Source organism: Biomphalaria glabrata, chromosome 13, assembly GCF_947242115.1.
Source record: "Biomphalaria glabrata chromosome 13, xgBioGlab47.1, whole genome shotgun sequence".
Lineage (NCBI taxonomy): Eukaryota > Metazoa > Mollusca > Gastropoda > Planorbidae > Biomphalaria > Biomphalaria glabrata.
Window position 1 is genome coordinate 14688995 of NC_074723.1, and position 121896 is coordinate 14810890.

General features: G+C 36.0%; 6 protein-coding genes and 1 long non-coding RNA gene across 15 annotated transcripts; 4 read left to right on the forward strand and 3 right to left on the reverse strand.

Moving 5' to 3' along the window:
• The first annotated feature begins 42076 nt into the window (after positions 1-42076).
• LOC106066706 (uncharacterized) lies at positions 42077-46353 on the forward strand. Its single transcript, XM_056008404.1, has 5 exons — positions 42077-42287; positions 43434-43536; positions 44945-45072; positions 45786-45874; positions 46067-46353. Exons 1-5 carry the CDS (start codon positions 42141-42143, stop codon positions 46095-46097), a joined length of 498 nt encoding a protein of 165 aa, XP_055864379.1. The 5' UTR covers positions 42077-42140; the 3' UTR covers positions 46098-46353.
• Positions 46354-50320: 3967 nt separating this feature from the next.
• On the forward strand, positions 50321-64006 carry LOC106078030 (uncharacterized). Its single transcript, XM_013238761.2, has 5 exons — positions 50321-50542; positions 51098-51200; positions 52254-52381; positions 53676-53779; positions 63643-64006. Exons 1-5 carry the CDS (start codon positions 50393-50395, stop codon positions 63671-63673), a joined length of 516 nt encoding a protein of 171 aa, XP_013094215.2. The 5' UTR covers positions 50321-50392; the 3' UTR covers positions 63674-64006.
• LOC129922467 (uncharacterized) lies at positions 59304-63625 on the reverse strand. Its single transcript, XM_056008701.1, has 2 exons — positions 62573-63625; positions 59304-62289 (listed from the first exon to the last, which is right to left on the reverse strand). Exons 1-2 carry the CDS (start codon positions 63141-63143, stop codon positions 61565-61567), a joined length of 1296 nt encoding a protein of 431 aa, XP_055864676.1. The 5' UTR covers positions 63144-63625; the 3' UTR covers positions 59304-61564.
• A 674-nt stretch (positions 64007-64680) lies between the features above and the next one.
• Positions 64681-68625, reverse strand: LOC106078029 (uncharacterized). The gene is made up of 5 exons (XR_008774458.1): positions 68298-68625; positions 67706-67798; positions 66873-66974; positions 65869-65958; positions 64681-65065 (listed from the first exon to the last, which is right to left on the reverse strand). It is a non-coding gene; the product is annotated as an uncharacterized LOC106078029 (long non-coding RNA).
• A 393-nt stretch (positions 68626-69018) lies between these two features.
• On the reverse strand, positions 69019-91131 carry LOC106063261 (low-density lipoprotein receptor-related protein 4-like). 3 transcript variants are annotated; one of them, XM_056009243.1, is made up of 9 exons: positions 90250-91131; positions 87149-87225; positions 85459-85569; positions 81864-81974; positions 80744-80893; positions 80044-80154; positions 72947-73057; positions 72003-72200; positions 69019-70022 (listed from the first exon to the last, which is right to left on the reverse strand). In XM_056009243.1, exons 2-9 carry the CDS (start codon positions 87186-87188, stop codon positions 69898-69900), a joined length of 957 nt encoding a protein of 318 aa, XP_055865218.1. In that variant the 5' UTR covers positions 87189-87225; positions 90250-91131; the 3' UTR covers positions 69019-69897. The 3 variants fall into 3 exon arrangements, with proteins under 3 accessions (XP_055865218.1, XP_055865217.1, XP_055865219.1); XM_056009242.1 differs by lacking the exon at positions 90250-91131 and having other exon boundaries at positions 87149-87513; XM_056009244.1 differs by lacking the exon at positions 90250-91131 and having other exon boundaries at positions 69023-70022; positions 80783-80893; positions 87149-87512.
• Positions 91132-100754: 9623 nt separating this feature from the next.
• On the forward strand, positions 100755-108635 carry LOC106070168 (uncharacterized). Of its 7 annotated transcripts, none has more exons than XM_056008824.1 (7): positions 100755-100807; positions 102530-102674; positions 103481-103583; positions 105669-105793; positions 107575-107666; positions 108313-108349; positions 108529-108635. In XM_056008824.1, the coding sequence occupies exons 1-6, from the start codon at positions 100770-100772 to the stop codon at positions 108341-108343; spliced, it is 534 nt and encodes a 177-aa protein (XP_055864799.1). In that variant the 5' UTR covers positions 100755-100769; the 3' UTR covers positions 108344-108349; positions 108529-108635. The 7 variants fall into 7 exon arrangements, with proteins under 7 accessions (XP_055864799.1, XP_055864805.1, XP_055864804.1 ...); XM_056008830.1 differs by lacking the exon at positions 100755-100807 and adding an exon at positions 101218-101368; XM_056008829.1 differs by lacking the exon at positions 100755-100807 and adding an exon at positions 101251-101368 and having other exon boundaries at positions 102523-102674.
• Positions 108636-111194: 2559 nt separating this feature from the next.
• LOC129922447 (uncharacterized) lies at positions 111195-117317 on the forward strand. The gene is made up of 5 exons (XM_056008503.1): positions 111195-111508; positions 113400-113502; positions 114733-114866; positions 115612-115715; positions 117113-117317. Exons 1-5 carry the CDS (start codon positions 111287-111289, stop codon positions 117141-117143), a joined length of 594 nt encoding a protein of 197 aa, XP_055864478.1. The 5' UTR covers positions 111195-111286; the 3' UTR covers positions 117144-117317.
• The last annotated feature ends 4579 nt before the right edge of the window (positions 117318-121896 follow it).

The window sequence follows — 121896 nt, forward strand, 5'->3', positions numbered from 1 at the left end:
TATAATGAAACCGGAAGTCTCCTGCTGGGAAACATTTGTTACAATGAAAGAAATAAGAAAGATAACTCTACTTGTCAGAGACTGTTTTACTTCAAACGTCTATCTAATCTAGATTCTGTCTTAACAAAGTCCATTGGGTCAAGCACGTTCACCATTTTTTTTTTAAATTATAGCTTAAAATATTTTTGCTCTGACTGCCCGACCCTCACACATTTCCACATGATATACCGTTTTAATTGACCGAAAGTTACCTGCGTGGCCTACAAAAATGTTCGGTTTCAGGTGTTGTTTATAGTTTGATAACCTTCTTTCTTTTCATTACTGTGTAATCGAAAACCCAAATGTCTATATATGACGAACAAACAATGCATCTGATTACCGCAGAGCACTGTAGGCTGATAAAGCTTTTTTTCCCCATTAACCAATAAATGAAGGTTGACCAGATACATTTAGTTTTCAATTAGCCTGGAATTGAAGGAAGACTTAAAGTTTGTTTTGCAAAGCCTCAAATTTCTACTTTAGCCTTTACATCAAACACTATCTAGCTTACAAAGATTAATGGTGGCTGACACAGAACCAGACATAAAGAACCAAACAAGGTCACAGAACCAGACAATGTAACAGAACCAGACGATGTCACAAAAAGACAATGTTACAGAAACAGTCATGGCAACAAAAACAGTAATGACACTAAAGCAGTCAATGTCACAGAAGCAGACAATGACATAGAATCAAGCAGATATTGATTTGTCTTACCAATATTTCTTTCAGAGAGTTGATCTGATAATCAAACTAAAAAGAACTGCGACGAGAACATGTCTAAAACAAAAATAAAACGATAATGATGATGATAATTTTAATAACAGTTGACATCCTCACAAGTTCTCAAATATCTCTGCTATTTAAATGTTAAGTTTTTTTCCAAATATGCCCTTTCTTCTCTGAGACTCCAAGTGAAAATACTTCAAATAGAAACCTCACCGTCTTCTGGCCTGCGGTGATTTGTCTCAGAAACTAAATCATACACAACAACGCCTTTATTTATAGCAACATTGTGTTTTACTGCGTTATTTTCACGTGGTGCTAAAATTAGAAAACACAGAACTGAAAATAGAAAATCAAATAAAGATAATTTTAGAAACTTTTTTCTTTCTATAAATAGGAGACGTTTGAAACCTAAGTCACGTGATGTCGAGAGACACGTGCGACTCAACTCTCTCCTGTGACATATCACTGGCACTCCCACAGTCTGATGGCTACTGTCTTCTAGCACATGTATCAACTTACTTAATAAAGCCTAATGGCTTGCTGCTGATTCACCTTCCTGCTGTGTGTTTGTTTAGGAGAAAGAACATTTACATGTCAAGAAATGCTTGTGGGCTGTAATTAAAACTACTAAACAACTTAAATGATTAATAGTATGTATTATGAGATTGACAAGATGGAGATGTTTATTGGGACAACCTACATGATTAAGATTACTGGACTTACAAGATAATTATGTTTGTCGTGTTCAATAAATTATAAATAGGAAAAAGCTTGACTTAATATAATTTACTGGCATTACATACACATTTCAATGGGATTGCGTGTTGAGATCATTCGTTAGGTAATGGTAATCAAACAACAGAATTGTATTTCCTTGATCGTAAAATGTGAACTCTGTATTTAAAAATGTGCACCCACAATGGACTCACATAAGACTCACATAGGGCATACATACGACTCACTTAGGACATACTAATGGAAACTGATTACTCACACACATATCGCAGAAAAACGCCAACAATAAAAAAAAATCCATGATTAAAAAAAAACAAAAAAAAAACAACTGGAACTTGCAATACTTTTGAGAAGTCACTAGAAGTCGGAATTGACTAATCTTGTGAACAAAACGCAGCTCAAGTAGACACAGAGATGCCTTCCCATACACACACCCTCCACACACACACAGCTTTAAAACTCCCCTCCGGTTATCCATTTAATCTGCTTTCCTCTCTTAGCGTGTCCGGTTGTCCAATTACTAGGAGGCGTAGGTCATTTGAAACCAGTAGTTATGGGTCTGGTATTACCTCTGGTCACGACACGTTTACCCCCCCCCCCCCCACCTGGGCCATAAGCACGAACATCGAGCCAGACTCACTGATGTCATTTTTGTACTTTTTTTCCTTTTTCACATATTTTCTTTTGTAATGCTTCCAGGGCCTAACAACTTTTTTTCTTGCATTTTTAGTTGTTGAAACTAAATCTTGAAGGCCTTTCAAAAATATCTTTCTACAATTTTGTTTTACTAGAGATCAGATACATTTGAGTGTTGATGAAGACTTCAGTGTCCAGTTCTGTTCTAAAAAGTGATGTTGCAAAACAGACTGTTTTAAAACTCACGCAGTTGGGTGTGTGCGAGTGTGGGTTTGTGGAGGATAAGACGAATAAAGTGGATGTGGGAAATGTGTGTTGGAGTGTGGAGGTGTGTAATTTGGCGTCAATGGATTTTGTGGTTTTGAATGTTTGGGTGTGGAGTGTGGGTTTGTAGACTGTGTGAATGTTTGGGTTTGGAGTGTTGGTTTGTAGACTGTGTGAATGTTTGGGTGTAGAGTGTGGGTTTGTAGACTGTGTGAATGTTTGGGTGTAGAGTGTGGGTTTGTGGACTGTGTGAATGTTTGGGTGTAAAGTGTGGGTTTGTAGACTGTGTGAATGTTTGGGTGTAGAGTGTGGGTTTGTAGACTGTGTGAATGTTTGGGTGTAGAGTGTGGGTTTGTAGACTGTGTGAATGTTTGGGTTTAGAGTGTGGATTATTGGACTGTGTGAATGTTTGGGTGTAAAGTGTGGGTTTGTAGACTGTGTGAATGTTTGGGTGTAGAGTGTGGGTTTGTAGACTGTGTGAATGTTTGGGTGTAGAGTGTGGGTTTGTAGACTGTGTGAATGTTTGGGTTTAGAGTGTGGATTTGTGGACTGTGTGAAGGGTTGAAGTGGATGTAAATGTTGAAATATATAAAAAAAAAGTTCCTAAAATGTCTCCTGATTGTTTTGATAATCAGATTCAGAAGATCATGAAATACAAAATCAGAATATTGTTTTATCCTGGAATTTAAGGTGTAATATTTATTTTAATTCGATTCGTTGTTTGAATTTAACTTTTAGCAATTTGATATGTTCTAATTGGTTATATAATTACGTGGAGAGTACATTATGTGTATATTTTTGCACAATGTGTGCACTTGTGTATGTACAGGGTGTGCACATGTCTATGTGCATGGTGTGCACTTCGCTGTATACAAGGTGTGCACTTGTGTATGTATTATGGTGTGCCTTTTAAACCCTCTCATGGAAAACATAAATTCGTTATTCAGATCACTGAACTACCTAACTTTGCAGCAAAAATTTGATTGAGCTTGTTTTCAAATTATACTCGGCTAAGAAGCTCAATAACTCCATCTATAATATTAGCGTATATTATTCCCATTAGAATTTCTCACTGTTCGTGCTTCTAATGTGGATGGATCAAAGATTAATACTAGTCTAAAAGAGAACAGATTTGTAGAAGTGGAAACTGATTGCTGTGAGCCGAAGGAATCAAACCTAATGACACTTAAATCTTCTTGACAATGTTTGTCTTTTTGATTTCTTTCAATACCTTTTTTTGTTTCAATGCCACGTGTTTCAGAAATTCTAATAACTAGGCCAACGACCTTTTAAATGTCAATTTGACATTTTAAATATATTCCAGTCTGAGCGTTTTGCAGAATAGTTCAAGCCTTAAATGTCAGACTATGTCACTCGAGGGTGATACAGCCTTACCGTTTTCCCAATCACACATATCTCTACATTTAGTGGTCATAATTTGAAAAACAAACCGTGTTAATGCGTCTTTTATTTGTATACTAGCCGGATATGACCTCCGGACCTTAATTTATGTATCACTCATCTAGCGCATAAGAAATAGAAAAAAATCTTATATGTAAAGCTAATGCTTGAATCTAATATGTTATGTATATATATGTTATTTTTAGAACTAGGATGTAGGGGCTAAGTCGTCCATGACTAACACTTTGAATTCGCTTTGACCTACATGTTATATATTTCTAGTCTTTAATTTACAGATGTAATTTAAAAAAAAAACGCCCTACGCCTTTCCCGTGTTAATGTAGTCATGCATGTTAATCAGTGACTTAAACTCTGCGCCAAGTTGTCAGTTTTCCTGGCCTATTCAGACAACTCAATACATTCTCTACTAGCACTAGGAAAGAAGAAGCCTTTGTTACTTTGTACTAATTTGTCCTAATGTGCATATAGAATAAGAAATGTACAGTTATCTATTTGTCTTTCTGAGTATTTTATTAGTTTATGTTTTTGTATTTAAAGATTATGGTTCAGTGTTTTGTGTATAATTGCCACTTTACTTTTTAGTCTACTATCCTAAAGGGTTTCTAAATTTAGTGATTTTACTAAAGGTGTTACTCTATTCACTAGTCAAATCTGAATATTCGTTTTTCGTGAATCGCACTGCTCTATTTTGCATCTGTTCTAGTTTCTTAATGTTTTTTTGGTGGTTGAAAGGTTTCAGAGGATGTATATTCTATTATTGTCCTAACCAAGATTTAATAACATATAATTTAAATATTTTAGTTTGATTAGTGAAAAGTTCTTTTAGTGAACCCTAATTCTTCATTTATTATAATACCTAAATATATTTATTTTTAGTTGTCCCCGAAAGGGGAAAAGACTCTATTAATTTTGTGTACGTCTCGTTTAGATCTCAGAAACTAGAAGAGAAAATGAAAATCTGACATCGTGATATTTTAGATCATTCAAAGTTCTGATGTAACGGCTACTTTTTCTTTTCCGAAAATGAACCATTTAATTTTTAAAATTATATATGTGTTACGTGCGCATGTTAGTGTCAATGTGAAACGGTGCGAATGCGTGTTGAAAGGAGAGGAGAACCAAAATGGAGAAATAGAAATGAAATAGTGTTCTAGTGTTCATTGAAATTAAATGAGTTCTAAACGATGACGTTGTTGTTTTAGTGTTAATGTACTGTTCAAACAGTCTCATCTTAGAAAGGAACGTAACAATATTCAAGCAGATTTTTCAAAAAATTACACGACTTTTCAATGAAATACTTCAGGGGAGGTAATATTTTTTCAAAAAAAGTCATGGACTTCTTCATTAATAACTCAAGCTTCGTTCATAGATTCGTACAAAAAAAATTGCATCTAAGGTCACAATGGTAAAATTGTCAATGGATCATTATAAAATATATTTTCCATTTATTAACTAACTCATTGAATAGAATACTGATTCAAATCTACTTTAAAAAAAAGAATTTTGATACGAACTTCGTTTTATTTGTAAGTTTTAAAAATAACAAAATGCTTTTACAGCGCGCAGTTTTGACTTATCCTCATTATAGGGGATAACACTTGACAATTTAAATAAGTCTAAATAGAGCCCAGATCTAGATATATTTGAACAAAATTTTAATTATTAAGACAATAACTTATCTTCTGACAGCTTAAGGGTGCAGATGTATTTATTATGTAAACAATAGTATCACATTAAGAAATGAATCGGATACGAACAGCATAGTACACCATTACCCGGTAATCCTAACATTGGCCTAGGTCAAGTAATTGCAAGATTAAACGTGTAAATCCATACTTATTCTAGTCTAGATATATCAGAATCTATGTCAAGATTCTAGATCTAGACTTAGATCTAGACTTACATCTAGATCTAGACCTAGACTTAGATCTTGAATCTAGGTTTAGATCTAGAAATAGGTCTAGATCTAGCTAGACCTATGTCTAGTTTGTATGGCAAATGACCATGGGCGTAGCCAGGGGGGGGGGGGGTTTGGGGTTCAACCCCCCCCCCCCCCGAAATGAAATCCCCCCCCCAAGGGGGGGGATCGGAATTTAGTGACTGATTTTTTGCTTTGATTTTGTTTATTTTAGGTGAGATTTTAATACAAAACCATCACTTTCCCCAGCACAACCAAGGGTGTTTTAAGTTTAAAACCCCCTACCAGGGGTTTCTGAGTTTAAAACCCCCTACCAGGGGGGTTTGAGTTTAAAATCCCCTACCTGGGGTTTTTGCAGTTAAATCTCAAAAAAAAAATGCAAACGAAAATCCCCAAATTCCAAGAGCACAAAAAAAGCAAAGTACGCACTCAATATTCTATGACCGTAGCTAAATGGGTTATGACTTAGTTTTGAGTTTAAACCCCACTTCAGCGGGTCTGAAGGTAAAAAAATACCTCTTTAATAATAAAAACAAAGCACAATATACACTCAAAATGTTATGAGTGTAGTCAAAGGGGTTTTGAGTTTAAACTCCCCTCCAGTGGAGTTTGAAGCTAAAAAGTACCTCTTCAATATAAATTAAAGCAAATTACTCACTCTAAAATCTATGTGCGTAGCCAAAGGGGTTTTGAGTTTAACCTCCCCCTCCCCGCCAGGGGGTTTGAAGCTAAAAAATACATCTTCAGTGTCAGAAAAAAGCAAATTACGCACTCAAAACGCTATGAGCGTTGCCGTAAGGGGTTTTGAGTTTAAACCCCCCTTCAGGGGGGTTTGATGCTAAAATACCTCTTCAAAATAAAAAAAAGCAAATTACACACTAAAATTATTTGAGCGTAGCCAATTCAATGGGGGGTTTTGAGTTTAAACACCTCTACTACAGATGGCTTTTTTTAAGTTTAAAATACCCCTCCAGATGATTTTGAGTTTAAGATCCCCCTACAGAGCATTTGGAGATGGAAAACCCCCAACAGATGATTTTGACGATTAAACTTCCCTTTTCGATATAAAATCTAAAGCAAACTACATTCACTTAATTCCAAGAGCGTATTCAAGAGAGACTACACATTTTAACCTGTGGCCGGGCTCCATCAATAAAGTGCAGTGAATAGTCATCTGCCGAAATTGAAAAATACTAAATGTGGCTCAATAAAGATGGCAGATTTAGGAGTCAGTTATAGGGATCGGGTCCAAATCAAGAAAACCCTATGCTGAACTGTGAGTCGACCCCTTAGTAAGATTGTGACAGAGCGTCGCATGAGGTTTGCGGGACATGTTCTCCGACAAAAAGAATTACGCATAAGAAGAGTTGCAATGATATCCTAATACAACATGACGCCACTCATTCATGGAGGTCCTCATGGCAGGTGGGAAGAGGCTTCAGACATTACCAGTGACAGATTTTTATGGAAACAGCTTGACGGCAAATGCTCCGAACGGCGCGGGGGGGTTTAAGTCAGTAAGAATAGCCCATTAGGTTTTTGAAATAAAACTTTTTAATAGCTGGTAAATGCAGTGTAGATACCTCAGAATATGCATTTTGTTGGCTTTCAATATCAGAAATAGTGCTTGGCGGCGGGGCTTCGCCCCGCGCTGGGGAAGCTCCTAGCGCTTCCCCAGACCCCTTTGGAAGTAATGGCGGGGAATCTACAATTTTTCCACTAACTCATGGAAGAACCTATTCTAGGGCACAATAAACGTCTTCCGAAAGAATGAAGGGTCAAAATGCAATAAAGATTATGTACACACACACACACACATAAATACATATACATTTTTTTCGCGCGGGGGGGGGAAGAAAAATCTCCCCCCCCAAACCCCCCCCCCCCCGAAAAAAAATCCTGGCTACGCCCATGCAAATGACAATGGAGAAATAAATTCTTATTTGCGAGGGGAAAGTCTTGTTAAGACATTTGTACACAATTGTGGCTTAAAGTAGGTTAAGAATTTTTTTTTCGTGTTGCCAATGTATCTAATTTTGTAAGAAGAAAAAATCTATTTTAGTTTCTCTTTATTACATGTAAAATTTTATTATTTTGAATGTATGGGTAAGGTTAATAATTATTATTTTAAAAAATATAAGTGTACGCTAAATGAATATATGTAGATGCTGTGGCTGAGGGGTGAAGCACTTGGAACCGAAAGTCCCGTGTTCGAATCCTGGTGAAGACTCTAGGTGAACCACTTCGGTGGCCGATTTTGAGTTTGTATTTCCACACAAAATATCTTTGTAACCTTGTTTAGTCTGTGTAACTGATTTAACATGAAATTCGTGAATAAGATAAGTAATATTCATTTACAAAACCCCTGACCCGTGAAAAAAGTCCAAATAATCAATTAATTATTTTTCTTATATTTTCCTCGAAGCATGTGAACGTACTTTGTCTGTTCTTTACTATACACTAAATCTTTGTCATAGAAACATGACGCTACTTTCCAATAAATGAACCAGGAAAAAATAACAAAACATAATTAGAAATATATTGTTAAAGGATCATCGTAAAAAAGCATTAACAAATCACACACTCACACACACACACACAGACAGACAGACAAACAGACAGAGAACATGTACTGTGACTATTGAACATGAAATTGTCTGCAGAGGTTTGACTTTTTTTTTTCTCACTCGTAGGATACCTCGTTAGTTTTTTTCTAGATAAATTTCACCCCCCCCCTCTCTCTCTCTATCCCTGTCTTTTTTTTATCTCTGTCTCTCTGTCTCTCTGTCTGTCTGTCTCTCTCTCTCTCTCTCTCACTCACTCACCTCTTTCGTTCCCGCTCTCTTAAATTTTCCAAGACGAACTCCGTGTTTTGATTCCTCCTTTTGTCAACCAAAAGGGACATAATCACCGACGAAACATCTTGTATAATTAGAACAAAGGGGGACGACAACAGAAGCGAACTGCTTCAAGACAATGAGAGATAATTCAATCTAGCCCTGAGCAGCTCTTTGCCAGACTAGTTCACTCATCATTGTCAACACGTTCCTGTGTCCTCACCAACACTGGGAAGTCTCGCTAGCAGTAGAAAATACAAAGAGCTGTAGTAATCTAGACGCACACTAAGCACGTGAGTCGGGCACTAGGAAGAAAGGGGGGCATCTAAATAGGACTCAATATTTGTCTTGACTATTTTCTTTTGCTACTTTAAAAAAAAATGCTTTCGTTAATTCTTTGTACTTATAACGAGTTGTTCTTACATGCTAAGCAACAAAAGCAAATTAGATGTTTAAGAAAAAAAAACATAACTAAAAAACATAATTAATTTATCCACTATATTTATCCACATTATCTAAATTATTTACAGAGATAATTTATCAAATTTATTTAGCCATGTTAATTTTTATATTATCTATTGGAGGCTTCTGACTTCTGTGTTAATGCAAAGACAAACTATAGGTAAGAAAAATAATTATAGTCTTGGTTTGTCCTGTGAGAACATCGAATAGTTCTGTTTCATTAACGAGAGAACTTATTGTATTTTAATTGCATAAAAGGGAGATACATTCTAAACTAAATAGATCTAAACATGATCACGTTCATTGTAATTCTACAAATGTATACGAATTTTAAAAAATAATAAAATTAAAATGAGCTACTTCTGCTTCAAGCACTTTGAAGTCAACAAAAAAAAAAGTAAAAATATAACTTATTTTTATACTGACCCCATTCTAATTATTATCATTTTGTGTCTTGCCCTACCGTCTTGAAGGAGGTCTACTGAAACACGGACTACGCTATTGTTTCTAAAGGCACGTCTGAAATATTTACAATAAATAAACAAAACAAACAAAATGAAAGGACCTAAAATGTAACTAAAACTTTTATTACTTAATATTTTTTACCGTGAAATTATAAAAGAGAAATTCAAATCAATATAGTTTTTTAAGATAATTAGTTTAAATATTAGAAAGTTTTGGTCAAAGGTTGATAGTTCGATATGTCAATAAATAAGTTGTTAAGTAACGAAAAATGATAGGTCAATAAGTTCAACGGTAAATATGTTAATAAGCTAATATAAACAAGTTAGTATGTTATTTTTTCAATTTTAAAAACTGTTAGCAAGTTTTTTAATACGGTCCTACGCGGATACGGTTTAAAAATATACGCTAATTAATTGATAAGAAAATACGCGACATTTAGCAAGTACAAAATTCTTGGGAAGATATCGCCATAATTTGAAAATAAAAATCTATCTTAGATAATGGTGAGTTTATCTCTTTGGCGACGTGAGGCACAAAAATAGATTTATTTCAGATCACGTGGTAGGATCAACAAATCAAAGAAGACTGCAAACATCCTGATATTTGAAAAGACACTTGACAAATTGTACACAGGTGAATCCGACGACGGAATCATCCGATTTGACAATGACCTTTGAATAGCACGTCAACAATGCCATGCTTCCTAGGACACTAGAATATTAAAAACGTGTTCTTGTAAAAAAAATAAAAAAATTCTATTAGCAAAGCTTTGTGAAAACTATATATCTCAATAATGTAGAAGTTATTTCCTTTTTTTATTTAATTGACTACATCGGCAGTTTTTTTTAAATCGATGCATATTTTGTTTAGTACAACGTATATCATGGGCGTAGCCAGGGGGGGGGGGTTCTTGGGGTTCAAACCCCCCCCGAAATGAAATCCCCCCCCCCCTTGGGGGGGGGGAGTCGGAATTTAGTGACAGATTTTTTGCTTTGATTTTGTTTATTTTAGGTGAGATTTTAATACTAAACCATCACTTGCCCTAGCACAACCAAAGGGGTTTTGAGTTTAAAACCCCCTACCAGGGGGGTTCGAGTTTAAAAACCCCTACCAGGGGGGTTCAAGTTTAAAAACCCTTACCAGGGGGGTTCGAGTTTAAAACGCCTACCAGAGCGGTTCGAGTTTAAAAACCCCTACTAGGGGTTTTGAGTTTAAAACCCCCTACCAGGGGTTTTGAGTTTTAAACCCCCTACCTGGGGTTTTTGCAGTTAACTCCCCCTCTTCTATAAAACAAAACAAAAAAAAATGCAAACGAAAATCCCCTAATTCCAAGAGCACAGTTAAGGAAGATTTTGATTTTAAAACCCCGTCTAAAATTTACGATAAACCCCCTCTTTAATATAAAAAAAAAGCTAATTACGCACTCAAAATGTTATGAGCGTAGCTAAATGGGTTTTGACTCAGTTTTGAGTTTAAACCCCACTTCAGTGGGGTTTGAAGGTAAAAAATACCTCTTTTTAATAATAAAAAAAGCAAATTATACACTAAAAATGTTATGAGTGTAGTCTATGGGGTTTTGAGTTTAAACTCCCCTCTAGTGGAGTTTGAAGTTAAAAAGTACCTCTTCAATTTAAATAAAAGAAAATTACTCACTCTAAAATCTATGAGCGTAGTCAAAGGGGTTTTGAATTTAAACCCCCCGCCATCTTCAGTGTAAGAAAAAAAGCAAATTACGCACTCAAAATGCTATGAGCGTTGCCGAAAGGGGTTTTGAGTTTAAACCCCCATTCAGAGGGGTTTGGTGCTAAAAATACAACTTCAATATAAAAAAAAAAGCAAATTACACACTAAAATTATTTGAGCGTAGCCAAGCCAATCGGGGGTTTTGAGTTTCTTCTACAGATGGCTTTTTTTTTAAAGTTTAAAACCCCTCCAGATGGATTTGAGTCTAAGATCCCTCTACAGAGCATTTGAGGTGGAAAACCCTCAACAGAAGATTTTGACGATAAAACTTCTCTTTTCGATATAAAATCTAAAGCAAACTACAGTTACTTAATTCCAAGAGCGTATTCAAGAGAGGTTACTTATTTTTACCAGTGGCAGGGCTCCATTAATAAACTGCAGTGAATAGTCATCTACCGAAATCGAAAAACACTAAATATAGCTCAACAAAGATGGCTAATACAGATTTCAGGAGTCAGTTATAGAGATCGGATCTAAATCAAGGAAATCCTATGCCGAATTGTGAGTCGACCCCTTAGTAAGATTGTGAGAGAACGACGAATGAGGTTTGCGGGACATATTCTCCGACAAAATGAATTACGCATAAGAAGAGTTGCAATGACATCCTAGTACAACTTGACGCCACTCATTCATGGAGGTCCTCATGGTAGGTGGGAAGAGGCTTCAGACATTACCAGTGACAGATTTTTATGGAAATTGCTTGACGTCAAATGCTCCGAACGGCGTGGGAGGGTCTAAGTCAGTAAGAATAGCACATTAGGTTTTCGAAATAAAACTTTTTAATAGCATTAAAATGGACTGTCGATACCTCAGAATATGCATTTTGTTGGCTTTCAATACCAGAAATAGTGCTTGGCGGCGGGGCTTCGCCCCGCGCTAGGGAGCTCCTGGCGCTCCCCCAGAACCCCTTGCTAGTAATGGCGGGGAGTCCACAATTTTATGGAAACAGCTTGATGGCAAATGCGCCGAACGACGAGGGAGGGTCTAAGTCAGTAAGAATAACACATTAGGTTTTTGAAATAGAACTTTTTAATAGCAGGAAAATGCACTGTAGATACCTCAGAATATGCATTTTGTTGGTTTTCAATATCAGAAATAGTGATTGGCGGCGGGGCTTCGCCCCGCTCTGGTGGAGCTCCTAGCGCTCCCCCAGACCCCTTTGCTAGTAATGTCGGGGAATCTACAATTTTTTCACTAACTCATGGAAGAACCTATTCTAGGGCACAATAAACGTCTTCCGAAAGAATGAAGGGTCAGAATGTAATAAAGATTATGTACACATACACACACAAATACATATAATTTTTTTCCCGGGGGGGGGGGAGAAAAAAATTCATCCCCCAAAACCCCCCCCCGAAAAAAAATCCTGGCTACGCCCATGACGTATATTGACAACATTTACCAACGTATATTGACAACATCTATCAACGTATATTGACTACATTTACCAACGTATATTGACAACATCTAGCAACGTATATTGACAACATCTATCAACGTATATTGACAACATTTACCAACGTATATTGACAGCATCTATCAACGTATATTGACAACATCTACCAACGTATATTGACAACATCTACCAACGTAAATTGACAACATCTACCTACGTATATTGACAACATCTACCTACGTATATTGACAACATCTACCTACGTATATTGACAACATTTATCAACGTATATTGACAACAACTATCAACGTATATTGACAACATCTATCAACGTATATTGACAACATCTACCAACGTATATTGACAACATCTATCAGCGTATATTGACAACATCTACCAACGTATATTGACAACATCTACCAACGTACATAGACAACATCTAACAGCGTATATTGACATCTACCAACGTATATTGACAACATCTACCAACGTATATTGACAACATCTACCAACGTATATTGACAACATCTAACAACGTATATTGACAACATTTAACAACGTATATTGACAACAGTTATAACTTATATTGAAAACATCTATCAACGTATATTGATAACATCTACCAACGTATATTGACAACACCTATCAACGTATATTGACTACATTTACCAACGTATATTGATAACATCTACCAACGTATATTGACAACATCTACCAACGTATATTGACAACATTTATCAACGTATATTGACAACACCTACCAACGTATACTGACAACATCTACCAACGTATATTGACAACATCTACCAACGTATATTGACAATATCTACCAACGTATATTGACAACATTTATCAACGTATATTGACAACACCTACCAACGTATACTGACAACATCTACCAACGTATATTGACAACATCTACCAACGTATATTGACAACATTTATCAACGTATATTGACAACACCTACCAACGTATACTGACAACATCTACCAACGTATATTGACAACATCTACCAACGTATATTGACAACATCTACCAACGTATATTGACAACATTTATCAACGTATATTGACAACATCTACCAACGTATATAAATTGAGAACAACTATCAACGTATATTGACAACATTTATCAACGTATATTGACAACATCTACCAACGTATATTGACAACATCTACCAACGTCAATTAACATCTCCAAAAGAAGCGGTCTCGATTTCGATTTTAAACGTACTGCTAGCTTCGTTTTCTTTCCCGCCATCTGGTGTCCAGAATAACCTGAGTCGGCCACTTGAATCCCTGTTGATTAAAGCTGAAAGATAAATGGACTGGTTGAAGGGAAGAGGGTCAGAGCAAATAGGTCCCACAGAGCCAGGGGCGACTTCTTCCGAGGAAATCTGATGAGGTCTTTCATTGTCTTGTGACTACTTCTGTTACTCAATTAGTTACAACATACACACACAGACAAGTACACACACACAGACACACAATGTGACCACACATACACATCTCATGTGACCACGCACACAGGGGTTAAAAGTGATGACAAAAATAAGTGATTGGGTTGTTCAATTGTGTCTCCTGGTAAAGTTCTAGTGTACTCTCATTTCTACTAGAAAAAAAAATTGGTTTTGAAATAAATAGATCAATTTTTATTTCTAGATTTTTTTTGGTTATTTTGCTTGTCGATTCATTATCCAGAAGGGTTATGAGTTTATGTGTGTTTACATGTATGTGTGTATGCTCTCAGTACTCAATGTCATTTTAAAAGTGTTTATATATATCTTTGCTTTTCACTGTATTCAATCGGTATATTCTATTTTCATATGAATGAATTTTTTCAGTATTTGTAAAGAGTTTCTGGCCAACATGATTAGAGTCAAAGAATACTGTGACCGATAGACTATTGAAAAAACATATAAAACACACCACTTTTAACCCCCGCCCCCAATGATAACACAAAAAAAAACAAAAAAAAAACAACAGAATAACATAATTCTCTCATGTAACAAAGTTTATATTAAATCACTTCGTCTCTCGGCCTGTCTGTCTGTGTGGTTCAAGTTTTGAACACTTATTTGTCTCACTTATTTGTCTCACTTATTTGTCTCACTTATTTGTCTCACTTATTTGTCTCACTTATTTGTCTCACTTATTTGTCTCACTTATTTGTCTCACTTATTTGTCTCACTTATTTGTCTCACTTATTTGTCTCACTTATTTGTTTCACGTTCCATTTTCGAATCAAGTTGAAAATGTGCACATACATTCACTGTTTCTAAGAAAACATGAATCATTCAAAATATAAACCAATCAGTTAATTAAATATATGAAATTAATTCATTTTGATTGATGGTGAAGATGGAAATAAATCTTACAGTATTGAGATATATGCTTATAAATGTAGAGTTCCTCCTCTTAGAGTAGCTTTTTTTTTGGGAAATAGTATTTTTTAAATTATTTTGTGTGTGCATGATGTAAAGCAGTGTACATTGTCTATTTCAAGCTTTTTACTTTCAAATCCTTTTTCTTTTTACTTCAAGTTCCTGTAAAGGAAAGTCGCTGATTCCTTCAATGTAAACTTTATTACAAGACTAAATTTCCTTGCACTCCAAGAGAACGAGATCCGCCATAAATCGTTCCAATATCCAATCATAGCTTTCACACCATTACTCCCACCCTTGCCTCTCCCTGCTCCCCTTGCTTCACCAGCCTTTTCTCAGCGCCCACCTCAAGATGTGTAATCTATCTCCCGTCACTGCATTGGAGGTAATTACCAGACGCCTAATATAAATTTTTATCCGCCTTTCTCTATGTCATTAAACAAATTTCCTCATCTAAGAGAAGACAAAAAAATTGTTGACTTTATCCAATTATAAATCAGTTTCTCTAAAACCAAGCTTGCTCATTCTCTTAATGAAACAATTTTTTTCTAACTCACGCTATAAATTTTACATCCGCCCCTGCACTAAATGTCGCATCTTGAATTATAATTAGCATCACGATTCACAGCCCCACCTCTCCCTCCCCTAGCTCCATTCTTGTTTTCTGAGATTTACAATCGCTAGCGCGCGATCGGCAACAGAAAAAACGTCATAGCAACAATATGACGTCATGTCATTTGCAGGCGTTAGGTGGAGTAGTCACGCTCTGTGCTTGCAAGAGAAGACTTCTCAAAGCTGCTCTTAACGCCCCTCCCCTTTCTTCTCCTCCAAAGAAAAACACATCAAGAGCGAGAGGAGCTGGAGATGCCTCGAGATGTTTTTGAGAGCATCTTGCAACAAGGCTTGCAAAATATTTACGTTGAAATGTGCAACGTGGGAAGAATGGCGTGAGACAGAGAACGTTTTTTATAGTCAGACTTTCTTACACTATGGGACGAATGGCCAGTAAAATAATTGTATGCAAGACAAACATTAAAAATACTTTTTACAAAAATAAAGACAATACCTCTTTTATGCAACTTATTGAGCGATTGTTTTTCTCTTTAAAATTAATGAATGTTATTTTTAAAAACATTTTTTTAGCCCGCCCAATTCCCCATTCGTCCCGAGAAAGAATACTGGTTAAGCGAACGTATAGATTTAGTACACCTTTTAATATTCCAATGGTAAGCATTTAGATCTAGACTTAATTAAATTATTAAACTCTTGAATCAATTAAGTCTTACATTCGGAAAGTCTCGAACGCAAAATTCATTTCAAGAACTCTTTAGTCCTTTCAAAATCCAAGTAGAATCTAGACCTAGAATTAGACTCTAGCCAAATTTACACATATTTATTTTTACTTTTAAAATTTACAACGGTCAAACTAGAGTTTTCCCCGTGTGGCTAACGAGCTAGTAAATACACTGATAAATTTCTAGGAAAATCGTTAGAGATGTTTTTTGAGAGCATTTGTCCGCCTATTTTTCCGGATGGCTGCCTGGTCGTGCGGTTTGCACGCTGGACTGTCGTTCAGATTTATCGATGGTCCCGGGTTCAAACCCTGCCCGCTCCCATCCCCCGTCGTCCTGCGGGAGGTTTGGACTAGGAAGTAATTATCTTCAACTCTGAAGGAACATCCGAAACATGTAAAACATTTACATTAGCCTAACAACCAGGTTCCTCCATGAAGGAGTGACTTGAATAGAGGTACTGTAAAAAAAAATAAACCGCTACAAGAAATCAACAGCATTATTGGTTAATCGTAAAATTTGTATAAGCCATTTAATAAACAACATTCCGTTGAACAATGAATGGCACAAATAAAACTGTGCTTAGGAGAGGAGATTTTTATTTCCACTACAAAATAAGGATTTTAGAAAAAAAATAAAAATAAATTTCTTTGATCTTGGTCTTGAAAGACCATTTAAAAGTTGACAACTTTCTGTCAGCTCAAAACTGACGTTCAGACGAGTGCATTTAACCTATCTATCAATGTTATCTTGTGTTGTTTGTAAAACAGAGTTAAGTGCTGGATGCTGAGTATTAACGGCTATAGAAACAAATCAGCAGGAGCATTACGTCACCTTGTCTCAACGTAGCTCAAGCCTTCAAGGATTTCGTAGCTCTAAGTTCACTTTTCAAACAAACTAATCCCAACGTTTTTCTGGACCAATCGATGCTACATGATCTGATAGGCTTGGCGTTTGTTTTTTTTTTTTTTTTTTTGAAGGATTTACGGTCTTGGTAGTATACTTGGCGATTAAAAACTGTATCTGGTAATCCACTCTCTTCCTCCACCCCTTTCCCCGTACGCTTACAGTTTCTCGCTTGTTAGTAACTGGAAACAAAAGAATCAGGGTAGAGAAGATTTGAGGGGTTTGTATTTCATCTCGGAATGTTTAACGCCTCGTTACTGACCTCGTCTGCTAACCTCCCCTGTCTTTTAATATCGAGCTTCTGCATTAAACGTATTTGATATAAAATGACCAGATTTCTGACCCGCTGCAAACTGATTAGTGACATTGCCAGTGTAGAATTGTGATTTATTAGGGCTTTATTAATTCTTCCCATTAGCCTTAAACTTAACTATAGAATCAGTCAGTATAATTTCTCCAGGTAAACCCATGTAAGTGCTATACCATGTAAATCTTTCTAAGATATCTTTATGCCTATAATGGTGGGTGTTATTAAGTCATCCAATTTACCCAATGAGAATTCCCCCCCCCATCAACCCCCTACCCCAAAGAAAATGCATTGTAAAGTCTTTGGTACTCTTTATTTGCATCCTCGTTTTAATTTGACTCCACAGTACCTAACGGTTCGTTCCATAAGGTTGTTATTATAGGTAGTGTTAATGAAAATAAGCACCTTACTACCCATGACATGCTTCCAATGGCATGCGCCTCTGGCTCTGACAACCAGTCCCACTTCTGCCCTTCACGTGTGGCTGAACTGTTTATCACTAACAGGAGAGGGGCAAAGGCGAATAACCAGCACCTAAGCAAGTAAGCTTTGAGCTGGAGGGGCTCGTTAGCCTTGGCTGGCTACCCACCTAGAAGAAGTACAGTTCCAACCTCTACTGCCTAGCAGCTATACCCAAAGCACGGGAAAGGCTTTAGAAGTCAACCCTGAGGAAAAATCATGAGCCGGTGTCCATTAGGCAGTTTAAAGCACACAGTGCTACACCTTGGAAGAAACTGCAACGCCGTTAACCCCAAACTGTATCGGCACTTGACGTTTCTTGGAATACACAAATAGTATGGTGAGGCGGGAACTGGCGACATTGTCCCAACCCTCCAGGCATTTCATTTCTATGAGATGTGCCATAGTCACTTTGAGACTGAAGAGTGAAGAACGACATAATATAGTCCTTAGTTGGAGTTCCAAATAAAATATGTAAAGTGGTTTTAAATATCTACAGTTTATCAATACATCTATATATTGTACATTGGCAATATCATTAGACAGTTTGCAGAGGGTCAGAAAGCTAGCCATTTATAGATTTGTTTCCATTTTATGAAATTCTCCAGTAAACAGCACTTGTTTGACATATTTTCCTTTAGTATATTATTAATATTTTTCTTGTTATAATTTTAAAGCAGTTTTTTTTTCTTTTTTCACTTTGACAATTTTCTCCCCTGGTTTTCAAAATGTCTGAAAGTATCTACTTCAAGTGCGCTAATCCCAGGATTCCATGGGTCAGTCGAAAGTGAAAGCTGCTAATGGCATACATGAGCCGCCATGCCTTCTCCTGCACCTGGGGGTATCCCATCGGTACTTCCTTCAAGCAGACGTGAGAGTTTTGTTAAAACCTGTTACATAGCTCACTACATGCATGCTTTGACTAGTTTAATACAGCAGAGATCTGCACAAATGTAGAGAGATTAACTCCCGGTACTGAGCCAAAGCCTCGTGATACTTGTCGAAACAAATCTGGGTAGTTATAATCCAGTTTAAAATAACGAGAATAGATTTTTAGTTGGCTTGTTATTTGGCTTCTTATTTGGCTTCTTTCTCACTTTTTATTTAACTTTTTTTTATTTGGCTTATCATGTTGCTTTTCTTTAAATTGTTAGATTTTTTGTACCTTTTGTCACAAGCCGCCTCTATATAGAGATTGCCTGGGTTGTTCAGAAGGTCGTTGTCTCGGTGGTTATCTCGCAGGTCAATCTTATGACGACAGAAACATCTTAACATCTTACACAGGAGCAAACAGCGCACTCTCCGTTTTATTAAACTATAGAACCTATGAACATATCTAGATACAATCAAAGTCTGTCATCCGATCAATCGAAAACAAAGAATAAGATAATTAATTAGATAGTCCAACACAGACTACCTACCTCAGATAGGAAAACTTTCCTATTCTAAGAAAATCATATCACACACTCTAACTTCAAACATATACTTCACCAACTATCGACTAAATTTCTCAGTCTCCCGACACCAACCAACTTCCAATCGTACACACCACATCTACCCCTGCACACACTCACGTGGACCTGTTGATCAGAATCTCATCATCTCGTGCTAGCCATGGCCAACCTTTCAATAAGTCACGTAAAGTAAGACTCTAAATTAGTCTAAATGTATCCGTAACATTTCTATCACCATACACGATTTTGAACACCTTTGTTGGTAGTTTTTTACATGTATACTTAATATATGCGATTGTAGTTAAATTACTAATGGACCTCATTCACCAAGCGTAAACAAACAATTACCCACGTGGTTCTCTATATCTTCTATACAAATTACGTAATACACACAGGCTGTCACGTGACGTTTTTTTTTCATTGTTTTATCAATATTATCACGTGGCTAAATGTTGTTTGTTTACGATTCGTGAATGAGGTTCAATGACATTTGAGGGATTATTTATATTTGGTTGGTTGGGAGGAAGCCAATGAGAATTACTGGCAGTGTATGAAAGTAAGCAATATAGCAGTATTAACAATCTTACAATCAACAGTAAGATAATGCACACTTGACTTTGAACTTAAGTGACCATTCTACGGCCTTACAACATTTGTATACCCAATGAATGCAAAGTAACCTACGTCCGCCAACTAGAAACAAAGGGGCGATGATTCTGTTGTTTTATTTAAATATTTTTATATATTTTAATAGTTTTTCACATTCGGATTATTTGAAAATCCAGTAGCATATAAAAAGAATTTTACAAATTATAACCTGAAAGTAACACTCAGCAAGCCATAGGATCTAGTGTGTAGGATCTAGTGTGTAGGGGATCTAGTGTGTAGGATCTAGTGTGTAGGATCTAGTGTGTAGGATCTAGTGTGTAGGATCTAGTGTTTAGGATCTAGTGTGTAGGATCTAGTGTGTAGGATCTAGTGTTTAGTGGTTTTGATTGGCTGCTGATACATACCATTAAGACGTCCGACACTTTGTGGTCAAACATTCAATACACTTCTATTGAAATGTGAAATAAAGACGAAAATACATTTTATGAAGTAATTAAAAATTGTCTCTTTTAAGAAACCGAGTTCAAATCTTTCTGGTTTTTTTTTTAATGTTAATAACAATCGGTTATGACTGTTTGTGAGTCTCAATAAGAGCTTAACAATGTTTTTGTGTTTTTTTGAAAAACAGATCCTCGTGATTTAGTGATCCTACACATTTTCCATAGTCCACATTAATGAAAGCGTGAATGATTGAACGTATTGTTCATTGACAAAGTATCTTTCATAGTGTAGGCCTAAGACGTTTAGGTTTATTTTTGTATATTTTGCTTTTCAACTAAACCAGGTAGACAGACAAACAGAACAGGAAGAAAGACAAAACAAAAGTCATAAAAAAATGTTTTTCTACAACTTTGAGGCCGCCCTTTTATTCCCTTTATTGACGTGTCCGACATTGTGAGCCGGATAGATGTGGATGCTTTTAATGTTTCACGTGTAATTAACAAGAGAATTATTTCCCAATGAACGACGGATTTGATTCATTCAAGATAAAGTTCCAATAATTAGAAGCCATTGAGAAGCTCCAACAAAGGATTCTTTCCCTTGGATTGTAGCTCTCCCAAAGATTTGTCTATACATATAAGGAGGATTAGTATCAAAACAAAACTGAAGGCTTATCATTGAAATGAAATATTATCCATTGAGACATCCTTTTAATATTTTATTTTTGCCAAACGCTGGAAAAGCTTATCCGTTATTTAAAAACAAGTACAAATGTTGTCTAATGCAGAAATCCCTGCATGCCCTAAGAAAAGGTTTCAGCTAATAAGCTTTTCAACATTTCTGCGTATACAGATCTAGCCTTCTAAAAACATAGACAACTTCCGTCAAAACGAAGATAACTTACATAGGATTGTTTATTGAGAATTTTAGATCTGAACTTCTGTACAATGAAAGACACGATATTTGAAAGTACACCTAAATACGCACACAGAGAGTTTTGTAAATGGTCAATTTTTTATTGTAGATTAGTATAGTCTTATTGCTAGTAAGTAAATAATTTAAAAAAATGGTATACAGACATTATTGTAACTTTTGAAATGGAAGACAATTTCTCCAGGTTAAAGAGTTATGAAAAACAAAAAAAAAGTAAAGTTTCTTTATATATCTATTAGAGATTTTCATACATGGCGGAAAAACTATAAAAAAGCTTTTTTGGTGTATTCGGTGTACAAACTAAAAGCAGTGTTGGTAGGCTAAGTTTTGTTAAAAGGTCTAGGATTATTTTTCTGCACTTTTTAGTGTTGGAACATCACAATGTTCAACTTTCTTCTGCTTATAGCACTAAACAATTTTAATATATTCGACAAATGTTGGACTCTAAGTCTATAACTTACAAACTTATTTAGAAACAAAAGGGGCACCTAACTAGAGGTAATAAAAGATGGTTGATGAAAAGAATATAACCACGCATTGAGATGGTGTTAAAAATACAGCTCAATGTGATGTTGTTTTTTTTAGTTGGCAATATTGACCTTCAATTTAGTGTCCTTGACATTGTTTAGTTGATCGTGAACAAGAGATCCTTAAGGCCGGAGAAGTGATTTGTATTTATTTTGCATCCAAAGGTCGAAAGACCAATGACCAACAGCCCTGAGGAGGCCTTAGAAATATGCGGCCCCCTTGGTGAGTGTCATTTGAGTGGCCTTACCCTTGCTCTAACCCTAAATGTGTTAAGAACTTTCACGGTAAATTGTTTAGATAGCTGCGTCAACAATGAGTGACAACTTCCTGTTTTGGAAAACAGTTATCGAATAAATTCACCACACCGTAGTATTTGGGTACAATATTTTACAATGCGTGGAAGAAAGATGGTTAGGGTCACGGCCGGATTTGGGGGATGGCAAGCGGGGCTACTGCCCTGGGGTATCCACAAGAGAGGCAGCTTCCACAAGAGAGGCAGCTCCCACAAGAGAGGCGGCTTCCACAAGAGAGGCGGCTTCCACAAAAGAGATTTATAAAAAAAAATCTTAATTTCGACTGGTCAGCAGCTTTTATGTAGTTTTCGTTTTTTACATAAATATTTGTATTCTTATTTGCCGACACTAGTTTAAATCTTACGGTTGGCAAGACTGTCATGGTTAAGAAGTGTTCGTTTGTTGCCTGCCCGAAAATTCATAAGAACATTTTGCAGCAATAGTAAATTCAAATTAATTTCTACCTGCAGTCTATAAACACTCACAAGTATTTTTGTATAATTGAGTTAGTTTTAAATAAATTGTATTTTACTTTAAGAAATTATTTCTTTTTTTATTTTTATTTAATGATTTTATTTATTTTTCACGATTTTATTTTATTTAGAAAAAAATAGGGGTCATGAATCTTCGTTGTCGGGAGACCTTCAGACTTGCAATCCGGCCCTGGTTGTGGTGACAAAAGAATCTCCACATGTCAGGGCTCCCTCAAGGGCTGTCGTCTCTGTTCTTCCCTCCTCAAAACGTCTCTATGCCAACACTTGTTGCAACTTTTTAAGTGCTCAGTAAACTCTGTAACAGATTCTCATATTGAAAGACTAGTATCAATCATAGACATAGACTAATATATTTATACTATCGAAATTTGTATCGGCTTTGAGTATAGAACAATAAACACACCAATCTACATTTGTAAGGATACAGTATACATTATTATATGTTGAATTTTTAGCATTATCATTAAAGGCGTACACGTGAATTCTATTTCTGGTTGAGGAGTGCAATACTAAAAATAAATCATCACACAAGATTTTTTTTTCTTTTTTCTGGCAACATATTAGTATTCTCAAGAGGCTATCGAGGGCTTTACGAGGCTCAGTGTGTAGCCGAGAGGCATCAAGTGATAGCTCGCCCTATCTTTCAACAGACAAAACAACCGAGCAGTTATCTAGGGAGAGAAAAGGGAATTCGGCAATACATAAATTCCTTTTGTTAAAAATGTCTAAATAATTTGTTTATACCTGCTAGTAGCATTTTTTTAGGTGAGGTTCACCTCTAACTGCCTGTAACTGAGTGCAAACTAGTTCATGTAGCCTGTTTTTCTAAAGCTGTGTAAGATTAAGATTATACATCAATATATATATATATATATATATATATATTTGGGTTTTGAAATATGCTTTACTCTATATATACACTATGGGCTATTTCATCACTAGGTAAAATTAATACGATTAATATCACTCCAGTATAGTGAGGTATGCCTTCATAATTGTTTTTTTTTATAAATATATTCTAATAATGGTTATATTCTTGTGTATCTCATTTTTACATAATAAATATTTCAAAATAGATATGCAAAAAAATGCCAATACAAAAGAACCTCACCTAAAAAAAAATGCTACTAGCAGGACTGCGGTATAAACAAATTATTTAGACATTTTTAACTAAGGAATTTATGTATTGCCGAATTCCCTTTTCTCTAGGAAAAAACAAACTTGCCGCGATCCTTTTCCAGCACAGCGCATCTCACTGGTGCTTCCATAGGTTGGGAAAAGATTTTATAAAATGACCATTTGTGCAAGAATGACATACAAGACTTTTAAAAAATATTTGCCTTATAAAAAGTTGGTTCATTTTAAAAAGAAAACGGAACAATAATTATTTTGTGCAATCGACTTTTATCCATCATGCAACTAGACTTGCTGATAAAGCTGGCCTCTCCACCAACAGACAAAACATTTAACGTTTGAAATTAGTGGACCCCTAATACCACCAAACTAAAGCATTCATTTAACGACCATCAGTACCTTTAAACCCACTTCAAGCTATTTTTGCATATATTCAGTAAGTCTTTATCAGCGTGGCTCGTAATGAGCCTCTTGTGTTTGTTCTAATTTGTGGAGTGTTGAACTGAATAAAAAAACCTCCATGTAATTGCAACAAATCCCCAATGAGGATCAACAATGCAGTCTTACTCTTAGTCAAAAGGAAAAATGAAGAAAGCAAATGACATAACTTCGAAAAGACTATTAAAGAAATAAGGGCTTATTCTGAATGATAACTTACAGACTTTGATGTATTTGGAGATACTTGAGAGAACTACAGAGCTCTTTTCTTTACATTAACAGATTGCTAAACAGGTCAATATGATTCAGAATATTATTTTTGACAAAATAGACGTATATCTTATTGCTTCTAATTTACTCAACAAATAGAGCTTCTTTTTTAAATGATTACAGGGTTTTACGAGAGACTGTCAAGGGCAGTTTAAAATGGGGATCACGAACCTCCTTCTGCTAGAATTGTTTTTAAAAAATGCAAATAAAAAAGAAAAACCTGACTCAAATATGCCTCACGAAAAGTAGAATAAGAATAAATTTTAATCTAATTTTAGCCACAAATAATATAATTTTTCCCTTTTTTTCCCAAATGAAAATATTTTTAGCTCGAGTTTTTAATCAATATTTTGTTTTGCTTTGTTTCTTTAATAAAAAAAAAGTGCGTCTTTGTTTTGAAAACAAAATACCATCGCTGAGTCGAATGGACCGGAAGCAGGTGTGCTGATAACAAAATGGAGGTCTGGATGATAAGATCTCGCGTAGGAAGACGAGAGTTCTCGAGATGATCACAGAGGAGTGGCTTCTTCCATCGCTGGTCAGTGCTTTACCTACTTCGTAATATGTCGGAATACTGTTCGCCTCTAGATAGCACTTCACCACGTTCAGGGATTAGAAAAACGTTGTGTCGTGGACATAATAGTCTCGGAGCTCAAGTGCCAGCCTTAGATGTGGAAGGCAGACGTGCTCAGCAGGAAGGAACTTGTTCATATTTTTTTTATATGAGCGAAATGTCGACACCGAGAAAAATAAATTGCTATACATTTTTTTTAGATCTTGCTTATTTCTCACATTTTCATACCTACACTCCATTTTTTTACGGGGAGTAGATTTAATCTCATAAGGGTTGCAGCCTATGTGTATGATATTCGCTTTGATCTGTCGTTAAATGGTCTCAATTGTCCTTGGTTTGAACCCTCCCAGCCGCCATTTCCCTTAGGTTTGTACTAGGTTGTAACAATCTTCAAATCTGAAGGAACAGCAGAAACAGGTCAAACATGAACATTTATATCAGTTTTAGGCTTGAGTTGCCTTATCATATTACTTTTTATGTTGAGATATACCAGAGACTTGTCCCTAACAGCGAATGTCTAGATTGACTACACTAGATAATGACACACTACTAGAGCAAAACTAGTAGGGAAATAACGTTTGTCAACAGTACGATTTTTTTTACTGTATAGAAATTAAAAATTGTCGTAGGCTAGCATTTATATTACAGACATTTATACCACAGACATTTATATCACAGACATTTATATCACAGACATTTGATTCTTTCTTTTATTTCTTTCTTTTGATTCTTTCTTTGTGTTTTTCGTTAATACAAACAATTAAAATTTAAAAAATCTAAAAATATATTGGATCAAACAATAGAACAAATCATTATATGGCATATGCTTTTGAACAACTGGCTCCTGTTCAAGCAATATTTTTCACTAATAAATAAATCATGCCTTGACTAACATTGGATACTTGACAGATGATCTTATTTTAATTAATACTTGAGTATCTCTTTGGCTTAATAATAGATTTCTAGTATTTTTTCAATGTTCTTTTTTTTTAAATATACATACTCACATACGTATTTATGCATCTAAAATCTTCTTTATAGACATCTATAATATCCCTTGTTAACTGTCGACCACCGAAAGAACAGCTGTTCGACAGTTCTAAATTACGCTAATTAAGATTACGTAATAAACACTCAACCATTTCACAAAATGATGACATCAAAGAATATGAAATGTTAATGATACAATTTCCTCGTCTAATTAATCGCATGGATGTATCACTTGTTATTAAACCTTATGATATTAATGAGGCTACTTTAACTTGAGTGACTTCATTAGATGACTGTGTTCTTTAAAGTGAAGTGAACCTATTTACAAGTTCACAGCTTATACAAACAATGACGTGAGCGGAGAGAGTCCTCATCAAAACGTCTACTCAATGTCTATTGAGCAAATAATGTGCTAGAGTATCTCCCCATGATCAAGTCTCATGACCTTATTATCAGTTTATGTCTACGGGTGTTGAGTTCGATGTTATTGCTTCTATAAACAAACTTTTTTAATAATCTTGTGACCTATAAAGTATAGATGTATTCAATGCAACTGGAGGTCACTTTATGATGTCAATAATGAATATCTACACGCACTGCTGAAAGTGAGGATGAATGCACTAAAACGTGGACAAGTGAAACCAGAATTAATCTTTGGACAATATATATACAAAAATAATGTATTTAATAATATCAATATCTTCAATTTGGAAGATTAAGGTGGGTGGAGTGTTTCACATAACTGCGCAGACCCAGTTGCGAGCTACAAATTTTGTCAAATCTTATACAGGCAAACCACGATTTGACACTCCTTCGTCCCCCTGGCCAAAAAAAAAAAATCATTAAATACAATTCCACTCTCTGATAGAAACCATTCACGTGTAATCCTTGAGTGAAACTGGTGTGAATGTACATTTTGTTGGCTGCTCTGATGTTTGTTTTCTTTGTGTCAGACCCCTGGATGACAAAAGTGGTCATCACCGAACCACGATGGACGAACTATATATATATATATAAGACAAATGTCCGCATGGATAATAATGATTATTAGTATTATTATACTGACCAAACCATTGTCCGCAGGGGGTTTATTTAAATTTTCTTTTAGTCTTCTGTGCTTTCGGCTAAGGCTTTTCTTTGGGTCTCGTATATCTTTCGTAAGAAGAAAATAAATGCAAAGCTAGCTTATAGTAAATTAGACATAGAGTTCCATTAAAGACAACAGCTAGTGTCGGATGTTACAAGAATGTATGCAGGGTCTTCTAATGGAGTTAACAAAAAAAATGGAATGACACTGTCTGCTACACACATTTTTAACACCCCATGCGTAACAGTTTTAACACACTGTATAGGACACATCAGTGAACTGTTGGTCTCATAGGACACATCAGTGAATTGTTGGTCTCATAGGACACATCAGTGAACTGTTAGTCTCCATTGTGTTCTTTGTTTCTCGACTTTTTGTTTCTTTCTTTGTTTATTTACATTGTTTGTTTTCTTTGTTTGTTGTTGCTGCTGTTTGTTTGTTTGTATCAGTGACAAAAAGACATTCAGGTATTTTTTTTATTTTATTTTATACATTTGCGTTTCTCAGTTCAAGTATCCGCCTCCATCACCACACACACACATGCATTTTTACCAAAGGGAGTGTATGGGAGATTTTTCCCTTTTTAACTCTACAAGGGAAATAAGCTTGTGATACAAGGGAGCATACTCAGCTAATAGCTTATAGAAAAACATCTGAAAATATTGTCTCCCTGAAAACATTTTAGTGAAAGAATTATCTTATCTTATCTTATAAATTACAGACGTTACTTCAAAACAGAAGATGATTACGTCCTGTGTTAATCTATTCATGAATGTTAATCCGTGACTTAAACTCTGCCAGGTCGTTGGTTCCCCTGGCTGATTCAGGCAGCTCACTCCCTGCTCTTAAAGCAATAGGGAAGAAACACCAAAATACCAAATGCACAAGTATGTAGAATACATGGACTATGAATTCAATGTCGGTAATAATTCGCAAAAGTGGAAAATGTGTTTGAAACATCCCCCTATAGTACATAATGAAAAACAAATGTATAGAAAGAATTAAGAAATGCATGACAATGATCATTGTATAAAATTTGATTTAGTACCGCTAGATGGTTGCAACTTTTACAAATAAGTTTGAAGTCATATACTGATAAGCTAACATGCAATATACATCGAAATTACCTTGTTCTACCAACGGAAGAGTTTAGAAAATTTGATCCTGCGGTGGTGAAAAAAATGTTAAATTTCTAAAAATATTTTTTTTCAGTGTCTAGCCAGCTTTTGAAATCCATGAAGACTTTCTAAACAAGTAACAAGTAATAGAATTTAAAACAAAAACAACACTCCCCGCCTTTATGAAGCTAATAATGGTCTATAACATCTTTCCTGGAAACGAAACAGTTTAAGTAGATCTTTGGGGAAAAAAATAACTACTTACGTCTTTGACTTTGAACGCGTCCTCTGCTTCAGCGGGAATTCCCGCACTAAACTCGTATGTTAGTTTCTAATCAGTCAAGAGCTGTATAAATCGATTGAAGTACATGGACATTGGGCGCACCTTCTTAAAAAGTGGACATTAATTGTACTAATTCCACGTTTAATAATCAAGAAGGGAACCGTCGAATGTCATCTACTTCCAGACGTCTATAAAATGCTTCTTATTCGTACGCTGTCATGAAAGTGTCTTGTTTCTGTCGACTCCTATTTCGTTCTGTCTTTTTAAAGTTCTATCACGTCATCGTCACTGAGTAAAAACTTCCACCCTATTTCCGAAACAAATAACTAATTCCTAATCGTGTCATAACACTAGGTATAATTTCAGTCTATTGTCACCAATGAGAACATAAGAAAATACAAATGTAAACAATTTTTACTACGATCATTATGAAAATTGTCGGTCTGGCCCTTCTCTTGTGAACACGATGGTGATATAGGGTTGGAATCCTCTGCCCATACCCTGCTCCTATTATTGGTCTAAATAATCATTTCCAACCCACCTTTTTAAAACTAATATCTAGATACTAAAAGTAGATATCAACGAGTGATACGGCTATGTTACCGAAACAAATGTCTAAAGAGATAACCAGATGAAAAGTAAATACATTTCAATAAGCTAGAAACAAAAAAATATACTTAGGAAAAAAAAGCGTAACTAAAGAAAAAAAGTCCATAAAATAAATTATGGCTTTTATATAGCGCTACTGTCATGCTTATAGCATGCTCAGAGCGCTTTGTTCCAATCTCATTTGTGGACCAGTGGGGAGAGGGGGTATCTAGGAGAAGGTTTTTCCGTGCTGCCTCTAAGCAGTTGTAAACACAACTCTGCCCGAGTCGGGTGTCGAACCTCCATAGGTAGCCAAGCTAAGCCAAGTTCAATCGCACTTAGCCTCTCGACCACGCTTCCCACTTCCATATTTATTTTCATATATGTCAATACTGTAGGCATTATTTCCATTATTCAATGTTAAACTAAATAAATTAATTACCACTAATAAATGAAGTTATCGGTTAATTGTTTATTGCTACATGTTTTGGTAGGGACAGTTGCGCCAAGTTTCAACTTGATCCGAGACTGGGAAGTGACAGAAACAACGTGTTCAATAAATATATACAACCTGTCATACCCATATTTCCGTAATATCGATATAATTTTGATCTACTCAAAATCTGACCGCTTGGGTGCAATGCTCACAATGAACAATAAATCGGGGCAGCCCAGAACTAAGTGCATGTGTCTTATAACAATCCAATTAATTAAGCAAAAATAAAGTTTAGAGATAATGTTTAAATAACATTTAAAAAGAAACAGGAAATATTTATTCTTCTTTCAAATAGCGGTAGAGTTTATTGAGTTAAGCTGCTCGTCACGAATTAGTCACAAACAGGCTTCAAAGCTGTAGAAACAAAATAATATTGTATTGTTGTTCTACTTCAGACGAAATAAACTTGCTTGTTAAATGGTCTTTGATTTAACACTTTAGATATCTGATAGTGTAGCTAGCCCTTGTGCTTGTGGCGTACGTAGGCCAGATGATGTAGTGTTAATTAAATATATTGGCTTTCAAATGGGCTTTCATAAAAAAAATGCTTTAGACTTTATCAGACATTTACTGGTTATCTCACATGACTCACACAGCGTGCTGTGAGAAAGAGCCTTGATTTTTTTTTCTTGTTCGGATTTTCCTTCAAAGTTGAAGATAATTTACTTTGTTGTCCAAACCTCCCGCAGGACGAGGGGGGATAGGAAAGGGCTGGGTTTTGAACCCGGGACCATCGATAAGTTCTATCGACAGTCCAGCGCGCAAACCGAACGACCAGGCAGCCATCCTGCAAGATGCTGTTCAATATTTTTTCCCTTGTTATTACCGGGCTAGCGGTCAGCTACGCTAAAACAGAATCAGTCAAGTTGACACTGACAGATATTGAAGCTTTCCTAGATACCCACAACAAGTTTCTCAAAGAAGCAAGGGTTAATGACCTAGCAAGTACTATCATTTATTGGGATAAATATCTAGATCTTATAAATATAAAACGTAAATATATCTTAGAGATAGTTCTCAACATGTTCAATTAATATTACCTAATGGCCTAATTGCTTGGAGCTATAGCATTCGATATTTATAACTTTTAAATTTGTGGAATATTAAAAACTGAATGAAATCCAGTCATCATTGCTTTAGTTTGTATTTCGTTGTTTGTATCTACTAAAGATACTTCAGGCTCAGTAAATCGCGAGCACGTTGCCCTGCCTCATCGTGGCGCTCGCGTGGAAACGACCATGAGAGGAAGTGGTTAGGCTAAATGGGTAGCAACACAAGACTCCCGTGGGGATGCCCACGGGTAGACGAGAGTCAACTCATTGCACGGGCGAAGTTGTAAAAAAGTCCCCACGAACACGTCCCACATCATGCGCTGTTCCTCAAAGGGCCCGTTACATAAAAGGCGGGTCCCGCACAACTAGCTTGGTACAACGAAGGAAAATGGCGGAGGCTCCCGGTGCCCTCGGCCTTCGGCCATGTGCAGCCAAGCATGCGTCGGGGGCCAAAGGCATTAGAAACAGCAATGTTTTACATAGGCATTGACTCGGGTCTCTCTCAAACAGAACTGTGTTCTCACAGGTTTATTTTTTTTACTGTTTGGCATCCAAACAGGTTTTTTTTTCAAACTTAGGGCTCGAAGAGCCTTCGGCTCACCCCTTGGACATCAACAAGGTTCAGTAAATAGATAAATCAACTATTAATTAAACATTATCTTCAACGCTTGATGCTCTAGCAGCCTAGCTCTTTAAAGTGTCACAAGTCAGAACAACTATAGTGACAATACATTTAGTGTGCAGTTATGTATCATATTTAATCCCTTGGATGTTTGTTTCCTTCTTTGTTTCTTTGTACCTGTACACCAGTGATGCCCAAATTACGGCCAGCGGGCCACATCAGGCCCGCAACGTGGTTCCATCCGGCCCGCCGAAAATTCCCCTTTCCCCAAAAAATAAAAGAACAAATGTATCTTTAACAACTTCACTTTTTCTCCAATGGATTGGTACTATGACCTTAAACATTCTCTCGGTTATTAAATAGGAATCTGAATGTAGAATGTACAAGGTAAAGTGAACAGCTATTTACTTCTCTGTGGAACTTGATAGAAAGCCAAATGTTTGATTAGTCAATAAAAGTGTGGCTGTTTAAAAAAAAAAGGGTCAACATATAAACGGCATTCTTGGTTTGAGCCGCGAATATAAGATTGTTAAACTACGCCTAGAAATTGGAGAATCGGTGGGAATATTTACTGAAAAGAGACAAGAAAATGAGTCGGTGGTATATCTAGCTACTCTGTTGTTTATTTTTTAAGTAGAGAAATGAAGCTATTTTGCGGCGCTTAATAAATTAATGTAAGTACTAGATCGACGGGCTTAAATTACTTAAATGGTTTCTGTTCACTTTCGTTATGTGGCCCGCGACTCTAGTGTTGGTTTCTGTCTGGGGAGAGGCAGTAGTCTAATAAGGTCGGGCATCGTTGCTGTACACAAAGGAATTCATCTTAAAATAGGTCTTGTCAATGTGCATGTCATGTTCTCCTCATACTTAAGTCAAAATGTTAAGATAATGCAAATGCTTTGCCGTCTATATTGATGATAATATTTCATTCGAACTATTTAAAATCTTGATGTTGATGTTTCTGGATATCACAATAAAATCAGGCCGCGCCAATTAAGGCAAAGGATAAGGTCATAAAGATGTCAAATCAATTATTTAAGGAAGAGTTTAAATGAATAAAATATAGTAAACAACTTACATTAACACATGATAGATACTACGGCAGTCGAGATATTGAATTTTCCTGGAGACTGTTGAATTTGGAGGGTCGTAGACAGTCGTAGTGGTTCTGTCTAGACATAGACAATTTGGATGACTCTGTGATGGTGGAATAGTGTTGTTAGGAATAGAGATCAAGGTGAAACAATATATATATATATATAACTTAGATTACTTAGTTCCTGTCTCAGACATTTGACAGTAGAGCCAGTGGTGGCAGAGCACAATCACTTCTTGACTTAGTCGCCAACGCAGCTTAGAAGTAAAAAAATACATATTTGTAAAGACTTCAATAAATACATATTTACTTGAGTTTAGGATTAAACAATTAACACCACATGCTTACCGAGGATTAAGGTGATCCTATTAGATTTAATACCGGTAGAGTCAGCATTTCAAAGATGAAGTTAAAATAATATGTACACTTACTAGAAGACTAGTGATTCTCAAAATTTTAGCTGTGGCGACCCCAGTGACAGAAAATTCGTGTGCCTGTAGGCTCCCTCAATTGAAACGGAATGATTTTAAGAAAGTATTGAGATCTACTTAATATACTTCTGTCAAAATTTTACCTTTTTTTTTTCTTCTTCAGAATTTAAAATATTACTATGTTTTAATCCAATTTTGCTTAATTAATGTTAATTAACGCCAGTACATAGATGTTGATATTAAATACAGGTGTTGGTATTAAATATAAATTTTGATTATGTGGACTAATGTAGATGTTGATATTAAATTTAGATGCTGATATTAAATATAGATGTTGATATTATAATACATATGTATTAATGCACGCTTATTATTAAATAATATATTTTAAATTTAGTTTTATCGCTTAACTTTCTTCTAGATAAAAAGATTTTTCGCTTGCTTTTTGTTTGGTCCTGTTAATCTCACTCTCCAAATGAGGTCATGCTTAAACCTGATCTCCTGTGGTGACAAATTAATCTATCCATAGTAGGCTTACTTTAGTCATTGTGCTCTTGTGAGACTTTTACAGATGTGTAGAGTTGGTAGAGTTTGGTAGATACTTGACAGTCAACAATACCTAAGCTTTACACGCACTCACCTTAAAAGTAAACATTTTACCAGCTGACAAACTTGTGGGCCAGTCAATGACAAGGTACACGGTATACATAGTAATACATAGGTAGTTTTTGTTTGGTTAGTGTTCTGCAGATGTTCACGTTGATAAAGTTCAGCGTTAAACTTTAATTCATTAATGATACGTAAATAATGCGAGAAAATTGTAATAAAAAGGTCGGTCTATTTCACCATTTAAATAAGAATCTACTTTTTACAAAAGTCTGTTTGTCTGTCTGAATAGAATCACATTGTTTCCTACTTTCCATTGTTGGATCAAGTTGAAACTTTATACTTTGTTCATTTTTGATGACAACAGAATAATCAATTTAAAACTGAAGATACGAATTGGCTATTCAATTAGTCGTAATTAATTACGTTTGTGTTATATAGAAGGTGTACTAAGATAAGGGAAGATAAGCCTTGTGTAGAGACTTAGGTCATTCACTAAAAAGTAGATAGATAATGCTAGCACTAGGCATCGGCTATGATCGTTGATTTGTTCCTAGGCTTTTTTTATTTTTTTTTGGTGGCTGGAACAACCCTTTATTTTTTTATTTGTTTTTTAAATAAACGGGCCACATTTTATCGATCAATCTAACATACCTTTTAGCCCTTGATTTAGTGTATCTGTTACAATGAAATTTCAAGGGCCGCTCTCTTTCTCTCTTTCTTTCGGACTCTGGAACCCCAATTTTTTATTTTTTTTTACCTGCGCATCGTAATGTCTCCCACATAGACTTGATATGGAAAGATCCGCTTCATAATGCTCTCCCGAAACACACAGGCTCTCATATTTTGGTCCCGTTGATTTTAGTAGCAACAAAAAAAAAAGGTATACATTGCCCTTCCCCTTTCTATATTTATATCTTTTGGTATTTCGCTCTCTAAATAAAACAAAATACCAATTTGGCTTCATTAAATGTAATAGTTTATCTGACCCATTTAGAATGTAGCGCAATGGCAATAGATGGAAAATCTAGATTTTCAATGTTATTAGGATTTTGTTGTTTGTTTGTTGTTAATGTGTTTTTTTTTTTGTTTTTTTTTTTTTGTTTTTTTTGACAGTGGTATGTTATAGAAAAAAAAAGCACATTTCTTCTTATATGATACAGACGTTACTTTAAAAAAAAGATGATTACGCGTCATGCATTTAGTCATGCATATTAACCAATGACTTACATTCTGCCAAGTCACTGGTTTTCCTGGCTAGCTCAGGCAACCCATTCCATGCTCTAATAGCGCTAGGGAAAAAAAAGCATTTGTACAAATTTGTCCTAGCGTAAGGAACAACGAATGTTCCCTTAACTTAGTGTATTTCTGAATATTTGATTAAAGTTTGTTTTTGTATTTGAAGATTATGGTTCATTGTTTCATGTATAATTGTTACTTTACTTTTAAGTCTTCTATCCTGAAGGCTTTCTAAATTTAGTGATTTTACTAAAGGTGTTACTCTTGTCAAATGTGAATATTCGTTTGTTATGAATCTCACTGATTGCATTACAGTGGCACACTCCTCTTGAGTAAGAAGGTCAGAGCACTACAACAAAAAGAATTATATCAAGATTACATAGATTAATTTCGAAATAACGTACACTGGTCAGCCCTAAGACTCAAAACGAAAGTGGCAATTGACGTTGAACACAGTCAACAGAGACTTACATAATGTACTAAAGGGGACTAACTCTTCTGGACATTAAAAGTAGCTAACTTATTATCCCTCTTGTCAAAAAAATAGCTGAACTTGCCCAAAACCAATACGCCCGAGGCTGCTGGTTTGTTATTTACATACAAAACGACAGGCAGAGATGAAATGATTATTGATATAATTTACTATTTATTAGGCTATCCTATACTCTTTAAGGAGCAATTCTTGTATGTATGTATATCATGGGCGTAGCCAGGATTTTTTTTCGGGGGGGGTTTTGGGGGGGTGAATTTCCCCCCCCCCCCGACCCCCACTCCCCCGCGAAAAAAAAATTGTATGTTTTTATGTGTGTGTATGTGTGTGTACATAATCTTTATTACATTCTGACCCTTCATTCTTTCGGAAGACGTTTATTGTGCCCCTCTAGAATAGGTTCTCCCATGAGTTAGTGAAAAAATTGTAGATTCCCCGACATTATTAGCAAAGGGGTCTGGGGAAGCGCTAGGAGCTCCTCCAGCGCGGGGCGAAGCCCCGCCGCCAAGCACTATTTCTGATATTGAAAACCAACAAAATGCATATTCTGAGGTATCTACAGTGCATTTTCCTGCTATTAAAAAGTTCTATTTCAAAAAGCTAATGTGCTATTCTTACTGACTTAGACCCTCCCTCGTCGTTCGGCGCATTTGCCATCCAACTGTTTCCATAAAATTGTAGACTCCCCACCATAACTAGCAAGGGGGTCTGGGGAGCGCCAGGTGCTCCGCAGCGCGGGGCGAAGCCCCGCCGCCAAGCACTATTTCTGGTATGGAAAGACAACAAAATGCATATTCTAAGGTATCTACAGTCCATTTTAATGCTATTAAAAAGTTTTATTTTAAAAACCTAATGTGCTATTCTTACTGACTTAGACCCTCCCACGCCGTTTGGAGCATTTGACGTCAAGCAGTTTCCATAAAAATCTGTCACTGGTAATGTCTGAAGCCTCTTCCCAACTACCATTAGGACTTCCATGAATGAGTGGCGTCAAGTTGTACTAGGATATCATTGCAACTCTTCTTATGTGTAATTCATTTTGTCGGAGAACATGTCCCGCAAACCTCATACGTCGTTCTCTCACAATCTTATTAAGGGGTCGATCCCCAGTTCGGCATAGGATTTCCTTGATTTAGATCCGATCTCTATAACTGACTCCTGAAATCTGTCTTAGCCATCTTTGTTGAGCTATATTTAGTGTTTTTCGATTTCGGTAGATGACTATTCACTGCAGTTTATTAATGGAGCCCTGCCACTGGTAAAAATGTGTAACCTCTCTTGAATACGCTCTTGGAATTAAGTGACTTTAGTTTGCTTTAGATTTTATATCGAAAAGAGAAGTTTTATCGTCAAAATCTTCTGTTGGGGGTTTTGAACCTCAAAATGCTCTGTAGGGGGATCTTAGACTCAAAACCATCTGGAGGGGTTTTAAACTTTAAAAAAAAAAAGCCATCTGTAGAAGAAACTCAAAACCCCCGATTGGCTTGGCTACGCTCAAATAATTTTAGCGTGTAATTTGCTTTTTTTTTTTATATTGAAGATGTATTTTTAGCACCAAACCCCTCTGAATGGGGGTTTAAACTAAAAACCCCTTTCGGCAACGCTCATAGCATTTTGAGTGCGTAATTTGCTTTTTTTCTTACACTGAAGATGGCGGGGGGTTTAAACTCAAAACCCCTTTCACTACGCTCATAGATTTTAGAGTGAGTAATTTTCTTTTATTTATATTAACGAGGTACTTTTTAGCTTCAAACTCCACTGGAGGGGAGTTTAAACTCAAAACCCCATAGACTACACTCATAACATTTTTAGTGTATAATTTGTTTGTTTTTTTATTATTAAAAAGAGGTATTTTTTACCTTCAAACCCCACTGAAGTGGGGTTTAAACTCAAAACTGAGTCAAAACCCATTTATCTACGCTCATAACATTTTGAGTGCGTAATTAGCTTTTTTTATATATTAAAGAGGGGGTTTATCGTAAATTTTAGACGGGGTTTTAAAATCAAAATCTTCCTTAACTGTGCTCTTGGAATTAGGGGATTTTCGTTTGCATTTTTTTTTGTTTTGTTTTATAGAAGAGGGGGAGTTAACTGCAAAAACCCCAGGTAGGGGGTTTTAAACTCAAAACCCCTAGTAGGGGTTTTTGAACTCGAATCGCTCTAGTAGGGGTTTTAAACTCGAACCCCCCTGGTAGGGGTTTTTAAACTCGAACCCCCCTGGTAGGGGGGTTTTAAACTTAAAACCCCTTTGGTTTTGCTAGGGCAAGTGATGGTTTAGTATTAAAATCTCACCTAAAATAAACAAAATTAAAGCAAAAAATCAGTTACTAAATTCCGACTCCCCCCCCCCCCCCAGGGGGAGGGGATTTCATTTCGGGGGGGGTTTGAACCCCAAGAACCCCCCCCCTGGCTACGCCCATGATGTATATATATTTATATATATATATATAAATTTTATTTCAAAAACGGCTCTAACGATTTTCTTTAAAATTTCAAGGTATGTGCATATTAGTGAGAAAAAAATTCTCAACTCATTGGCCACATCGGGAAAACTCGAGGTCGACCGTTATATCGGTTTGAAAATGCCTCATTATCGAAAAATTAATTTTGGCTAGAATGTTTTATGAATGAAAATTTTCCATGACGTAAACGGGAAAAACGCTGCTTACGTCACTAGGCTTACCGCAGTACACTAAAATATTTCTTTGCAAACAAGAACAAGTTTTAAAGAATCAATAGACCTAATTAAACATTTGCACACCATCTTACTGTAGATTGATTTATTATAGAACTATGAAAGAAAAGTAATGAAATTAAATGTGCCGATATATGATTAGTTATTGTGTTTTAAGTGCTTAATAAGTTTTTTACACTTTAATTGTGTAGAGCGGTGTAGATACCTTTTACTTTGTTGTTTATTTTGCTGGTGACCTCCAGTTGTCTCGTTCTGAGGTTGCACGCAACCATGTGCTCTCTTCTATGTCAGCTAAGTCAAGTTTGCGCCATAAGCTGGTCTTTTAAGGGTTTCGGTGTTACGTCGACCACTTTTTAGCTCACCAAAAAAGACTGCCTTTGGCATGCGTTCGTCTGAGATTTGTCTCCCATACAGGTTACTGCTCTGTCCAGCGTAACTTTCGGACTTAAAGAATTCCCTCTATACAAAGGCCGCGGATACACATTTGAGACCAAAAGAAAATTTGCTGCCGAGGACAGACGCAGACGCTAAAAGAAAATCTTAATCGAGCACCGCGGACAATGGTTATGCTTGCCTTGGATGTGGCAAGATATGTAGGTTACAGCTGCAATCCTCATTAATTTTCGGACTCTAAGACAAGCCTTATTATTATTATTATTTTGCTGGTGAATTATTACCATGTGTTCATGCTTCAGTGTCTACCTCTCCTGTACCAAAACAAAGGAAATGGTCATAACACAGCTTCTCTGCGCCTTACTTGCTCACACTAAACATGATATCCATCTAGCGGTCAACGAGTTTGCGTACACTGCAGCCTCTTTTGATTTAACTACAAACCTCGGTAAAAATCTTGGAGTTAGGGCCAGGAGAGATCTGAATGGATGGATGTGTAAAAGCAGGCCATAGCACCACGAGGATGGATGGATGGCAAAAGCCGGTATGAACTTCCTATAGTCCGACAGTCAGGCTGGGCAGGGCACGTATCCCGTATGTGTAACGAGCATATTGTTTGGCGTAACAGAGGTGCCCCACGGAAACGTTTCTTTAGAAAACTAATGCCATGATTTAAGTCTAATAAGAAAAAATGCGCCATTTTACTTTGTCACTAAGTGCATGTTTTACCCTATAACGTAGAGAAGTTACATTGCAAAGACTTTCTTCCAAGCCAATAATAGTAAGCCTACAATAGTTTTACGCAAAAGATGGATTGTAAAACTATAAGACGGACGTTAGCTGTAGTTTGTCTAGACTGTAGGGGGACTTAAAAGACTTTAAATTTAATCGACATGTACAATTAGGCCTACAATTAGAACTAACAGAACACTAAAACAACTCTTCAGATTAGTAGTCCTTATCCGATCGTTCATTTTCGTAATTACAAGAATATTCCCAAAATGACTTCGGGTATATAACCTTCCGAAATTATTTAACAGAGCGAGGTTCGGCCACCTGGTACAAAAATATTCTCAAAATGACTTCGGGTATATATCCTTCCTTAACAAATTATTCATCCGAGCGAGGCTCGGTCACCTGATATTATAACTAATACGAGTATGAAAGCTAGTTTTAGATGTAAAGTTAGAGATAAAAATTGATCTTCATTCTGCAAAATTACAAAATTCTTCACTTTTTAAGTGCATTTTTAGGTATTGAAAGGAGGGGGGCATCCAAAAGCTGTAGCACAGGGCCACCACTTAATGGACTCCGGCCCTGAATAAATATTAGAGATGGGAAACGAACCGAACGAACCGAACTCAAACCTCACTAACCTCCGAACCGAACCGAACCCCGAGCTTTAAAACTGATAACCGAACGATATTCTTGTAAGAAAAAGAAAAGTATGCGATCAGGAAATGATTGGACAGTAGTTTTTAATTCTTGGAAAATTCTGCTTCTTTCTTGAGCGGTGTCCTTGGCATTTTGTGTGTGCATATTTCCTGCATCATTTTCGGTTGTCATCCTTTAGTATCAACGCAAAAGTTTCCGTACCATTTAATATTTGTGCGTTAATGAAATGGAAGATTGAAAGCCACTAAAAGTAAGCTCTGAATGTAGAAAATACCAGGAAAAGTGGACAGACCTTTACCTTTTTGTGCAACATGAAAATAAGCCAATATGTTTGATTTGTATACAGCTGTTAGTGACTGTTAAACAGCATTATGGAGTCAAAAACATAAACAAATATGGCGGCATATGGAGTCGTAAAGAAAAGATTGTTAAGTAACGCCTAGAGATACAAAGGATTGAATTGAATGTTAACCAAGAAGAGACAAGGAAATGAGTTGGAGATAAGGTCATGCAGAGTTGATCACATTTTAAGGCGTGAGGTGAAGCCTTTTGTACGACTAAAATGCGTAAAAAGAAAGTTACTATCAGTGATAGAAAAAATCTGTCATTAAAAAAGTGCAGCTGAAGCCTCCACCCTTTTTTTTAATGAAAATTATAAATCTCAATTTAAAATTAAGAGATAGAGCATCAGAGTTCGAGATGTTTTTCTATTTCAGCCGACATTTATCTGATACCGCTCAACTCATGGTACGAAAAGCAACTTTAAATTCACAAGAAAAGATGGTTACAATGAGGAGCAAAGACCTGTTGAAAGAAAATTCAGACATCATGGAGGATGTTTTTCTTTTTAGGGAAAAATTAGTGGGAGTGACTACTGATACCTCCAAAAGTATGTCTGGATGTCATAGCGAACTGGCAGTAAGAGTTATTAGAAAAAGTGTCAACTCAAACGGAACCTCTGTGGCAAGGTATTGAATCAGAAAAACGTGAAGATGTGCTTAGCACATTAGATTTTATAGCATTTCAAGCTTCGAACCACAAAACTTTTAAGAATTTGCTGACAGAATTAGAGTCCGAATATGAAGATGTCTAATTTTAAAGTGCGTTGGTTAAGTACTGAAGTGAAAGGGCTCTAAACCTTTTTTGATGTTACAAATAATTGTGTTGTGTATGATATTAAATTAAATGTAAGCTAATAAATGCCATAACTTAACAATCTAATTAAAGTATTCAAATCATAGTTTCATCTCCCATGTTTTAAGGTATATCAAGGCGTGGGATTTTTTTTTTAAAGTGACAACACATTATATCTAAATGAACTCAACAACAAACAAAGAAAAACTGTTAATTTCGATGGTATAAGCTGACATAAGCGCCTTGTAAGCGATGTTTGCAACTCTTGATTTAACAAGCAGAAAGGGGTGAAACCGGTGTGGCTAATCGCCTCACAGACATCCAGATTTAGTGCTTCCACTTGGTATCTTATCAACGCCGGGGGATTTTCAGAAGTTGGTTTCAATAAAATTCCTACATCCCATGAAATAGTGTAAGTACTATAGCCACGGGCTTCTAATAAAGTATTATTGTTGGTTTCATTTTTTGGTATCTCTTCTGTGAAGTGACGCACGACATGGAATCAAAATGACCCGCAGGCCTAATAATGTTTGGCATTGAATTGAATCATCATCTTCAAACTCCATTTGAGTGAAAGCTTTAGAGGCTCAAATCCTCTCTTGCAAAAGCCATGGACAGAAACCTTGCTGTCTTTGCGTAGTGCATACATGTCACCATACATGTCGAGAAGTTTAGGTTTCCCAGACCTGTCGAGACGGAGATCAGCAAGTCTGGGGCTATTGAATTAAATAGTATTACATGTACATGTATATATTTTTTTAACCTAATCTCATTACATGGAACCGAACCGAAATCAAACTATACTCGTCATCGAACCGAACCGAACCCAAACTATACCCGTCATCGAACTGAACCGAACTCGAATTTTAAAAGTTGGGCTCGATTCCTATGTCTAATCAGTTTATCAACAAAAGATTTAAATTATTAGTTACTATTAGTCATCTAGTTGAGATGAATTGAGTGTTATAGTAATGTACTTTACAATCTCGATAACTTAGATCTATGATTGAGTTTGCTTGCCTGAAGTTCTTTGATTTGACAATAGCTAAATGAAGTAGATGTGATCATTTGAACTACCGTTCCCTTATCACCCACACACACATTATGTTTTGACCAGTAGTAGAGGCAGTGTTTATAGAAGCTGTTGCTTTGAACATTGGCTCCCATGAAGGAGAAGTTGTTATAAATGGAGGAAATCTTGAGAGCCAAGCCATCTCACTGGACTCTCTGTAAGTCAAAAGTTGAACGTTTATACGTCGAGCAATGCTATTTAATATTTTGTTCCTCGTTTGTACCGGACTAGCGGTCAGCAACGCTAAAACACAACCAGTCAAGTTGACCACAGCTGACATTAATGCTTTCCTGAACGCCCACAACGCGGCTCGTAAAGCAGTGGGTGTACCGGACTTGGTGAGTACAAGCTCTCATATAAAATATGTCGTAGATTTTTCCCATCTTAAGAAATACGGTGTACCAATAACCAACACATATTTTCTGTTTGTATGAAGTTTCACTAAGTTTTATTACATTGTGACCACCACCGGATTTAGATTTGATAAGGTCCTGAGCTTTTTGAAATATGGGTCTCTTTATAAGTTTAGATATTATGTCTTTGCCGAAAATAATTTTCAGTGTGTTAAAGTAATAAAGAATTATATAGGTAGTCAAATAACATTTCTTAACTTAAAATCATTATTTATTATTTATAACAAAGTTATTTTGAAATAATATTTTTGGAAGGGAGCCTGTCTAGAATGTAAGGGTCCCAACCTCTAGCTTAGGGCTTAGGTATCCTGTAGGTATATTCTGAGCTGATAGTGACCTAATAGGCACACGAAGATCGATACCATTGACTGTATTTGTGCTAACACATCTTATGTTAGACAATTAGAACAATTAAAACAAGACTAAAACAATATTTAGGTATCAACAAATTTAAACTGGATTCAAACCATGTACTATCTTTAGAGTTTAACAGTTTAAAAATGACAATCGGTAGCGAACACAATATATACATAGCGGAAACTTAATTGATGCTTATGTACACATTGAACTTAACTTCTCTTTGTGCAGAATTATCAATTTTCAATGCCAATGGTTTGACGAATGATGAACATGACCTTCCATATCGGACTTTAAACCACTTTATGTTGAAATGTATTTCTTTTAGCTCATTCTTAAAATTCTCCATGTTCTCTCAAGTCTATCTTCGATGCTGTCCATCTTATAGTCATTGTCCTTTGTACTTGAAGCATAATTCAGATATTGCCATCGGACATTTGATTTCTACAGTAAATAGACATCTGTCCTGCTGGAAAAAAAAATACTGTCGAAAAGAGACCTAGTTTTTGTTATATTTATATAACACGTGTAAGCATTTTTTTTTTTGGTTTAATTTTTTATTATATTTCAGAAAACTATGCGTAAACATACATTTGACAATCTGTCATTAAATACCAGGTCAATGTATTTAATTCTCTAACTTCCAGAGAAAATGTAAAATCGACTACTCTATCTTTTGATTAATAAAACTATGACCTATTACAATGATTACAGAAGTGGAACAGTTCGCTGAGTGTATCTGCAGGAAGCTACGGGTCTCAGTGTGAATGGGGTCACAGTGATGGAGAGTACGGGGAAAATCTCTACGCTGGAAGTCGTAAGTAATTACCTTGTTACGCCAATGGTCAACTTGTACACTGCTAACGGATGGTCCTAACGACTTCCAAAATTGAGGATTTGATAGTATGTACTTCTCCTTCACCTACACATTCACCTATTCCTCTGTTGGACCGTTGAGGCACCACACAAGATCCGCTGACCGTCTTTCTCCATTCCTGTATTTTTGTCTTGGATAGAATCTCTTTCAAAGGCAGGCCCGTCCTTTCTTGTATGTGTCTTCCCATCGCTTTCTCTGTCTGCCTTTTCTTCTTTTTCCTGGTACTGTTCCCTGAAGGAAGGTCACAGCGGGTCCTGAGGACCTTGTATTAAGACCATAGAGCTTTACTTTATGTTTATGACACTAATCAGTACACATACACATCGTGGGGTCCGATCGCTGCACCAATCCTCTCTCTCATCTCTTCTTTTGTGATGCGGTCTTTGTATGCGATACCTAAGATCTTTCTGAAGCATCTCAATACCATTGCAGGGAACAGATTTTTCTTTTCATAATGATTTTAGATCTAGACCTTTACTGTTTCTTCTTGAGCGCCACGATACACCTTAATGAAATACATGGCTAAAAAACGGGTTATGAAACTTTGCTTTGAATATTTTAATTAGTACAATTAACTTTGTAACATTAGAATGCAAAGTATCAGCTTTAACTCGATTTCACTAATTAAATGCCTCAAGGAAACTCTGATCTCATGGTTCATCAAAGATAGTTCCTACTTTGCTAAGGAGAACAGAAAAGCAACCTTATCTGTTTCAAGAATTAGCATTTTTCTAAACACTGATGATAGTCTAATTTGGCCCGTGAATGTGATTTAAATTAGTTTATTAAATAGGATCTCAAGCTTGTTTTCAAGCTTGTTGTGTGTTACTTGATAAGAACGTATTGTATTACTTTAAGTCTTTTAAGATCTACAGGGCAAATGAAGTTATGTAATCTGTTTATTTGGCCGCTGTCAGGGGCCAGCACAACGAACTACCGCCTTTTCTTTTAATGTTTAGCACCTATTACAGTTGGGGCGTGCTTAAAAAAAATACAGAAATTCTAAAATCCCACTCTTCACCTATATTCAAACCGATATCCCTCGGTTTTTTAAAGCGAGCGCTTTACTAATCAGCCACCATGCTCCCATGTGTGTTTACATACACGCCTAAATTTCAGGTTGAATAAATTGTCTTCAGCTATTACTTGACAGAGCTGCCACATCAACACATAGACACTCTATCAAGAGAAGCAAGGCCAACATTGTGTATTTGTATACGTGTATTTTATTCTTACACAACTTTCAAATGTGTTCATGTTTTTTTAGATCTGTTTTTAAGACTTTAGATATACACAGACATTTGTCAAATCAAAAGTACATATCAATGTCTTGTTTTGATCATTCCAGCAATTAATAAAAACCACGCTGCACTTGCCACTTCTGCTGTAACTAGCTGGGTGTCAGAGAAAGCAGTACAGGACCCCCCTGCATGGAAATGCTTCACCACTAAGCCCACATGTGGTCACTATAGCCAGGTACAAAAAAAAACTTTGATCAATCAATTACAAATGATAGATGCCGTGTGGAAATTATTTAAAAACAACAACTGAATGATGCATATCTACACATTTCTAAACGCTGCATGTAAAACAATATTTCTATATAAACAGACATACACACAAGCACACACAATTACTTTGGCCTTCGAATAAGACGAGGGTGGCACCTGTCGATCATTATTGGATAGCAGCCTGGTCTCGCGTTGAACCCTGCCCGCCGCTTTGCAGGAGTTTTGGGATAGGATATAATGATCTTCCTTTCTTAAGAAAAATCCATAGCATGTATAACAAACAGAACAAAGTTAACACTCAAGGATCATACATTGGAGAAGTCAGCCCCTGCAGTCCTTCTCTTACAGTACTTTGCACACAAACTCGAAGGCGGCCCCTAAGGCTCACTTGTTTTCACTCATTGAGTTACACATAAACTTAAAGGAGCCGTCATTGGTTCTGACGCATGACGAAACAAGAAAATTACACTAAAACGACATTCACCACAGTCAAATCGACTATACAAATACGACTCAATTATTTTCATTATCACACTTCGTTGAAAACAAACAAGAATGTTGTCATCTTCATTGCTCTTTCAATGCGCATAGAACTTAAAATTCAAATATTGATTTTGTAAAAAATGCAGATGTAACTTTAAGAGAAAATGAAATGCTTTTTTTGTTGTTGATTTCTAGGTCGTTTGGAGCAGAACAACATCAGTAGGCTGTGCAATCATACATTGCCCTGATCTGGATAACTATGTCCTCTGTCAGTACTGGCCCCCGTAAGTATATGTTATCTACATCATCAACACAACTTACACCAATATCATTGTATTAGTAAGTTGTATGTTACTGACATGTCTATCTGTAACTTTGTTATCTATCTTTGAGATTCATGTCCATTTGTAACTTTGAGGTCTGTCATGTTATATACATTTACTAGGAATTTTTATTTTATGTCCATTCGTTCACAGTGGCAACTACAGAGGACAGAAACCTTACTAATGTGCTGGCATTCTAAAGAGTTAAGGTTTTGTGATCAAGTTCAATACAAAACGAAACGTATCCATTAGATTTAATGATATTGGTATAGACATCTCAAGCCATCAGCACATCTAAAATTAAAGAGAAATTTGAACACCTTTGAAAGAAGATGTCAGTGTCAAGTGAAAGTGCAAGGACTAAACAAGAAGAGAACAGTGGGGACTTAAATACACAATTGAACTTTGAAGATTGAAAATAAAACCAAAATTGATAGGAACACGCTCTTTCCTTGTTGTTTGTGTCACTTGGTTTTATTTTGTAGTTCCCCTTTCAGACCTTGCGATCCATAGGGCAGATGTTGTAATGGTCATCTGTGTCTGTGGCCTACGGTTAACGAGGGTGTCATGTGGCCAGCACAACGACCAACCTCTTTTACTTTACTAGTGTCAGGTACCCATTAGAGTTGGGTAGACTCAGAGACACCCAAAGATTCCGAAACTAGCAATCCCAGTCTTCACCCAGTCTTCACCCAGTCTTCACCCAGTCTTCACCCACTCTTCACCAGGGCCCCGATTCGATATCCAAGCGCTCAGTTACATTGCTATAAAAGCTATTCAGGCTTCAATATATTTTATTATTGTGGGTTTAAAGTTAAAGCAAGGAACCAGCAGCACAAACGATGTAGATTAATTCCTTCTTTATGAAGAAATAGTCCAAATCTATTTCTTTCTTGTAATGCAATATTCTAGCAATACGTCTTTCCAGTGAGCTTTTGGAAATCAATTTTTATTACTTGTCCTGATGACGGTTTCTACAGAAGACGGACAAGCAGAATCTATATGAATATAAAAGATGTTAAAATTTGAGGAAATTCCCGCTTAAACCTTGTTCACTATTAAAAACAAAATTAATAAATTTCTAAAAACTATAACAGTCAAGCCAGAATTTTATTTTCTGCTGTGTACCCAACTAGCTTGTTTTTTGTTTTTCAAAGAGATTAACGTAGTCTGTAAAATCTTTAGGAAATCGTTAGAGCTGTTTTTGAAACACCCGTCCACTGTCCACGCACCCATGAAAATTTTGCAAGATAAAAGAATAGTTATAAGTAAAAAACATTCACGTTTCTAACTACATACATGCTCATTTAAATGTTTTTCTAAAATAAAGCTTATCTTTAAAGTCTAAATTATTTTCCGAAGTTCCTGAAAAATTTGTGTAAGTTAAATCTTAGCAAGTGTAAAACATCAGTAACAATAATAATGCAATTGTATATAATATAACCCTAAAATAAAGCAGACTGGATGTCTTTAGTATAGCTTTAAGAAAAATTTGAGAGATGAACTATATATATTATTTTCTAAATCTATTTATTCTTATTCTATAAAGTACTACAGCAGAAATAGACAGGTGGGGGGCTCTCACAAACTTCGAGAAACACAGATTTGAGACCCAACAAAGCGATCTTGCCGTGGACAGGCGCAGACGATGAATAGAAAACCAAAGGATCCCCCCCCCGGCGACAACTCCTTTTGTCTGCTTCAGTTGTGGCAATATATGTAGGTCGCTGATGGAGTTTCACTCTTTTCATAAACAACTGAGTTATAAAGGTTATTAAACTGCGCACTACAACTAAGTAACCCATAAAATCCCAACTCTACCTGACAACAAGTTATTCTGAAACATGTCACAGAAAGTTCATCTACGTATAGCATATCTTAGACGTTTGGAAGGATTTACATGAGAACATTGTTAGTCTGAGGCAAAGACAGTGGTCAATTAGACTACTCTATACGTTTTGAAAAGTATCAAATACATTTGTGTTATCTCTCCTTGTTTAAATACCCACCAACTTCTATCCCTGGAGTCCCTATTTCAACTACTAATTAATTGACAACGTGACCTAATTTCTCTAGCTGCTAGATGATTTGATTTAAAAACACAGCGTAGAGAAGGAGATTTAAATACATTTGTCCGAATGTCACTTTTGATCACACAATTAATCCAGAAATTTGACAAGCTATTTAAAATAGATGTCAAAAATAAATTGATGACCTTCTTTGTATATAAAATGTTTATTTTTTTTTTCAAGAAAAAAAGATATATTTATTAAAGGCCAATGCTTCTTCCAAAAGTAAATAGCCTAATTAATATGGCTGTCTGTTTCACGTGTCAAAACATATGCGAGATTCTCATATTTTTGTTATTAGTGGTTAGTACATTCTTTATTTGGAACACTTGCTAGACACCACAGGTTGCCACAAAAAGAAACAATGCTAAGTATAAAAAAGAAAAAAAAACGCTTATGTTGAATTAAATTGCATCAGTTATTTAAAATCAATCATGTAATCCAGTGGTTCTCAAGCTGTGGTTCGTGGATCCTCAGAGGTCTACGAGACGACCGTAGGGAAGTCAGAAGAAAGATGACAATCGTATACAATTAAAATAATTTCTTCGCTAAAAGCCAGTTTATTCGATCGGATAATTATATAATAAACTCGCCAATCACAACTGTTTAAAATGTGTGTTAATATAACAATCAACTCGCCCGCTCATTGCTGTTACAAATGTCTAATACGAATTCACTGACGATCTTATACATCTTGATGAAATGGTTACCCCACTGGGTGAAGATAATGGGGTTGTTGTTTTCGTACGCCCAGCATTTTCGAAATTCCTCAGAAGACTCCAGGTCTTAGAGCAATCCTTTAGGTCTAACCTTGCACAGGTGTTGGTCCAGCGTTCTCGTTTTTCCCTGTTAACAGATGTTTTGACTAGTAGGCTGAGTCTGTTGTATTTCTGCTTGAGTGTTGGGTTGTTTGGGTTCCTTTGGACCTTTTGGTTTCCGAGCCGTAAACCGTTTGTTGATTTCAGTCCAAAAGTTCTTCAATATTTACAAGTGTAAGTCCGAGGAATAAACGTTTTAGCCATGGCCAGGATTGCTGCTATTACTTGACGGTATACAAGGTCGACAGAGCTAGACACTACATGGCTTTTTCAAGGGCATTATCGGCAGCTGCCTTGTATCGTTCCCAATTAGATTTACTATAGCATCACTTTGGCTCTCTAGTGGTCTTGGTGCTGGTTTTAGAAAGAGTGGCAGTCAGTAATATATCTTGCTGTCCGTCTTTGTATTTGATGGAACCTGGATTCAGTGACGTCATGAGCCTCGACAAACGAAAAAACAGACTAGAAATGTGTGCTCGTCAAGAATTGCGGTAGCTATTTACAAACCTTGAGTGGGACGTTTATCCAAGTTATTTCTTTTAATTTTAAACAAATTTATATGTTTAATAAACAAAAGGTTTGAGAACCTCTAAAGTAATTAATAATCTGGGAGGTTTCCGAGATGCATTTTTTTAAAATTTAAGATTTTATTAGTTTGAAATTTTGTATTGAACGATTTTGACAAGACAGCCGAAATAAATAAATGTAGGTCCCATAACTTACAAAATACTACATTGTTCAGAAACCTAGTTATCAACTGGTTATATCCGGGCACTGTGCATAACTTTTGGAAAACACCATTAGGCAGCAGCATAAGGCCTTCAATTGCTTGAGGGACTCGAAAGGAACAATGTTTTCGAGAAAAGTTTCCAAACCTTGATTAAATCCCAAACATACCAGAGATCCTTTTCTACTAGCCTAGTTTTCTGCCTACAATAACTAAAGGTTTATTCTTTAATATATAGATTTATTTATTAGACTACCAATGTTAGTAAGGTACTTCTTGTTAACAAACTATAAAACGCATACACTCTCTATATATATATTTATGTTTTGTGTGTGAGTGTGTGTAGACATAAGTGTACTATTTATTATAATATTTTAACATCTACTTACAGCGGGTAAAATAATTCTATTTAGAACATTATAACGATAAGTATATCATTGTCGTCAGACTTTTCAAAGTTTTTTTAAGATTGTATTCGGGTAAACATTCGCCTGGCTTTTTATAGTAGCTACATCAGATGATCAGTGGTCATTGATTTTTAGCCTATTTCTGTACAGTGTACTGATATAATGTTGCAGTATTCTATTAAAAAATTATGAATAATAATTTGATCTAGTCCGTTCGCTTGTCTTACGTTCATTGACTTTATTGATAGTTGATAGTTTCTCTCGCCGCTCCCTGCGCTTACATTTACGTACGCCTTGTTTTTGGGTCACTAGATGACGCAGTGTTTATTGAACCTGTCGCTACGCGTCTTTTCTCCCAGGAAATAATGTTGCTTATAAATTGACGGGGAATCTCTTGGGATGGACAAGCACTCACACAGGACAAAGGACGACTCACAGCACTCTAAACATTTCGGAATATGAGGCTATTGAAAATTGTGTTCATTGTTTGTACCGGATTAGCGGCCAGCTACGCTCTTACTGATCCGGTTATATTGACAGCAGCAGATATAAAAGCCTTTTTAGAAACTCATAACTTAGCTCGTAAAGCAGTAGGGCTCAAAGACCTAGTAAGTAGAGTCGTTCATTTAGATAATTTGATTTTTTTTTCTGTTACCTCAATAATTACGGTGTATCATTTATCAACAGTTATGATCTTTTTACCTATTATTCAAGAAAACCTAAGACCTCGTGAGATATAGATCTTTAAGTAATGCCTGAAAATTAAATTGTTGTACTTTTATTCTTTCCCTATTTAATCTTATCCACGTTTTCTTGGTTTTCCTTTTCCTTCTTGCTCCCAAATGCGTCTGTCCTTGTTCTGATTACATGCCTCCGGCCATTTTATTTCTTTGCTTGTTTCCAAATTTAACTAAATCTCGCAGAAATTTGTTTTTTTTTTCATTAAAGCCGTTGGTGTGTAGGTTGGCCAGAAAACATTCCAATATTTCTCTCAAATACCTTGTAGCTGTACAACCTGCTCCCCAGTGAGGACATAAAATAAAAGCGCAAACGTGCTATGCCAGTGAACGTCTGAAAGACACTTTCTTACCAAATATATTTTGATGTTTTTGTTGTATCATAGTTTGTCTAGTTTCTATAAAGCAATACAACATGTATTTCAGGTTTGGAACAGCACGTTGAGTGCATCTTCAGGAACCTACGGGTCTCAATGCTCATGGGCTCATAGTCTTGGAAACTATGGTGAAAATCTCTATGCAGGATATCGTGAGTACTAATTGGTCTTGACCAAGCTAAATTAGTACTATGTTAGTGGATGTTCAATTAAAGAATATTTTTTTTACCTAAGTTAGCCACTCTCAGTAGCTTATGAGGATTCTGATTACCTTCCGATAAGATGTTAGCGCCATAGGGAAGGGGAAACGATGGATGACTGGATGTGATAATCATCCTTGTCAAAACAGATAGCTAAGATTACTAGTATAAGACTACAACCATTCGTCTTCAGATAAGTCCTGATAAGTTGTGTTCACTGTTTGGCACTTGGACGAGCATCTCAAGTTTAACTTTTCTTTTGTTTATTGGTTACACTTCCTCTATTTCACTTGCAAGCTCTTTATTTTTGAAAAAAAAACAAGGTTGGAAGAAAACAAAACAAAACCCTAGGTGGACACGGCTGTAACAAATTTTCCTAGAATTGGATAACTGATCTATATCTTTAGTAAAATATTTATTAGCCAATTTGATCACATAGGAATGGCTATGGTTTGAGTGTTATAATTTTTTGAAGCATAGCAATCTAATAATTTAATTATGCTTGAAGTTCTAGACAAGCTTTATCCTGAAAATAAATATGTCAGACAGTCAGGAATATTTTGCACACTGTCTTCAAAGTCTGAATCTTAAAGCCTATCACTATCTGTCTTTTAATGTGGCCATATATAACACTAAAGTAATCACTCTAGTAAGATATGACACACTTTGTAATGGAAGAATTGTCTTTTTATATTAAGCTTTTTATGTTACTTTTTTAATCCTATTCTAGATTTTTAAAAATCTGCTAATGCTTCTTAAAATTTTTATGACTTGTACAAATCTCGTTCTTTTCATTTCATTTTTCATCTGTGTTGATCAAAGTTGTACATTTTTATTCTGTGTTGTTGTGTTTTATTTTTTTTTTAAAAATACTTTTATTGAAGTCAGAACCTCGTGGAACTTGAAACGAGGAACCTTGAACCTTTATATGGAACATTACTTAAATACACCAACAATAAAACAAAATAACACGCAACCTCTGTAGTTGCCTCGTTTTCATTTCAGCTATAAATACAAACCACACTGCGTTGGCCGCATCAGCTGTCAAGAGCTGGGTGTCAGAGAAAGCCGTGCAGGATCCACCTGCCTGGAAATGTATGACAGCTTCACCTACCTGTGGTCATTATACTCAGGTATACAAACTAGAGCATGATCCAACGTTTTTCGTATGCCTAAAATAATTGCATAATTGATTTATGACAATTTATGTGGGAAGCGTGGTCGAGAGGCTAAATGCGCTTGAGCTTGGCTTGGCTACCTAGAAAGGGGCTCGAGGTTCGACACCCGACACCCTAAAGGCAGCATGGAAAACCAACTCCTAGATACCCTCTCACCCCACTGGTTTACAAATGAGATTGGACCAAAGCGCTGTGAGCATGCTATAAGCATTAAAGTAGCGCTATATAAATAGCTTTTATAAACCTCTAAAGAAATGTTTCGGTTTTAGATTTAATTACAACACATTAAAGAATTTCTATACTAAAAGTGGCTAAGAGGCAAAACAAAACCACTTGGTTAGCTATCAATGGAGCTCGCGTTCGAAACCCCGTCTTGAACTGAGTTGTGTTTGTTGAGCGCCTAAAGACAGCACAGAAACCTATTTTCTATATTCCCCCCCACAGTTCTTCACAAGAGATTGGACCATAGCACACTAAGCATGCTATAGGCTTGAAGGATGCACTTTATCAAAAAAAAAGATGACATGATATAAAGAAATGTGTTGGAGATATAATGGAAACCTTAAAACGTAAGATAATGACCAATGGATGTATGGGAGATATTTTTATATAAAAAATTGATAAATAAATAAACGTCTACTGTTGCCAACTAAAAAATGATAATTATTTTAAGCTATAAGTGAATAAAAGAGAAATTTGATTCTACTTTGCCGCACTGCTGAAAATGTCACAAATATTATTATGTGGTTTTATTATCACAACAAATTTCCTCAAGGATCAATAAAGCAGTCTAAGTCTTAGTATCAATACTTTCTTCTGTACACTCAGACTGAACACAAAAACTTGCTGGACTCACCTCCATAGATGAAAATTTCAAATATGTCGCAAAAATCACGCTGCAATTAATATTTTTATATTTTTGTTTGATATAAGAAAATGTTTGAATGAAGAATTTCAAAATCACTGGCTTGTCAAGCTTTACTAAGGTCAAAAATGTTGTCGAATTTCTGACCTTTCGATATTAGCTTAAGGTTGTCAACACACGGTTCTGGTTCGAACACAGAACGTTAGAGTCTACAAAAATTTTTGGACCGAAAGCCTGTTTGATTAAACAAAAAAGTTGAATTTGGGGTATTCGTCCCATCTGTCAGATATTTAATACAAAAGTAATTTTAGTTTCAATATATTTTCTGTGTTCCAGAGAATGTGTTGACCTAGTAGTAAAATTTCTTTTTTCCTTTACTGTTAGGTCGTATGGAGAACTACAACTTCCGTTGGCTGTGCTGCTATCCACTGTCCACAAACAATTAACAAATTGCTGGCCAATTATGTACTCTGTCAGTACTGGCCAAGGTGAGTTTAAGATAACAACAATAACAACAACAATAACAAGATTACAAAGAGAGTTTGTATTACACAAACTCAGAGGCGGCCCCCGTCGAAGTCGGATCCCTGTCAGAACTGCATATTCGCAAATAATATTCAAGAGGTGATTTAATTTTTATGGTCAAAAGTAATAATGTTTCAAAGATTCATTTGCCGTAAATTTAAATTTAAATTAAATAAAAAAATAGTAGATTAGTTTTAGTACATTATAACATTGCAATATTGATCAAAACGTTTGGAAATGAAAATCTACACTTTTTTTTACACTTTAAGTTTAGAAATTGAAATTCTACATCTTAATCTAGTCTATTTTAGTCTAAACTAGATCTAGAAATTCTAGATCTAGACTCTAAACTAATTTTAATTAGAATATAAATCCAGATCTAGATATACTGTAATAAAAATCTAGATCTAGTTGAAAAAATCTAGATTATATCTAAATCAAGATATCATTCCTTTTTAAAACGCGAGTCACATAACGAGGCTTAATAAACATTACTATACCGAATTCTTTTTTCATTTCGTTTGAAGAATTTATTCCATATAACGTCAGAGGGAAAAAAAACACTACGTCACACGGCCTAGCTAGAATAAAAATCGCCTTCATCATTACGAGCCATTCATCGAGTGTTCATAGACATTGGTGCACCGAGTGCGTTCTTTTAGCATTTCTTTTAAAGAATTCATTCCATATGACGTCAAAGGAAAAAAAAACACTACGTCACACGGCCTAGCTAGACTAAAAATCACCTTCATCAATACGAGCCATTTATCGAGTGTTCATAGACATTGGTGAACCGAGTGCGTTCTTTTAGCATTTCATTTAAAGAATTCATTCCATATGACGTCAAAGGAAAAAAAAAAAACACTACGTCACACGGCTTAGTTATACTAAAATATGTTTTCATCAATACGAGTAATTTTTCGAGGGTTAATAGACATTGGTGCACTGAGTGCGTTCTTTTAGCATTACATTTAAAGAGTCCATTCATATGACGTCAATAGGCTAGTACCGGCACCATAAAAAAATGTCTTTATTTACACGAGATATTTAACCAGGGTTCATAGACATTGGTGCACATTGGAGCACTGAGTTCTAATAGAATTTGTTTAAAGAGGATCAAAGCCGCATTGTTTTTGCGTTTTGTCTGTCAGTCGGTCTGTCCGTCATCTTGATATAAACAAAACAACAACTAAAAGTTATTAAAAATTAATTAACCTTTATTTTACGTTTCAAAACATCGCAATAATTTTTAGGTATGAACACAATTGAAAAGTTTATATAATAGATTGTTCCGGATGTTTGTATAAATAGTAAAAGAAAAAGAGAATTTCAGATAAATGTAATACCGTTAATTAAATTTTTTGGATGGTCTCGTATAAAAATTAGATGTACTACAGCCATGTGGAGAGATTTTCATACCTTACTTTGGTGTTTGGATTCTGTTTTCCTTAAAAATCGGAACATAATATTAACGATAATTAGATTTTTTAATGTTTTAGGTAGAAAGTTAAATGTACTGTAAGAGACTAGTGAGTTAAAACAGTTTTCATAAAAATCCGTAAAAACATTATTTCGTAAATGAGAAGATTATTTGTTTATTAATTAGAAGAGGAAGTTCAAACAATTATTTGGCGTTAGTAGATTTTTAAATAAATTCGGAACTTTCTGGCGACGATTTGTAAGGAACAAAATCCGGAACATTCTTTATCGATTACAAAACTTCTATGTTATGTTTCAGCAAGAAAATTAAATGTCTAAAAAGTAATGTTCAGTACTCAATTCTAGTAAATTACTTTTTTTTAAAGCCCTGAACAACCTATTTTCGATATTTTTAAAATTTGTTTAAAGATGAAAATACGGAGCAATTTGATATTGATAACCAAATTATAGTGACGCATTGTCAAATAATATAAGTGTAATATTAGTAAATTATGCGATTTGAATCAATCATTTTGGCATAATTCATGTTTTATAAAACAATATCTGGAACATTTTTACACTTAATGAAATATAAGTCAGTATAGAGATTTTGATTTAGCATTAATATGATATTTACATAAAAAACGGAACAACATATTATTGATAATGTGTTTTTGCAACGTTTAAGCATGGAAATTGAATGTAATATAAATTAGAAGAGCAAACAAACATTTGTTGGGGTTGATTAGTTTTGCACACAAAAATCCGGAACAATCAATTTTTAAATACTTAAAACTATTGAGATGTTATGGGAGGAACATTAAAGGGTAAATCAGATTTTCAATAGCTTTTAGAGTTCTTGTTTTTTTAATCTAATCGTGACGGACAGACCGACCAACAGACAAAACGCACAAAAATAATCTTTTATTTGGATGGGGGCACTAAACAAAAAATAAATAAAATCTGATTTTTAAAAAAAGTTTAAGGAATTGGTTTAGCACCTGATCATGTTGCGACGTTACGCTACTGCACGAAAATCGCTGCTTAAGAAGTCCATTTTAAAAAAAAATGTGCGTGATATTTACATACAAAGTGCATTATTAGCCTTTATAAACAAACAGAAATGTTTTCTTTTTAATTTTAGCAGCTAGTTGACCAGAAAAAACATCTTTAACTATTATTTATATTTGTTGTAAACATTTCCTGTACATTTTCAAAATATATTTGACTTAGTGATACTGAAAATACACAAAAATTGTCCATCTTTGTTAGCATATTGTAACATTGCCTCCCTTACATTTACGTAATTGTTTTAGAATTGGTGTACTTTTATTTTAAAAAATCGCTTGCATAATTAATTTTATAAATTAAACGGTTTGCTTTTAGAAAACCAAAAGTATCCGTTGCACCTAAACTTTTCAAGCCGCATTTAATGATGAAATAATATTTTTCATATCTCTTCTAGTTTTCGAGATCTGAGTGTGACAGACGGACAGACGGACATTTTGCACAAACCTAATAGCGGCTTTTTCTCCTTACGGGGGCCGCTAAAAAAAGGAATAACAATAACAGCATCTATAACGATGAATATTGTAATAACTTAAGTGAGGCAACTCAACGAGGACATTGACGTTTATTTACACTAAGACATGACAAACACAAAGGACATCTGCCTTGGGTACAGCATCTCCATATTGGCTCTCTCCTTGGGCGGAAATCGTTAGTCTCTTATGTCAACATCCGACTTGTCTGGTCACTGATAGTGCGCACCTTCTTTCTGCACTACCTTGGATGGCGGTGCGCATGGCAAAGTCATAACATTGCTCCCGTCTTAGCACTTTTCGTCCCGAAAAGAAACACTGCAGCTGAGGTTTGACAGTTCAGGTGGAGGTCGATCAGTGGGAGCCACAGGCGGCAGGGAGCGTGTTCCCCACGAGGCCATCCGCATTGTTTTCTTCCAGTGCCGCTTTCTCTTTCTCCAGTTGACCAGGCTGTTGTTGCGATAATGACGTGGCCGTTTGCCACACAAAGAGATAGGGTCGAGCACTGTTTTCTTCAGCACAGCCGTTGATCGGACACGCTGTCTCAGCAGACCTTCCCGACAGACGCCTCTCAAGGGAGCTTCAGGTTCGCTTGCAGCCACGTTGCAAGCAAAGTCCAATGCACCGAAGTCATCCTCAGACAACAGTCTCACGTCCAGAATACAGGTCTCTTCAGTTTCAAGTGGAAAATGTCTACCTCTTGACGGCTCAGATTTAGAGTGGTCCGATTGACATTCATCTATGCCAATGTCGATGATGATGGTAGAAGTACATATGCCCTGTTGGTGGTTTTCTTGGCATCTAAATTCTATGTGTGATGCGCCGCACGTACAATTCATGCTAAACTTCTGGATGCAGTTGTCGAGCTTCGAATTTCCTTCATAGGCACCGGAAGATAGGCAGAGGTCTTTAAAGTCCATAGCAACAGGCTTGAACGCAGACCCAACGTTGTCTTGATCTGTCCGGCTCATTGAGGTACTGGTAACAAGTACAACAGGAACAAACGCTTCAGGCACATAACAGACTTCAGTTAAGGTACTGGTAACAGGTACAACAGGAACAAATACTTCATTTGTCTCCTTCCGTTCGACTCGGTACATCCCGTTGAGATCATCACAGCAATCGCCATCACGTTTCTCGTCTTGAAAGTCACAACCACAAGACTTGCCCACAACACAGACACAGACGGCGCTCAAATCCCCAGCGTCTCCGTCACCACTGTTTGTGCAACCACAGTCTTGACCACGCAACTTCTTGACCAACGAGTCTACAGGCAACTGCTCCTTTACCAACGAGTCTACCCCTTCTTTCATTCGAGACACCATTTTATCTACCTTGTTCCCCATACTGTTAATTTGTTCACACATTGCTTCATTTATCTTGCCAATAAGCTCATAAATCTCCGGTTCAATTTCAAATAAGTAGGTATCTGGATCTTCGTCTTCATCTATCAAGGCTTGTCGGAGACGAGCTGTAAGCACCTCCTTGGTACCACCAATTATCTCATATCGGTTACGAAGTTCCTTCCTAAGCTCTCTAACTGAGAGTTGGTCTAATCGTTTCAAAGCTGCCATTGTAAATCCTACCTCCTCTCGTTGAGTTGCCTATAATCCCACTTCTGACACCAATTGTAATAACTTAAGTGAGGCAACTCAACGAGGACATTGACGTTTATTTACACTAAGACATGACAAACACAAAGGACATCTGCCTTGGGTACAGCATCTCCATATTGGCTCTCTCCTTGGGCGGAAATCGTTAGTCTCTTATGTCAACATCCGACTTGTCTGGTCACTGATAGTGCGCACCTTCTTTCTGCACTACCTTGGATGGCGGTGCGCATGGCAAAGTCATAACAATATAAATAAAAACAATAATATTAGCAAAACTAATAATATTTAAAACATTACAAATACAACAATAATAACAACAATATAACAATAACAAAACAGTATTAACAATAATAGCAATTTTAAACCAATCGAAAATAAAGAAACAAGAAAAAACCAATAGCAACTACAGTATCAACAAGATTAACAAAACGATTAACAACAAAAATAACAGCAAGAATATTAACATTAACTCTCGTTAACCGTAGAATAGATAAACAAATAATTATTCCATCATCTGCTCTATACATGGCTTTAGCGAACGTGATGAGGATAGAAGGAAGGTCTGAAATGGGAATTGTTTTTTTTACTATAAGAACATCAACATTCTAAACAGAAAATGTTTATTTTCACTATCAATGTGTCCACATTTTAAGGGGACATACGAGTCGGAAAGAAGGAAAAAAAAAAGTTCTCCATTTAGACTAAATATTTTATATTATCTTAATAGTACTTAATTAAACAATTGAAAAAATATAGTTTTTGACTTTATAACTTTACTGGTTGTCATGGAAACAATCCAAGATGGCCGCCAAACAAACTATAATTAAAAGCTTATAACTCAAAAAATACTTAAGATAAATTAATAATTTTTACACACAAATATCATACATGACAAGTATTAAAAACGCATGAAGGGAAATATTGTTATCTTTTATTGTCTTTTTTTAATGATTTTTTTAGTGTTGCAACCATGAAAAATACATAAATATTTCATAATTCTAAACTTTGAAACGCTAAAACAAAAAAACTACTTCAAATATCAAAAAGTTTCTGCATGCGTTTGTAGATATCTACGTACAGAATAAGTATGCCAAGTATGAAGTATGTAGCTCAAGTAGTTTCAGAGCCTTAGCGTTTGGCAGATAGAGATATAATACAAAAACAAAAAAAGGAGAAAATGCAAAAAAACAAAATAATATTTCAATTACAAAAATTTTGTCAGGAAAATACCAGATAACAGGTATGTAATTTATAGGTTGGTATAATAACTATCTGAAAACATTAAAAAAATATCAATATTTAGTAAAGGGCATATTCTAAATTTCATATAAATATAGCAACCAATTGGTAAAATAAAACGCAAATTGTACACAATTGTATTACAGAGTAATATTTCAAACAAAAAATCTACTTATTGAGATATCAAAAAGTTTTTGCATGCATTTGTAGATATCTATGTACAGAAAAAGTATGCCAAATATGAAGTATGTAGCTCAAGTAGTTTCAGAGCCTTAGCGTTTGGCAGATAGAGGTATAATACAAAAACAAAAAAAGAAGAAAATGAAAAAAAAAAAAAAAAAAAAAATTTCAATTACAAAAATTTTGTCAAGAAAATACTAGATAACATGCATGTAATTTATAGGTTAGTATAATAAGTATCTGAAAACATAATAAAAATAGCTATATTTAGTAAAGAGCATATTCTAAATTTCATATAAGTATAGCAACTAATTGGGATAATAAAACGTAAATTGTACGCAATTGTATTACAGAGTAGTATTTCAAACAAAAATCCAACTTACGCAAATATCAAAAAGTTTTTGCATGCATATGTAGATATATATGTACAGAATAATTATGCCAAATATCAAATAAGTTCCAAAAGTAGTTTCAGAGCCTTAGCGTTTGGCAGATAGAGATATATACAAAAATACAAAAAAAGAAAGAAAAAAAATTCAATTACAAAAATTTATTCAGAAAATCACTGAATAGCAAATATATGTTATTTACACTTTAGTATGGCAGCTTTTAAAAATAGCTATTTAGTATATTCCATCCAGATTACATTATAAAATAATATATTATATACCGGGTATAACATTTAGCAACCATAAAGAAAAAAAAACTTGATAAGAATGTAGGATGTACCGGTGTGCAATCTAAAAACCCAAACAATTTGTAACAATAAATATTAAATACTAAAGAAAAGAGCTTGCTTGAAGTTCACAGAAGATTAAAATGAAAAAATGTCATATATATAACAATGTCAAATAAGAAAAAAGCGCTAACTCAAAATCTGAAACTCATGATAACTGTTCAGTAGTTCTGTTATATCGCTACTATTCATCTAGGGAGTTCTTTAGATAGCATATATATAATTGTCAGTTTAGATAAAACTTGCTAACATTTTCTCTTGAATTAAGGTATCATAATATATTTGAAAAAGTTTGTTGATCTATATTATTTACATAAACATAATCAGATGGTGTTGTTTAAATTTTGCTACAAATTAGTTATTACATTTTTGTTTCAAATAATTAAAACAGCAACTAAACTGTCAATATGCTCTAACAATAATGAATAAAAACAAAAAAAATTATATAATACAAAAAAATATTGACAGTAGTATTGCTAATGAGCACCAGCACCATATACATTCCCATCTTTGGCCAATTCCTCTCTGACTTTTTCAAACCGTGTTAAAGAAACAGTCTTTCTTCTTTTTCTATAATCCTCTTGGCTAGTAGTGTCAGACTGAATAATTCTTTTATCATTGACCTTTTTTAAATTATTTAATGTTACATAAGAAACATCAATATGCATCTTATTCATCACGTTAATTAATTCATTGGCGCCAGCATTAAATATTGACACAGCTCTAGCAACACTGCCTTTCACTCTGCCAAGTCCCATGAAACTTGTTTTAGGACATCTCGTCCAAATCATAGCATTAAGGCTTTCGTTGTTGTTTTGAGTACCACCATGAGCCATTCGTTGAAGCAAGGACTCATCTGACATTCTTCGATAAATTGGAATTAGCTTGTGAGCCACCTCTAGAGACAAAAATGTTGATGCCTTATGATTAGAGTGGCTGTCAGGGTCTTGTCCCAACGAAATCGCTTGTTGGTACCAGCACCAACTATTTTCTCCTAATGGACATTGTCGATGATGGTGTTCAGTATCTGTAGACATGGAGTGGTATAATCCTGCCCAAACAGCATTCCTCATTTTGGACACATCTGGAATATTGTCTATTATAGCACCACGATAAAAAATTTTGCAAACTGTCACATTTTTTTTCTGTTAGCCTGCCAACTCCTCTGCCACCAAGATGGCTTTCTTTGGCAAGTTTTCGAAGCGCTGTCCCCATACGTTTATGGGCATGATTGATACAGTCAAGTTTAGTAACAGCTTTATCAGCATATGGCTTAGACTCAAGCACAGCTTTAAAAGCAGAAGAATCTCCATCACTCAGCATCTCCACATATCTAAAATTATATTTTGCCACAGAACGATTCCACAGAATTACAGCACTGTCCTGTTCCATAGACTTGCTGGATTTGTGGTGATTAGTACAGCAATCATGCTGTTCTTTCCAAACTACGAGGTCAGTTGCGTTCATGCTCTCAGCTTTCTGTATGTGGCATGCATGGCAGTACTTAGATCTAATATCGAAGTCGACAACAAGACCTGTTAGTAAATCGATGCAGACACCTACACCATAAAGCGATGTAAAGCCTCGCTTTTGCCAGGTCCCATCATAACTGACTGAAATGTCAATCAAAGGGTTTTCTCCTCGTTCAATGGCTTCCCTAATGTCATCATCCGTCTCTGCATAAGCTTGACGTATGGCGTTGGCTGTGCGGTAGAGCATGTCTTCCCCAGATTCCACTTCACAGTCTGAAGAAAAAAACAAAAAACATTAATTAAATTGATTTATAAATATATATATAATATATATAAACTTTAAAAAAAAAAAGATTTAGATCTCTAGAGAGCCTACATTGGCTACATCATAGTGATCATACTACATGTATTTTTTATCAAAAGTTAGAACTTTGTAAAGATTGACTAGATTCTAGATCTATAGTTACTAGGTCTAGATCTATAATTTTTATATGGTAAAGATTAAAATTTTTAAAGAAATAATTCTAATAGTAGATTATTGTGTAATTTAACATACCTGTGATTTTATTATCATGGTCTTTAAAGGCTCTCTGGCTGATTCCAGAAATTCCTAGGACGCTGCTAAATGTCTGCAGCGAAGTGAAACCCTTTCCTATCTCATGGCTGTATAAAACCATCTTGGTGTTTATTTCAAATGCAACATTTGAACAGTTACTTTTTTGTATTCTTGGAGATGAAAACTTTGATTTAGTATATCCACAACTACTAGATCTACAACATAACTTCAACTTTGATGCGAACCCCATGTTTTCATCTTTTATAACTCTAATAGTCAAACTTGACTGAAAACAATTAGGGCATAATGCATCCGACATCAAATCAGTAAGCTGATTAGTATTAGCAATAGTCCATAATTGCTCTGTTTCTTGTAGATCTAGATCACTTGGAACATCAGTATTTATTGAAAGACGGTCTAATTTCGATCTGGATGCACCACGTTGTCCTTCTAATGCTGGATCTAAACTAGACCTAGACCTAGAGGAATTTCCACGCAGCTTGTCAGATAGCATAACATTTCTGGCTTTATTGAGCTTCTCTAGCATTCTTCGTCCCTTTGGTCGAGGCATTTTAATGTAAAAGATATTTTCTTTGATGTTTACAAATACCAAACAACTGAAACTGTCTTGTGCAAGGCTTTCATTGTCTTTCACTACAAGAATGTGTTTACGCTGTCGGCCATTTTGAAACGCCTTTTCCGGATGAAACGGCACATTCTGATTAGTCGATTTTTTCCGAGTTTTGCCGATGTGCCATATAAGGAAGTTTCCGTAGATTATATAGCTCGGAAAAATACGAATTACAAAAAAACATATAAATCCATTAGTTTGAACCCCAGATAAACATATAAATCGGATCGTGACCTTTCTTTTGATGTATCATGGTCCTAGCTTTGTTAGATTGGTAATATCGTATCCAAGGTGTAAACATTGATAAATTTCGATAATTTGTAAATAATCACCAAAAGGTGTACATGTTCAAAGTCAAAATACACATATTTACAAACATTTTTATGCTAAAATATAATATGATTCATATAAAAAAAAGGTTAAATTTTGTTTTCAACAGAGGAAACTACATAGGAAAGGCGCCGTACTAAAGTGTTAGCAAAGTCCAGAGTCCAGTTAGACTCAACATTATCACCACTAGAATGGATAAGGTCTATAGAATATAGAGATGCATGCTTGCTTGTAATGGCTGTGATTTGATGTATAATTACATTTGAATTGTACACCAAGAGTGAGATGTAAATGAAGGATTTGTATCTCCATATCTTCAGAGTTGCGAATGACAAGTAATAACAGAAAATTATCAAGTATTTATTTAACTAGATTCCTATACTATGTAATAGTTGTAATACAATGACAACGAAATTATTGTATATACTGTAATGAACACTATAAATAGTTTCAATAAATAAGTGCTAATGATACATTGGTATGACGGTCTTTGTTTTGTTTTCTGCTGTTACTCAAATCAAACCTTAATCATCTCAAAATAATCATTTTAAAATCTTGAACTGTTCTGATTTAAGTCTCGTCTAATCAGCTGGACACTATCCACCATTTAATCTATAGACCAGCGCAATTTTTAAAAAAAAGGTATACCTACATGTCTTTTAAGTCCTATAAGTCGGTTACCCTCTTGTTATGGAGTTTGTGTGTGTGTGTATGTCAGTGTTTTGTTATGACACAAGACTCTTCAAACATAAACACTCTCATGTTCTGATTTAGAAACACTTGAATATTAGTACAAATAAGGTAACCATAATAGTTTCAACTCTCTTCATGTCGATACATTTGACTCCCAAATACCCAAATTCACACCATTTCTCATTCACACCATATGCTGTGCTACTTACTACAAGTTGTTACACTGACTCAACAGATGTTAAGTGGCCATTAAAGATATAAGACTTATAAGGCTTATAACTTCATAATTAAGATCACCAAGATTTGAACCCTTTGGCTCTGCAGCCTAGTGTTACATGATTCCACCACTACACTATATGCTATTGATCAAAATATTTACGTTACTACAGGAACAGGTCATTGGGAGAAAAGAGTAAGGGGGAGCGGCAGACTTCAAGCCTAGTTTAGTTTTTCTATTCGCCAAAGTCAATCTTAAGATTCCTTTGGCTAATTCAACAGAAATAATTTGTTTACTTAAAAACATTTCCACTTCTATCTTTTCTTTATTTTTTTTTTAATTTGACCTGTCTCATCATCCGACCTTCAACTCTGACACAAGACTTAGAGAACAACCAAGCTAATGTTGTACAAAGACTTCATAGTCTAGACATTTTTGACTAAAGTTTCTTCCTGTCTATCTCCTGGGCACGTGACCACGTAAATGTGATTCTCGACATTTCTTTCCAGTAAGTCATAAGTACTTCCGGAAGCATTTTCAGTCACTTTGAGCAGAGTTAGACTGCTAGGGTCATCCGGACACTTTTGTATGGAACTGTAAGACTCAGATAATTGTTGGTTGTCTGAAAAGCAGAAAAAAAAATTCGTCTAAATATGATTTAAATAATGCACATACTTATCTTAAGATCCTAAGCATCTAATGCAGTGGTTCTTAAAATGTAATCCGTGGATCCCCCGACCCCTTTTTACAGAGGGGGATAAAAAAAATGCTGAAAATTGTGTACAATTAAATCAATTTTTCCCTAAATCCGATCGGATTGTTAGAATACTAATCGACTCGCCTGGGTATTAAACCCTTGGGTGCGTAGCTCAGATCCCAATCATAGAGAAATCCATTTTAATAAAGTAGCAGTTTATTGAAATATAAAAAAAAAACGATCAACTTAAACCAAAGTTCAAACAAGGATACCACAAATCTGGTTTCAAAAACAAATGTCTAATTGTACTTCCTGCATAATGAGTTATTGTACAGAAGTTGTTAACTGAATTCCCGAGTTGGGTGGACTCACGGGCGCCCTAAAAGTCCTGAAATGTCTTCACCGAGATTCGTACATAGGATCCCAGGTTCAAATGCCAGGCGCTTAACCAGTTAGACAGCGCGATCTATATTATTGTACAATGCTTTATATAATTATACCTTGACCAGTGATACACAATTGATACAGCGGGCTATTTCCGAACCTTATTCTGGTACAATATGAACCCTCCAAGAAATTGGACTCGATGATTTTAAAAGTGTGACGCAGGCTGTGACACGCGCGTGGGAAAACTTCAAGACTTCTAGACCAAATAAAGGTTGGACATAACTGATCTAGGCTCTATGTGGCTACAGCTTCTTTCACACTGGGTGATCCTACATAGTTACCTCCCTTTGCTTTTAGTGTTCCATTCTTTCCGATTTTGTTTGAATCTAGTTTTTTCGCTGCGTAATCATGATCCGAAATTTGAATATAACCTGAAAAGTAGAAAAAAAAAGTTAAATCAAGCATTTCATTTTCAAATACAATATCTTATTTACGAGTTCGTTGATCTGTCTGTCAAAACGTTTAGACTTGTAGAATAAGACCGAGGATGTCTTGCTGAAAGTTCCAGTTCCCGTCGCCTCAACATGGCGCCTACATGGAAACGTCAGTCCGGGGAATGGGAAAGGCTAAGAACGAGTGGGCTACCACAGTTCTGCTCTAGCGAACGTACACGTGGTGAGGATAGAAGAAAGGCTTGCTGACCCCCAGCTCCATGCGTAGCACTGTCCCCCAGTGGAGATCAAACGCGTGGTAATGGTCCTCCGACGGTTAGTTTCGGTACATTATAGGAGATTCCCCCCGCGGGCTCGGCCTCCTGCCGTTGCATAGGAGGAGAAAACATGTGACGTTGGCCCAAGGAGGAGTGTCTCACAAAAGAAAGGTGTGAATAAATGATCACCTTGTTAATGGGGACATCCTAACTGGGAGGTAGGTGAAGAGACAACTTCCCGTCCTTGCCACGGGATAAAATATTTGACCATGTCAAACATTCAGAATAGGGATTTATCTCGAACACTTCAGACTTGGTGGCTTGAGTGGCCGTGCGGAATACGTGCAGGACTGTAGTTTAGTCGTCTCGATGGTACCGTGTTCATACCCTGCCCGCTGCCACCCCCCGTCGTCCTGCGGGCAGGTTTGGACTAGGAAGTAGATAATCTTCATCACTGTAGGAACATTCGAAACATGTCAAACATTTTACAGAGAAACAAAAACAAGACTCGTTCAGCACAAACAATCTGGGCTAAACATTGTATGAAACTCTTTCGGTTGAATCAACATCTATGTCAAAAGTTTAATATATCGTGTTAAAAAATAATTTTAAAAAATAAGGCCTTTCTTATGGTACCTTTTACTTCAGTGTTTTGGTCATCACATTGTCTATTGACATCACTTGCAAGTGGCTCAATATAATTGTTGGTACTGGAATCATTTTCAATTTCGAAATAGACTGAAACAATAAGAACATAACTTTAAAACAAAACTGCCCACTGATTAATTTAAAGTTAGCTAAGTCTTCTATGAAAATTATATAATTGAAAAAAAAAGCACACAAAAAAATTTTCAAGAAGGCTCAGAGGTTAAACAGTATAAGACCAGTTAAAACAAGGTTACAAAATCAGTTTGTGTGGATACACAAACTCAAAATCGGCCCCGAAGTGGTCCGCTGTGGCAGGTAAAAAGAAGGAAGGTCTCAATATTTTCAGAAAGAATTTCAGAAACTATAAACTACAAACTATCAACAACTACAATGAAAGGTGTTCAGTAGTTTGACCGCTACATCATCTTGAAATCATTTATTGGATAGATTTTAAAAATGTAATTTAACACCGTCCTTCAGCAGTGCTGTTCCTATTACCAATCGAATTATTTTCAAACTTCTACTTCTTTACTCAAAGTATAACGTATATCTCTGAAATATTTCTTTTGAAAAACCGTATTCACTAATCAGAGCGCAGACGCTGACCAGTCTAGAGATCTAGTCGAGACTCTATTTCTCATCACAAAGTACAATGGTGATAGTATTCTACCAAAAGTAGCTTTGAGAAATACCATAACAGTCAAAACCAACAAGCGTTCTTATTAAATAGGCAACGCCACTGTTTGAATAAATAATGCCAACGTGTAAACAAACGCCGCCACTGATGGAACAAACAATGCCACTGTACGAGCTTTCATTACCTTGTTCAATGTCTTCTTGAGGTTCTTGGTACTGTCGTCTGCTTAGTTCTTCGTGGTCCAAGGAGTAATCATTATTATAGACGTTAATGTAGTCTGTCAAAATTGAGATTTTCTTTATTGACATTCTCTTGATTTATTTAACATTGTAACAATGCATTTTTTAAAACAAATACCCAATTACATTCGACATACTTTGTTAATTATTCTAAGTTGTTGTTTTTTTTTACATTTAAATTCAGTGTTAAACTTGTGATTAGAATCGTTAATTTCTCATAATACAGAAATAAATATTCAAATAATAATAATAATGACCTATAATCTGACATATATGCGAATATATTTGATTTACTGTCTTAGCTGGTCATAATGTTTACACAACATAAATTGTCATTTTAACGCTGAATAAATTGTTTTTTAAACTGAATTAATAGATAAAAAAATCTTTGTGTCTTTTATCCTTTCAAATTCTATCATTACCTTTCATTGATTCCCTAATACGTCATACAATTATATCTACAATTGTTCCTCCACCGAATGATATTAAATAAATGTATGACTTTTTCATTAGCCTTTATACCACAAAATAGCTTACCTGCACTGGTGCTTGCTTGACCAGAATGTATTTGTCTATAGGTCAGGTAAAAGATACATTATAATGTTGTTCAAATCGATATTTTAAAAAAAATGTTAATTATAAACTAAAAGAAATTACTTAAATAATAATAAGAAGAATCTTACTTACATCTGAGCTGTAACCAATTTTATTGAGAATTTGAAAAAAAAAGAAAAATGATTAAGTATTGAGCGAATGGTGAAGAGCTAGAGAAAGATTTATTGGCTAATAAGGGTAGAGAAAAAGAGGGGAAAGCAGAGTCACGCATTGTCGGTGACAGATTATATAGATTACTATATTATATATATATGTTTAAAACAATTGAAATGAAGAATAGATGGAAAATCTGCTTTTAGACACTTATCCCAGACATTTTCACCTTTGGGTCACCAGTGCTTATTGTTGTTCAACACATAGAATGAATTGTTTGCAAGAGTGTGTATCAATACAGCGTCATGCATTTTGTTTTATCGATTTCATATTCACATATATACCTCAATCACGTATGCAAGATATATATACAGAGAGAGACAGACAGAGAAATAAAGACAAAATCAGATATATTGTGATGAAATGAGAAACGATGCTTGTTGTTTTTGTTTTATTCTCTTCGTAGCCTAATGTTAAACCTTTTCTCTATTGGAAGTTCGCAGTTCGCGTAGTCCTTTGAAGCAGAAAAGTGGTTGTGCAGTGACTATATGAACCAATCTGGAAAAATCCGGGATAAGTAGCTAATGGTATAGGCATCATCATCTCCCTGCCTACGTGTAGAAGGTTAGTATAGTTCCATGGTTGAGCAAGAGGAAAGGAAACGTCTACAAGGGAGTACTTTCAAGAAGAACAAGGCTGCTAGGTGAGGACATTGGAAAACATTCGGAATTTTCTTTGCTAATCAGCCAATTCAGAACTTAATTTTTCCACATATGGGGTTTACTCTCTTGTTATATTAAATTAAAGAAACTCTTGCGCTTGATTGGACCGTATGAGGTGCTTTAGCTACGTTCGTGTGCGTTTAAATCTTTTTATGTCACGAGTGCATCGCCTTTCAACATAGTCCAAAAAGCATGTCTAGGACTTAGCAAACGTTGATTGTTATAATAGTAAGGCATTGTCTACGAGTCCGAAGATTATGGAATGAGTGTATTATTTCTCATGACCACGCTAACCCGGTTGCGACCTATAGTTGGCCCCATCAAATGAGGGTGTCGATTGAAGTTTAATTTTTAATTTCGTCTGCGCCTATCCTCGGCTATGTCCCTGCTATTGGTTTCAAAAGAGTGACTCATGAGAGTGACTTCGTGAGAGCTCTCCAGCAGTCTCTTTCACAGAATGCCAGCTGCATTCCTCCATTCCAATGAGGGCAAAATGGCGCATGAATTGATCTTCATAGCGCTTCTGGTAGCACCTATCTTACATCGTCCTCCTTTAGGCTCGCCAAAAAAGATTGCTATTTGCACCATGTGATATAGGAATCCAACCCAGCGCAGTAGTAGATGGTAAGAAGTGCTTCTATACTGTCAACACCAGCCTCTAGCAGAACATAGTTATGGCTGAAGTAGTCTATTGATATAAATTAATACTAACCTCTTTTTTGAAATTTTAGATGGACTGCTACTACAGTCACCAATATTAAGATCAATACGCAGACCACTGCTCCAACAATGTAGAGATAGATTTCTGCGTTTCTAACCGGAACAACAGTTTCTGAATAAATAGAATACAATCTGAAGTGTTAGTAACAAGAAGTTAGTGCTCTAGCAACAATGCAAACGACAGAAATACAAAAATTTGCTTTGAATGCTGGTACAAGTCCTAATAAGAGTCTGGAAGTCCAAGAGGCGTTCTGACCGCGTCTCCCCGTGGTGCCAGGTCTTAACAAGCTCTTCTAGCATAGTGTAAAAAGTAATGTAAAGTTTCCCTTTCAGACCTTGCGATCTATAGGGCAGATGATGTTAAGGTCATCTGTTTCTGTGGCCTACGGTTAACGAGAGTGTCATGTGGCAAGCACAACGACAAACCGCCTTTACTTTCCCCAACTAAAGTTAGGTACCCATTAGAGTTGTGTGGACTCAGGGGCGCCCTAAAAATACCGAAATTCAAAATCGCAGTCTTCGCCAAGATTCGAACCCAGGACCCCATGTTCGGAAGCCTAGCGCTTAACCCTCAGCCACCGCGCCCCCTATTGCATAGTGTGGGGCAGTAAAATATCCCGTTTGCTCATATTTCTCACGGTTCATGTCAAATTTTGATTCAATGTCCCTGCTGCGGTGAGGAAGAGGAAGACTTTTTATTTACTTTTCGAATGCCCAAGCCTTGCTGATTTCTGTCTCGACAATTCTGGGAAGCCACAAGTACATTACGCAAAACAGCAGAGTTTCTGTCCAGGGCGTTTGCAAGAGAGGATCTGAGCCTCTCTAAGGCCTTCACTCTCATGGAGTTTGATGTGGATGATAATTAACCAGAAGTGTTGCCAAATCTTCAACAAGTTTTTAAAACTGATAATATTGAAATAAAAAGCAAAGAAACAAATAAATAAATATTCCCCTCCCAACCATTAAAAAAAACACAATCATGAATGAAGCTAGCACTCCACATACTCTGTATCTCCAACTCTAGAAAAACAAGGTTACAAAAGACAGTTTGTGTGGAAACACAAACTCGAAATCGGCACCCGAAGTGGTCCACCCAGGCAGGCATCAATATTTTCAGAAAGAACATCCGAATGAAATTATATTAAAGACAAATGAGAGATAAGAATGGAGAAAGAAGGTTAACAGATCTTGTGTAGTGCCCCAACGGTCCACCACATCAAAGGATAGGTGAAAGTGAATGTAAAGTTAGATGTGAACCTGGCCTAACTAGTTCCTCTTTCAGACCTTGTGGTCTATAGGACAGATGATGTAAAGTTCATCTGTTTTTGTGGCCTACGGTTAACGAGGGTGTCATGTAGCAAGCACAACGACCAACCGCCTTTACTTTTCCCCAACTAATGTCAGGTACCCATTAGAGCTGAGTGGACTCAGAGGCGCCCAAAGATTCCAAAAGTTAAAAATCCCAGTCTTCACCAGGATTCGAACCCGGGACCCCAGGTTTTGAAGCCAAGCGCTTTACCGCTCAGCCACCGCGCCTCCCCTGGCCTAAATAATGTCTTATAATTGATCTAATTTTTAGAAAAGGCTCAATCTCTTATTCAAATCCTCAAAAAGTTTTAAAATTCCGCAATAAAACAAAAGGTTCAGGAAAATGAAGTTTATAAGATTACTATTCGTTTTAAATTAGTTCTAACTTTCAATGCATACTAATTAGCTTTTTCTCTTTAAAAAAAATACTTGCATAACTGATTTTAAAAAATAGATTTTTCGCTTTCAGGGAAAAAAAAGTAGCCGTTGCATCAGAACTTTGAATGGTCTAAAATATTGTGATGTCCGATTTTCAATATCTTTTTTAGTTTACGAGATCTAAACGGGACGGACGGACAGACGGACAGACGGACAGACGGTCAGACGGACAGACGGTCAGACGGTCAGACGGACAGACGGGACAGACATTTCACACAAAACTAATAGCGTCTTTTCCCCTTTCGGGGGCCGCTAAAAAAGCAAGTTTTAAGAACATATTTAATGAAAGAGTTTGTTTTTAATTCAAAAGAGTTATTAAAACATGATCTTAGTCAACAAAATATACCAAACAGAAATGATGTCGTAACAAGGTGTGTCTCATTGGCTTGTAAAGACGTGGACGGTTTAGTTCTTTTCTCCACGGTGGGTTGATCACAGTTCCACTCATCGCTGTTGTCGCCACAAAAGTTGTGTCCATCACAGCGGTATTTGTTCAGTATGCACTTCCCATTAGCACACCGCCATGCACCATGAAAACACATGTCTGAAACCAAAGCAAAGCGAATTTTAGCTGAATCGAGACCAATCGTCATAGGCCTGAACACTGACCTGCAACGTCAGAACTTTTGGGCAGATTAGACCTATAGCTAGAATCTATTCCTGTTACAGAGTTACCATAAATTATGAGTTACAATTAGAATAAAAGCTAGTAAACAGACCTTTGAGGTGGCAACGAGCTATTGGTCTATACTGCACATAGGTTGTGACGTTGCAGGTCAGTGTTCAGGCCTTCTATAACGCTTGGTCTAGGTTGAATCAATAGCTGATTGTACCATAACATATTCATTTGTTGACAAGTATCTACATAACCCCTCGGATTGTCTTATGATTTCATATCGTTAGTTTAATTTGTAGTTTTGATCATCGCATTATTGTGATTACATGTTGTATTGCTGTGTTATGGCTTGGAATGCTGTTACATGCTGCGATAATCATTTTATTGTTTATGTTAGAAGTATTATTCTGAAGTGAAGACATTTGAAAAGAAAGCATACAATCTTAACGAGGTGCTTCTCTAGCTTCTGCTTGTGAATCAACTTCCATAGAAGAAAAAAAAAGTTACATTTGCGATTTTGTGTGTTCCTGAACTTCAGAAATTCATTCTCCTAGCTTCTACAACCCATTATTCTTCCTAGTTAAAAAGCGCAGGTTATAGAAAGTTAAACTGAAAAGGGTATAGCATATAAAGTACAAAATAGCTAAAATGCTGTACAGTTGAGTACTACTGACCGCAGTTTAGTTCATCACTCGAGTCGCCACAAGTATCGAGACCATTGCACCGGTACATCATCAGGATACATTTACCATTGTCACATGTCCAGGCAGAAGGAGAGCAGTGTGCTGAAAAAATACAGCAATATGTCTAATATGGGTTACATCTGTTACAACTGAGGATACAATTCTATTGCTTTTGGACCAGCTTTATAAGCATCTCGATACACCCAAAACATAAGCACGCTTCGTAGATTTCTAAACAAACTGAGTAACTTAAATGTCAGCCCTTACGTACAAGCATGGGTTCTAAACTTTTTAACCCAACGTCCTCAGTATGTTAAGGTCAACAACACCAAATCGTCAACTCGAGCACAATGTACGGGGTGCTCCACAAGGTTGTGTACTTTCTCCTGTACTGTGCACTCTTTACACTAATGACATAAGAAGCATCTATGACTCAGTTAAACTCATTAAATTCGCTGATGATACTGCCATAGTCGGTCTTATTTCAGGAGACGAAACTCAGTATCGAAGTATCGAAGCTCGATAGAAGAGTTTACAAACTGGTGCACTGACAACTTTATAGAACTGAATGTCACAAAAACTAAAGAACTTATAATAGATTTCAGAAAGAATAAACAAACTTACACTATGCAGATAAACACTACATCTATAGAACAAGTGAAGGCATATAAATATCTAGGAGTCATCATTGATAACAAGCTTTTATGGGAAGACCAGCGACTTTTTTTTCTATTCAAATTCAATAGCTTTAACTTTTTTGAACAAAAATGTCTAAGAATAAAAAAAGAATCTTGGAAGACAACGGCCACCCACTCCATCAGAACTACGTCAGATTGTCGCGAAGTGGGCGACTGCTGTCAATCAAAACAAGAACAGAGCGGTACAAAAACTCGTTCGTACCTTACTCGGTCAGACTATATCGACGCCACTCGTTGATAAGGAAACATGGAAAGGACCAAGATGCCTGAGTGTAGTCGCTGAATGAACTCTTTATGTTGTCTCTGTTCTGTTTATGTGTATGTTTCTGTTGTGCTGTCTTTATATGAGAAAAAAAGTCAATAAGGATCAATAAAGAAGTCTTAGTCTTACCCGGTCATTATAATATTGTTACGATCTTCTCTATCAGGCCTTCTGTAAACACTGCTAAACACAACAGCACATCAACACATCAAGAACTTGACAACAAGAGTTCCAAATAATCTGGCACTTTAATAATGAGTGAATAAATAGATAACAGCCAATACTAGACAATGGGCAACACAATCATCTACTAAAAATGCTACACTGTACATCACCGTACTAAACTGCCAACTAACAGTCCCGGTTTCCTCGATGTCCTGTCTTGAACTCCTGACGTACACGCTCTGTCCCTGGTCCACGCAACCTTATGATCAGATGACCATAACACAGGCCATATTCACGTGCAAAGTTCATATCAGACAGTACTGTCCCTTGCCCTTCGATATAGCCAGCTAAACTGTATTATTGGCCTGTGTCACATATGTCAGCTGATCTCACACAGTTAATCCTATCGCGCCGCCAATAGGGTTACAACAATATTATATGTTTTCAACATCAAATGTGTGTGTGTCTCTGTATGTGCAAACAAATGTTAATCTCTCTCTCTCTCTCTTGTTTTGATGACTGCACAATAAAAAGTCTTTTTAGCGGCCCCCATAAGGGGAAAAAGCCGCTATTAGGTTTGTGCAAAATGTCCGTCTGTCCGTCTGTCCGTCTGTCACACTCAAAACTAGAAGAGATATGAAAAATATTATTTCATCATTAAATCCAGCTTGAAAAGTTTAGGTGCAACGGCTAGTTTTTGGTTTTCTAAAAGCAAACCGTTTAATTTATAAAATTAATTATGCAAGCGATTTTTTCATAAAAATACACCAATTCTAAAACAATTACGTAAATGTAAGGGAGGCAATGTTACAATATGCTAACAAAGATGGACGATTTTGTGTATTTTCAGTATCACTAAGTCAAATATATTTTGAAAATGTACAGGAAATGTTTACAACAAATACAAATAATAGTTAAAGATGTTTTTTCTGGTCAACTAGCTGCTAAAATTAAAAGAAAACATTTCTGTTTGTTTATAAAGGCTAATAATGCACTTTGTATGTAAATATCACGCACATTTTTTTAAATGGACTTTTTATGCAGCGATTTTCGTGCAGTAGCGTAACGTCGCAACATGATCAGGTGCTAAACCAATTCCTTAAACTTTTTTTAAAAATCAGATTTTATTTATTTTTTGTTTAGTGCCCCCATCCGAATAAAAGAAGCTTATTTTTGTGCGTTTTGTCTGTTGGTCGGTCTGTCCGTCACGATTAGATTTAAAAAACTAGAACTCTAAAAGCTATTGAAAATCTGATTTACCCTTTAATGTTCCTCCCATAACATCTCAATAGTTTTAAGTATCTAAAATCGATTGTTCCGGATTTTTTTGTGCAAAACTAATCAACGCCAACAAATGTTTGTTTGCTCTTCTAACTTATATTACATTCAATTTCCATGCTTAAACGTTGCAAAAACACATTATCAATAATATGTTGTTCCGTTTTTTATGTAAATATCATATTAATGCTAAATCATAATCTCTATGCTGACTTATATTTCATTAAGTGTAAAAATGTTCCAGATATCTATATTATAAAGTAGAATGTGTGGAGTATGTATGTATGTATGTATGTATGTATGTTACTTATAGACATCAAAACCGCTTGACCAATCTTGATAAAACTAGGCAGGAATGTTCCTTGGGTACCAACTTAGACCGTAGTGTATGTAATGTAGCCCTAAAACAAACTTAAGACCCTCAAAAAAAATAAAGTTATCCGACTCTATTACAGCTATAGTATTTTATGGATCTAGGCCATGTCTACAATGTTGACATGAGAAAAGATAGAAAGGATTTAGACCTAGATCTAATTTTAAGAAATACACTTTGCGCAGATAGTTTTTTACTTTGACACATGAAAATACAAAAGAAGATCCATTGATTTCATTATATAATAAAATTAACCTTCAATTTTGTGTTTCAAAAGCATTTTTTACATTAATTAGTTCCTTATATCTGTGATTACAGATTTCCTGACGAACATTCTTTCATTAGACAATTCCGTAATGAATCGCGTACTAAATATTAATTCGTTTAATTGTTTACTTTATAATCCCATCCCTAGATCTAAAACTCTAATTCAACTCTAAGATGATAAAACTTCTCTTCGCACAGATAGTTTTATACTTTAACACATAAACATATTAATTAAAGTCCATTCATTTCATATTTTGATCAAATAAACATTCAAATTTGGTTTTCTAAAGCTACATTCTCCTACGAAAGCTGCGAAGCCGAGTTTAGATAGGCCTAGATCTATATTCATTCATGAATCGCGTACTAAAAATTATTTCGTTTAATTGTTCACTTTATAATCCCATTCATTTAACAAAGCTATCGCTCTTTTCGTTTTTAATAGATAAGAATGTATCGACTTCGGGTAAACCCATTTTCGCAAACCTAATTTTATTTTCGTAGCGAAAGAGAAATAACGTGAAAGGATCATTAGCTAAGTTTAACATACATATAAATCCAATCCACTATATTATTCAAGGGGTTTTTTACATAAATTAGTTCCTGATATCTACAGATTTCCTGGCGAACATTCTTTCATTAGACATTACCAAATGGTTACACATTAACACATCTCTCTACTGAGTCTATTCCTAGGCCTAGGTCTAAAACTCTTATTGAACTCTAAGATGATAAAACTTCTTTTCGCAAAGATAGTTTTATGCTTTAACACATAAACATACTAATTATTGTCCATTCATTTGATATTTTAATCAAATTAACATTCAAATTTGTTTTTCTAAAGCATTTTTAATACATTCGTTCGCTGTTCGCTAAAGCTGCGTAGCCGTGTTGAGATAGGCCTATATTCATTCATGAAAAAAAGTTCACGCATGCGCAGCACAGAACTCTAGATTAGTGTAGATTTAGATCTATGTCTACCTCAAGATCTACTTTATACTTTATACACATGAACATACAAAATTTAGTCTATTCATCTCAAATTTCAATCAAATATATGTAGGCCTACAAGCAAATGTTTTAATTTGAAAAAAAAATGGATTTAATTAAGCCTATTAGCTATTTTGATTTGATAGCTTCATTCACACTATTTTTACATTGACACATTCGCTTTACTTATTACATTATTATTTCGTTTAATTGTTTACAAAACACTCTCAGTGACTATATCAACAGTAATGCGCAAATAAAGACTCGCGGGTCGCGGGTAACATATGTCTAGTTGTTTTATAAAACATGAATTATGCCTAATGATTGTTTGAAATCGCATAAGGCTTTTAAAAAAAGTAATTTACTAGAATTGATTACTGAAAATTACTTTTTAGACATTTAATTTTCTTGTAAAACATAACATAGAAGTTTTGTAATCGATAAAGAAAGTTCCGGATTTTGTTTCTTACAAATCGTCGCCAGAAATTTCCGAATTTATTTAAAAATCTACTAACGCCAAATAATTGTTTTAACTCCCTCTTCTAATTAATAAACAAATAATCTTCTCATTTACGAAATAATGTTTTTACGGATTTTTATGAAAAATATTTTAACTCACTACTCTCTTACAGTACATTTAACTTTCTACCTAAAACATTAAAAAATCTAATTATCGTTAATATTATGTTCCGATTTTTAAGGAAAACAGAATCCAAACACCAAAGTAAGGTATGAAAATCTCTCCACGTGGCTGTAGTACATCTAATTTTTATACGAGACCATCCAAAAAATTTAATTAACGGTATTACATTTATCTGAAATTCTCTTTTTCTTTTACTATTTATACAAACATCCGGAACAATCTATTATATAAACTTTTCAATTGTGTTCATACCTAAAAATTATTGCGATGTTTTGAAACGTAAAATAAAGGTTAATCAATTTTTAATAACTTTTAGTTGTTTTTTTTATATCAAGATAACGGACAGACCGACTGACAGACAAAACGCAAAAACAATGCGGCTTTGATCCTTTTTAAATAATATCTATTAGAACTCAGTGCACCAATTTCTATGAACCCTCGTTAAATATCTCGTGTAAATAAAGACATTTTTTTTTATGGTACCGGTACTAGCCTATTGTGAGGTAATGGAATTTTTTTTCTTTGACGTCATATGAATGGACTCTTTAAATGTAATGTTAAAAGAACGCACTCGGTGCACCAATGTCTATTAACCTTCGAAAAAATTGCTTGTATTAATGAAAACATATTTTAGTCTAACTAAGCCGTGTGACGTAGTGTTTTTTTTTCCTTTGGCGTCACATGGAATGAATTCTTTAAATGAAATGCTAAAAGAACGCACTCGGTGCACCAATGTCTATGAACACTCGAGAAATGGCTCGTGTTGATAAAGGTGATTTTTAGTCTAGCTAGGCCTTGTGACGTAGTGTTTTTTTTTCCTTTGACGTCATATGGAATGAATTCTTTAAATGAAATGCTAAAAGAACGCACTCGGTGCACCAATGTCTATGAACACTCGATAAAAGGCTCGTAATGATGAAGGCGATTTTTATTCTAGCTAGGCAGTGTGACGTAGTGTTTTTTTTCCTTTGACGTCATATGGAATGAATTCTTTAAATGAAATGCTTAAAGAACGCACTCGGTGCACCAAAGTCTATGAACACTCGAGAAATGGCTCGTGTTGATAAAGGTGATTTTTAGTCTAGCTAGGCCTTGTGACGTAGTGTTTTTTTTTCCTTTGACGTCATATGGAATGAATTCTTTAAATGAAATGCTAAAAGAACGCACTCGGTGCACCAATGTCTATGAACACTCGATAAAAGGCTCGTATCGATGAATGCGATTTTTAGTCTAGCTAGGCCGTGTGACGTAGTGTTTTTTTTCCCTCTGACGTTATATGGAATTAATTCTTCAAATGAAATGAAAAAAGAACTCGGTATAGTAATGTTTATTAAGCCTCGTTATGTGACTCGCGTTTAAAAAAGGAATGATATCTTGATTTAGATCTAATCTAGATTTTTTAAACTAGATCTAGATTTTTATTACAGTATTTCTAGATCTGGATTTATATTCTAATTAAAATTAGTTTAGAGTCTAGATCTAGAATTTCTAGATCTAGTTTAGACTAAAATAGACTAGATTAAGATGTAGAATTTCAATTTCTAAACTTAAAGTGTAAAAAAAAAGTGTAGATTTTCATTTCCAAACGTTTTGATCAATATTGTAATGTTTTAATATACTAAAACTAATCTACTATTTTTTTATTAAATTTAAATTTACGGCAAATGAATCTTTGAAACATTATTACTTTTGACCATCGGATGGCTGCCTGGTCGTGCGGTTTGCGCGCTGGACTGTCGTTCAGATTTATGGATGGCCCAGGGTTCAAACCCTGCCCGCTCCCATCCCCCGTCGTCCTGCGGGAGGTTTGGACTAGGAAGTAATTATCTTCAACTCTGAAGGAACATCCGAAACGTGTAAAACATTTTACATCAAAATTAAATCACCTCTTGAATATTATTTGCGAATATGCAGATCTGACAGGGATCCGACTTCGACGGGGGCCGCCTCTGAGTTTGTGTAACACAAACTCTCTTTGTAATCTTGTTTCTTTTGAGTCCGTAGATTAAATAGAGTGTATTATTTCACGTGGCTACGCAATCCTAGCTGTGCTCTACAAATTTTGCTACGTTCATCGCAGACCTAACCAGTTTATGGCCGTGATCGGCTTAGGTTCTCTTTTCGTTGTCTAAATCCGTCTTCGGCAGTAGATATCTTTTTTGTTTCAAATATGTACCCCGCGGCCTTCGTAATTGATCTCCACCTGTCTCATTCGATCGTCCGTCAGGTGCTCTCTTTTATGCCAGTTAAATCGAACTATAATAGATCTAATTTGACTTTGACTTTTAGAAGTTCTCTCATAAATGAACTGAACAATAAAATTCCTCTGGTCCAGATGAACAAGAGACCAAGGTCTCTGTTAATGCAAATAAAACAATAAACAAAATATGTTTATTCTACTGTAGATCTACTTACTACAGTTCATCTCATCACTGCCATCAATACAATCGATGAGACAGTCACATCGCTTGCCTTCACTGATGCACCTTCCACTGGCACATGGCCAGGCATTTCTGGAACATTTGACTAAATCGAGAATATTTTTAAAAACATATTTAAAAAAAAAAATAAAAAATTGCAAGACTACACCGTACTTACATGTAAAAAGGGAAATTAAAAAAGAGTTTTAAAAAAAAACGATGCCAAAAGCAAAGATTTGTGTGATAAAAACTACAAATGTATAGCACAAATAGAACTGGTCATCTTCTTTTCTTTCAAGAAATATACCAAATAAAAACTCTGTGTCAACTATGATTCGATTGATATCTGAATGTACCACAGCTTGGTTAGTGTAACTTCTTTTGTTTTCTGTTTGTTTGTTTTTTTGCCATACGGATCTGACGTTTGTTCAGAATAACCCTGATTTTAGCGTCACGGCGACTATTTGATATCCTGCATATCATATGATATAGAAGTATGCTTTTTGATCCCACCGGAAACCATCCCTGTTACAGAGTCACCATAAATTATAAATTGAGTTACAATAAGAATGAAAGCCAGTAAACAAATTGGTTTAAACCGTTAATAATCAAGCAATAAAACCAGGTTGTATTAATTATTGGTCAATTATTTGCCAAGCATCAAATGTTGTCAATCAAAGCGTTTTTTTTTAAACCTGTTCCATAGTGTTGCCAAAACTTAAACCAAAATGTACCGCAGTTTCCTTCATCTCTTCTGTCTTTACAATCGTTGACTCCATCGCATTTATAGTTGATGTCAGTACATTTGCCTTTCTTGCATCTGCATTTGTTATCAGTTGATACAGCTGTAAGGAGAGGATAAGCTGTTGTAAGTATTATAACTGTGACAGTCTGTGTTGATGGCACTAAATCTAATAATCTACCCACCAGCATAGAAGGAGTGTAAAATTTACAGTTTGTGAGTCTTGAAGAATCAGAAATAAATCACTCAGATAAGTGTACTGACAGAATTAAATTTCTCACATTAACAATTTAAAATTAAAAAAATTAAAATATTGCAGAAGCGAAAACCATCCTAGACAACGACATTTTTGTATATCTTAGTTCGGATTTTCCCTTTAAACACTTCTACCATAATTTCTCCTTGATCGATTACATTTGTCATACAATATCAATCACAAATAATAAAGCATTTCTTTGGTCGACATTAGAATTGTCTACTTATTCATTTTTTTCCATAGTCACCTTACAAGTGTGCTATATAATCTTGTCGTAATGTTTACATATTACGATTTAGCAACATATGAGTCTTTATTGGGTCTAAGGGAGCAGGGTAAGGTAGCGTTAGGAGCAGAGTCAGGGCCTGATTCACGACTGGCTTTAGGGGGCCTTAACATTTTGAAATGTATACTTTAAAAAAAAAAATAATGATATTAAATACAATATTTGTCAGATGGCGGTACTGCCACATTCCTGCTATAGTAATTCTACACAGGACCTACACTTATCCCGTACTGAGCATATTCACTAATACTTTTTGTTTCAGTAAAATGATTGTGCGTATAATATTTTTTCTAGAACTATGAACTAAAGTTCTTGAATGGCAAGCGGTGAAATGTGTATTTAGTTATCTTTCTTGTCGTTATTATTTAAGATTGAATAAATATAAACACAATATAGATTAGGAAATTTCAAAACAAATCTTATCATGCGACACTAAAAATCTAGTAGACGGCTAATAAGGCGACAATGTATATATGTGAACAGAATGTATTTATATCTCTACTGTTTAAAGTCACTGGATGTACAACGTACTGCAGTTTGTCTCGTCTGAGCTATCGTCACAGTCACTCAAGCCATCACAGCGATAGCCTTCTCGAATACACTGACCATTAGCACATCGCCAGGAATATACAGCGCAGACAGCTGTTAGAAAAACAAAACAATCAAAAGTCAATATTTTTTAAAGGGCGTATATTAGGAAAAGAACTGCACATTTGCAGCCATATATTAAAAACATGTTAGATTTATTTCTCTTTTCCTATATCAAAACAAAGTTAATTAATTACCACTAATTAATTAACTGGTTATTTTTTTAATGATTCATATTTTGTTAGGGCCAATGAATAATTATGCAAAGTGTCAGCTTGATCCGTAAATGGGAACTGGGAGAAAGAACGTGTACAAAATGTTCTACCAGACAGACAGATGATGTAAAGGTCATCTGTTTCTGTGACCCACAGTTAATTATGGTGTCATGTGACCAGCACTACAACCAACCCGCCTTTATTTACTAATGTCAGGTACCTATTAGAACTGGGTGGACTTAGATGCGCCCTAAAGATCCTCAAAAAAAATCCAAGTCTTTACCAAGATTTGAACCCGGAAACAGAGGGCTTTTATTATCGCAATACAGAACAGAGTTATAAGGAATCACTGGCGGATCCAGGGGGGGGGGGTGCGGTAGGGGCGATCGCCCCCCCCACCACTCGGCCGACCCCCCCCCCCAGGGGGGGGCGGCGGACGAACTTTAGTATAGGATTCACACAATTTGTATGCGAATTTATTACTTATGTTAAAAATATATACTAATTACTTATATTTCAACATATTTTTAGATTATTTCGCCCCCCCCCTCTAGTATGTTGGCCGATTTGGTGGAGTCGGGAGGGGGCGATGGTATCAATTCCGCCCCCCCCTACACTTTCGAGTGGGGGGGGCGGTCCAATTTATTGGTAGAAATCACAGCCTGCTAACAAATCAATTAAATATCTATATCCCTGTAACTTGTTATTGATATTTTAACCGATTTTTATATTATGTCGTTCCCTGTTTGCCGATTGGTTGGGGGGGGGGGGGACGAATACCTCTTCTGCCCTTCCCACCTAAACCCTTTGAGTGGGGGGGCGGTCCGTTTTTATGGAGAAATCATAGTTTGTGAACAAAATTAGTTGAATTAATATATAAATTTTATATTATGTCGCTCCCTTTCTGGTATTTTGGCCGATTCGGTGGGGTGAGGGGGGGGCGATTGCATGTACTGCCCTCCCCACTCTAGCTCTCTGAGTGCTGGGGGGGCGGTCCTATTTTTGTGGAGAATCATAGTTTGTGAATAAAATTAGTTGAATATCTATATAATATAAACTACGTATTGATATGTGACCCATTGTAAATATGTCGTACCACACTCTAATCTCAAATTGTATCATTAGTAGCCTAAATTTAAATGAAAAAGGGTTGTACTAGGTGGGAGGGGCGATACATGCAATCGCATTTCCCCCATCGGACAAATCAATACTTTTTCTTTTTGTATTATAGTTAAGAAATTACAAAATTAAAAAAATATGTCACTAATATATTTATATAAACTATAAATTAAATTCTTATATCGAGTCGCCCCACCCATATTCTTTAATGCCGAATGCAATCTTTAGCAGAAATTAGTAAAGGAGCGAGGATTAATCGTTTTCACTCTACCGCCATTCCCATTTCCAGACAGAGTTTTTGTAATTTCACATGAAGTTATCATAAGTATTTTAAGAAAGACTTTGCATTGGAAAAGTTAGAATTCAAACGAAAATTTTCAGTATAAGAGTCATGATTGAGATGAGTTGTAAACTCAAATAACGTTTTCATAGTCACCTTTTACCAACCTTTGCTCAATCTGATATTTTTCTAGCTAAATAAATTTGGGACTATAACTCACAATTTATACTAGAGTGATCTTGAATACTATTTATCGAATAAGTTTTTTTTCGGCGGCGATCCTCAAAGCAAAAATATAAATACGTGTCATATCCTATCTTTTCAAGGAACAAATCGGTTTTATTTGCAATGTATTCAGGGACTATAAATTCATATTAGAATATTTTTCAAGTATAACATTATTCGAAAGGTCGTTTTAAATAGTATGAATAATGAGCTTCAGGTCAGGAGAATGCGTTTCTGCAGAGAAGAATGCAAGAAAACGCTTTTGGCGTCGGGGCTTCGCCCCGAACTTCATTTATGGGAAATGAGTTGTAGATGTCAGGAGAATGCGTTTCTGCAGTGAAGAATGCAAGAAAACGCTTTTGGCGTCGGGGCTTCGCCCCGAACTTCATTTATGGGTAATGAGTTGTAGATGTCAGGAGAATGCGTTTCTGCAAGGAAGAATGCAAGAAAACGCTTTTGGCGTCGGGGCTTCGCCCCGTACTCCATTGATGAATAATGAGCTGTACTTGTCAGGAGAATGCGTTTCTGCAGTGAAAAAAGCAAGAAAACGCTTTTGGCGTCGGGGCTACGCCCCGAACTACATTGTGAAGAATGAGCTGTACTTGTCAGGAGAATGCGTATCTGCAGTCAAAAAAGCAAGAAAACGCTTATGGGGTCGGGGCTTCGCCCCGATCTCCATTGATGAATAATGAGCTGTACTTGTCAGGAGAATGCGTTTCTGCAGTGAAAAAAGCAAGAAAACGCTTATGGCGTCGGGGCTTCGCCCCGAACTTCACCAGAGAACCTTATAGCGCTGCCCCAGTTGTTTTGTTTTTCGCCGAAAGTTGAGAAATGCTGCTTTTTTTTATTTTCATATTTATATATATATATGTGTGTGTGTGTGTGTGTGTGTGTATGTGTGCGTGTGTGTGTGTGTGTGTGTGCGCGCGCGCGCACTGTATGCACGTTTATGCGTAGGGTTAGGGTTTACTGGGCGTTAGGGTTAGGGTTTGGAAAAAAATCGCCCCCCCCACTCCAAAGTTCTGGATCCGCTAGTGTAAGGAATATAAATTTAAAAAAAAAGCATATCCTTATAACTCGTTGTTAAGTATGGTAGTGCAGGGGAAACGGTGGGGGCACATAAAGGCACGACGACCATTTTTGTCTCAATCTGTCTACCAAGGTCGCAAAAACCAGGTTGCGAAACTAATCCTTATTTCTGCTCAAATTGGCCATGAGTTGGCCTGAAGCCTAGTCCCTAGAATGGCTTAGCCTGGCCATGTTTTGGCCTGAAGCCTAGACTTTAAAATGACTAAAATTGGCCATGTGTTGGCCTGCAGCCTGTAACTTAAGAATGTTTTATTAGTTATTCCTGAATCATACGTTAGATTGCCTTATGGAATGTTATGTGATTAATTTTGTAATATATGACTTTGCAGTGTCTCATACTATTGTGGAGCGTGTAATTTTAAGATTGTTATCTTTGTTTCAGTAGGCCAGTGTTTACCAAATGTTTGACCTATGTGTACTTCTTTTATAATTTTTCTAATGCTGAGTACCCCTCGCACCCCCCACACACACACACACACACTTGAATTTATTAACTGAACATAGTAAATGGGTATTTGAAAAAAAAATAGGAATAGTTAATGAGGTGCATCGCGTAACATTTACAACACAACATAAGAAGCAGCGACGTCGTTCTGTGGACATTACTTACAGCAGTTCCTTTCGTCACTACTGTCTGTGCAGTGACTGAACCCATCACATCTGTACGGTAACGTGATGCAGTCACCATTCTTACATTGCCAGGCATAGGACGAACAGTTTACTGGTCGATAGGGGGAAAAAAAGATATTGTACTGCAAGTATTTAAAATTCAAAGACCTACATGACGATTATAATTAACATAAACTTGTATAAATGATTTTGAAAATAATTACTTAAAAAATTACAAATGATTAAAAAAGCTTGTACTATTTAGTTACAATTATCAATGAAAATTAAAATCCAAGGTAAAGTTCGAATACCTATATCACTGTAGTAAGATTATACTTTTGAAACATCTAATGGTATTACTCTAAAAGCCGTCAACACTATAGCAAATATGTTCTATAAATATTGTGTAAATTGGACTTAATAAAATACAAAGGGAGAAGTGGAAGGTACAGCTCAAGGGGGACACAGGGGAGGGAGATGGGGAGATGTCTGAAACCTTGTTGCTTGTACGTCCCCTGTTCCCTAGGACCATCTCACGAGGTCTTCAGGGAACAGTACTAGGCAACAAAAAGAAAAGACAGACAGAGAAAACAATGGGATAACCACGTCAATGAATGGACTGACCTGTCATTGAAAGATATCCAAGTCAAGGCGAATGTCCGAGAAGAATTAAAAAAGAGGGCAGTATGTGTGGTGCCCCAACGGTTCAACAATCGAAGTGATAGTTGAAGGAGTTATCTGTTTTGTACACTTTCAAAAGGATCGGCAATATGTATTTGGAGGCCCTAAGCGAAGTGAATAAGGTGGCCCCAAGTGAAATAGAAAAACAAATAATTTAGAAAAATACGCAATGAATTAAAAACCTTCCCTGTAATTATATCGAAATCCAAAAGTTAAGTTACAGTCATATTGAACTGATAGCATGAATGTGCTTTATGGACGATTCGTGATTTCAAGAATACAGTTATCGTTTCGACAATTCACCAAAAAAGAAAGAAAAACAAAATGGTCTTCTAGCATATGTTGTTTAACAAGTAGATCTAAACATTCGTCGTAAATAAACGTTGAATCATTGTAGTGCCATAAAATTGTGCTATGTTTTGATTCGATCCATGTTCGATCCATGTTCCCCAAGTTTTTCTTTAATTTTTTTTCTTCCTGTGCAAAACCCCTACATTCGGAGTCCCTAGGGCTAGGCGGCTGCCTAGTGTCAGGGGGAGGTATGGAGAGAATGGATATGTTACTTTGATATGTTGGTATGATAGTGATATCCCCTTGTTTAAGTACTCCCAGGTTATGAATGTGAATAGTCTTGCACGTGTTTTGAACTGAATGATTTAGCCTTCGTTGAATGTGCGAGAGAGTGTGTTAGTTAGTGAGGTCTTGTTTCCGGTCCAGGAAGGTTGGATAGTCGCTTCCTGGACTGGTGGTTGTTTATTAATATTTATATTTATTGTCCATTATTTGTACTCTATTCGATATTATTAAAGTATTAAAGTATCATTGTTATTTCATGGAAAGTATTATTGTTATTCATTGAGTTGAAGTTTATTAATAATAAATAATTGTAAGTAAACCCCTAGGAGCCAAATCAAACCAAGCATATAAATGAACCCTGACACCTAGTTTGCCTATGCCTGCTTTCAATGATTAAGCTTCTCCAGTCACGTGTCACTTATGCCATTACTTACCACACCTTGCCTCGTCACTGTAGTCGTCACAGGAGACCATCCCATCACACCGGTACCTCCCAGATATACACGTGCCTCTGTCACATGACCAGGCATCGCGTGAGCATACACATGTAATCAGAAATATAAATACATTCAAAGTTATGTTATCATATAAAAGTCAGTAAGCAGTTAATAAAATATGTCGAAACTTTGAAAGCCGAAAGGATTTGATCTAAAATAAATTGTTTTGAATCTCTCTTGCCTTCAGACCCTCTATGTCAACGATAAACTTTACAATGTCAAGGACGCTTAACTGACCTTTAATGTTGCCAACTATAATCAAGCTACCAAGGTAAAAGCTTTGAAAAGAAAATGTGATTTTGCAATGCTTAACAGTCTCCATGATTATCTTTTTTGTTGTAATCGCTAATCAACACGTCCTTCAGTCTGTACGCCGGATACACCACAAAGATGTCTGTTTACAAGTTTTACCATCATAATGGAAAGTCTCTGAAGTGGAAATGACTTATGGTGGTAACTACTGTTATACGTCATACTTTTTTGTGCCAACTTTTAGTTATACGTTATACTATTAGGATGACGGCAAACTTTTAGTTATACTTTATACTATTAGGATGACGGCAAACTTTTAGTTATACTTTATACTATTAGGATGACGGCAAACTTTTAGTTATACTTTATACTATTAGAATGACGGCAAACTTTTAGTTATACTTTATACCATTAGGATGACGGCAAACTTTTAGTTATACTTTATACCATTAGGATGACGGCCAACTTTTAGTTATACTTTATACCAGCAAGTCGTTGATAAAGACGCAACAAAAAAGCCTCTAAACATAAGAAAACAAAATTCTTTCATTGCAGTTTTATTTCCTGACTCCTTGCATTCTTCATTTAAACTTCACCAGTGTATATAAGCATTCAATGGATAGAAATAACTATAGAGCTGATACTTTACAATGTGTGCAAATCATTATAATTAAATGTTACAAGATACAGCATCGACTTTAAAAGTTCAGTTAGTCTGTGTTAAAGGTAGATAATTAACATAAAATCACCAATACAAAGAACAAAACACAGTTACTGCCCCTAACATTTATAATGTGATATTCAGATCACATCTCTTTAAGACTTCAGGCACATAAACTGATAGGACTTTTTTAAGTTTCCATGTCATAACTTTAACTGATCAGCGATCTCATTATGTTGGTGGTTCCTAAATCTTGTAGTAAGTCGTCTTGAGAGTTTCGAACCCAGCCCACCTCCATACTCCGAGCTCTAAGAGAGGCTTTATTCTGGGATGTAATCAGTTTAGATTGGAAGGAACATCCGAAACATGTAAAACATCAACAACAACAAAAATAATAATAAAAAGTTTTAATCAACGCCATAGAAACACAACTAAACTTTGATCGCATCTCTTTTTATAAATGTGCAAGTGATCCACACCCTTTCTCAGGTACAATAGAGAAACCGAAATGAAACTTCTCGCTGCTATACAGAAGTAAAATATAAAATGTAAGAGAATCTGAGAAAATAAAATCATATAAGAGAATCTAAAAGAAAATGAAGCATATAAGAGAATCTAAAAGAAAATAAAAGCATGGAAGAGAATCTGAGAAAATAAAAGAATGGAAGAGAATCTGAGAAATTAAAGCATGGAAGAGAATCTGAGAAAATTAAAGCATGGAAGAGAATCTGAGAAAATTAAAGCATGGAAGAGAATCTGAGAAATTAAAGCATGGAAGAGAATCTGAGAAAATTAAAGCATGGAAGAGAATCTGAGAAAATTAAAGCATGGAAGAGAATCTGAGAAAATTAAAGCATGGAAGAGAATCTGAGAAAATTAAAGCATGGAAGAGAATCTGAGAAATTAAAAGCATGGAAGAGAATCTGTGAAAATTAAAGCATGGAAGAGAATCTGAAAAAATAAAAGAATGGAAGAGAATCTGAGAAATTAAAAGCATATAAGAGAATGTAGAAAACGTTAAATGATATGAAAGAATAGGAATGGGTGAGAAAGTATGTGAGGGAACGTGATAGGATCTGTGAGTAAATAAAGTATTCATCAAATAGGAAAGTATTGGTAAGTTCATAAAGTAGTAAGCAAATAATGAAGTCAGCTAGTAAGAAGCCTCCAAAACTGTCCTCATTTCGTTCTGCACAAACTAAAATCCAATCCTACCCCAACATTTCTCTCTCAGTCTGGGATTCAATCTCACACTTACTGCAGTTGCGCTCGTCACTTCTATCTTCGCAGTTGTAGTCGCCGTTACACCTGAGGTCCTGGTGAATACATTTACCGTTGGGGCATTGCCACTGTGAAGTGGAGCAGGTGGCTAGTTTGACAACAACAAAAAAAAAAAAACATTTATATCAAGCAAACGTTACGTGGCGCCACTATCTACTTTTTTTTTTATTCAAATTTATATTTACCATTTTTTTCGAGAACAATATTTTATAGTAGGCCAACGTTTATGATTTAGAGATACAGAGACCAAACCTAATATCAGTAGCCCCCTGCCAGCCATAAGACGTAAAGTTTAGTCATGTGAAGCAGTGCACTCTTCCTAAATCTTCGGAATCGTAGATATTGCCATTATTATGATTATTATGATTTTGAAAAAGAGAAACTAGAGGAATGATTAGCCTCTGTCTTTTGAGACTCTAAAAGTAAAAAAAAAAAGTAAAGTTGCCCTTTTAGACTTGGCGATCCATGGGGCAGATGGTGTAAAGGTCACCTGTCTCTGTGGCCAGTCATTAAGGCCACCAGTTTTTCACATAGGAAGACTCTGACAGCTTGAACGTTCAAAAGAGCAAAAGTCCAAGCAGATTATCTGAGAGTCTGCTGATTCTGGAGCAAGCGATGAGAACAATGTCTACTGGTCAACCAATGTGGCGACGGTTGTCGAAATGTGTATTAGAATAACTACCCGCTTTTTCATAAAGCAGGAAAAAACTACAAATAAGGTCTTAAGGAGATTCATAATAGGTTAAAAATCTACAGGAAATAACAAGTGCAATTTAAATTAATTGTATAATTAATTGGGTCAGTATTATTTTAAGAACTTAATGAACATTGATCCACTACTTACAGATAGGATTAGCAACAAACCGATGAGCTATCAAAAATACGAGATAAACACAAATGTCCAAACTTTGTTCCATAGAATTATAAACTTCTTTTTTTCACCCTTTTAACTTTCTTTGGGATTATGAAAGTGAGGCCCAAATACACTTCATCATATATTTAGTTCATACATTTCCAGGCTACTGCCTGTATTACTAGGAACAACTATCTCCGTTCTAGTCAAAACAAACCAATCAGACATCACACAGTACACGTATTTAGGTTGATGTTTTAAGTTTGATTGTTACACTCGGTCTCTCTAGTCAAACATCATCTGTACAGAATATTGTCTTAGGGTTTCAAATGAAGGATGAGTAGAACAATTCACTTCCTTATTACAAGCGCTTCATTTTGTGACATTCAAAGTCAAAGGTATCTGTTAGAGTGAGTAGACGTGTGTTAGTGTGTGTGTGTGCTTGTGTGTATATTTTCATGTTCTGATTAAAGTAATGAGACTTTAAAATGTTAGAGTTGCGTGGCCTAGTTTTAAAAGTAACTTGATTGGAAAGAAAAAAGAAAATAATCCTTTCTTCACTCTGTGGTTTGTTGTCTAAAACTACTCACTATGAGACGTTTTAGGTAATAAATCGATCTCTTGAATATAACTTAAAACGATAAAAAAATTGATTAAAAAAATGGCAAATAAATAATAAAGCGATTACAAAAGATAGATCAAGTAGGCGCTCTATTTAAAACAAACTGCAAAAGCAATTTTTAAAAACGTTTTTTTTTTATTTGATTTGTCTTTGAAGGCCAGAGAATGTTTTAAATATATGGAATAGTCGTAGGTATCTTATTTTATATAATACAGACATTAGTTCAAAAAAAGAAGATGATTACGTCCTACGCGTCATTCATCTAGTCATGCATGTTATCCAATGACTTAAATTCTGTCAAGTCACTGGTGTTCCTGGCTAGCTCAGGAAACCCTTTTCCATGCTCTGATAGCACTAGGAAAGAAGGGGCATAGGAGATAGAGTGTAGAAACTCGTTGCAACCAGTAACAGGACAGTTTGGAAATTCTAAAAACAACATTAAAACCATAACATGAAAAGTTTTTTTACAAAATTGTGTTGACATTTAGACCTAAGAGATAGTGCATCATTTTAAAAAACAAAGTTACCCGTCATTGTACGCTTTAAAAAAAATCAGATCTTAAATTTAATCTTCGATAGGCAGCTTTTAATTGTGACCCTTGAATATTGTTTCTTCTTAGTTGAAACATCCAATCAGTGTTGATGTCATGGTTAGAAGGAAGGAGTGAAGAAGTAGACATCTTAAGTAACACGACCTTGACCTGGTTTAAATGACACGCCTGGTTGGACTCCAGATTTAATGAACATCAAAGAAACGCCAATATCGGTGCATTATTTAATCAAGCATTTATAAGCGCATGTGGATTGCTATTTGTATTTATTTATTACAGACATTACTGTAACTGTAAAGATTTTGCTTTAATAGACTGTTACTTTAATTACTGTTACAAAGTAATAAGTTTATTCTAGACATACATAATACATGTATACTTACTGTAAAGGATTTAATGATAGGCTGCTATCAAATTGATATGAGTCATCAAAGTTAAGATGAGTGGTGGTGTTAGAGTTAGTAAAGTAAAGTACCCCTTTAAGACCTTGTGGTCTATAGGGCAGATGATGTAAAGGTCATCTGTTTCTATGGCCTACGGTTAACGAGGGTGTAATGTGGCCAGTACAACGACCAACCGCCATTACTTTTCCCCAACTAATGTCAGGTTGGACTCAGGGATGCCCAAAGATCCCGAAATTAAAATCCCAGTCTTCACCAGGATTTGAGCCAAGCGCTTTACCGCTCAGCCACCGCGCCTCCAAAGTAAACATATGGAAAAGAAACTGGAATCATTTCATAGATCAACTACTGAGTTCTACGACTTGTGTTCGATGTTCATAAATGAAGAAAATAAATAAAAAAATATATATTTTCAAAAATAATACATTCTACCTACTCCAAACCTTTCTCTTTCTCCTTCTCTCTCTCTCTTTCTCACTCTCTCTCACTCTTCCTCTCTCTCTTTCTCTCTCCCTCTCTATCACTCTCCCTCTTTTTCTCCCTGCTTCTCTCCCTCTCTCACTTTCCGTCTTCTCTCTCCCTCTCTCTCTCCTTCTCTCTCTCTCCCTCTCTCACTTTCCGTCTTCTCTCTCTCCCTCTCTCTCTCTCTCCCTCTCTCACTTTCCATCTTCTCTCTCTCCCTCTCTCTCTCTCTCCTTCTCTCACTTTCCATCTTCTCTCTCTCCCTCTCTCTCTCTCTCTCCTTCTCTCTCTCTCCCTCTCTCACTTTCCGTCTTCTCTCTCTCCTTCTCTCCCTCTCCTTCTCTCTCTCCCTCTCTCTTTCTCCCTCTCCCTTTCAAAGAGAAATGTTAAGATGCGACTTTTGTAAAAAGTCTTGCATTTATTAGTTGGACGTTTTTCAAACTATGCGACCACTAGTGGGAAGGGGCGCGAAGTCGTTAATTTTAACGCTTCACAAATCTGTGGGTTTTTTTTTTTTTTTTTGTATTATACATATAAAGAATAAGCTACAATAATATTTTTTTATTAAGCTGTCTTTTCATCGTCTGCACCATACAAAAGTGTAGTGAGAACCACTGCTTTGTAGAGCCCTATTTTGATACTCTTAAGTAGTTCCCCTGAGGATAAAGGCTTTGTCTGCGTTAGATTGGCAAACTATGAAAATAGCAAGCGGGTTTACACGGTAATGTGAAGTACTGCTGTAATCCTTAAGATCTACAATTTGGTTTATTGTTGATGACCTAATGCGTACCTCATACTTTTACCAGGTGGAAAACAAATGCTATTTCGATTCTACCAGCTGACCTGTCTACTTATCTTTCTGTTAATTAGTCACACTCCTTTCTTTATTGTTCTGTCATTTTTTTTTAAGCGGTCCTCGAAAGGGGAATAACTGCTATGAGTTTCATGTGGTCCGTCCCGTTTAGATCTCAAAATCTAGATAAGAAATTGAAAATTCAAAATCATAATATTTTAGATCTTTTAAAGTTCTGATGAATAGGCTACTCTTTTCTTTTCTGAATGCGAGAAATTTAATTTTTTAAATTAACTATGCAAGTAGGGTTTTTTTTTTCATATAAAATACACTATTTTACTATTCACTGTGAATAGTTTAAAAAAATACTCGGGAGACTATTTAGTGAGGTTGACAGCAAATTTTTTACACTTTTATTAAATCGCTTTTCTTTTTTTTTTCTAAAGTTTTTAATTAATTGTATTACTTATTAAATATTTCATAATATATAAATGCTTAAATTTGTAAATTTTGTTTACTTTTGTTTTAAATAAGAAAGAATCAATTTAGTATGCATATAAGTAAAATGTGATTTAATTATAAATATTTATAGCAGCTTTTAATGTTATAACATATACTCCATAGCGGAACTATCTCAAAATTAAAGAGAAAAGTTTCTTGATTGAGCAATTGAATGAGAGATTGGCCCTTTACAAAGCAATCAATTCCATTGAATAATCATTCAATAACATCAGATAACCAGGTTCACATATCTTCATAACTATCAGTTCATTGAAAACATATGAATATTACTAATGTGATAATAATAACATTAATTCATCTCTGTATTCTGTGGTATCATGTCGTAAGCCAAACTAACAACACAACAACATCAACAATACTTTCGACACGCGCACGTCTCTTTTTGCTTCCTTTTGAATAGACGGAGATAGGGCTGTAGTTGTTGATAGTTTGTAGTTCATAGTTTCCTATATATTTGCTGAAAATATTGAAACCTGTCTTTTTACCTGGCTGAGTGGACACCTCGGGGCCGATTTTGAGTTTGTGTTTACACACAAACTGTCTCGGTAACCTTCTTTTTTTTTATTATGATGAAGTATGCGTTGTTCACTTACTGAAGTCTAGTATTTAAGAAATCGCTTGTTCTCCGACGGATCCCCTACTAGCTAAATGTTTGAGAAACACTCAATAGCCTGTTTGTCTCGTTCGACTGCCTTGTACTCTACTGTCTCTACACCTGGTCAATCTAAATCTATAAACATTTTTTCTTCCTAATTATTTCTCATGGGAAAAAAACGGCGTAATTGTGATCGCCATGCAGACAAATAGATTGTTAGCGTTCAATCAGATCTAACTAGGAAGAATAAAAAATATTTTATTGCTAGGAAAAAGGAAATTGGTATTTTGGTGTTATTGAGTTTTAGCGAACAAAAAACCTCTTTGTGCCACTTTGTTATCTTCTAAAAAAGCTATACTTCGTAATGTTCTTGTATGTCCTTTTTCTAGACTTATTGTTATTTTTAATATCACATAATGTTTTAAAATGTAATATCTAGACTGTTTTTTTTTTATTAGATTACACTGTTCTAAAAGTTCCCCTTTCAGTTCTTGTTGTCTATAGGGCAGATGATGTAAAGGCTATCTTTTTATGTGGGCTACGTTAACGAGGGTGTCATGTGGCCAGCACAACGACCAACCGCCTTTACTTTTCCCCAACATTTGAGCTGGGTGGACTCAGAGGTGCCAACAGATCCCGAAATTAACAATCCTGGTCTTCACCAGAATTCGAACCCGAGACCTCCCGGTTTAAAAGCCAAGAGCCCAGATATTCTAAAATATCGTAATATTATCTATATTTTTTGTCAGTTTACAAAATAATGTAGTTAGCAGTTGATATAGATCTAGAGCCCGTGTTCGAATCCTGGTGAAGACTCTAGGTGGACCACTTCGGGGGCCGATTTTGAGTTTGTGTTTCCACACAAACTGTCTTTGTAACCTTGTTTTACTTCTGTTGAATAGAACTAAGCCGCTAGACAACAATTCAAGTCAGAGTATATTCGAGATTTTCATGTGAAAACTCTATAATTAATAGCTTGCTTTTTGGTGTATTCTGTGTACAGAATACGAATGTATTGAGAAGGGAGCTATTTTTGAAAAGTATTGTAATAACTTAAGTGAGGCAACTCAACGAGGCACATATATCTTTATTTACAAGACATCACAAGTTCATAAAACATCATCTTTCTTAGGCACAATCTCTCCATATTGGCTCTCTACTTGGGCGGAAATCGCCAAGCATCGAGTTCTCTCTTATGCCGCTGCCAAAGTCAAATTCGTTGTTTCTGTCTCGGCCATTGTTGGGGCCCGTATTCGCAATTTCCCTCGACGACATCAAAGGCAAGGAATCAGAAACGGTCTTGAGGCTTTCATGGCTTGAGTTCTTATGAAAGGTACTGACAGATAAACAGAGGTCTTTAAGGTCCACAGCAGCCAGCTTGGACGCAGACCCAAGGTTGTCTTGATCTGTCCAGCCCGTTGCAGGTATACCAGGAACAAAAGTTTCAGGCTCATAACAGACTTCTCTAGTTTCTTCATTTGTTTCTTTTCTTTCAATTCTGTATATCCCATTGCGATCGTCGCAGCAATCGTTGTCACGTTTCTCGCCATGAAAGTCATCCCCGCCAGACTTGCCCACAACACAGTCACAGACAGCGCTCCAATCCCCGGCGCCTCCATCACCACTGTTTGTGCAGCCACAGTCCTGACCAGGCAACTGCTCCTTCCATAACGAGTTTATTCCTCCTTTTGCTTGAGACACAATTTTATCACTTTGGTCTATTTGGCCTTCTACTTGCAATACACTTTCATCTACTTTACTCCCCATCTTATTAATTTGTTCACGCATTGCATCAATTTCTTCCTGTATCCTGCCAAAGAACTCAACAATCCCAAGTTCAATTTCAAATGTGTAGGTCTCCGGATCTTCTTCTTCATCGACCAAGGCTTGCCGCAGACGATCCGTGAGCGTTTCCCTGCTACCGAGGGTATTTCAACCTAGGTCCCGAAGCTCTTGTCGTAGCTCTCTAACCGAGAATTGTAATAACTTAAGTGAGGCAACTCAACGAGGCACATATATCTTTATTTACAAGACATCACAAACACAAAGGGCATCTGCCTTGAGTACAGCCTCTCCATATTGGCTCTCTCCTTGGGCGGAAATCGTTAGTCTCTTCATGTCAACATCCTGTTCTAGTTTGGTTACTAGAAGTGCGCATCTCTGCACTAGCCTGGATGGTGGTGCGCATGGCAAAGTCATAACAGTATCATAATTTGTTTGCTTTTTTTTTTTTACACTGTGGACTCATTTAGATGTCATCAGTAATTAGTCGTCAGTCATCAGTGATCTCTTCATTTGGTGTCATTATTACTACATCTTTTTGTATTAAAAAAAGTGTCCAATTCGCCTCTATCATTATCTTACGTTTATTTTAGGTTCCAATATTTCGCCTACGTATCTCTTCAAATCGCTTTCTCTTTATTTGTTCCCCTCTCACTGTGTATTGTTGTTAAAGAATGTAAACAGGATCTTTAACAAATTGTAAAAAAAGAACAACCAACTCCTACTGTGATTAACGTTTGTGTGCGAACAGTCTCAATAAAGAGGATTAACTGTTACACTACCTTCTGGTATGCGATCACAGGGGAATTAAACAGGACCTACGACTGTATGTTGTCTCCCTTTAAGGCTTGCCATACAGCGCTGTGCCTGAGAAAAAGTATAGGTCAGAGAAACAGTAAGAAGACATCTAGATATGGACGGTCCTCAAATGAGTAAGACTAAAGGCATGAGAAAAGAATAGAGAATTAACTATCGTTGCTTTCCTGACGTCCCTCAGACTGATGGAGACTCCAGAGACATAAGAGAAAAAAAAAGAAAAACATTAAAAAAAACATTTTTAAAAAGACAATACCTCCATTATACAACTTTAAATTTAATAAAAAAAGAAAAGAATTGTTTAAAATGTTTGGTTCTAATCCCTTGATTTTGACAATGTCAACTGCTTGACCGAACTATGTTACCTATTCGGCCAGCGGCCAATGCATACTTGTGCAATAATTTATTGGTACTATCATTGTCATTATATGCACATCTAGATCTAGACTTCTGATTTAGAACTCTTAAAATCTAGTCTAGATCTACTTCTAAATCTAGATCTATCTTTAGTTCTAGAGTCTGATGAAATCCATAGTAGCTTACATGATCAATAAACGTAAAGCAACTTTAAATTTAATAAACAACTCAGTTATCGGTACACAACGGCTGACTACGTCATGTTTTTTATATTATTGAATAATTCCAAATATAAACCTTTCAATCTAGACTTAGAACACGTTGCCCACATTTTTCCTGAACATTAAAATGCCTTGCATTCAGAAATTCCCTTCAAAACCGATGTTGGCTCTAGATCTAAGTCTAGTTCTCAAGCCAAATTTACATCCACTTATTTTTACTTTGAAAAAATATAATTGCCAAACTAGAGTTTTCCCCGTGTAGTCAACAATCTAGTAATTATTTTCTCAGTGATATACATCAATGTTAAATTTCTAAGAAAATCGTTAGAGCTGGGTTTTTTTAATCCGCGACGCTTCCAGGATCCAAGTTCCTGGTTCCATGTTCCTGATTCAAGGTTCCATGAAATTCTGAGGTGTTTAAAAAAACAGCAAAGAATTAACTGATCATAAACACTGCGGTAAGTAACAGACCACGATAAATGTAGATCTTCAGATTTTTTAGATCATGTAAGTAGCAAAACAAAAAAGGGAAGTAACATTTCAGATGTATAGGCAGAGGATGTAAAGGAGGATGTAAAGGAGGATGTTTGATGGCTGACGGTTAACGAAGGTGTCACGTGGCCAGCACAACGACCAACCCCCATTACTTTCCCGAAATAATGCTAGCTACCCAATCAGAGTTGTGTAGACTCAGGGGCGTCCTAAAAATATCGAAGTTTAAAATACCTATTTTTTTACCAGGGTTCGATCGCGAAACCCCAACCGCATTACCACACAGCCACCAAGCCCCCTTATGTCCTGTGGCACAAGCAAACAACTTAAGAATATTTTTAGGGTCGAATAGGTCTCGTTTTTCTAATCGAAATTTGTTTCTTAGGGAACGTCCTATACGTACAAGGCAAGTGGTGTATTGAATAGCTTCAAATGTCTATACTTTATTGTCTCACTACTGTCAAGATCTGCATACTCAGATCTCACTGTCACGTGAATCATCTTAACAGACAGCAGCGCCTGGGGAAAAAAGAGTAGGGGCGAACCATCCTCAGAGGAAACTCCTAAATTAACGATGAATCGAGATACGTGAGATGATCAACAAAACACCAGTAGCACCCCAGTGACAGGGACGGATTTCAGTAAGTGGAAGCCCTAGGCTGAATTTTTGTGGACACTCCTACCATCTTCAAGCTACAATAATAAAGCACTTAATAATATGAATAAATCTAACAGCATGTCATATTGGCATTGGCAAAGAAAAATAGAGTATTGTACATTTCATCTCAATTTTCTTTTATTCAATATAAATATGTATATATGTATATTTTGTTTTAAACATCTATAATTTTACAATGTGTAACCCCCCACCTCAACCCACTTTGAGGGTGAGGTCCTGGTCTTTGAACTGTTGTAAATCGGGCCCTGTCCAGTTGTCTAGCAGACTTAACAGAGTTAAATTGTAAATATAAAAGTGTTCTGATTTCCGTGTCTGAATTATTTACCAACCTGCTAACAATGATAAACCACTACCACGTATTTAGGGTTACCCGATCTCTTCCTATTTCAGGATCGTGTCTTCCGTCCGGCAGGTATTGATCTTAAATGTGACAATGTCCGGCTTTCAATCTGTTGTTAATTGCAATATATTAATAAATCGATTACAATTCAAAATTCCAGGCTTGACCACACAGACTCATTTAAAAAGAACAAAACTGCACGCGTGTATCTGCAACTTTCTCCCTGAACATGTATTTGTAGGTGCAAAGCTGTTCAAAAGAAATGTTTGTACATAGATATCCGCAAGATCTTTTATTCAATTTTACATTTCCCGATATTAAACTAACGCTTAAAGGGCGTTTTCGCTAATTAACGCTCCGTGGACAAATGAGAAATATATTCTTTATAGACGCACCGAGAAGCGTTTTTCTTACAAAGTACAATTTGAAGAAACGCAATAAGGTTTTGTTTTTTTTTTGTTGCGCGTACGTTGAACTACCGTTAATGTTAAGTAAAGTTTACCTTTCAGACCTTGTGATCTATGGGGGCAGATGATGTTAAGGACATTTGTTTCTGTGGCCAACGGTTAACGAGCAGGGTGTCGTGTGGCCAGCAAAACGACCAACCGCCTTTACATTCCTCAACTACAGCCAGTTGGGTGGAGCGCCCTAAAAATCCCGAAATTCAAAATCGAATTAAAGACCCCAGGTTCAGAAGTAAAGCGTTTAACCACTCAGCCACAGCGCTAATGCTACTTCATCCAGTAAATATGATACTTAATAAATTTGACTGACACGCTTACTTTAAAAGTTTACATTATGTTTCCAGTTTCACCTTCCTATTTAAGGCTTTGCCTTTCTTTTTGTTCCACATTAGACTTCTACTTTTTCATCTAGACAGCTATCTGATATGGAAGAGGTTGTGTGTGGGGTTTACTTTTCGTGTATGAAAATGTTAATATCTGTAACCTGTTCTTAGTTTAGACACGCGAGTAAGCGTATATTTATGAGAATCACGGTGATTAACCAAAAGCCTACACAATAATTTAACGACCTAATGTCTCACCATCGGACTCTGTTTGGGCTATTCCCCACAGCTGGGTCTATCATCGTTCATGTCCATCCTGCCATCTTAGCTTCTTTGTCTACCAATCATGTTTGCTTTGGTCTCCTCCCAGGCTTTCTCTTCCCCCTGTGGATTCCAGTCTATAGCTTGTATCGCAATGTGGTCTCTGTTCTATGACTGCCCAATCCAGATCCATTTGCGTCGTTTAATTCTTCGCTCTATGTTGTTTCCCACAGGCTGTAGTTTAAGATTGTGTTTGTCTGTCTGATAACAACTATATGACACCATCTTTTGTTGCAGCTTTTCTGTGACTTGCTACTCTATCAATTCTCTGCGCCTTATAAAAAAATGCTTTCACAACTGTGTTGAAGATTCGGATTCTGTTGCGTAGTTCCTAGGACAAAGCTTTTGATCGCTAGATGGGCCGTAGAGTATTACAATACCGGATGGCTGCCAAGTCGTGCGGTTTGCGCGCTGGACTGTCGTTTGGATTCATAGATGGTCCTGGGTTCAAACCATGATCGCCCCCTTCCCCCGTCGTCCTGCGGGAGGTTTGGACAAGGAAGTAAATTATCTTCAACTCTGAAGGAACATCCGAAACATGTAAAACATTTTACAAACAACAAACATGCCTAGCATTATTTCTCTTATTAATGACATCTGTGTCGACTTACCCCCCCCCACCCCCTTCTCATGCTTTGTTTATGATGCTTTCAAGGCAGACAAAGATATCGGTTTCTACTAGGTTTTGTCTTTGAAGCTGTAGTGGTGTTTTTTGTCTCTTTGTATGTCTATGCCTATGGTAGTATCTAGACCAGTCTTCTGTGCTTCTAATGCGAGCTTGTTTAGTTTTGTCTGAGCGCCTTATTGAGTGAGTTTGTAGATATTTTTTAATTCGTTATTTGCTAACTTATCTAATAGATTTTAGACGTTACTTCAAACAAAATAAAATGATTACGTCCTACGCTGTGACTGTCATAGACTTTATGTTTGTGGTTGTTCTTTTCAAGTTTGTGTTTCTATTGAAAGTTATTCACTTCATGGTTCTTAACATACATGTGTTACCTCCCTTTTCCCCAACCAATTTGAATGTATGTTTGTTTGTACACACTATACAGATCGAGCTGTGGTGCTAATTACACTTTGTTTTTTCGCTGTTTTTTTTTTTTTTTGGATCAAAGCTATGACTAGCTGGTCTATGACATATCCTGAATGTCGTGTCACTCCCAAGTTAACATTAATTGGTTGAGTCAGCCAATCTCAAAAGTATGTGGCTACGTAATTGTATGGGGGAAAAAAACACATGACAGTGAAACCTACACTATAATCTTTAGACAATAGTGATTAGTGGGAAGAGGGGGGGGACAGGTTTGGTGTTCTGACCATGAAGATCTAAACACCGAAAGCTTGTTGTCTAGACATTTATTCCAAGGTAGGCTCAGACCACGACGTTGTTCATGACAAAGAAACTATCTGCTTGTTGACATCAACGTATTTGGTTCCATGTTTGTAGTGTAGATTCTAAGTACCAGGTATACTAGTGCACTAAGCTTGGTTATTTTAGTTGGTTGAAGTTGCAATATTGCATACGGTTGAAGCTAATTGTAATTTTCAGGTATATTTTCAAATCAATTTCTTCTTATTTGTGTCATGTGTTGAATTTCTACATACACAACAAAACAACAACATAATGCATTTTGTTTAAGGTTTCAAAGACACAGCTGAGATTGTATAGGAGTGAGGCAATGTAAGCAAACTAAAACTAATGCCAACTTTTTGTACGAACACATTGTAATAGGTCGTATGGCTGCAATAGATCATTTCTAGAAATAAATGGGGGAAAATGATAAAGTAATGTAGCGCAATCAATGCCAGTGTTAGGCACGCGTTAATACATATCAAACATTTGGCAATGCCTTTGCGTGATAAACTCAGCATAGCTAGCTCTAGATAATGTCTGTGTAAGGTCAATGTATGACTAACTTTAAACAATTCCTATGTATTACTTAATTTAGAAAAAAATCACATCATGGCTTACCCCAATAGTTAATTTAGCTAGACGGAGACTCTGCTCATTAAAATATTTTTATACAAATCATATAGTAGTTTTACTGTTGATTATTTTGCATTTAAACATTCGCCTTTTCTACGTGCAAACCTCATACACTAGAACAAATTCGTACAAGTGATCCTTCTTTCCTAGGTCCATTAGAGAATGGAATGGGTTGCCTGAACCACCTAGGAAAGCAAATGACCTGGCAGACTCTAAGATTGATTGAGATGCATGTCTAGATGGACACATGAAATGCGTAGACATAATTATCTTCTATTTTGAAGTAACGTCTGTAATGTATAAGATAAGATAAGATATATTTCTAAAACATTATCAGGGTTGAGTTCTAAAATTAACTAGCATATCTTTAAAGTCATGGCAACGGTAAAGAAGGCATCGGTTGTTGTAATAAGATAAAAATGACATCGATAAAAATGGTCTTGAAAAAATGAGTTCATAACAACACAAACCTACATCTGCTTGAAGCTGTACATTAACTCTCTCTAAAAAAAAATTACCCCATCTTTTGTTAGTCCACAGAAACATGTCTGTAATAATACTGTTATTGACCATCCTACTGTTCAGCATGACATTTAGTGACTCTGTCATGGTGAACAAAGTAAGCAGAGATAAATTTCTAGAACTTCACAACGCTGAACGTAGAAGAGTTGGAACTCAGCCATTGGTGAGTATCTCAAGAAACAGGCGCAAACAAAGAAAAACTATGTAGGTTTTTTTTTGTTACCAATGTGTGAGAAAATAAAATATGTGCTTGAGAAATAATTTGTCCTGTTGTCCATATTTCGTAGTAAAAAAATATAACTCATTTTTTTAAAATTGAGCTGTGTTGCTAAATTAGCGAGCTTAGAGTACTTTATTTTGACTATAACAGTGAAGTGTACCTATTACATTAATTTGCTTGGGGTGGGGTCGTTTTAGTATAATAATTATTGTTATTATTATTATTATTATTATCTGTGAGGTTTTAAGGCAGGTTTATTTTCTCTTAATATAAGGAGAATATTATTCCAAAGATGTATTCTGTTGATGTCCATGCATTAATTGTTTCTTTAAATATTAAACTCCCATCACGTTTTCAAAAAGAATATTTTAATTTTAAAGTATTGGAGAACGAGAACTCACTCTATGTAGTTACAAAAGAAAACTTAGCTCTTCAGCATTGTCGATGATAAAATGAAAACCAAAATCAGTAACTTTGTCGAAAAGCGTGTGCTAACCACAGATCAGGATAGCTCTTCTCGTTCTTGTCAAGATAAGAAAATCAAAGAAATCACTATTTCAAGCAAACTTTAACAGTTGTTTTTTTTTCAAAGTACTTATTATACAAAAGCGATATGCATGATCCCCCAAATTCTCTGAATTAAATATAAAAAAAAATTATTTGTCATAATTTGTTTTATCAACTACACGGACTCTTCATTCTGTAAAAGTTACTTTATATTTTACAGAAAGCCAAATTGTTTATTTCAGGTCTGGAATACCACCTTAGCCAGGTCTTCTGCGGCCTACGCTGCCAAATGTATCTGGGAGCACAGTAAAGGCAAATATGGAGAAAACTTGTATCGCTCTCGGCGTAAGTCAAACTATTTAGTGATGTACAATTAGGCCAGTGGTACCAGAAAACTTCTGGCAGGAAAGGCTCGTTAGTTTTAGCCGGCTACCCACCTACGAGAAGGAAAACGTATTAGAAATGTAGCACATACCAATAAAAGACTTAATGACGATCGACAATTTAATTAATTATTCTTGACATTCTATCTCAATCAGTACATGATGTTTCATCAGAGCGCTACTGATCACTGACCCATTACGGATTTACCCAAACATGGGAAAGGCTTTGGGAGTCAACCCTGAGGAAAATTCAACAGCCGGTGACCCTTAGGCAGTTAGCAGCACACAGTGCTACACCCTGACAGATCCTGCGACGTGGATGATTCCAAACTGTATTTGCACCAGCCGTTCCTTTGGACACATCAGCTGCGTGGAGAGGGGGAAACTACTGTGTGTGGGGGACATCGTTCCCATGTAGCTAATTCTCAGAATTTCAACTCGTTACTATGAGATGATCCAAAAAAAAAAGTCGCTTTAAGACTGAAGGAGACCTTGATAATCTTCCATCTCCTTTCTATAGTGAAATTATGCCGCCTTTTTTTTCTTGGCGGCTCTCTTATAAAAAAAATATTATTGCTATGTTTGTGTCTTGTTAGCCTTTCTGTCACGTCTAGATCTCATATACTAAAAGTATCATTCAAAATGAAAAAAAAAATATTTATACTCTACTTATCGTGTAGGTCGAAATGTTACTTTCAGGCTTGAGAAATCATACTTTTTTGTTGTTGTGTTGTATTGTTAGCATCCGTCGTAAGGGAAGAATCCGCTAATAGTTTTTTCTGGCATGTTGGTCCCTTTGTCTGTCACGTTTAGATCGCAAATTTAATTGCGAATGCAACTTTTAATCTCTTGAGCGCGAACCGCTTTATTTTAAATTAGTTTTTCCTAATTGTTTTTTTTAAGTAAATTACACATCTTCAAAAGCAATACATAAATGTAAATGAAATTATATTAAAAGAGAAGGATATTTTTAAAGGCTAATAATGTGAGTTGCATTTAGGCTACATATCACGCATATTTCTTAGAATTCAGTTTCAATAAACAGCGATTCTTATAGTTATATATCAAGGACCAAATGAAAACAAGATTACAGGATGAAAAATCCTTGCATTATGGATCTATAGTTAACAATAAAAACAGTTTTTACTTCAATATTAGTACCGGCATATTAGGACCTAATTGCGAGATGTTGATCAGTTAGCATGTCTCACGTCTTCAACAACGAAGAACCAACATAATATTAATATTGAATTCCATACTTCCATTACCTGAAGGGGTATCTGTCCAAATCTCTGTCCCTATAAAGATTTGAAGTTGTCAACTCTATGAAGGTTCTAGAGTTATCTAGATCTTATCTTATCTTATTACAAGTTATCTAGATCTTATCTTATCTTATTACAAGTTATCTAGATCTTATCTTATCTTATTACAAGTTATCTATATCTTATCTTATCTTATTACAAGTTATTTAGATCTTATCTTATCTTATTACTAGTTATCTAGATCTTATCTTATCTTATTACTAGTTATCTAGATCTTATCTTATTACAAGTTATCTAGATCTTATATTATCTTATTACAAGTTATCTAGATCTTATCTTATTACAAGTTATCTAGATCTAACTCCAAATGGAAGTCACTTTTAATGTCGCGGTCACATTTCATCCGTTTTTTTTTGGTGCGCTTTACTTCTTCTTGTCTAGAATATGTATCATAATCACATTTTGTAAGGTCCATTGTATATTATATCTAAATTGATCAACAAATACTTCTTTATTTCGTACTATTTGTAATGCTTGAAATGTTTTACCGTCCATAATATAAATTCCAATTCATTGTTAATATTTGCATGAGAATGAGTACCCCCACTTCTACAGTCAAAGCAGAAGTGGATTTTGGGCCAGTTTTTTCGTGATGCTGATTATGAAATCCCTACAAAAACACATATACAAACATTTCTTAAAGAGCTTTTACTGGTCTTATTTAGTGTGCACTGGTCCACTATAGTGTAGTTGCTTACCTTGATCATTTTATGTTGACATTGTAGCACGTCAAAACGATACTGTAAAGCTTGCTGAGAACTCTGTGAAAAGCTGGCTGAAGGAGAAGCCAGGAAAATTGGGTCCCGACTGGCCTTGTTTGAAGGACTTACAATGTGGCCACTACACTCAGGTACATGTCATTTTGTGCGTGCGTGTTTGTGTTGTAATGTGTGTAGTCCTCAGTGTAGGGTCAATACCAGTCTAAGCTATGTCTATGTCATAGGCCGAATTCAGGGGTAATTATTTCTGTAAAACATATGTTTGTTGAACTGTTGTCATGCTCCTGAGGGTAACCAGGCGGGGATCGTTAGCCTTAGCTGGCTATCCACCTAGAAGAAAGAAAGTAAACTATGAATTCAAACATCTGTTGCATTGTAGCTATTATTATTATAGCTTTTATATAGCGCTACTTTCTAGCGCTACTTTCATGCTTATAGCATGCTCAGAGCGCTTTTGGTCCAATCTCATTTGTGGACCAGTGTGTGTGGGGGGGGGGGGGGGGAGGGGGTGTCCAGAAGTTGCCTTTAGGCGCTCAGTAAACACAACTCTGCCCGCGCCCCCTTCTAGGTAGCCAAGCCAAGCCAAGTTCAAGCGCACTTGGCCTCTCGACCACGCTTCCCACCAAACATGTGCAAGGCTTTATGAGTAAACACTAAGGAAAAATCAGGAGCCAGTGACCCTTAGACAACTTGCAGCACACAGTGTTTAGCCTGAAAGAGCCTGCGATGCCTCTGATCCCAAACTGTATTGGTACTTGCTGCTTCTTTGGACACATCAGGTGCGTGAAGGGGGGTGGGACTGCTGTGTGTTTGACCTCATTATGAGGATAGCTAATGCCTAGGCATTCATCTCATTTCTAAGCGATGACTGGCGTTTAATGTCTGAATGAGGCACGTCTATCTTAATCTCAAAAGCGTATCCAGGAAAGTGGACCTCTGTTACGACGTCTTACTTTAAATTCGGCGTACTGTAATTCCTTGTACGATAGAAAAGGTGCTTTAATTTTATCTTCTTATCTTATATAATACAGACGTTACTTCAAAAAAGAAGATGATAACGTCCTACGTGTCATGCATTTATACTCATGCATGTTAACAAATTCTGCTAAGTCGCTGGTTTTCCTGGCTAGCTCAGGCAACCCATTCCATGCTCTAATAGCGCGATGGAAGAAGGAGTATTTGTACAAATTTGTCCTATGGAAAAAAGAATGTGCCTTTACCATTGTGTCTTTCTGAGTATTTTATCAAATTTTGTTCTTGTATTTGAAGATTAAGGTTTAGTGTTTTATGTATAATTGCTACTTTACTTTAGAGTCTTCTATCCTAAAGGCTTTCTAAGTTTAGTGGCAATGTCTTCGATTTCGAACATTAACGATGAGTTCAGTATTTCACATTATTCTACAGAATGTTAAGCTTCTGTATTAAGTGAATCGGGAATACTTAAACTCGATGCAACCTCTAGGTAGAATATCACACACCCACAATCCACATTATGTGTTATACGTTTTGGAACTGTGGTCACAAAGGTCAGGAGCCTCGCCGCTGTCATCCCTTCTCATTATCACAAGAGGTTTGGGTAGAGACGTAATTATCTTCATTTCTAAAAGAACATCTGAAATTTGATTGGTTGCATGGTAGCGTGATATGCGTTCTGGATTGTCGTTTCGATGGTTCCGGTTTGAATCTTGTCCGCTATATTCCCCCACCGTCCTACGGGAGGTTTGGCTGTGGGCGTGATAATCTTCACTTCTGATGGGACGAACGAAACGCATAATAGAAACAGATGGTCAAGTCAAACAGTGCACCGCATTATTTTCTAGACTGAAGCTACATCAATGCAAGCTTGTTTTATTGTCTGCTGGGACTGACCATAATCATAAAGTTAAACTACTATTCTTTGTCTCCATCGCAGATTGTTTGGAACACCACCAAAACGGTGGGCTGCGCTGTTGCTTACTGCAGAGGTACCAACCCTAATCTGGTTGTGTGTCAATACTTCCCAGCGTAAGTTGAACAGAAAATCTTTGAGTACATGTCCTTGTTTTTATATCCTTTTTTAGCGTTTAGTCCTATGTGTAAGACAGTACAAATGGAGAGTAGATCTGTCTCCCATTAAAAGAAGAATTATTTGGCATGTATCTCGCATTTTTAATTTGCCCCAAATTACTGAGCCACTGTGTTCATATGTTTAAATTTGTACTATCTCTGAATTTTTACTTTATATATAACTAGCAGTGCGCAGCGTCTACGCCCGTTGATTTGTCCCTAAGCTTTATGTTGTTTATTATGCCAGGAACACCTCCTTCTTTTTTTGTTATTTTTATAAACGGGCACATCATTTGACACATCAGAGGATCAGGGGCGTGAAAAAAAGGGGGGGGGGGCTGCTGTGTGTTTGACGTAGTTCTGAGGGTAGCTAATGCCCAGGCATTCACCTCATTGATATGGCCGAATTCGTAACGAAGTACGATACGCAGCTGACGGTGGCAAACTCACGGGTTCGATACCCGTTTTGAAGCAAACAATTTTTTTTATTTTTTTCAAATATTTTATTACATTTTTAGTATCATATTGGAGGTATTGTCTTTTTTAATTGTATTTTTTTTACATGTTTTTCTTGTTTTCCCATATCGATGTGCTACTATTGAAGTGGAAATATAATCGGAAGAAAGCCATTTTAACAATAGGTAGGCCTATTTGTATTGAACTTAATGGATTAGTGATAGATCACAATGTCTTTTTTTTTTCTTTGAAAAGGTTTGCTTATTTTATAAGGACAGATTCTGTTTTGTGCTAGGCTATATTCCTCGTTATCTTTGTTGATACATAATAATTTTGTAATGTCTTTTTTTTTTATATGACACAGACACAGAAGAAAGCAGAGGCGATGGACAGCATTGGATGGAGAAAAAAATAGCATACTTTTGGTCGTCACTTAAAATGTTTATCCAAATACAAAATCGAAATATTGCACATTCAAACTTTTGATTATTTTATGACTTGTTTTTTGTTTTTATTTCTTTTTATTTCTTTTACATTTTTACATTCTCCTTATGGGTTCAAACAGCGGAAACCCTTTGGATGGTTATTCCGAATTACTTTTTATGTAGGCCTATATCTTTGAAAACATGTAACCTAAATGTAAGCTCTACGAATATTTAAATAGATATGTTTATATTAGACTAGATCTAGATTCCTAATTAATGATTATGGGTCGCCTCGCCATATATATATATATGGGTAAAACAAACAACTACTAGCTTCCTAGAGTAGAAATTGATTTTAAAATATTTTATCTGTTCATCTTCATTATAATTGGATTAGGCTATGTATTTATCTTTGCCAATTTTTTGCATCGACGCTTAAATATTAATTGAAAGACATGTAATCTATGGGTCTAGACTCTAGAATAATAAAACTTCTAAGGTATTAAATAAAGACATTTAAGTGGGAGAAGGATCTAGCAAGCCCGCGAGAGGCATGACTGTCAAACACCCGCGGCCTTGTAAATAAAAAAAAATGTATAATTCTATATGCAGAATAGCACAATATAGTGTCAGCCTTAGAAGGTTTACAATTTTTTAAGTATTTTATTTTATAGCGCTGTGTCATGTGTAGATACTCCAGAGTGAGGTACCGGTAACACTCCAGTAACCAAATCAACTACTACAGGCGAAAGGCCAACAATAGACGCTGATGTACGATGTCGATTTACAAGTTGAATACGTAGTGAAGGGAACTGTCGAATGTCGTTTAGCTACATCTCTTCGACCGTCAAACCTGCCTCTCTCTCTAAAGCCGGCCAAAACATTGTGATGACATTCGTTACAATCCTAATCTTATTTTTAAAATCACGTCAGTGTCGCTAAGCCAAAACTTAGTCCCACACTGACAAGGTATAGCAGTCGTTACGTCCAACTCTGACAGGGTATAGCAGTCTTTACGTCCAACTCTGACAAGGTATAGCAGTCGTTACGTCCCACTCTGACAAGGTATAGCAGTCGTTACGTCCCACTCTGACAAGGTATAGCAGTCGTTACGTCCAACTGTGACAAGGTATAGCAGTCGTTACGTCCCACTCTGACAAGGTATAGCAGTCGTTACGTCAAACTGTGACATGGGGTAGCAGTCGTTACGTCAAACTGTGACATGGGGTAGCAGTCGTTACGTCCCACTCTGACATTGGGTAGCAGCAGAGGCGTAGCTCGCAAAGTGCGGGTGGTGCGGGCTGCATGGGGCACCAAGTGGATCATCAGACTTCTAAGTTCCTGTTCGCCTGAGCGTTTCACTACAACCTACACATTGCCTACAAACGGAAAACAAAACACGAAGTACTGTACTTAAAATAGAAACAATTTTTTATATATAGGCCTATATATTTTTGCTAAATTGTTAGTCTCCCATATTGTACTATATATCAGATATATATCAAATTTACTTGATTTGTTTATATCAACTCACTAACTGTCTGATACAAATTTTGAACACCTTATTTCTAGCTCTTACCATTCCCAGACCAATCTGAAACTTTGCATTCCTATTGTTGAATATGAAGATATTTGTAATAACTTTTTAGAAAGCTTCTATCAACTCACTGTCTGTCTGTCTGTCTGTCTGTCTGGTTCAAATTTCGAACACGTTCTTTCTTCCACTTTCCATTCTTGGATCCAATTGAAACTTTGCACAATTATTTATTGCTCCTAACAACACACGAATCAATTAAAAAAAAAACCAATTAGTTAATTAGTGGTTATGAATAAATTTTGTTGGATATTGAAAAGGGAAATAAATCTTATAGAAATGACATATATCGCTGTAAATATGGAGTTCTACATAGATAAGTGTTTTTTTTTGTTTTGTTTGTGTTTTTTTTTTCCAAAATTAAAAAAAAAAGGAAATTGTATATTTCACTTGTAAAATTATTTTTTGTGTGAATGAGCAATACTTTAACAATGAATACACACTATTTTATAAGGAAATAAAAACACGCCTTTTCGATGTTTAATTTTGTTGTTGTTGTTGTTTTGGAGGGCATCATGAGAGCTGTGTCTAGTTGCGTCACTGGGTAACATTCGTTAAGTCTCATTCTGACAATGGGATAGCAGTCTTTAGTTCTCTTAGCTACAGATCTCAATATCCTATTTAGAGCTAGTGGAACTCTGGTCCACAAAATCACATCTTGAGTTCTATTATTGTTGAACACAAACCTTCACCTTGACATCTAAAGTTCTGCCCATTAGCTTCGTAAGGGTCAACATCTACGTATTCAATATCATTAACACAAGACAGACAATGCATATATTAATACATCTGGCGGTTTTTTTTTGTGAATCATTGGATTCACTTAGATTTCATCGCACCTGTTGGCCGTAACGAAAATATTTATCTCCTGACATAATTACAGCTATGTAATTAAACAATTCGTTTTAGTTGTAGCAATATAAATTACCACATTTTTATGGAGAAGTACTAAACCTATTTAATGTACTTAGTAGATGTCACATGTAATATAGAATTTGTATCGAGAATGTGTTTACACCATCGAAGAATGACACGAGATGAGAAGGGTGGACAATGTAAACAACGCTGTATATTAGCTCTTTGTACACGTATATAAACCTCCTATGAGAGTGCACGGAACATCCAAAGAGTTACCTCTCTTATCCAACCTTCTTTTCAATCGCCAAACATCTGTGACAATGCAGCTCGCGCTGGTGATGACACTTTGCTTCGGACTGGTCGTCTCGGACACTGAAATCATTGCTATTCCCGAAGATGGGGACATCTCTAAGGCTTTCCTTGATGCTCACAATATCGCACGTGCTAACGTCAATGTACCAGACTTGGTAAGTAGCTGTCATCATAGACTTTACCTTTGGGATAGTTTCAAGTCAATTTTGTGTGTTTCCTTTTGGATCAGACAGTTATTTTATTTAAAAAAAAAAAAAAGCAGTTAAGTACTTTGTTTTGAATTTTAAGTAATAATTTAATTAAAAAAATATTGATGTATTTGTGAGGTCGTAGAAAAAATCAGTATTGTCAATCAATTTCGTTTGCAATTTCTTCTTATTTGTATAGATCAGTTTAGAAAGAAAACAAAATTGTAATTGATCGAACCTTTAAAAGGTATATGCTTCAGTTACTTCTTGTGGATACTTTCACTCACACAGTAGAAATATAAATAGCACTCTGTGTGGTATTATGAATGTGACCTTGTAGAAGTATGGTTACTCTAGCAATTCAACATATTACAGCTGATATTAAGAAAAAATGTGCAATGTGTAATAAATATTTCTAAACTTTTAATACAAACGAGTTATTATGACCGTAAAGACGGCTCGTTTCTGCTTCTATAAATTGACAAAACTAAAGCACTAACTTTTATTGAACAGCCTACAACATATAAGACATTTCTCTCTCTCTCTCTCTCTCTCTCTCTGTATATATATATATATGCTGTCTTCGTTTACTTCCTTTCTCATTTCCTCCCTTGTGCCTCACTCCTCAACCTAAACGCACCTCTGTCTACTCTTTCTCGCCCCTCCACTCACCTCTTTCTTACCTCTATATTTCTCTAATATTAATCTTTATCCATCATTGGCTTATCGATCACTTGTCGATAGACTGCAGGTGAAACATTGTAGCTTGTGTTTTAATAAGCACCTAAGCCACATGTTACCCAATCTTCAGTCAGATTGACTAGCTCTACGGTATATTATTGGATGTCACAGATCGATGAGTCCACAATACTCCCAAATATTAAATCCAGTATTTGGGCACTCTTTGTCTATAGTAACTTCCTTATAGTATTCCCATTTATCAGAAGAGCTTATGACCGTATATGACCTAAAATGTCCTTAGCACTGTGTTAGAGTAATGAATTCAATGTATAGAAATAGTGTTCTGTACTGTAGTGTTAATAATCATGATAAACGTTTCTGTTAAACTATCATGCACATTATCATATTAAATTATTCTGTACATCAACGTGGTACATTATCATGGCACATTATCATGGTACATTAGCATGGTACATTATCATGGCACATTATCATGGTAAATTATCGTGGTACAATATCATGGCACATTATCATGGCACATTATCATGGCACATTAGCATGGTACATTAGCATGGTACATTATCATGGTACATTATCGTGGTACATTATCATGGCATATTATCATGGTACATTATCATGGCACATTAGCATGGTACATTAGCATGGTACATTATCATGGTACATTATCGTGGTACATTATCATGGTACATTATCGTGGTACATTATCATGGTACATTATCGTGGTACATTATCATGGCAAACGATCATGGCACATGATCAGAGTAAAATTGTACACACGTGTTCCTACTTAGTGGAATGTAGGTGTATTCAATACATGTACTAACGATGTATATGTACGGCTATTTTAACATTGAAAATGATGTCTACATTGTAGTAGATGAATTATTCATAATTGATCCTTCTTATTACAAAGTTTATCTAATATTAAAACTAGTTAAATGTAAGTGTATTTTATGCATGTCAATAAAACTTTTATTGTGGCAGACAGGTGGTGTACTTAGAAAAAAATCCACTCATCAGCTCCTTTGAGAGTACGGGGGAATTTTCCCGAGAAACTGAACAATGTCAAGGTCACTAAATTGAACGTCATTGTTGCCAACTAAAAAGAATTGCACTAATTAATTCAAGAATCTATAACTCTTCTTTCTTTATGTAGGAATGGAGTAACGAGCTGAGTGCATACGCCGAGAACTATGCCAAGAACTGCGTTTATGGGCACAGTTATGGACCTTACGGTGAAAACCTGTTCGCAGGATATCGTAAGTACAAATTACATTATCTAACAGAGACGTAGTGTAGGGGGGGGGGGCAAGGAGGGACACGATGCCCCGGGCTCCACACGCAGAGAGGTGCTAAAAAATAAAATTATTGTAGATATTTTAGTTGAGTAATACATTCTAAGATTATTTGTATTATATTATTATTAAATATTTTTTTTATTTATAAGCCTATATTTCTATGTGATGTTCATGGAAAATAGGGGGAGGGGGGGCGCCAATAAAGTAATTTGCCCCGGGCGAACATTTTCCTCATTACGCTTCTGTTATCTAATTACGTCTAGAACAATGAAATGTATGCATTTCTATTGCACTACGAAGTTATACAAAAATAAAGAAAAAGAAAACAAGTCCACAACGCGACAGAAGTTTCTTTGTACAAAAATTCATTACTAAACCATTTTAAATGCAATTGAGTGGTTGTGAAATCTACTCCGCCATTTAACTCTGTGCTAAATTGTTGATGATAAAACAACAATACAGAAACAATATAAACAAGGTGTTGATAAGAGAGAGATTTATTTGAACTAATGAAAATCGTTCTCATTGTTTGACCAGTCTAACTCGGACTCGATTTTGGGGCAACATTGAGCTTTCAGTGACTAACTGTTGGGGCAACATTGAGCTTTTAGTGGCTAACACAATTTCATTGACTCAACAATACAGTTTTTTAAAAGTCTTGGCTGCATTAGTAGAAAGCTTTCTCTTTCTCTCTTTTTTTTTTTGGGGGGGGGGGGGGGCACCATATTCACTTCCAATTACTTAAGGCCGGCCCTGAGCGGAAAGGGAAGTCTGTTAAACTTACAAATTAAACATGTAGTTTTTAGATTCATCATTTTTTTTCCAAACCTTCTATCAAGCCATTTTGTTTCTTTCTTGCACGTTTGAATAGTCGCCAATAGTCGCAATCGAATTGTCGACCACTTCTACTCGTCAACAAATTTTGCGTCGAAACTCTTGCTCGATGACAACATATCTATCAATTAAATAATCCACAAATTAGCTAGTTAATTAGTCGTTATTAATTAATTTTGTTTTTAAATAGAAAATGTACTAAGCAAAGGGGAGAATGCGCCTTGTGGAAGCGAGTGGCAAAGAAACGAAAACAATATTTGGATTTCTACTTTTGTATGCGTTTTAATAAAAGCATTTTTTTAATTATTATTATTTCTACTATATAATATTTGTTTTTAATTCAATGTCATCTGACAGCCAAACAAACTGACAAAGTAACGCTCGCCACCAACGCCGTGAATTCCTGGGTGAAAGAGATACAAAATGTGGACCTGCCCACCTGGAATTGCTTTACACGATTCGACAAAACGACGTGTGGACACTACTCCCAGGTGACTACTTTGCAGAAGTTTGCTTGACAATCGCTACGTTCCCGTTAATTAGCTACGGGATTCATTATTCTTTACAAATTAAAATAATATTTTTGAGGGTTTAAAATAAAATGTAAAGTACAGTTCCCCTTTCAGACCTTGTGATCTATAGGGCAGATGATGTTAAAGCCATCTGTTTCTTTGGCCAATGGTTATTTAGCAGGGTGTCATGTGGCCAGCACGACGACGACCCGCCTTTACTTTCCCCAACTAAAGTCAGGTACCCATTAGAGTTGGGTGGGATCAAGGAGGCACTAAAAATCCCATTTAAAATAGGTAGTCAAAATATTTAACTATATACGCCTAAGTGGCTATTGTGGCTTATTTACCCCCCCCCCATTCCCCCAACCGATTGGCGTTTATAGCCATCTTATCTTTTCATTGGGAGCGTTCAACCCCACCCCCACCACCACCACCCGGCTACACCCATAAGTTATCGTAAAATATTTCAACATTGACCTGTTTTCCTACAAGTTATTGGGAACCATAAATAAAGTAAATCGACAGCAGCCTAAGAAAAACTAAAGCAAACTATAGTCAATATTTCTAGGGTGTGGGGTGTCGTCCATAGGAACCCCATGGCTACGCCGCTTCCCAAGTAAATAAAAAAAAAATTCCTTACAAAAGGTAAGCTAATTAAATTTATGAAATCTAATTACATGGAATTACGGAAAGTAAACTGGTAGATGTGTCACTCTGTGACTAGGTTGTGTGGAAAGACACCCAAAAGGTTGGCTGCGCCATCATTCACTGTAAGACAGAAACAAGGAATATCCTCAACAACTACGTCATTTGTGAGTACGAACCCAGGTCAGTAGGTCTTTTTATAACTAGGTCATTTTGTCAGTAGGTCTTTTTATAACTAGGTCATTTTGTCAGTATGTTTTTTTTATTAGTAGGTCATTTTCTCAATAGGTCTTTTTGTCAGTGTGTCTTTTTGTCAGTGGGTCTGTTTGTCAGTGGGTCTTTTTGTAAGTGGGTCTTTTTGTCAGTGGGTCTTTTTATCAATGGGCCTTTTTGTCAGTATGTCTTTTTTACCAGTAGTCTTTTTGTTAGTCTTTTTTTTTTTAAATACTAACTTTAAAGTCAATAATGCATTACATTTGTCTCGTGTAGTCTCGTGTATATCTGAGTGTATTTTCCACCAACATCTTCACTTAGTAAGTGCAGTGGGGAAAAAAACATTCCAAAGGCGAAGTCTAGTTTTTCGTTGTTTATTTTTCAGAGGCCAAGAGCGAGACCGCTATTACCTCCTCCCTCGCCAACGTCACAATCTCTAACTAGCTATAGCTGACCCATGGCGTAGCATACGCCATTTGGTGACGGGTGAACTCTTCGTAGAGAATTATATATACAGAGAAGTCTGAGAGAAGATTACTTGTCACCCCTCTTTTTTTTTCTTTTCTGAGCCGCGCTCTCTGTCACCGCGAAGGTTAAGTGGGATAACTCTAGTCAGACGTGCAGAAATAAAAGAGTTATCTTTCCATGACTTTTTCGTCGAGGGTAAGAAAGTCGGCGTGCATGCGTGTCCCGCTTGATTGGGCGACGTTGAGAATTATTTATATAGATGACTAATGCTGTCCCCATGGTTCTTAAAAGGGTTTGATCTCACCACTTTTAGTTTGAGTGGTAAAGCATTTGGCTTCCAGACTGAGGGGGCGGTGGGTTCAAATCTCAGCGACAGTCATACACTAAAGATTTCTGCGTGATGAAAATATGCAAGATGAATTGCTTTACCACGATAAAAAATAAACAAACTTACGTGCGCTGATTTGTACATCGAATGTCCCTCGCATTTTGTAGTGCTGCCTCCTCCTTCGACTGAATTTTACTTGTGTTTTATTTGTTTGATTATAGTTTGTTTGTTTTTCGGAGGGGGGTGGGTGGGTGGAGGACGTAGGAAGAACAATGCACTCCATAGCCAAACTTCATTTCTGCAGCTCAGAAATCAGGACAACACTTGGCTCCGGGCTCTGACGCTTACAAGTAAACATTTACTTTGGGGAAAGGGGAGCGACGTCTTAGGTAAAAGTTTGAGAAACACTGGTTTAAAGTACCGATATGGGCGTTGTACGCAAAACCAGCTATTGGCAGTAACGTAACGACATTATCATGTGCTTTTGTTGTAATGTGTTTTATCTTGTTTGGACTAACCAACTAGACTTATCTTTTTTAGTATTAATGTCATTACAATCAATGTGTTTCAGTGGCAACTTCATTGGCGAAAAACCTTACTGATCGATTCCTCACAGATACAACTTGATGATCAATAACATTGGTTAAATTAAATTAAATAAATCAGTATCCCGATCAAAAATATGTCTTATATCATGTTATATGTATATATATTTATTATTTGTTTTATTACAAAATATAGACCTACTTTAATTCTTCTGCAAGTAGGAATATATATATGTTTATTTATTTATTTGTTGTTTTGTGGTAAATGCCATATAGTGTACCTTCATTCTTCCGCAAGTAGAAATACGTAGTCAATTCTTAAACATTACGACAGGTTTATGCAGGCCTGCATTTTTTTTTAAATTTCTTTTTTACATAGAGAAAAACAGAACTTCAGTCTAGCCGGATGTTTTTACCGGTTGTTGACTTGTAACACCAAACTGCTGGTAGACAACTAAACCGTTGTAGGCGTAATATGTCTTAACTAATAAAACTTCAAATAGCTTGAGTAACTTCCTTGTGAACAAACTAAATAGAACATTATTTATAATATACACTAAATCAAGTTCATATGAGATCAAATAAATTTAGTGGACTTTAGTAATAATATTTGTTAACAAAATCTAATTCACTACAATAACATAACCTCTCAGTCTCACGTTCTGGAGTCGTCTGTCCTAAGACCAACTGACGACAACGCCACCTATGTTACATCATTCACAACCAATCGCTAGCCTCTTCCCTCCGTCACCATAGAAACACACACACACACACTGCATAACACAGAAGTAACAACATTTGTATAGTATTTGTGACCAAGAAGTCATGGAAAGGGAACAAGTAATCTACTATGTATATTTACAGGTCACTAAATAGCAGGGCCGGACTTAACCATTGTGGGGCCCTATGCGAAACGGATTTCGCGGAGCCAAGTTTGAGTATGGAAGCGGACAATAAGTGAAATTTAAGAGTTTGAATTAGAAAATAAATTCGTCTATGCATTTTATTCATTCTTTACTACATACAGAATTACTTTACGAGCTTTGCGTGTAGCAATGTCATACAGTATACCATAATAATTCTGTTTCCCACATAGATCCCGCTCAGTAGCAAGAATTACCAAATGTTTTAATCTATCTTTGAGAATTGTTGACCTCAAGTAATTCTTAATTATTTTGAGGTGCGAGAAGCTTCTTGCACCGGATTATACAATTACGCCTATGCATAATGCCGTTTTTATTTTTCGCGCGTTGGATTTATGTTTTCCATATTAAGTGACACCCCAAAATGACAACTTTTGTCTATATAGTTCCATATATTTTATGGACTTTTTGGTATATTTTATAATTTCGGGAGATTTCCAGGAGCTCTTCGTAAATCGACAGGAGGGCGCGGGAAATCTGTTTTAAGTAATAAAATGGTTTAATTTTATAATGTATACACCTTGAATTAGCGCGGGTCCAATGAAATTGCAAGTCCTATGAAAGTGCGGGTCCTACTGCTGTCGCGTAAGTTGCAGTGGCTTAAGCTATAAGAAGCTAAGCTATTTCATTTATAGATTATAAATGTAATTTTTTTTTTTCAAATTGTTAAACACGGCTTTCCCAGGCGACCATGCTGGACGAAGAGGGAACCTAATGCCTCTAATACTATCTCCAGAAATAACTTTTTCGGTTATACAAAACACTTTATAATTATTTACGAAGCACTGTTTCTGAAAAGAAAAAGACCTAACGTTTAAAGGGGCGCAAACGGTAAAAATTAGAGAAACGCTGCGCATTTTCTTGCTGTATTTTAATATGACCTACATTCTTCTTACTAGTAGAAATAGTGCAAGCTCAGCTTGAGGAGAATGGTTTCTGAAGCTCAGAAATGTTGAAAAGCACTTGGCGTCCGGGGCTCCTCCCGGGACTTCGCTGTGGAAGCTTTTAGCGCTTTCCCAGACCAATTTCTAAAGGGGCGGCAAACGTACATTGTATGGTAGATGGTGGTTGAAGTTTGATTTAAACATCATAATGTTATACCGTTTTTGTCTAAAAGTCTAACAAAGGAAACATGTTTAGAAATGTTCTAAATCTATTTATAATTTTAATAAACTTCCATTGTAAAATATGCCATAACTATTGAATAAATTTAATAAATAATGGGATTTTATAATAGAAAAGACTCTACTTTTACATTTGTGTAACAATCAGTGAAAGTAAGTAATAAACTCACTGCATTGATTCAACATATAGAGCAAAAAATGATAGCGTTTGTTGGGAAAAGTTGATCTGGGGCGGGGGTGACATCCTGAGCAAACCGCACGGGTGACACCGACCATAGTGACGCCACTGCATGAGAGAGTTAACGAGGGTTCATAGACATTGGGGGCCGCTAATAAATTAATAGAATATATTTGTATATTCGAGTGTTAAAATAAAAAAAATTATCTTCTTAGACTTGAATTAGATGTTGTAGATCTATAATAGGGTTCAAGAGATTTTAAGTTTTGCACATGCGTAGCCTTTCAGTCTTGAATGGGATATAAAGTATGTCAGTACGCTTAAATGTTTTGGAAACACAAATTAGAAGTTTGTTTTTAATAAAATAATTGAACTATATTTAGTATTTTCATGTGTCATGTAAAAAACTATCGTTGCAAAGTGTAGTTCTTCAAATGAGATCTAGATCCTTATCTTATCCTTAAGGTTTTGTCTCATGTAAACGTGGCTATACGACCTAGAGCCCTGAAATACTTTCATAGAGATGGGCAACTTTTTGGAGGGTCTTAAGCTTGTTTTACGGCTACTTTACATACGTTACTGTTCCAGTTAGTACCCAAGGAACATTTATGTCTATTTATTTCGAGATTTTTATTTCTATTCGGGACATACAGATATACATACACCTTTCTTTATGCTTTAAATTATAGATATGTGCGTGTGTGTCTCTATAGATAAAACATAGACAACAACCACCATCCTATAGTCGAAAATGATTTTTTTTTTATTTTTATTATAATTGGATTATGTATTCATCTTTGTCAATTAGATTATGTAGTATTCGTTACGTCAAGCAAGGGGCAAGGGTCGTTACGTCTTATTTTGACAAATGGTAGCAGTCGTTAGCATATCATCAGATATTAGAACCAAGTGGTCTGAGTGTCATTAGGCTGGTTGCTTAGCTTTTGGTCCTGTGCTGCACTGGTGAGACGGGTGTGGCTGGTACTGATGCTGTCTGCTGGTGGGCTGGCGTAGTGGATCCAGGCTCCGGTTGCAGTCCAACTTGTATGGTTGCAGAGCTAAGCTGCGCCTACCAATCAGTCAAGCCAGTGACGAGTCTGTGGCTAGCGTTGTTACTTGGACTCTTGAAGGATGAGTAGGACTGATGTCTGCAGATCTGGTGCCAACAAATCTGCTATCAGCTTTAGGTTGCTAAGATTTCAGGCGGATGTTGCCTATAGATAAAAGCTGCAACGATATGATGTATGCGTCGGTTTAGCCATAATGATAACACTGGGAGATAGATGCCTTTCCGTGAAGGACATCTTCAGACTGATGTATAGAAACCATAAGCTAGTTTCATATTTATCAAAGGGACCTAACAAATGAATATAGTGTCCCATCAAGGGAGATAACAGTAATAATGGGGACTCCCTTAAAGGGAAATAACAAACAGTAACAAGTGATATATGATAAGTAATATAAGTGACGCTCACCAATCACGGTGAATAGCAAGTACATACATCACTAAGATAAATGAGATGAAAGGGGAAGAGGAGATCAACGTCTGATACTCGCCCGTGCTCTCACATAAGTAAACATAGAGCATAAGTAAATACATACTCAGTAATAAGACATGTTTACAGAGGTGTTTTGATAATTCCCTGCCAAGGAATTGATCAATGATAATATATTGAAGGCTCGTGCTGAGCGCTAATATATCAGAGATAAATTAATAATAGTTAAAGAGCTAAATACATCAGGTAAGAATTGTTAATAAATTCTAGTCCAGATGGTTTGAACATTTAGCCACAAAAGTCATGATATAAAATATAAGTATACAGTAATCTACTTACATTATCCATGATAAGAATGCAAAAATACGTACACAAATAATGTAGTAATAAATGCACAAATATATATATATATACATTACTAAGTAAAATGGTTCTCAAGCACTTTACCAAGTTACATACCACCAATCCAAAGTAAAATAAGGGAATGAAAATAGTCTAGAGCTCAAGCAAGAGATAGATGTTCTCCCTGTGGGCTCTCCAGCGCGAATGAGATCGGAGGATGAAGTTTGTCCATATACACGTGGATAGAAAGGGGGGGGGTGAGTGGTGGGAGATAAGTGCAAAAGTGGTCTAGACTATCTGGCGTCTTTGACAAAGAGATCCTCGCTTGACCGTGACGGCGTTTCCGGGAGATAGACACCGTGCGAAGGCGCGAGTTGAAAGTCCAGGGAGTTCGCCAGGTGGTCAGAGGATAGAAAGGAGGGGGTGGAGTATCAGAGCTCGGCCGGATCAAAGGAGATTATACCTTGATAATGGCTTTGCGCTAGACGAACGGGGAGACCGCCGCCAGAGGTGTCGAGTTGAATGGCCCCTTTGAAGTGACCAGCCGCTCCCCATAAGGGGGGGGGGGGTCAACGGATGTTTGCCAAGATAGGAAAAGGGGAGCGTATTCTTGTCAAGAGTCTAGTGTGGCACGTGTCAAGGTGGGGATAGTAAAAGGTGACATCGCTACCATAGGGGATGGGGTTGGATTGAAGGGGTGGTGGCTGTGTTTTAGGGCTTGAGGGGTCGCTCTTGCGGTTGTAGTCA

Bases quoted from the DNA above. Each gene is read 5' to 3' on its own strand.
- LOC106066706 (XM_056008404.1), top strand. From the start codon at position 42,141: ATGCTATTTAATATTTTGTTCCTCGTTTGTACCGGACTAGCGGTCAGC. The intron at 42,288-43,433 runs GTGAGTACAAGC...CAATGATTACAG, and splicing joins CAGTGGGTGTACCGGACTTG to AAGTGGAACAGTTCGCTGAG. The intron at 43,537-44,944 runs GTAAGTAATTAC...TGATCATTCCAG, and splicing joins AAATCTCTACGCTGGAAGTC to CAATTAATAAAAACCACGCT.
- LOC106078030 (XM_013238761.2), top strand. From the start codon at position 50,393: ATGAGGCTATTGAAAATTGTGTTCATTGTTTGTACCGGATTAGCGGCC. The intron at 51,201-52,253 runs GTGAGTACTAAT...TTTTCATTTCAG, and splicing joins AAATCTCTATGCAGGATATC to CTATAAATACAAACCACACT. The intron at 53,780-63,642 runs GTGAGTTTAAGA...TGTTTTCAACAG, and splicing joins CTCTGTCAGTACTGGCCAAG to AGGAAACTACATAGGAAAGG.
- LOC129922467 (XM_056008701.1), bottom strand. From the start codon at position 63,143: ATGCCTCGACCAAAGGGACGAAGAATGCTAGAGAAGCTCAATAAAGCC. The intron at 62,290-62,572 runs GTATGTTAAATT...TTTTTTCTTCAG, and splicing joins CCATGATAATAAAATCACAG to ACTGTGAAGTGGAATCTGGG.
- LOC106063261 (XM_056009243.1), bottom strand. From the start codon at position 87,188: ATGGTCTCCTGTGACGACTACAGTGACGAGGCAAGGTGTG. The intron at 73,058-80,043 runs GTAAGTAGATCT...GTATTTTTTCAG, and splicing joins CAGTGATGAGATGAACTGTA to CACACTGCTCTCCTTCTGCC. The intron at 72,201-72,946 runs GTCAGTAGTACT...CTTTGGTTTCAG, and splicing joins GAGTGATGAACTAAACTGCG to ACATGTGTTTTCATGGTGCA.
- LOC106070168 (XM_056008824.1), top strand. From the start codon at position 100,770: ATGCGAGCTTGTTTAGTTTTGTCTGAGCGCCTTATTGA. The intron at 105,794-107,574 runs GTACATGTCATT...TCTCCATCGCAG, and splicing joins AATGTGGCCACTACACTCAG to ATTGTTTGGAACACCACCAA. The intron at 107,667-108,312 runs GTAAGTTGAACA...CTACTATTGAAG, and splicing joins GTGTGTCAATACTTCCCAGC to TGGAAATATAATCGGAAGAA.
- LOC129922447 (XM_056008503.1), top strand. From the start codon at position 111,287: ATGAGAGTGCACGGAACATCCAAAGAGTTACCTCTCTTATCCAACCTT. The intron at 113,503-114,732 runs GTAAGTACAAAT...GTCATCTGACAG, and splicing joins AAACCTGTTCGCAGGATATC to CCAAACAAACTGACAAAGTA. The intron at 115,716-117,112 runs GTCAGTAGGTCT...AATGTGTTTCAG, and splicing joins ATTTGTGAGTACGAACCCAG to TGGCAACTTCATTGGCGAAA.